The sequence below is a fragment of the Idiotropiscis lumnitzeri genome, unplaced genomic scaffold (genome assembly GCF_059441095.1).
Source record: "Idiotropiscis lumnitzeri isolate Australia: NSW breed Sydney's pygmy pipehorse unplaced genomic scaffold, RoL_Ilum_1.0 HiC_scaffold_24, whole genome shotgun sequence".
Lineage (NCBI taxonomy): Eukaryota > Metazoa > Chordata > Actinopteri > Syngnathiformes > Syngnathidae > Idiotropiscis > Idiotropiscis lumnitzeri.
In genome coordinates, this window is record NW_028283562.1 from 2,581,808 (window position 1) to 2,725,986 (window position 144,179).

Consider the following 144,179-nt stretch of genomic DNA (forward strand, 5'->3'; position numbering starts at 1 on the left):
ACATGCGCAGACCAGCCGAGTGTGTGAAGTGTGCGTAAGTGCAGTACCGGGACCGACCACTAGACAGCGATCCTGAGTAATTTTTCCGCACACACATTTCTAGCACACTCGTCTTGTTTTTGTGACCTTCCTGGGAAGCCCTGAAACTTTGACAGGACCTCCCCCTGAGCTTCTTATCACTGAATTCAATGCTCTTTTTTGTGGGGCCCAGATTTTTGGTCCCCACAAAAATTTTGGTCCCCTACAGTGGGTGTGCTGTCCGATGTTGGTCCCCAACATGTAGCTTATACAAACACACACACACCCCCCTACTTGTTTTTGTGACATTGTTGGGCCACCTGAGCAAAACTCACATTGTGGGAACCACCCTTTCTAGTGGTTGTACAGCTCTGAAAAAAATCAGGCAGTGTCCAGGAATTTAGTTAAACACAAAAACCACTTCAAATTACCAATTAATGACCTGGAGGTCAAATGAGTGACTCAAGTGCATGTAATTCAGTCACTGTAGCCCAAAGATTCTCTGGGCCAGTGGATGAACCATTATTCGTCTTGGACAGCATTGAAGCAGGCCGTAGCCTGGTTTCTAAAGCTGAAAGACTTACTGACAGAGTAAAGGAAAATAGAAAGGAGTTAATCACATTAGGTGAAGAAGGCAAGATGAATTTATTCAAGAGAACTGTCAAAGGAAAGTATTTGACCTGCGACGACTTGGATAAAGCAGAAAGAGAACTTGTGAAATACTGTCAAAGGTGAAGTTTCAAAAAAGATTTAGCCATATTTGAAAAACAAAAAAGGGTGAAGAAAAGTAGCCCACTTTACAAGTTCAATATAGTATTTCAAGATGGTGTCATGAGGGTTGGTGGACAGTTGAGCCACGCAGCCATGCCTGAAACAGCAAAACAGCAAGCCATCTTGCCAAGGATTCACATAACACAAAGCTAGTCCTGAGATACATTCATGAGATTACAGCTCACGCTGGAAGGAACCACATGATGGCTAATCTGCATCAACAGTTTTGGATACCTCGAGCTGCTAGAGTCATCAGAAGAGTGCTACCTGACGATCCGCCTTTCAAGAGAATTGGCGTTGATTATTTTGGTCCATTCTAAGTAAGTAGGGTTAGAGGACAAGTAAAGAGATACGGCGTGATTTTTACATGTCTCGCTGTACGAGCCGTACATCTGGAAATTGCATCTTCACGTGACACAGATGCTTGTCTCAACGCAATCCGAAGATTTCTTGTCAGAAGAGGACAAGTGAGAGAGATGTATTCTGATAACGGAACCAACTTTAGATCAGCTGACAGTGAAATGAAGAAATCAATCAAAGAATGGAACACTAAGTAAATCGAGAAACACTTGCTGCAAAAAGGTATTCAGTGGCATAGCAATCCCCCAGCAGGTTCCCACCACGGAGGAAGCTGTGAGCGACTTATTTGGTCTGTGAGAAAAATCCTGAATGTCACTGTAAAAGAACAAATTTCGGGTGAAGAAAGTCAATATACCTTGCTTGGTGAGGCTGAAGCAGTTATAAACAGCAGGCCTATCACAAGGACATCTTCCGACCTCAACGACTTGGAAGCACTCACACCCAACACTCTGTTGTGGCTGAAGGTCAAACCCGAGTTACCTCCTGGAGTCTTCTGTAAAGACGACCAATACGCCCCAATACGTACCTCTGGGAATGAGCTGGTCAGCTCTTTAAAGAGTATTATGTAAGTTGAAATACATTAATCCATTTTTCTTTTTTGGACCATCTTTAACTGTGTAGTGTGTAATGTCTAAAATACAAAATGATCTGATTTTAGGGTGCAGTTGACGACTGTGGCACAGGTCCTCGCTCTACAAGTGCTAATAGTCTTCGGCAAAGAGAAAAATCTGCCATAAGGTACAGAAAACATTGGCATCAGAGTAAATGGATGCATGTTTTTGCAATGTGCGAGGAAACTGGCGAACTCAGAGAAAACTACGCAGGCTTGGGAGAACATGCAAACTCTACACAGGAAGGCCGGAGCCGGAATCGATCCCACAACCTCTGCATTGTGAGACCATCGTGCTCACAAGTCGCCCACCGTGGCGGCCGTCCATTATGAATGCCATCCCACCATCCATTATCTGTACGGCTTCTCCTCACAAGGGTTGCGGGGGGTGCTGGAGCCTATCCCAGCTATCTTGGGGCAGTAGGTGGGGTACACCCTAAACTGGTTGCCAGCCAATCGCAGGTCACACAAAGACAAACAACCATCCGCGCTCACACTCACACCAATTTAGGGTGTCCAAACAACCTGCCATGCATGTGTTTGGAATGTGGGAGGAAACCGGAGAACCCACGCAGGCGTGTGGGAAACATGCAAACTCCAAACAGGAAAGCCGGAATCAATCCCGCGACCTCTGCATTGTGAGACCATCGTGCTAACAAGTCGCCCACCATGCATCCCTGCTAAATAAATGATTAATTTTTACATTTTAGTATTTGTAAGCGATCTTGTGTTCATGACAGCATTTTCAACAGTGTGGGTGTTTGTATGAAAGCATTTCACTCGTGTATGGGCATGAGCATGTTTCAGTTGTATTTATGAATAACAATAATTTCACAATTGTGCCTGAGCGCCTTTCACTGGTGTGTATGAGAATGTTTCACCTATGTGTATGAGCGCATTTGACGAGTGTATGAGCAACAACTATTTCACTAGTGTGTATGAGAGCGTTTCACTCGTATGTATGATAGCGTTTCATAAGTATGCATGAGCAACAACAATTTCACTGGTGTGTAAGAGTGCATTTCAGAAGTGTGAAGCGATTCCTGACTTTTGTCCCCAACGGCACCTCATACTCCCCATCTCCCGCTCACTTCTCCTGACCCCATGAGCCATCCCCGTTGCTACTACATGGAGATTTGATGTGTTTTTTTGTTATTAGCTTCTTCAACATCTCTTCTGATTCTCATCTCTTCTCTGGCGCTCGTCTCCGCCTGTCTGATTTGAAGTCGACCTCAGAATTTGCACTATTTTGACATGACTTCTGTGGTAATCACTACTGACATATTGTGTCATTTGCTCAATAATACATTAAAATTATAATAAATAATAAAAATGGGTCCGGTGCCGAGCTCTGGCTTCATATCTTTAAAAGTGGTCTTCTCAAATCTGTTACTAATGGCCTCTAAATCGGTTGTGGTAGAGAAGGGGCAAATTAGACCTTATGGCATCTTAATTTGGTCAAGTCTTGTACCCATTTTCAAGGCCAGCGACTATTGCTTTAGCTATATACAAGAAAAGGATTACTCTGAATATACACAACAACAAATCCCAGATGTCCATCCCAAATGTTGTTTCAAAATAATCCAGTTCAGATGATAAACAAATGTATTGGTATGTTGAGGTCATTATTTCAAATCAAAATATACACTTCTTTTTCAGACAATGGGGAGGATCGAAGAAGTGGAAAAGTTGCAGGAGTAACTTCAAAACAATGCAAAGAGACAGAATCTGGAAGAATGTCAAGTTTGTCCATGTTTATATTTCTGGAATTTAGTGGGCGTGCATCTCGAAATGTTTGGGGATGGTTCGGGCTGCCAGACAAGACTTTCACTGCGAGCGCTGGACCACTGGATGCTGCGGCAAACAGCGGACTTCTTGCAGCTATTTATTACCAACAAGCTACTCCTGCACATCAATGATGCGGATGGCACAGACTGCTTTGCAGACAATTATTTTGAGGCAAAACCAAGAGGTCTGTAAGCACTCTGAAAACAAAGTAAAATATTTGACACCCACGGCAAAGAAAGCCATGCTACAGCATAGGGCTGGGCGATAAACCGAAAATTTACCGTTACCGAAATTTATTACAATGACCGAAATCATTTTGCCCATGTCGGTAAATTCGATGAATAAAAAAAGAAAAGCCTTTTGTCTGCGGCAATGTTCATGCCCCTTTAAGACCGCTACAGCGCCTCTAGTCATGTGACTCCACCCGTCTGTCGCTCTCGTTGCTGGCGATTCAAATCCAGAAGCTTTCTCACCACCCACAACACAACCATGCTGTGCTGAAAGTTCAAAGTGAGAAGCAAGGTTCGACAAGTGACAACAGCCCATGAACGGAGGCGACACCATACGAGAGAACGTCTCAGAGGTGGACGCGATAGCCTAGCACATAGCTAAAGATAAAGCTCCTCTAGTTACGTGGCGCGCACAGGATTTAAACGCTTCATGAAAGCCGTATTTCCCGATATGGACTACATCGGGCCGGGAGCTTAGACATGTCAAGCATTTTGCATCTACATCCGACTTGTGGTCGGGTCGCAACATGGATCCCTGATTGAGCCTAACTGTGCATTACATAGATGACAAGTGGCGACTGCGCAGCAGAGTACTCGAGACGGCACATTTTCCCCGATAATACCCACTTGTTTATTTGGCTTGCATTGACATTTTCTTTCATTTTATTTAGCGTTTTTTTATTTGCCATTATTTACATCATGAGAGCATCTTGGCGCAATCTATTTGCAGAAAAAGATTTCGCAAGAGGTACCCTTTTTCTTTGTGACATTGTTCAAGTCATGCAGAGCAAGCTCAGGGTTCGCGGTTAACCGCTTCCCGATTGCCCGGGGCAAGTGAAATTTGGCCACGGGCAAGGTAAAATTATGGGCAACTTGCCCGACCGGGCAAGCATTTTTTAAAGCAGCCAAATATCTTTAATTTTGACGAAAACGGTGGTGTGATCTGTTTGTGTGCACTGTATGGTGATGGTTTAACCCAGACAACCCCTTATGTTTTGGTATGGTCCATTGGCCTTATCGGGGGCAATGGGCGGGCGCTACGGGGATCAGTTAGTTCAGTGAATGTCGAGTTAAAGTGGACGTCAATAAATCCCGCAGTATTGGAACTCGCTGTCGTAGCATCCTCATTTGAAGTTTGAAAAACACAACAAAAACCTACGATATTTTGGCCGAAAATTGGCGACGAGTTCGTTCAAATCCGAACATTTCGGATTCCTCTGACATGACTAAAATAGCTCGAATATTTTTAAGTAGACAATTCAGTTGTGAGTAAGGAAGGGAGTAATATTTGATTATTGGCTGTTAATTCATTAGCTCCATGATGTGACCTGACATAGTGTCAGTGACTGTGTTCTGTTTATGCTATGAAACTTATGGAGGCAGCACCACAGGCACTGGTCTTAAAGGAATACACAAATTTGCCACACTCATAATTTACTCATGTGATTCCTCAATTAATACGCTCTCCTGGACTTAAAATTGATCATCTGGATTGCTGTAATATCATTTTCCCAATTTAACATGCAGATTTGTTAATTATTAAAACTACAATTAACATTTTCAATAACTGCACAGGATGATACATTTGCTCTTGTGAGTAGGGTTTCATGGTTGATGATGAAAACAAGATTAATTTATGCTTATCAGATTATATGTTTATTTACATTTGTGGCGCACATTTTACAACCATAAACATTTTATTCTTAGAGAAAAAAAATTGTCACTTGCCCAAGTCGGGCAAGTAATTTGGCCACTCGGGCAAGGCAAATTTTAGTGGCACTTGCCCTATGGGCAAGCAGTTTTTAAAGTTAACCGCGAACCCTGCAAGCTATTTGGAATGTTCATACAAATGATTTTTGTACTTTTATTTTTCATTGAAAGTAAAGTGTACCAGTTGGTCAATAAAAAAAACAGTCAATATGCAATTCCTGCATTTATTTTGATTTTAGTCCACGTGGGAATTTATTGTGCATTTATCGTTATCGAGGTAAAATTGCTCGATTTCTCGCGATATTGATTTGAGGTCATATCGCCCAGCCCTTCTACAGCATGTATACAGTGTGAGACGTGTTGTGTTCACTTGCTCCAAGGCAATTGTTTTTAAGTGTATACCACATACCCAACGAATTGTGTAATTTGTATGGCGGGGTGTACACATGCGTTGCAAAAACACATGCACACACTGTCACTCACGCACTTCCGTATATAGTTTATTTCAGCACCTTTTGTCATGCTGTTTTTATTTTATAGAAGGAAAGCATTATTTTGATGTCTGAGCTGTCACAAAAGAAAAAATAGAACTGTTGAAGTCAAGTCAAGCTTGTGCTTGAAATGTTTGTTCTTAGTTTCTCAGTTTTTCGTGAGCAATGGGAATTCAGTTATATTCAAACGCTGTCAGGTAAAGGCTCCATATTTTTATAGCATTATAGCACACTATTCTGTGGGCGCTAGAATTGAAGGGTTTGCGTTAGTAAAAATAGGTGGGATTAAATGAGCTGAAGTGTATCTCTTGAGTGCTCCTTAAATATTTGCCTGTGTTGGTATATTTTATTTTGGTCGTGTCATGTTTATTCTTACGCTGAAAGAGACATGAGGTGTTCGAAAAAAATAAATGATTTTTTTTTTTCCCGGTCAAAACTACCAATGGTGTCTGTTTTTTTTCCCTCCGTGAAATGTACGAGTTATCACTTTGACGCGCATGATGTCACGTGGCTGGAGGACTGGAAACTTGCACGAACAACATTTACGTTGAAATGTAACAATGACACATATATCGACATCTAACAAACATGCATGGGCATCTAACATTGACACTTACATTGACGTCTATAACATAAACCATTACAATCACATCTAACAAACACGGACATCTAACAGACACATCGACATCCATCATAAACATTTACATAGACATCGACATCTAACCAACCTCTACATAGACATCTTACACACATCGACATCTAACAAACATTTACATAGACATCTAACATAAACACATCTAATATAGACACATAGATTGACATCTAACATCGACACATTGAGATCTAACATAGACATACATTGACATCTAACATAGACTGTTACATCGACAACTAACATCGACACAAGGCTTTGTCAAATGACACGTCATGACGACATATACAGAGACACAAGGCACAACAGCATATTTTTGGTACAAATTGAACCCGATATGTTAGCTACCTCGTTCGACTTAAAGGGTTAGCGAACTTGTTATGGTGGTTGAGGCGTGGTGGCTACCCAGCTCGTGTAGTGTATATTAAACTTAAGTTAATAATTTATGACCAGTAAACACGGATGTTGTAACGCAAAACAATGTTCAAATGTTAGTTTTTTTTCAACACATTTCATGAGAAAAAGCTCTACTTGTCTGTGAGAAATGTATGTTGTAGACCCATTATATAACACAATATTACACAATTTTACATTGGAATTTCATTTAATAAAACATTGACAATTATCTTTACAAACACTGTGTATGATTCATCTTTTCATTTGTTGTTCAATGAGCAAAACAGTGGCGATCAAAACAGTGCAAATTAAATAACATTTTATAGGTATCTGGTTGCAATACAGTGAACCCTCGCTACTTCGCGGTTCACCTTTCGCGGGTTCAGTGCTTCGCGGGTCTAAAAAATATTCGGGGGCATTGTAGTTTCGCCGAGCGGCACGACGGGGCGCTGGAGTGGTTAGACGGCCGGCGTCCGCCGAAGAAGAACGTGGGCGAAGAGGAGAGTGGACAAAGAAGAGCACGTTCCCCCGGGCACGATTTGGGGCGACGTTTCGCGCGGTTCGGACCGTACCAGAGCTCCGGCCAGCGTGCGTGGCAGTTAAGCCGAAGAGGAACAACTTCCGCCCGGGCACTAGCGGGGCGACATTTCGCTCCGTTCGGGACCGTGCGAGAGCTCCGGAGGAGACCGGCCGGCGTGCGTGGTTGTTAAGCCGAAGAGGAACACCTTCCGCCCGGGCATGAGCGGAGCGCGAGGCTGTCAGTTATGAATGAATAAATGAATAAATAAATGAAGAATGCCAGGGCACACCGGACGGCGTACCAGCAGGTAAAAGTCGAAGTAATTAAATAAATACAAAAAGAAGTAATTGAATAAATACAAAAATAATGGCTGGGGAATAAAAAAATGTTTTAATAATTTTTTTTTTGTTATAACATGAATTTCACCCTCTCTCTCTCTACCCGTATATATATATATATATATATATATATATATATATATATATTATTATTATTTATTTATTTTTTTAAGCATTTTTGAAGGTGCGCCGCTACTTCGCACTTTTTTTTAAAGCATTTTTGAAGGTGCGCCGCTACTTCGCACTTTTTTTTTTTTAAGCATTTTTGAAGGTGCGCCGCTACTTCGCGGATTTTCAGTTTTCGCGGGTGGTCTCGGTCCCCATTAACCGCGATAACCGAGGGTTCACTGTAGTAAGTTACATTCTAATTTACATTGACAGGTAATGGAAATGACTACTGGTAACCTCAATTGAACTGTATTTCAGTCAGAATGCCTCAAACATCATAAAAAAATAAAACGTTGAGTATTATTTCTCCTTCAAAATGTCAGAAGAAATACTCTATAATGGCCTGACGACATTAACATAGCTTATAGTATATAGCAGGGGTGGGAAAACTTTTTTATTGGCGGGCCACAATGGGTTCTAAAATTTGACAGAGGGGCTGGACCAGGAGCAGATGGATGGAGTGTTTTGGTAACCTCATCTCATCTGAGAAAAAAAATACATTTAATTTTAAATGAAAGTGAACAAAAGCTTGTCTTTGAAAAACCACACTATTTTGAAAATAAAACATTAACAAGGTTTTTTTTTTTTTTTTCAAATTCGGCGGGCCGGATTAAAACGTTTAACGGGCCGCATGTGGCCCCCGGGCCGTAGTTTTCTCACGTCGGTATATAGCATAGCGGCATAGGTTCCCTCGTCAACATCAAGTGAGTTACCCTCTTACCAAGACCAAAATACGGGGCTCTCCATCTCCCGGTCACTTCTCCAGACCCCAACAGTCACCCTCGTTGCGAGAACTTGGAGATTCGATGTTTATTTTTTTTCGCTTCTTCAACTTCGTGTCTGATTCTTTTCTCTTCTCTGGCTCCAGGATTCCGCTGTCAATCAGATGACGATTGAGGCGGGACTTCCGGTTCAAAGTCACCCTCAGAGTTTGCAACCATTTGAGATGGCTTCTGTGGTAATAACAACTGTCATAGGTGCAATTTGCTCTATAAAGCATTAAAAAAAAATAATAATAATAAATTACAAAAAATAGTCAAGTACAGCACTCGTCTCATAAACTAGGTAAGAATTTAGCGTTACTAACGTTGCTACACTATAAAGAGTGTTTTACTGACTAGCTAAACCCAGTTTGCTTAAACTGATCGTACACTGGACGAAATCTTACCGTTGTCTTTTTACAAATGGATTATGAAATTGTTGCAGAAATTGTTTTGCTGTGACGGAGGGCAAGTTTTATAAGGTTCGTTCATCGGGAAGGTTTTATATTAGACGAGGATGGTCTTGTTCTTCGGATTTTTTTTTTATTTATAAAAGGCCGAGCATTTGTATTTGCGCTCAGACTGTGTTGCACAGTGCACACGAACCAAAAGCTCTAAAGAAAACACAATACCCGATCCAAACGGAGGGACGTGTTATCTTTATCTTCCACACCGCCTATCTTGTACTGGCTTGCGGGGAGGTGCTGCCGCCTATCCCGTCTGACTTTGGGCGAAATGCGGGAGGGACGACCTGAACAGAGAAATACAAAAAGAAGCAGTACAGCGTCAGTGTAACTCCTTACGGGATAATATCCTCGTCGCATAAACAAGGTAAGAATTTCACGGTATGCATTTTGGTGAACTATAAAGCGTGCTTTACTGACTGGAGCGACGTCGAGTTAGCCTAAATGTATCGTGCATTGGACTAAATCTAGCAAGTTAGAATTATACGATTTGTTCTTCGGGAAGGTTTTATATTAGAGGAGGAATTAAGATCTTGCCCTTCGGACATTTTTTGTGATAAAAGGCCGAGCATTTGCATTTGCGCACAGTATTAGTCCACGAAACAAGAAATACCCATGTACAAATAACTTGCAATTATAATAGTTGGAGCTGTAACAAAGTGTTTTTCATACGGTGTTGTATAAATTAGCAGGAAATTAGAACACAAATTAAAACACGTACAGTAGATACAAGAAGAACAACGACAGTCACATGTTGAGTCGAAAGCTAAAGAATAAAAATGTGTCTTCAAAACGTTTTAAAAGTGGACAGAGAGGGGGCTTGCCTAACATTCAATGGAGAGTCAGGGAATGGACTCCGAGTGCAAGTTTCAGGCCATCTATCTCAAGAAAGAGCTTCTGATGCACCTCAAACGGGTACTGCAAATTTAGTAAGTTCAGCGCATAGTTAATTCCCATGAGCAGGAGACTGGCAACATTTCCACAACCTCATTTTCTTAAGCAACAATGGAAACAGAGGCATGGGATGTGTCTTCTTGTCCCTCACTTGCTTGGAAGACATAGAGTACGTGTGTCAAACTCAAGGCCCGGGGCCAGATCTGGCCCACAACCTAATTTTATGTTGCCCGCAAAGGGCAAATCATCTGCATCAACTTCCTGTTTCTAGCATATTTTCTTCACAACAACACTGAGATATGAGATATTGCCAATTATTTGTTACCAATCCTCCCCTTTTAAAATAAATTGAAAAATTGTTGAACAATTACTTACTAGCTTCTGATTTCAAAACTGGCTTTCCAATCAATTTATATGGGTTCACAGTCCCTCTGAGGGAAACCACAACTACGATGTGGCCCGTCCATAAAAATGAGTTTGACACCCCTGACATAGACCTTCAGTACTTGCTTGGCCTGGTCCTCTTTTGCTTGTTCTCTGCTGACTTCCTGAAAGAGCATATACATCCATGGTTAGGTGCATAATGTCCCAAATTTGTGTTTGCTTTTTATAGTTCTGAATATCGCTGTCTTCAGGCAGTATCCAAGAAGCTCCAGAATCTTCACCTTGCAGGAGACTTCCAATGGCACGTTTTTGCAATCATTAACACTGCATCATCCAAAGAGAGCAAACCATTTTCAACATTTGAGATTGGTCAGTAATATTTACAAGTAACACCCACTCGTGTGGATTGACCAATAGATTAGATCTAGAAAAACATGAAATTACTCAAATTATGACAACATGTTTCAGACGGACACCAGTGATATGTGACAGTATTTGCAATCTGCATTACATGTTTATAACAGCATATATGAGAATCAAAAAATAAATAAAAAGGGCAATGAAAACGGAAATTAAAATAGAAACCTCAACCTCAAGGATAGGATTTTTGTCGAAATCTCAAAATCGAAACTTTGGACCTTCTGATTTATTTTGTCAATTACCCGAAAGTAACCTTTGCCAAATGCCAACCCTTTAGCCAGAGCAGGTCACATACTGGCAGCAATTAATTTATTTGAATATTGTGACAAATAAAAATGTTTGCTGCACAGTCTATGAGTTAATTGCAGCTTTAAAAACGTAATACTGTTGTAATTTACCTGGTAGTCCGTGATGAGTTCCTCTGCAGACTGTCCGAGGAATTTCATCAAGGAATGGATTATGCCCTCCCTTCCAGCTTCAACGTTTTGCTATTTAAAAAGACACAAGATGATTAAGTGTCTTAAATAAATAAAAGCTCACATATGCATTGCTTACATCCCAAAAAGTGCATCTCAACTTTAAATAAAAAAAATAGCAAGATATCCATAAGCTCTAACAGATCTTTTATTGTTTTATTCTGTTAATGCTTATGATGGACTTATCCAAAATAGTTTGATGCAAATTCTATTTGCAGTAATAAAACACAACCCTCTTACATGACTGAGTGAACTGAGCATAGGTCTTATTTCAGTGCCAGTAACTCGGCCTTTTTTTCCAAGTATCTCCTTCAATTCCAGGGTGTAAAGTTCCATCTTGGTTAGCCAGGTTCTCTCAAATTGAACATATGTAATTTGTTTGAACTCTTTCTTAATCTGAAACATTTTTCCCTCAATTAGAACATTTTCAAAATTAAGAAATCTAAATCACGATTTAAATTTTGATTAATCGTCCAGCACTAGAAGATACAGCAGCAGGTATTACTCCTCCTCTAAAATAATAAAGGCAGTACAATCATCACTTAATTTGACACAGAGTTTGGATTAATTGCTGGACTATGGTCTGATATTTGTCCCACTTGAAACTAAATCTGAATATTGGTTATTTGAATGTGAATATCTTAACTTTGATATTTGAATTGAAACCTGAATGTTTTGAATTGAACACTGAATTATTGAATTGAAAAACTGAATTCGAATTACATAAATTGTATATTTTTAATTTGATTCTGAATTTTTCGATCATAATGTTTTTGTTAAGAACTATATCCCAATAAACTTGAATGTAGGACTTTAAAATGCGTTTTTAATTCCTCAAAAAAAAGGTCTCCTCACCAAAAATTCAATACTGCATATGCTCAAATTCAGTTTACTAAGTAAAAATTCAAGACTCAGTGACAGACATACGGGAGCTTTAGGGTGCCTCAAGGATGTGCAATGGATTCCAATCACCTTCCACCTATCACATCAACCCCCCATCCTTCAGCAGATCCACTGGCTTCCAGTCAATCAACAAATCATTTTCAAAATTCTTCTATATATTTTCAAATCTATGGCTGGCGACCAGTTCAGGGTGTAGTGCGCCTTTCGCCCGTAGTCAGCTGGGATAGGCTCCAGCACCCTCCCGTGACCCTGTACCGGATAAGCGGTGTGGATAATGACATGACACATGACTTTCAAATCTCTTCACAACCTCGCCCCTCCCTACCTTTCAGACATCATCCATATTCCCACTCCATCCCGCGCTCTCCGGTCTTCATCCTCCTCACTCCACCCCTTGCCTGCCACCATGGGGGACAGAGCCTTCAGCGATTCGGTTCTCCAGCTCTGGAACTCTCTCCACCTGACCTCTGTAATTGCACCACCCTCCCTGTGTTTAAAACTAAACTCAAAACCAATCTGTTCCGCCTTAATTACTCTCTCCAATTCCAGATATGTCCCTCATCCACTTTATTGTATTTTATCCTGCTTGATTTACGTGTTGGTGTTTCTACCCGTATTTGTGTTTTTACTTTCGTATTTTACTCTGTACAGCGGCCTTGAGTGTCCTGAAAGATGCTTCCAAAAAAAAAAAAAAATAAAATATATATATATATATATATATAAACACACACACACACACACACACACACACACACATATATATATGTTGTTTGTTTTTTTTTCATGGTGGAAAAAAATTTCATCTAAATAACTCTAATGAATTTGTCTTTTATCATGGTGGTCTGTAGGATGAATTGGATCAAGAGCCTGCCAAGTGCACCATGGTGGTGTTTGTTGTCCGGGAGGAAGAGGATCTTCAGCCACCACATTACATCGGGGCAGTTATTGTAGGTGTGAAGGTTCTTTGTCAGTTGCCATCTCTTGCACATAGATGTGTGATGCTGTTTGGCCTCATCTCTCAACTAAACCTGTCTTACCTAAGTAAGTTAAAACACGCTTTTGATGCACCACAAAAAAATACTCATGGAGATAGAACCAAACAAATTGACACGAATAGTGTGCGGTTTGAGTGTCAAACTAAATATTTGATAGCCCAAAAAAAACCCATTTCAGAATGTCCTTTTTAACCGTTTGTAGGTTGTATTCAGAGAAAAAAACTACAGCATTTTTCTAAAACAAAATTACATCAATTTAATGTCTTTATTCCAAAGTAACAATATATATATATATATATATATATATATATATATATGTGTATATATATGTGTATATATATATATATATACACAGACCAGTTGTCCTTTCATTTTACCATGAAGAGTCCTGAGACCTCTATGGCCCTGGTTAGACGACCACCCACCGCTGTGTTGTTGGGAATAAATGTGCAACATTGTTCACCGAACATAGCACAAACACCACCTCTCTCATCCAACAATACATCAACAGTCATCCTGTTTCGGAATGCCATTAGAGATTGGTTGATAGCCGTTCATGCACAGTTTCAAACCCACTTTGCGTCCAATTACCTAATTTTTGCACGTTGTGATGATGCAGTTGACCTGTCTGCGTTCTTTGTTCTTCGTTCGAGGACTCAAATCCTGTTACTTGATCTGTTAATTTACACTTACTTACTTACTTACACTAAGGAGAACACCGATGGCTTCCATGTATGTTGAATCATTTTTTTTTTTTTTTTGCCGTGATACTCTGCTTTCTCTTTTTTAACGTCACCGATGTCCTGTCATGACATTGGACAGTTCACACAGTTTATTAACAAACAATATAAAACATACCATTTACGATCAATCAATTACATTTTGTGAAATGGCACTCTCCAGAAACTACCAATAATTTATAAGCAGGGCCTAGTTATGAAAAACACATACAGATATGCACTAAGTCTCAAAACCTTTTACATTTTTGGGTGATTTATCAAATGATCTATCATATCCACACCACCACCAGATTTCCCCTCTTGATAGTGGATTGAAGTTTATTTCAACCACTATCAAAACCAGACACAGTGGTGGTGAAAAGATTCCTAACCGCTTAGCTCTGTCAGCAACATTAATGCTATTTAAATTTTCAAGAGCAACTATCATAGAAAACATGTTCATCTACATCAACTCTAGTCACAGGATACACGCTGACCCAATCCATACATGTATTATCAAGATAAGCATTAATATAATATCAATAATACAATTTCATTTGCTTATTTTGGATATCTCGTTGTCCAATTGCTATCTTTTCACGAAAGTACAGACTTTCTCCTGTAACTTTGTTCTGTGGACCAATAGTTGCCCACTTGAGTATTACTCATGGTTCCAACTCAAATCTATCAACATGTCGTCCAAGCTCCACAAATATGTCCCATCACTTTTTTTTTTTCAATTATCTGCTTGGTGTTTGCAAATCCATTTTGATTAGTAATTGGGATTCTTACTGTTGGTATTGTACTATAGTCACATCATAGTTTGTTTATGTAACTCTGGGTTGTTCCCACATATAACACAACAACAAAAATATCAGAATAAAATTGTATACATCCAACATAGAACAGCTGCTTTTAACCACTTCAGGGTCATTTTGTCTGAAATATCCCCTCTACTTAGTCTGGTGTCTTATGAAATAAGACCACCCTATCATCAGACTTCCGCTCATCTCCTTTGTAGGAGATTTCAACCAAAATGACCTTTTTACATGTGTCAAATGAACCAATGTTGACTCTTCTACTATATTTACAGCTGTGAGAGCTGTCAATAAAACTAAACATGGCATTCCCCCTTGGGTAATTACATATGTCTTATCTTCAAACTTCTTTCAAGCATCCAGTCTCCTGGCTCCACTAGTTTAGTGCCCTGCTAGGAGACAGAAAGATCCTCACCACTCTAAATTTGTGCCTGTCTTTGTTTTTCTAACACTTTTCACATGTAGTCAGCTAAAGTTGCTTCAGCATCTATTTCCCATTTGTTCTTAAATTTGAGGTATTCTATAAGGCCTTCCAAGCAATGTTTTACAACGTCTCGGTCCTAAATACAATGAAATACAATACAGTGCAACTCTCTGTATATAACTCAAATTAACTCACATAAACACATTTACAGTAGATACCAGAAAAACAACAGAACAGCAACAGTCTCATGCTGAGTCAAAGGCCCGAATATTCATCTTCAAGCGAGGTTTAAAAGTGGACAGAGAGGCGACTCGCATAACATTCAATGGAAAGTCACAGTGCTTGTCGTTTTTACAAACAGTTTTACTAATTTCCATACACTGTGTCCACTGCCTCCCCGTTTCCTCAATGCATAGCCTTTTCACTTTTTTTTTTTTTGTTCATTCTTTTCACCAATCCAGAGCTTTGAGGGTGGTAAGCACAATTATCTTTCAAATCAACGTGAAACATTCCTATCTCTTTCACAAGTTAGTTAACAAAATGGGTACTATTATCACTGTTTATTATTTTCAGGAATACCATATCTCGGAATGATATCCTTACAAAGTACTTTTGCCACTGTCAATGCATCTGGATTTGTTGGTTAGAAAGAGTTCTAACCATTTCGAATTCACATCTATGATGACCAAACATTTATTTTATTTTTTTCTTCACTTTGGTTTTTATCAAATAAGTCCATATGAATAATTTGAAATGGATATTGTGGTGTAGGAAAGCGTCCTCTGCGTGGACTCAAATTACCTTGTGAATTGTGTTTCGCACACGTTAAACATGCCCTACAAAAATGTTTCGAATAAGCATTAAAGCCGTAAGCCGTATAATAACGTAATATCTGATGCACCATTTCCCCTGTTGAGACATGTGTTATCCCATGACTCAATATAGCAGCCCATTTGTAAAGATTATTGTTTGGTCATACAGAGATCACGTAGCGATGTTACACCATTTTCCTCCAAAGCCTTTGTTTAACTTTGGGACTTCTATCACTAAAACGTGTATGTCCGCAACAGCTTCTTTAGCTGTATTGTCTGCAATGTGTATTCAAGGAAAACACTTATGCAATGTATGCGCTACACATTTTAAGACGACTATATGTGTAAATAGTAACACAATTTACTCTCTTTAGTTTACACGCTTTTGTTTAAGATACTAATTCTGTTGCATGAGCTGAGTAATTTGAGGAGTAACTGCTAAGTTCTTTTTCCCAGTGTCATTTGATACAACTACAGTATTTTATTTATTTATTTATTTATTTATTTCCATCTACAAATAGCACTTCTCCGTTTTCTGAAGGCAAATCTTTTTGATGCCTTTACTTTTGGTTACTTTTTTCTACTAACTCATAACAATCTAGTTTTGTACCATCCTCCTGACATAATAATGACAGCCGGGTTTAATGTTGTACATCTCTCTATAATCAGATGTGGTTTTGATAACAATGTATTCATACACTATAAATGTCCCGCCGGTGACAAAAACGTCATGTTCATCAGCAAAAGCAATGCAGAAACCGCACGTGGTACTCTCAAAACCAGAGGATGGAACAAAACTATGGTTGCACTTGTTTCTGCAATTTCCAGATTGTGGGACTAATAAAAGACCATCTTTATCTTAATCTTATATCTACAGCAATAGATACTGCATTAACTGTTCTCATGCAGTGCTTCAATGCACATTCTACGTTGTCTAGTTTGGAATAGAAGTATGCGATTGGTTTCATCTTATCTCCATGTTTCTACACTAAAACTAAGGCCTTTTGCATCTGGACAAAGGGTCAGTGCCATACTTAATACGAACACTTGTTTCCTTTCACAAAAGCTGAATATGCTTTATCAGTCCAGTGTAAGGACAATGTCATTTAGAGGTTTTCCTCATTCATCATTTTACTCAGTGGCACAGTAATTTCTGCATAATTTGGAACTCAGACTTTACAATAATTTGTTAATCTTAAGCATGTTAATTTTATTTTTATTTCCTATTTTTCTAACTTTATGACTCATTTTACTTCAACCAGTTCTACCTCAAAGTGAACAAGTACACATCAATGTTATTTGTAGTCTCTAATTTATTCTCTGCTTTAATTCCTTGGATGTTAAGATGGCGGCGCGCATGGACGCAGCGGCTAACAGCTCCCCCTCACAGTGCTCCTTATTACTTTTTATTAGTGTTTGCTTGCTCTTATTGGCATCAACTGAGGCACAACATCGATATACCCGCCAGGACATCGTGAACATTGGATATCGATGCGAAATAACCATCACAGAGGAATTTTGCTATGATCGCAAAATTCCGAACGAACTGGCGAGGCTGCCCGGCTCACCGTGGCTGGTCATCGGGACCGGGAGGCGGCGCAGGCGACGCAGAGAGAGGAAGCAGAAGCGAGGCTGCAGGTCCGGTGTCTTGCAACGGCTGCGACGGCAGCCCCATAGGCAACCACTACCGAGTCTGCACCTCACCAACGCCAGATCCGTGGTCCACAAAATCGACGACCTGGGATTACAAATCCTGGGAAACCGCTATGTGCGCGATAGCAGTGTGATCGTCGTCACGGAAACCTGGCTGCACGCAGACGTCCCCGACGCTAGCATCCAGCTGGCCGGGCGCTCGCTACATCGCGCGGATCGGACGAGGGACACCGGTAAGAGGAGGGGCGGGGGGCTCTGTGTTTACGTGCATGAGAACTGGTGCGGCGATAGCACGATCGTCGAGAAGCACTCTTCCCCCGACATCGAGTTCATGTCCGTTAAATGCCGGCCTTATTTTCTCCCGAGGGAGCTAACGGTAGTGATTCTCACAGCTGTTTACATCCCTCCCGACGCTAGCACTAGCACGGCGCTCTCGCTACTCGCGTGCGTCATCAATAAACATCAGCGGGCGCACCCTGATGGCGGTCACATTGTAGCGGGAGACTTTAATAAGGCCAATTTAAAGACTGTACTCCCAGAGTTTCACCAGCATGTCAAGTGCCCGACGAGGGGAGACAACACTCTCGACCATGTGTACTCGAACATCAAGCACGCATACAGAGCCCTCCCACTCGCCCCCCTCGGCCAGTCAGACCACCTGTCCTTGCAGCTCGCACCTGCGTACACCCCTCTCAGGCGCAGATTCAGGCCTACCACAAAGACTGTGAAAACCTGGCGTGACGACGCCATGAGTGAATTACAGGACTGCTTTCATGACACAAACTGGGACCTCTTTGATCATCAGGACCTTGATGTCTACACGCATTGTGTACTGGACTACATCAAGTTCTGCATGGAAACTGTGTCCCAACAAAAGACTATACGGACCTTCCCAAATGCGAAGCCCTGGATGTCCAGCAGGGTTCGCGCTCTCCTCTAGGCCCGTGACGCTGCCTTCAGGTCAGGCGACAAAGCCCAGTACAGGGTGGCTCGTGCTGACCTGAGCAAAGGCATCAAGCTAGCAAAGGCAACCTACAAGGGGAGGCTGGAGGCCCACCTTGCCAGTAACAGACCACGGGAGGTGTGGCAGGGTCTACGGAGCATCACCAACTTCCGTGGCAGCAGCACGACCTCTATAGACCCGAGTGCATCGCTGGCAGAGGAGCTTAACTGCTTCTTCGCTCGCTTTGACTCGCCCCAACCATCACACCCCCGCACTTCAAGCTCCAACTCCCCCCCACTCATCGTAGAGGAACACGGTCAACCCCAGGAAAAGCTACTGGATCCGACGGAATACCAGGCAAGGTCCTCAGAGCATGTGCCCACCAACTGTCACATGTTTTCTGCAGGATCTTCAACCGCTCCCTGGCTCAGGCAGTCATCCCCTCCTGCTTGAAAACCTCCACCATTATTCCTGTCCCCAAAAAGTCACCAGCCGTCCACCTGAATGACTACCGTCCTGTTGCTCTCACACCAGTCATTATGAAGTGCTTCGAGAGGCTGGTTCTCCAGTACATCAGGGACTGCCTTCCTCCCACTCTGGACCCCTACCAGTTTGCATACCGGGCTAACAGATCCACTGAGGACGCCATCGACACTGCTCTGCATGTTGTACTGGGCCACCTGGAACAACAGCGGAGCTATGCAAGGATGCTCTTTGTGGACTACAGCTCGGCATTCAACACGATCATCCCAGACATCCTCGTCGCCAAACTGGACACTCTCGGCCTCCCTGCCCTCACACGCATCTGGATTAAGGACTTTCTGACCAACAGACCCCAGACTGTGTTGCTCGGCCCCTACACGTCCTCCACCCTCATGCTGAGCACCGGTTCCCCCCAAGGATGCGTGCTGAGCCCTCTCCTGTACGCCCTCTACACCTACGACTGCAGCCCGGCCCACGGCAACAACACCATCGTCAAGTTTGCTGACGACACGACAGTGGTCGGTCTGATCTCGGAAGGTTACGAGACAGCCTACAGAGAGGAGGTAAAGAGACTGACAACTTGGTGCAAGGACAACAGACTGCACCTTAACTCTGCTAAAACAAAGGAGATTGTCGTCGACTTCAGGAGGAACAAGACGCTGCCGCCCCCCCTCTGCATCGAAGGCGTGTGTGTGGAGAGGGTCCACACGTTCAAGTTCCTGGGAGTACAGATCTCCGATGACCTTTCTTGGAGTCACAACACCACAGCAGTGGTAAAGAAGGTCCGCCAACGTCTGCACTTCCTGAGAGTCCTCAGGAAATTCAACCTGGACAGGAAGCTGCTGCTGGCCTTCTACCACTCGTCCATCGAGAGCCTGCTGACGTACTCTGTCTCCACCTGGTACAGCGGCTGCACTGAGGCAGACAGAGTGAGGCTCCAGAGGACAGTCAAAACAGCGCAAAGGATTATTGGCTGCCCTCTCCCCTCGCTGTCGGACATCTACACCGCCCGGTGCCTCAGAAGGGCTCTCAACATCGTCAAAGACAATACCCACCCAAACTCACACCTGTTCGACCTGTTGCCCTCTGGCAGGCGCTACAGATGCATCAAATCAAGGACCAATAGACTGAGAAACAGTTTCTTTCCGAGAGCCATCTCCATACTGAACTCTCACACACACACGAGACCACCCTAACCTTGCAAAACAGCATTGTGATGTGTTTCTATATGCCCTATTCAGTCTTATTTATTTATCTAATTTATATATTTGTCTGTATTATTGTTGTATTGCACTGGAGAGGGGAGCCCTCTAATCTCGTTGCACACTTGAGTACAATGACAATAAAGGGATTTCTATTTCTATTTCTATTTCTATTTCTAATGTAAATACTAGCCCTTCTTATCAAATTACCATCTTTTTTTTCCGTGTCATTTCCATCTGTGCATTTCATTCCAGTTACTAACTACAGTTACCTTAATAGAAAGATCATCAACTGAAGTATGAAACATAACATATTTATTTCTTCAAATCATCCTTACAGCAGAACCTAATTCTTATCCTTATTCATTTGTTCAAGTCACACCTTCTTCAATCACCAAACTCTCTCTCTGACTTCCTCCCCCTACTTGGGAACGAGCATCTAACTTCAAAGAGCTGTTAACTCTTTGTTACAGCACACTCATGAGTTACGATTACACCAATACCCATTGCCCTCTGTCAAACTTTCCTCACTCCTTTTTTTTTTTAATTTTCCAAATTCACTGTAGCCTTACCAAAGCCACTCAAAACTATCAAGGTATCAAATCAAAAACTACAAAATCAGGAAACACCTATGCTCCTACAAGGGTTTCTCATGCTCACTTCTTCATTCAATTAAGATTTCACAACACCTACTCCTCTCTTTCTGAAAAAGACACAAGTATACAATTAAGTAAAACCCATCATCAGAATGAGATACCTTGTCTGTCGGATCATGTAAGTATAAATTGTGCCATCAATAATCTTTTTCTGTAAATTAATCACATCCCCACAACTTGGGCTCTCATTGTTCTGTAAAAGTAAACCTAATTTCAATTCATGCAACCAACTCAGTGTCCTTCTGGGTCCCTCAACCACACAGGTTCTAATTCTGTTACTCTAGACAGTTTTCCACTTGCAAATCTGACTATGACACATTTCTCTTGCTCTATCATTTGGAATTAATTTATTACAAGCAATCCTACATGCACCAGTGTCACATAAAAAGGTAATTGGTGACCCATTTACCAATAAGGTTATTTCAGCTCAGTTATTTCATCAAAGGCCAATATCTCTTGTAAATTTAGGAGGACCTCTTCATCTAGAAACTCATCTGTTCCTTGATCAGCCTCTAAATCCTGTTTAGATGCTTCCTATCCTAGTCATGCTGAAGGTTGCTTTTTCTCAGGGCAATCTCTTGCTATATGGCCTTCTTTACCACAACGCCAGCAGCCTGATGTATTTTGCCTGTTTGCTCCTCTTCCTATTCTTCCTCCTTTCTGTCGTCTGCCCCTTTGTCCTCTAAAGCTACCTAGGCCCTTTCCACCTCGATAAAAGACCTCCTGTCCTACCTGTCCTACCTGACCTGTCCTGTCTATAGACCTCTGCTTCTTTTTATTTTCTATCTTCTCAGCATGGAGGGCGTGATTTACATACTCCTCCAGGGTACCTGTTGGCAGGCAAATGAAATGTTTATTTACCCACTTATGAATTACCTCTCTTGAGCCTGCATGTAAAGCATTCTTCAACTGCTGTTGAAATGGCCCATTTACATTACCATTTTCCTGTAGCCCGCTGTGATTTTTAAACACAGCTGTCATTCTCACTTTGTGTTGCTCAAAAGTCTCATCATCCTTTTGTTTTACTCTTCCTATTTCAGTGTAATTTGCTCTATCTGACTTTTCGCATTCCTTTCCTTTGCTTATTTTGTTTTCATTCTCTTTTTGTTTCCTGTATCCCTCTTCTCTTTTTAAGGCTACCCTCATCCAATATTCTGTTTCCTCAAAGCCATTTTTCTTCATCTTTTTGGGGTCTTTTTCGTCTTTCCTATGATTGATCCCTGCAATGCGGCTATTTTTTGTGTATTTAACTGACCATTAAAGCCATGTTCAGTTATCCATGTATCTAAATACTGAGTTTTATCAGGATCCTGTTTTTCGATGAACTTCCAATCTCTACACTGCAGCGTATCCCTGGGTTTTATTTTACTACCTAATATCCCCATTTTAGAAAATTTGGACCAGTTTGTCAACACCTAAGGTGTTCTAAAAACTGGTTTCTCATCAGTAGGACAGCAACTCAAATTTCCTGTTGTGGTAATTCTCAATTCAACCTTTTCAGGTGGAGAATTATTGCCTTTGCATCCACACCAGTCTGCTGTGTACAACCCTACTGTATTACATCGGATAAAATACCAAGTGGTATTTGTAATCCCCAATCACACCGTTCACTCACTTTACATACGGTTTGCGCAAACATTCACACACGGAATTTAAGTGTACACACAGACTCCGCCGTCCTACTTTCTCCACGGAATTTCTCGGACTCCGCCGTCATATACCTGCCATTGACTAGTATTCACAGGGTTTTTTTATTTCTCACTCCACTGTCCTTCATGGACCTGCCATCGACTAGTATGCACAGGATTTCTTATCTATACACAATTTCTTTCTCTTTTCTCTATCTTTCTTTCTTTCTCTTTTCTTATTTCATCTCTACTTCATGTCTTTCTTTGCTTTTTTTTCTTTTTTATGTTTTATTTTTATTTATTTATTCTTAATGCTCATTTATTTATTCTGAACACTTATTTATTTATTCTTAACGCGCAATGACCTCCAGTCAGTCACTTCCCCCCTAAAAAAAAATATCTCACCACTGTTGTCTTCCCTCCATTGGATCGCCGTCAACCGTCAGATCCCAGCTGGTGGGGTGAGGTCCAGTCCTGGAAAAGGATTTTTAGGCTCTCTCTAGTGAGCCTGCCATGGCCATGGTCTTTCTGGAGTTCACCACACCCGCTGGAATCCTCAGGTATCTTGGCTTCCCGCTCGAAGGACCAAAATAATGTCAGGTTCAATCACCTAAGCATTCACTGAACAAAGGCAAAATGAATGAAAGGAAGACAAGAGTTGATCTTTTACTCGCGAGGAGAACGAACGGAGGTGTGCTCAGTTACATCTCCAACTTCGTTCTGGAGCACACTCCGCCGAGCCCTCTATTTTATTTGGGAAGTCCCTAAACAATACAATGTATTTGCACTAAGGAACGAAGGGGGGAGCACCAGCAGGAACATGTAAACATTTCAGACACAAGAGGAAAGACAGACATCAATGGCAGTCATTTACTGATTGAAAAGGCAGATATGCCTTTTAGTGCTCTGGCACTAAAGTCTCAGTCCTTTTGGTTCAGAGGTGTGTCTCGGCACACCTCCTTTGATGTTGTAGACGTTGATCCTGTCTTCAGGCATCCGCTTCTCTTGAAGTCTTCTCATCCATATGGTCAAACATAGGTCACGCTGTGGAACAATTCTTTTGCAATACTAATAGAGTAAAATATGGGATAAAATATATCTTCAACCTAACAATAGTGTAAACTGACATACTGAAGACTGGACAGTCATTAATTTGATTGTCCAGTCTTTCCCTCATGAGATAATGCTTCACTTAGAAAATGTGTACAGCGCGAGCTGAAAATGCATTTGCAGTACTAAACTACCACATTTCTATAACAGCTTAATTCAACGTTTCCAATGTAAATTTCTTCCTTTATATAGTGTAAACTGACATACTGAAGACTGGACAGTCATTAATTTGATTGTCCAGTATTTCCCTTATGAGATATTGCCTCACTTTGCAAATGTGCACAGCGCAAGCTGAAAATGCATTTGCAGCACAATAAAAACCCAAACTTCTATAACAGCTAAACCAAACGTTTCCAATGAAAGATTCCACCTTTATATTGTGGAAAAAGACATCCTGAAGCCTGGACAGTCATTAATTTGATTGTCCAGTATTTCCCTTATGAGATAATGCCTCACATAGCAGAATCATAAAAACATGGACGTGATGGTAAACTGTCCATTGTGCCGATAGATGGTATTCTCATGAGGTTAGGCTTGCTATGGAGAGTGGCATGGGGGTTGTGTCTCATGGTTGGAATGGGAAAGATGTCAATTTGGGACACATCGTCAGTAGTGTTCCATCAAATCACTGGGTGTTTCGGCCTTTATCACTAGACACCCTCATCGATGGTGGCCAGCGGCCGGTTGATCACGCCCGCGCTTATGTCCCATGCCCAATTAACTGTGGTGGATGGTTCTGCCCTGGGTACTCAAGTGGGATGACGCAGATTAGTGGTGGGATGGGGAGGGGGGACGGGGGTCATGTTGCTGATCTATGAGCCCAGTAGGGGTCCTTCCTCTTCATCCAGATCCACTGGCTGCTTCTTTCAGCCGCTTTAGAGAGCGATCTGACTGTGTGCCGCAGAGCCTGTCCATGGATTCCCAGGTCTTTCAGCAGCTTGATGGTTGATGAGGCCAGAAACCCTCTGCATCCAACTTCGACGGGATAGACCTTGGCTTTCCACCCTCGTTGTTGTGCGTCCGCCGCCAGTTCAGTGTAGCGCAACTTCTTACGCTCATAGGCCTCTTCAACTGCATTTTCCCACGGGACTGTGAGCTCTGCAATGTAGACAGTCTTCAATGAATGGGACCACAGCACTAAGTCTGGCCTTAGGGTGGTGGTTGCAATCTCTGCTGGGAAGATTAGTTGCTGACCTATATCGACCAGCATCTTCCATTCCCGAGCCTTGGTTAGCTGACCAACTTCTGGCTTGAGAAAAGGATGGTTGGGCTTTTCCTGTCCCTCTCGGACAAATTTTGGTGCTGTAATGGTAGTGGTGGCTCTTAAGGGCAAGGAGTTGATGGTAGTTCTCCTGCTTTCAAGCACTGCTGCCAAGCTCTTGAGGACCTGGTTGTGCCTCCAGGTATAGCGGCCTTGTGTGAGGCTGGTCTTACAACCAGTCAGGATGTGTTTGAGAGTTGCTGGTGTTGGGCAGAGGGCACAGGTTGGATCTTCGCCATACCACTGGTGGAGGTTTTTTGGGGATGGCAGCACGTCATTGGTAGCTCTGATGATGAAGCTGATGTTGCTAGCTTCCATCTCCCAGAGATCCCTCCAGCCAAGCTTTCTTTTCTCCAGGCCTTCCCACCTCATCCACTGTCCCTGCTTGGCAAGTGAGACAGCCTTTGCAGACCTTTCAGCCTCTTCCTGGCGGCGCACCTCCTCCACGACCATTTTTTTCCTCTCTGCGGTTGAGGCCTTACACCAAGTTGGTTTGCTTGCTGTAAGGCCAAAGCCTCCTCTTCCCCTCTGGACGTGTCCCACAATATCGCTGTGCCTCAGGGCTGCTGTGGCATGCTGCACTGCACTGGATGGTGTCCATTTCCGTGCAGTTGACAGGGGTGGTGCCGTTTCACTGATGGTCCGGTCTCTGGAGTCCGTCAGCGTCATCTGTAGTCTCACTTTAGAGCACTTGTATTCTTCAGTGAGACTTGTGATGGGCAGTTCGAGGACTCCTTTGCCATAGAGGCTGATGTTATTCAGACAGCGTGGGACACCAAGCCACTGTTTCACATATACTGTGATGGCTCGCTCCATCTTCTCCACAGTTGTTAGTGGGACCTCGTAGACAGTGAGTGGCCACATCACGAGAGGGAGAAGCCCAAATTGCAGACACCAGAGCTTGAGCTTCCCTGGTAGTGGAGTCTTGTTGATGTTGTTCAGGTCGTTGATGATATCCTGTCTTAGCTGCTGCACCTGGTTTTTATCCTTAAGACTTGAGTCATACCATCTGCCCAGGCTTTTGACAGGTTGTTCTGCCACCGTTGGTATTGGTTCGTCACCAATGCAGAACTTCACGTCTTTTAGCTCTCCCTTGATTATCGAGATGCTACGTGACTTGTTCGGCTTGATTTTCATCCGGGCCCAGCTGATGTTTTCCTGCAGCTTACCAAGTAGCCGCCTGGTGCAAGCTGCAGTGGTGGTCAGAGTGGTCATGTCGTCCATATATACTCGGACGGTGGAAGGCGGATCCCGTTCCTGGTTCGCTCACCCCGCCACCCATTTTGAGGCCCTGATGATGACCTCCATGGCCATTGTAAAGGCCAGGGGTGAGATCGTGCAACCTGCCATGATGCCTACTTCTACTTGCTGCCATGATGTTTTGAAGTCGGGTGTTGTGAAGCACAGCTGCAGGTCTTCAAAGTAGGATTTTACCAAGGTAGTGATGGATGTTGGAACGCGGAAGAAGTTGAAGGACTCCCAGAGAAGGCTATGCGGAACTGAACCAAAGGCATTGGCTAGGTCGAGAAAGATGACATGAAGATCCCCTTTGTTCTTCTTCGCTGCTTGAATCTGATGCCAGATCATACTGGTGTGCTCCAAGCAGCCAGAGAATCCAGAAATTCCAGCCTTTTGTACGGATGTGTCAATGTACTCGTTTTTTCTCCAGGTAGGTGGTGTGTGTCAAGACGCTGAAAAAGATTTTCCCTTCAACGTTGAGAAGGCTGATTGGCCGAAATTGACTGATATCTGCGTCCTTCTCTTTTGGAATTAGTACACCTCCAGCCCTTCGCCATGCCTTTGGTATTATCCCCTTCTGCCAGACGATTCTCATTAGCCTCCAAAGATAGCGTAGGACATCTGGTGAGTTCTTGTAGAGCTTATATGACACTCCATTTGGTCCTGGTGCAGATCCTGATCTTGCACGCCCACCATGTTCTCCACTTCTTTCCATTTTGGAGGGCCGGTCTCGATGTTGACCTCTGGTGGTCGAATGGGGGGGATATCATGTGGGATGGCTAGCTGTTCATGCCTTTTCGTGTCTTGGTAGACCTTTTCCAGGTGCTCTTCAAGTTCCTTCTTTGAAGTTTGCAGGAACCCGCTTTTGTCCTTAGCGAAGAGATCTTTGACAAACTTGAAGGGATTTTTATAGAACAGGGTTCTTGTGTGTTCCTTCTTCCTGCGAAGTTTCCTCAAGTTCTCTGCTCTTCGTAAGGTTTTCAACCGGAGCTTGATGTCCCCATGGAGCAGCATGAGACCTTCTCTCTCTGGATCAGAGGCTTTTCTCCACTGTTTCCGCAGGTCCCTTCTTTCCCTGATCAGTCTCTCTATCTCTTGTTGCCTCCTAGGTTTGGTTGGTGTGGTATTTTGTTGGTGGTTTTCCAGCTGTTCACTCCAAAGCGCTCCTCTCCATAGTGGTAGATGATGTCACCGATGTGTTCCAGCTTTCTCTCTGCAGTGCCCACTTGTTGCTCCAACATTTTCACCAGGTCGTTATTGACGGTTTCCCACTCTCTCTTCTCAATAGTTTTGGGCCACCTCACACTCTGTCTGTGCCCTTTGATCTTGTTCTCTTTGGGAGGTCTCTGTGGCTGGGTGGGTTCTACCTCCTGCAATTCTGTGTTTATAATACCCTCCTCAGTGACAGGGGGGCTGATGCTCTGCGAACTTTGGGTTTTTTCCCGTCGCTGTGCTTCACTCGACTGATTTGACGCATTACTTCGTAAGAAGTATTGGTCAATGCGAGGCCCTTGACTCGGCTTTCCCAAACACCGCTTCTTTCCTTGGTGGATCTTCAACCCTGTAACTGATGTTACTTTTGCCCAGCCACAGGTGCAGACCTGAAGTGAGTGTCCTGCTGCCATTGTCTCATGCACCGTGTTCTTGCTCGTAGTCATGTTTGTTCCTAGGTCTGTAACCGTGTGGTCAGTCATTGAGCCATCTTGCGCCCCCGCTCTCGCAGGCTGTAGGGGTGTCATTCTTTGTAGACTTTCTGTAGCACTTGGCGGGTGTCTCCAACAAACTGAACACAGTGTCAGAGACTGCCAGCATGGGTAGCTAGCCCATGTCAGCCCCAGTGGGGTCTATTCCCTCCTGTCAGCAGTCTCTCCAGGCTGTCACACAGACTTTTTCTAAGTGTTGCTGTATCTCATGAAGGAAATACTGGACAAAGAAATTAATGACTTCCCAGGCTTCAGGATGCATTTTTACACTATATAAATGTGGAAATTTACATTGGAAACGTTTGGTTTAGCTGTTAATGAAGTTTCGTTTTTTTAGTGCTGCAAATTCATTGTCTGCTGGCGCTGTACACTTTTTCTAAGTGTTGCAATATCTCATGAAGGAAATACTGGACAATCAAATTAATGACTTCCCAGGCTTCAGGATGCCCTTTTACACTATATAAATGTGGAAATTTACATTGGAAACGTTTGGTTTAGCTGTTAATGAAATTTCGTTTTTTTAGTGCTGCAAATTCATTGTCTGCTGGCGCTGTACACTTTTTCTAAGTGTTGCAATATCTCATGAAGGAAATACTGGACAATCAAATTAATGACTTTCCAGGCTTCAGGATGCCTTTCTACACTATATAAAGGTGGAAATTTACATTGGAAACGTTTGGTTTAGCTGTTATAAAAGTTTGTTTTTTTAGTGCTGTAAATGCATTCTCAGCTCGCGCTGTACACATTTGCTATGTGAGGCATTATCTCATAAGGGAAATACTGGACAATCAAATTAATGACTTCCCAGGCTTCAGGATGCCTTTTTACACTATATAAAGGTGGAAATTTACATTGGAAACGTTTGGTTTAGCTGTTATAAAAATTTGGTTTTTTAGTGCTGTAAATGCATTTTCAGCTCGCGCTGTACACATTTGCTATGTGAGGCATTATCTCAAAAGGGAAATACTGGACAATCAAATTAATGACTTCCCAGGCTTTAGGATGCCTTTTTACACTATATAAAGGTGGAAATTTACATTGGAAACGTTTGGTTTAGCTGTTATAAAAGTTTGGTTTTTTAGTGCTGTAAATGCATTTTCAGCTCGCGCTGTACACATTTACTATGGTGAGGCATTATCTCATAAGGGAAATACTGGACAATCAAATTAATGACTTCCCAGGCTTCAGGATGTCTTTTTACACTATATAAAGGTGGAAATTTACATTGGAAACGTTTGGTTTAGCTGTTATAAAAGTTTGTTTTTTTTGTGCTGTAAATGCATTTTCAGCTCACGCTGTACACATTTGCTATGAGAGGCATTATCTCATAAGGGAAATATTGGACAATCAAATTAATGACTGCCCAGGCTTCAGGATGCCTTTCTACACTATATAAAGGTGGAAATTTACATTGGAAACGTTTGGTTTAGCTGTTAATGAAGTTTCGTTTTTTTAGTGCTGCAAATTCATTGTCTGCTGGCGCTGTACACTTTTTCTAAGTGTTGCAATATCTCATGAAGGAAATACTGGACAATCAAATTAATGACTTTCCAGGCTTCAGGATGCCTTTCTACACTCTATAAAGGTGGAAATTTACATTGGAAACGTTTGGTTTAGCTGTTATAAAAGTTTGGTTTTTTAGTGCTGTAAATGCATTTTCAGCTCGCGCTGTACATATTTGCTATGAGAGGCATTATCTCATAAGGGAAATATTGGACAATCAAATTAATGACTGCCCAGGCTTCAGGATGTCTTTTTACACTATATAAAGGTGAAAATTTACATTGGAAACGTTTAGTTTAGCTGTTATAAAAGTTTGTTTTTTTAGTGCTGTAAATGCATTTTCAGCTCGCGCTGTACACATTTGCTATGTGAGGCATTATCTCATAAGGGAAATACTGGACAATCAAATTAATGACTGCCCAGGCTTCAGGATGTCTTTTTACACTATATAAAGGTGGAAATTTACATTGGAAACGTTTGGTTTAGCTGTTATAAACGTTTGGTTTTTTAGTGCTGTAAATGCATTTTCAGCTCGCGCTGTACACATTTGCTATGTGAGGCATTATCCCATAAGGGAAATACTGGACAATCAAATTAATGACTTACCAGGCTTCAGGAGACCTTTTTACACTATATAGAGGTGGAAATTTACATTGGAAACGTTTAGTTTAGCTGTTATAAAAGTTTGTTTTTTTAGTGCTGTAAATGCATTTTCAGCTCGCGCTGTACACATTTGCTATGTGAGGCATTATCTCATAAGGGAAATAATGGACAATCAAATTAATGACTTCCCAGGCTTCAGGATGCCTTTTTACACTATATAAATGTGGAAATTTACATTGGAAACGTTTGGTTTAGCTGTTAATGAAGTTTCGTTTTTTTAGTGCTGCAAATTCATTGTCTGCTGGCGCTGTACACTTTTTCTAAGTGTTGCATTTTCTCATGAAGGAAATACTGGACAATCAAATTAATGACTTTCCAGGCTTCAGGATGCCTTTTTACACTGTATAAAGGTGGAAATTTACATTGTAAACGTTTGGTTTAGCTGTTATAAAAGTTTGGTTTTTTAGTGCTGTAAATGCATTTTCAGCTCGCGCTGTACACATTTGCTATGTGAGACATTATCTCATAATGGAAATGCTGGACAATCAAATTAATGACTTCCCAGGCTTCAGGAGACCTTTTTACACTATATAATTGTGGAAATTTACATTGGAAACGTTTGGTTTAGCTGTTATAAAAGTTTGGTTTTTTAGTGCTGTAAATGCATTTTCAGCTCGCGCTGTACACATTTGCTATGTGAGGCATTATCTCATAAGGGAAATACTGGACAATCAAATTAATGACTTCCCAGGCTTCAGGATGCCTTTTTACACTATATAAATGTGGAAATTTACATTGGAAACGTTTGGTTTAGCTGTAAATGAAGTTTCGTTTTTTTAGTGCTGCAAATTCATTGTCTGCTGGCGCTGTACACTTTTTCTAAGTGTTGCAATATCTCATGTAGGAAATACTGGACAATCAAATTAATGACTTTCCAGGCTTCAGGATGCCTTTCTACACTATATAAAGGTGGAAATTTACATTGGAAACGTTTGGTTTAGCTGTTATAAAAGTTTGGTTTTTTAGTGCTGTAAATGCATTTTCAGCTCGCGCTGTACACATTTGCTATGAGAGGCATTATCTCATAAGGGAAATATTGGACAATCAAATTAATGACTGCCCAGGCTTCAGGATGTTTTTTTACACTATATAAAGGTGGAAATTTACATTGGAAACGTTTGGTTTAGCTGTTATAAAAGTTTGGTTTTTTAGTGCTGTAAATGCATTTTCAGCTCGCGCTGTACACATTTTCTATGAGAGGCATTATCTCATAAGGGAAATATTGGACAATCAAATTAATGACTGCCCAGGCTTCAGGATGTCTTTTTACACTATATAAAGGTGGAAATTTACATTGGAAACGTTTGGTTTAGCTGTTATAAAAGTATGTTTTTTTAGTGCTGAAAATGCATTTACAGCACTAAAAAAACAAACTTTTATAACAGCTAAACTAAACGTTTCCAATGTAAATTTCCACCTTTATATAGTGTAAAAAGACATCCTGAAGCCTGGGCAGTCATTAATTTGATTGTCCAATATTTCCCTTATGAGATATTGCCTCTCATAGCAAATGTGTACAGCGCGAGCTGAAAATGCATTTACAGCACTAAAAAACCAAACTTTTATAACAGCTAAACCAAACGTTTCCAATGTAAATTTCCACCTTTATATAGTGTAAAAAGGCATCCTGAAGCCTGGAAAGTCATTAATTTGATTGTCCAGTATTTCCTTCATGAGATATTGCAACACTTAGAAAAAGTGTACAGCGCCAGCAGACAATGAATTTTCAGCACTAAAAAACGAAACTTCATTAACAGCTAAACCAAACGTTTCCAATGTAAATTTCCACATTTATAGAGTGTAAAAAGGCATCCTGAAGCCTGGGAAGTCATTAATTTGATTGTCCAGTATTTCCCTTATGAGATAATGCCTCACATAGCAAATGTGTACAGTGCGAGCTGAAAATGCATTTTCAGCACTAAAAAACCAAACTTTTATAACAGCTAAACCAAACGTTTCCAATGTAAATTTCCACCTTTATATAGTGTAAAAAGACATCCTGAAGCCTGGGCAGTCATTCATTTGATTGTCCAATATTTCCCTTATGAGATAATGCCTCTCATAGAAAATGTGTACAGCGCGAGCTGAAAATGCATTTACAGCACTAAAAAACCAAACTTTTATAACAGCTAAACCAAACGTTTCCAATGTAAATTTCCACCTTTATATAGTGTAAAAAGACATCCTGAAGCCTGGGCAGTCATTAATTTGATTGTCCAGTATTTCCCTTATGAGATAATGCCTCACATAGCAAATGTGTACAGCGCGAGCTGAAAATGCATTTACAGCACTAAAAAACCAAACTTTTATAACAGCTAAACCAAACGTTTCCAATGTAAATTTCCACCTTTATATAGTGTAAAAAGACATCCTGAAGCCTGGGCAGTCATTAATTTGATTGTCCAATATTTCCCTTATGAGATAATGCCTCTCATAGCAAATGTGTACAGCGCGAGCTGAAAATGCATTTACAGCACTAAAAAACCAAACTTTTATAACAGCTAAACCAAACGTTTCCAATGTAAATTTCCACCTTTATATAGTGTAGAAAGGCATCCTGAAGCCTGGAAAGTCATTAATTTGATTGTCCAGTATTTCCTTCATGAAATATTGCAACACTTAGAAAAAGTGTACAGCGCCAGCAGACAATGAATTTTCAGCACTAAAAAAACGAAACTTCATTAACAGCTAAACTAAACGTTTCCAATGTATATTTCCACCTTTATATAGTGTAAAAAGACATCCTGAAGCCTGGGCAGTCATTAATTTGATTGTCCAATATTTCCCTTATGAGATAATGCCTCTCATAGCAAATGTGTACAGCGCGAGCTGAAAATGCATTTACAGCACTAAAAAACCAAACTTTTATAACAGCTAAACCAAACGTTTCAAATGTAAATTTCCACCTTTATATAGTGTAGAAAGGGATCCTGAAGCCTGGAAAGTCATTAATTTGATTGTCCAGTATTTCCTTCATGAGATATTGCAACACTTAGAAAAAGTGTACAGCGCCAGCAGACAATGAATTTTCAGCACTTAAAAAACGAAACTTCATTAACAGCGAAACCAAACGTTTCCAATGTAAATTTCCACATTTATAGAGTGTAAAAAGGCATCCTGAAGCCTGGGAAGTCATTAATTTGATTGTCCAGTATTTCCCTTATGAGATAATGCCTCACATAGCAAATGTGTACAGTGCGAGCTGAAAATGCATTTTCAGCACTAAAAAACCAAACTTTTATAACAGCTAAACCAAACGTTTCCAATGTAAATTTCCACCTTTAGATAGTGTAAAAAGACATCCTGAAGCCTGGGCAGTCATTAATTTGATTGTCCAGTATTTCCCTTATGAGATAATGCCTCACATAGCAAATGTGTACAGTGCGAGCTGAAAATGCATTTTCAGCACTAAAAAAACCAAACTTTTATAACAGCTAAACCAAACGTTTCCAATGTAAATTTCCACCTTTATATAGTGTAAAAAGACATCCTGAAGCCTGGGCAGTCATTAATTTGATTGTCCAATATTTCCCTTATGAGATAATGCCTCTCATAGCAAATGTGTACAGCGCGAGCTGAAAATGCATTTACAGCACTAAAAAACCAAACTTTTATAACAGCTAAACCAAACGTTTCCAATGTAAATTTCCACCTTTATATAGTGTAGAAAGGCATCCTGAAGCCTGGAAAGTCATTAATTTGATTGTCCAGTATTTCCTTCATGAGATATTGCAACACTTAGAAAAAGTGTACAGCGCCAGCAGACAATGAATTTTCAGCACTAAAAAAACGAAACTTCATTAACAGCTAAACCAAACGTTTCCAATGTAAATTTCCACATTTATAGAGTGTAAAAAGGCATCCTGAAGCCTGGGAAGTCATTAATTTGATTGTCCAGTATTTCCCTTATGAGATAATGCCTCACATAGCAAATGTGTACAGTGCGAGCTGAAAATGCATTTTCAGCACTAAAAAACCAAACTTTTATAACAGCTAAACCAAACGTTTCCAATGTAAATTTCCACCTTTATATAGTGTAGAAAGGCATACTGAAGCCTGGAAAGTCATTAATTTGATTGTCCAGTATTTCCTTCATGAGATATTGCAACACTTAGAAAAAGTGTACAGCGCCAGCAGACAATGAATTTTCAGCACTAAAAAAACGAAACTTCATTAACAGCTAAACCAAACGTTTCCAATGTAAATTTCCACATTTATAGAGTGTAAAAAGGCATCCTGAAGCCTGGGAAGTCATTAATTTGATTGTCCAGTATTTCCCTTATGAGATAATGCCTCACATAGCAAATGTGTACAGTGCGAGCTGAAAATGCATTTTCAGCACTAAAAAAACAAACTTTTATAACAGCTAAACCAAACGTTTCCAATGTAAATTTCCACCTTTATATAGTGTAAAAAGACATCCTGAAGCCTGGGCAGTCATTAATTTGATTGTCCAATATTTCCCTTATGAGATAATGCCTCTCATAGCAAATGTGTACAGCGCGAGCTGAAAATGCATTTACAGCACTAAAAAACCAAACTTTTATAACAGCTAAACCAAACGTTTCCAATGTAAATTTCTACCTTTATATAGTGTAGAAAGGCATCCTGAAGCCTGGAAAGTCATTAATTTGATTGTCCAGTATTTCCTTCATGAGATATTGCAACACTTAGAAAAAGTGTACAGCGCCAGCAGACAATGAATTTTCAGCACTAAAAAAACGAAACTTCATTAACAGCTAAACTAAACGTTTCCAATGTAAATTTCCACCTTTATATAGTGTAAAAAGACATCCTGAAGCCTGGGCAGTCATTAATTTGATTGTCCAATATTTCCCTTATGAGATAATGCCTCTCATAGCAAATGTGTACAGCGCGAGCTGAAAATGCATTTACAGCACTAAAAAACCAAACTTTTATAACAGCTAAACCAAACGTTTCCAATGTAAATTTCCACATTTATATAGTGTAGAAAGGCATCCTGAAGCCTGGAAAGTCATTAATTTGATTGTCCAGTATTTCCTTCATGAGATATTGCAACACTTAGAAAAAGTGTACAGCGCCAGCAGACAATGAATTTTCAGCACTAAAAAAACGAAACTTCATTAACAGCTAAACCAAACGTTTCCAATGTAAATTTCCACATTTATAGAGTGTAAAAGGGCATCCTGAAGCCTGGGAAGTCATTAATTTGATTGTCCAGTATTTCCCTTATGAGATAATGCCTCACATAGCAAATGTGTACAGTGCGAGCTGAAAATGCATTTTCAGCACTAAAAAACCAAACTTTTATAACAGCTAAACCAAACGTTTCCAATGTAAATTTCCACCTTTATATAGTGTAAAAAGACATCCTGAAGCCTGGGCAGTCATTAATTTGATTGTCCAGTATTTCCCTTATGAGATAATGCCTCACATAGCAAATGTGTACAGCGCGAGCTGAAAATGCATTTACAGCACTAAAAAAACAAACTTTTATAACAGCTAAACTAAACGTTTCCAATGTAAATTTCCACCTTTATATAGTGTAAAAAGACATCCTGAAGCCTGGGCAGTCATTAATTTGATTGTCCAATATTTCCCTTATGAGATAATGCCTCTCATAGCAAATGTGTACAGCGCGAGCTGAAAATGCATTTACAGCACTAAAAAAACAAACTTTTATAACAGCTAAACCAAACGTTTCCAATGTAAATTTCCACCTTTATATAGTGTAGAAAGGCATCCTGAAGCCTGGAAAGTCATTAATTTGATTGTCCAGTATTTCCTTCATGAGATATTGCAACACTTAGAAAAAGTGTACAGCGCCAGCAGACAATGAATTTTCAGCACTAAAAAAACGAAACTTCATGAACAGCTAAACCAAACGTTTCCAATGTAAATTTCCACATTTATATAGTGTAAAAAGACATCCTGAAGCCTGGGCAGCCATTAATTTGATTGTCCAATATTTCCCTTATGAGATAAGGCCTCTCATAGCAAATGTGTACAGCGCGAGCTGAAAATGCATTTACAGCACTAAAAAACCAAACTTTTATAACAGCTAAACCAAACGTTTCCAATGTAAATTTCCACCTTTATATAGTGTAAAAAGACATCCTGAAGCCTGGGCAGTCATTAATTTGATTGTCCAATATTTCCCTTATGAGATAATGCCTCTCATAGCAAATGTGTACAGCGCGAGCTGAAAATGCATTTACAGCACTAAAAAACCAAACTTTTATAACAGCTAAACCAAACGTTTCCAATGTAAATTTCTACCTTTATATAGTGTAGAAAGGCATCCTGAAGCCTGGAAAGTCATTAATTTGATTGTCCAGTATTTCCTTCATGAGATATTGCAACACTTAGAAAAAGTGTACAGCGCCAGCAGACAATGAATTTTCAGCACTAAAAAACGAAACTTCATTAACAGCTAAACTAAACGTTTCCAATGTAAATTTACACCTTTATATAGTGTAAAAAGACATCCTGAAGTCTGGGCAGTCATTAATTTGATTGTTCAATATTTCCCTTATGATATAATGCCTCTCATAGCAAATGTGTACAGCGCGAGCTGAAAATGCATTTACAGCACTAAAAAACCAAACTTTTATAACAGCTAAACCAAACGTTTCCAATGTAAATTTCCACCTTTATATAGTGTAGAAAGGCATCCTGAAGCCTGGAAAGTCATTAATTTGATTGTCCAGTATTTCCTTCATGAGATATTGCAACACTTAGAAAAAGTGTACAGCGCCAGCAGACAATGAATTTTCAGCACTAAAAAAACGAAACTTCATTAACAGCTAAACCAAACGTTTCCAATGTAAATTTCCACATTTATAGAGTGTAAAAAGGCATCCTGAAGCCTGGGAAGTCATTAATTTGATTGTCCAGTATTTCCCTTATGAGATAATGCCTCACATAGCAAATGTGTACAGTGCGAGCTGAAAATGCATTTTCAGCAGTAAAAAACCAAACTTTTATAACAGCTAAACCAAACGTTTCCAATGTAAATTTCCACCTTTATATAGTGTAAAAAGACATCCTGAAGCCTGGGCAGTCATTAATTTGATTGTCCAGTATTTCCCTTATGAGAATAATGCCTCACATAGCAAATGTGTACAGCGCGAGCTGAAAATGCATTTACAGCACTAAAAAAACAAACTTTTATAACAGCTAAACTAAACGTTTCCAATGTAAATTTCCACCTTTATATAGTGTAAAAAGACATCCTGAAGCCTGGGCAGTCATTAATTTGATTGTCCAATATTTCCCTTATGAGATAATGCCTCTCATAGCAAATGTGTACAGCGCGAGCTGAAAATGCATTTACAGGACTAAAAACCCAAACTTTTATAACAGCTAAACCAAACGTTTCCAATGTAAATTTCCACCTTTATATAGTGTAGAAAGGCATCTTGAAGCCTGGAAAGTCATTAATTTGATTGTCCAGTATTTCCTTCATGAGATATTGCAACACTTAGAAAAGGTGTACAGCGCCAGCAGACAATGAATTTTCAGCACTAAAAAAACGAAACTTCATTAACAGCTAAACCAAACGTTTCCAATGTAAATTTCCACATTTATAGAGTGTAAAAAGGCATCCTGAAGCCTGGGAAGTCATTAATTTGATTGTCCAGTATTTCCCTTATGAGATAATGCCTCACATAGCAAATGTGTACAGTGCGAGCTGAAAATGCATTTTCAGCACTAAAAAACCAAACTTTTATAACAGCTAAACCAAACGTTTCCAATGTAAATTTCCACCTTTATATAGTGTAAAAAGACATCCTGAAGCCTGGGCAGTCATTAATTCGATTGTCCAATATTTCCTTTATGAGATAATGCCTCTCATAGCAAATGTGTACAGCGCGAGCTGAAAATGCATTTACAGCACTAAAAAACCAAACTTTTATAACAGCTAAACCAAACGTTTCCAATGTAAATTTCCACCTTTATATAGTGTAAAAAGGCATCCTGAAGCCTGGAAAGTCATTAATTTGATTGTCCAGTATTTCCTTCATGAGATAATGCCTCACATAGCAAATGTGTACAGTGCGAGCTGAAAATGCATTTTCAGCACTAAAAAACCAAACTTTTATAACAGCTAAACCAAACGTTTCCAATGTAAATTCCACCTTTATATAGTGTAAAAAGACATCCTGAAGCCTGGGCAGTCATTAATTTGATTGTCCAATATTTCCCTTATGAGATAATGCCTCTCATAGCAAATGTGTACAGCGCGAGCTGAAAATGCATTTACAGCACTAAAAAACCAAACTTTTATAACAGCTAAACCAAACGTTTCCAATGTAAATTTCTACCTTTATATAGTGTAGAAAGGCATCCTGAAGCCTGGAAAGTCATTAATTTGATTGTCCAGTATTTCCTTCATGAGATATTGCAACACTTAGAAAAAGTGTACAGCGCCAGCAGACAATGAATTTTCAGCACTAAAAAAACGAAACTTCATTAACAGCTAAACTAAACGTTTCCAATGTAAATTTCCACCTTTATATAGTGTAAAAAGACATCCTGAAGTCTGGGCAGTCATTAATTTGATTGTCCAATATTTCCCTTATGAGATAATGCCTCTCATAGCAAATGTGTACAGCGCGAGCTGAAAATGCATTTACAGCACTAAAAAACCAAACTTTTATAACAGCTAAACCAAACGTTTCCAATGTAAATTTCCACCTTTATATAGTGTAGAAAGGCATCCTGAAGCCTGGAAAGTCATTAATTTGATTGTCCAGTATTTCCTTCATGAGATATTGCAACACTTAGAAAAAGTGTACAGCGCCAGCAGACAATGAATTTTCAGCACTAAAAAAACGAAACTTCATTAACAGCTAAACCAAACGTTTCCAATGTAAATTTCCACATTTATAGAGTGTAAAAAGGCATCCTGAAGCCTGGGAAGTCATTAATTTGATTGTCCAGTATTTCCCTTATGAGATAATGCCTCACATAGCAAATGTGTACAGTGCGAGCTGAAAATGCATTTTCAGCACTAAAAAACCAAACTTTTATAACAGCTAAACCAAACGTTTCCAATGTAAATTTCCACCTTTATATAGTGTAAAAAGACATCCTGAAGCCTGGGCAGTCATTAATTTGATTGTCCAGTATTTCCCTTATGAGAATAATGCCTCACATAGCAAATGTGTACAGCGCGAGCTGAAAATGCATTTACAGCACTAAAAAAACAAACTTTTATAACAGCTAAACTAAACGTTTCCAATGTAAATTTCCACCTTTATATAGTGTAAAAAGACATCCTGAAGCCTGGGCAGTCATTAATTTGATTGTCCAATATTTCCCTTATGAGATAATGCCTCTCATAGCAAATGTGTACAGCGCGAGCTGAAAATGCATTTACAGGACTAAAAACCCAAACTTTTATAACAGCTAAACCAAACGTTTCCAATGTAAATTTCCACCTTTATATAGTGTAGAAAGGCATCTTGAAGCCTGGAAAGTCATTAATTTGATTGTCCAGTATTTCCTTCATGAGATATTTCAACACTTAGAAAAGGTGTACAGCGCCAGCAGACAATGAATTTTCAGCACTAAAAAAACGAAACTTCATTAACAGCTAAACCAAACGTTTCCAATGTAAATTTCCACATTTATAGAGTGTAAAAAGGCATCCTGAAGCCTGGGAAGTCATTAATTTGATTGTCCAGTATTTCCCTTATGAGATAATGCCTCACATAGCAAATGTGTACAGTGCGAGCTGAAAATGCATTTTCAGCACTAAAAAACCAAACTTTTATAACAGCTAAACCAAACGTTTCCAATGTAAATTTCCACCTTTATATAGTGTAAAAAGACATCCTGAAGCCTGGGCAGTCATTAATTCGATTGTCCAATATTTCCTTTATGAGATAATGCCTCTCATAGCAAATGTGTACAGCGCGAGCTGAAAATGCATTTACAGCACTAAAAAACCAAACTTTTATAACAGCTAAACCAAACGTTTCCAATGTAAATTTCCACCTTTATATAGTGTAAAAAGGCATCCTGAAGCCTGGAAAGTCATTAATTTGATTGTCCAATATTTCCCTTCTGAGATAATGCCTCTCATAGCAAATGTGTACAGCGCGAGCTGAAAATGCATTTACAGCACTAAAAAAACAAACTTTTATAACAGCTAAACCAAACGTTTCCAATGTAAATTTCCACCTTTATATAGTGTAAAAAGACATCCTGAAGCCTGGGCAGTCATTAATTTGATTGTCCAATATTTCCCTTATGAGATAATGCCTCTCATAGCAAATGTGTACAGCGCGAGCTGAAAATGCATTTACAGCACTAAAAAACCAAACTTTTATAACAGCTAAACCAAACGTTTCCAATGTAAATTTCCACCTTTATATAGTGTAGAAAGGCATCCTGAAGCCTGGAAAGTCATTAATTTGATTGTCCAGTATTTCCTTCATGAGATATTGCAACACTTAGAAAAAGTGTACAGCGCCAGCAGACAATGAATTTTCAGCACTAAAAAAACGAAACTTCATTAACAGCTAAACTAAACGTTTCCAATGTAAATTTCCACCTTTATATAGTGTAAAAAGACATCCTGAAGCCTGGGCAGTCATTAATTTGATTGTCCAATATTTCCCTTATGAGATAATGCCTCTCATAGCAAATGTGAACAGCGCGAGCTGAAAATGCATTTACAGCACTAAAAAACCAAACTTTTATAACAGCTAAACCAAACGTTTCCAATGTAAATTTCTACCTTTATATAGTGTAGAAAGGCATCCTGAAGCCTGGAAAGTCATTAATTTGATTGTCCAGTATTTCCTTCATGAGATATTGCAACACTTAGAAAAAGTGTACAGCGCCAGCAGACAATGAATTTTCAGCACTAAAAAAACGAAACTTCATTAACAGCTAAACTAAACGTTTCCAATGTAAATTTCCACCTTTATATAGTGTAAAAAGACATCCTGAAGCCTGGGCAGTCATTAATTTGATTGTCCAATATTTCCCTTATGAGATAATGCCTCTCATAGCAAATGTGTACAGCGCGAGCTGAAAATGCATTTACAGCACTAAAAAACCAAACTTTTATAACAGCTAAACCAAACGTTTCCAATGTAAATTTCCACATTTATATAGTGTAGAAAGGCATCCTGAAGCCTGGAAAGTCATTAATTTGATTGTCCAGTATTTCCTTCATGAGATATTGCAACACTTAGAAAAAGTGTACAGCGCCAGCAGACAATGAATTTTCAGCACTAAAAAAACGAAACTTCATTAACAGCTAAACCAAACGTTTCCAATGTAAATTTCCACATTTATAGAGTGTAAAAGGGCATCCTGAAGCCTGGGAAGTCATTAATTTGATTGTCCAGTATTTCCCTTATGAGATAATGCCTCACATAGCAAATGTGTACAGTGCGAGCTGAAAATGCATTTTCAGCACTAAAAAACCAAACGTTTATAACAGCTAAACCAAACGTTTCCAATGTAAATTTCCACCTTTATATAGTGTAAAAAGACATCCTGAAGCCTGGGCAGTCATTAATTTGATTGTCCAGTATTTCCCTTATGAGATAATGCCTCACATAGCAAATGTGTACAGCGCGAGCTGAAAATGCATTTACAGCACTAAAAAAACAAACTTTTATAACAGCTAAACTAAACGTTTCCAATGTAAATTTCCACCTTTATATAGTGTAAAAAGACATCCTGAAGCCTGGGCAGTCATTAATTTGATTGTCCAATATTTCCCTTATGAGATAATGCCTCTCATAGCAAATGTGTACAGCGCGAGCTGAAAATGCATTTACAGCACTAAAAAAACTAACTTTTATAATAGCTAAACCAAACGTTTCCAATGTAAATTTCCACCTTTATATAGTGTAGAAAGGCATCCTGAAGCCTGGAAAGTCATTAATTTGATTGTCCAGTATTTCCTTCATGAGATATTGCAACACTTAGAAAAAGTGTACAGCGCCAGCAGACAATGAATTTTCAGCACTAAAAAAACGAAACTTCATTAACAGCTAAACCAAACGTTTCCAATGTAAATTTCCACATTTATATAGTGTAAAAAGACATCCTGAAGCCTGGGCAGCCATTAATTTGATTGTCCAATATTTCCCTTATGAGATAATGCCTCTCATAGCAAATGTGTACAGCGCGAGCTGAAAATGCATTTACAGCACTAAAAAACCAAACTTTTATAACAGCTAAACCAAACGTTTCCAATGTAAATTTCCACCTTTATATAGTGTAAAAAGACATCCTGAAGCCTGGGCAGTCATTAATTTGATTGTCCAATATTTCCCTTATGAGATAATGCCTCTCATAGCAAATGTGTACAGCGCGAGCTGAAAATGCATTTACAGCACTAAAAAACCAAACTTTTATAACAGCTAAACCAAACGTTTCCAATGTAAATTTCTACCTTTATATAGTGTAGAAAGGCATCCTGAAGCCAGGAAAGTCATTAATTTGATTGTCCAGTATTTCCTTCATGAGATATTGCAACACTTAGAAAAAGTGTACAGCGCCAGCAGACAATGAATTTTCAGCACTAAAAAAACGAAACTTCATTAACAGCTAAACCAAACGTTTCCAATGTAAATTTCCACATTTATAGAGTGTAAAAAGGCATCCTGAAGCCTGGGAAGTCATTAATTTGATTGTCCAGTATTTCCCTTATGAGATAATGCCTCACATAGCAAATGTGTACAGTGCGAGCTGAAAATGCATTTTCAGCACTAAAAAACCAAACTTTTATAACAGCTAAACCAAACGTTTCCAATGTAAATTTCCACCTTTATATAGTGTAAAAAGACATCCTGAAGCCTGGGCAGTCATTAATTTGATTGTCCAGTATTTCCCTTATGAGATAATGCCTCTCATAGCAAATGTGTACAGCGCGAGCTGAAAATGCATTTACAGCACTAAAAAACCAAACTTTTATAACAGCTAAACCAAACGTTTCCAATGTAAATTTCCACCTTTATATAGTGTAAAAAGACATCCTGAAGCCTGGGCAGTCATTAATTTGATTGTCCAATATTTCCCTTATGAGATAATGCCTCTCATAGCAAATGTGTACAGCGCGAGCTGAAAATGCATTTACAGCACTAAAAAACCAAACTTTTATAACAGCTAAACCAAACGTTTCCAATGTAAATTTCTACCTTTATATAGTGTAGAAAGGCATCCTGAAGCCTGGAAAGTCATTAATTTGATTGTCCAGTATTTCCTTCATGAGATATTGCAACACTTAGAAAAAGTGTACAGCGCCAGCAGACAATGAATTTTCAGCACTAAAAAAACGAAACTTCATTAACAGCTAAACCAAACGTTTCCAATGTAAATTTCCACATTTATAGAGTGTAAAAAGGCATCCTGAAGCCTGGGAAGTCATTAATTTGATTGTCCAGTATTTCCCTTATGAGATAATGCCTCACATAGCAAATGTGTACAGTGCGAGCTGAAAATGCATTTTCAGCACTAAAAAACCAAACTTTTATAACAGCTAAACCAAACGTTTCCAATGTAAATTTCCACCTTTATATAGTGTAAAAAGACATCCTGAAGCCTGGGCAGTCATTAATTTGATTGTCCAGTATTTCCCTTATGAGATAATGCCTCACATAGCAAATGTGTACAGCGCGAGCTGAAAATGCAATTACAGCACTAAAAAAACAAACTTTTATAACAGCTAAACTAAACGTTTCCAATGTAAATTTCCACCTTTATATAGTGTAAAAAGACATCCTGAAGCCTGGGCAGTCATTAATTTGATTGTCCAATATTTCCCTTATGAGATAATGCCTCTCATAGCAAATGTGTACAGCGCGAGCTGAAAATGCATTTACAGGACTAAAAACCCAAACTTTTATAACAGCTAAACCAAACGTTTCCAATGTAAATTTCCACCTTTATATAGTGTAGAAAGGCATCTTGAAGCCTGGAAAGTCATTAATTTGATTGTCCAGTATTTCCTTCATGAGATATTGCAACACTTAGAAAAGGTGTACAGCGCCAGCAGACAATGAATTTTCAGCACTAAAAAAACGAAACTTCATTAACAGCTAAACCAAACGTTTCCAATGTAAATTTCCACCTTTATATAGTGTAAAAAGGCATCCTGAAGCCTGGGAAGTCATTAATTTGATTGTCCAGTATTTCCCTTATAAGATAATGCCTCACATAGCAAATGTGTACAGTGTGAGCTGAAAATGCATTTTCAGCACTAAAAAACCAAACTTTTATAACAGCTAAACCAAACGTTTCCAATGTAAATTTCCACCTTTATATAGTGTAAAAAGACATCCTGAAGCCTGGGCAGTCATTAATTCGATTGTCCAATATTTCCTTTATGAGATAATGCCTCTCATAGCAAATGTGTACAGCGCGAGCTGAAAATGCATTTACAGCACTAAAAAACCAAACTTTTATAACAGCTAAACCAAACGTTTCCAATGTAAATTTCCACCTTTATATAGTGTAAAAAGGCATCCTGAAGCCTGGAAAGTCATTAATTTGATTGTCCAGTATTTCCTTCATGAGATAATGCCTCACATAGCAAATGTGTACAGTGCGAGCTGAAAATGCATTTTCAGCACTAAAAAACCAAACTTTTATAACAGCTAAACCAAACGTTTCCAATGTAAATTCCACCTTTATATAGTGTAAAAAGACATCCTGAAGCCTGGGCAGTCATTAATTTGATTGTCCAATATTTCCCTTATGAGATAATGCCTCTCATAGCAAATGTGTACAGCGCGAGCTGAAAATGCATTTACAGCACTAAAAAACCAAACTTTTATAACAGCTAAACCAAACGTTTCCAATGTAAATTTCCACCTTTATATAGTGTAGAAAGGCATCCTGAAGCCTGGAAAGTCATTAATTTGATTGTCCAGTATTTCCTTCATGAGATATTGCAACACTTAGAAAAAGTGTAGAGCGCCAGGAGACAATGAATTTTCAGCACTAAAAAACCGAAACTTCATTAACAGCTAAACTAAACGTTTCCAATGTAAATTTCCACCTTTATATAGTGTAAAAAGACATCCTGAAGCCTGGGCAGCCATTAATTTGATTGTCCAATATTTCCCTTATGAGATAATGCCTCTCATAGCAAATGTGTACAGCGCGAGCTGAAAATGCATTTACAGCACTAAAAAACCAAACTTTTATAACAGCTAAACCAAACGTTTCCAATGTAAATTTCCACCTTTATATAGTGTAAAAAGACATCCTGAAGCCTGGGCAGTCATTAATTTGATTGTCCAATATTTCCCTTATGAGATAATGCCTCTCATAGCAAATGTGTACAGCGCGAGCTGAAAATGCATTTACAGCACTAAAAAACCAAACTTTTATAACAGCTAAACCAAACGTTTCCAATGTACATTTCCACATTTATATAGTGTAGAAAGGCATCTTGAAGCCTGGAAAGTCATTAATTTGATTGTCCAGTATTTCCTTCATGAGATATTGCAACACTTAGAAAAAGTGTACAGCGCCAGCAGACAATGAATTTTCAGCACTAAAAAAACGAAACTTCATTAACAGCTAAACCAAACGTTTCCAATGTAAATTTCCACATTTATAGAGTGTAAAAAGGCATCCTGAAGCCTGGGAAGTCATTAATTTGATTGTCCAGTATTTCCCTTATGAGATAATGCCTCACATAGCAAATGTGTACAGTGCGAGCTGAAAATGCATTTTCAGCACTAAAAAAACCAAACTTTTATAACAGCTAAACCAAACGTTTCCAATGTAAATTTCCACCTTTATATAGTGTAAAAAGACATCCTGGAGCCTGGGCAGTCATTAATTTGATTGTCCACTATTTCCCTTATGAGATAATGCCTCTCATAGCAAATGTGTACAGCGCGAGCTGAAAATGCATTTACAGCACTAAAAAAACAAACTTTTATAACAGCTAAACCAAACGTTTCCAATGTACATTTCCACCTTTATATAGTGTAGAAAGGCATCCTGAAGCCTGGAAAGTCATTAATTTGATTGTCCAGTATTTCCTTCATGAGATATTGCAACACTTAGAAAAAGTGTACAGCGCCAGCAGACAATGAATTTTCAGCACTAAAAAAACGAAACTTCATTAACAGCTAAACCAAACGTTTCCAATGTAAATTTCCACATTTATAGAGTGTAAAAATGCATCCTGAAGCCTGGGAAGTCATTAATTTGATTGTCCAGTATTTCCCTTCTGAGATAATGCCTCACATAGCAAATGTGTACAGTGCGAGCTGAAAATGCATTTACAGCACTAAAAAACCAAACTTATATAACAGCTAAACCAAACGTTTCCAATGTAAATTTCCACCTTTATCTAGTGTAGAAAGGCATCCTGAAGCCTGGAAAGTCATTGATTTGATTGTCCAGTATTTCCTTCATGAGATATTGCAACACTTAGAAAAAGTGTACAGCGCCAGCAGACAATGAATTTTCAGCACTAAAAAAAACGAAACTTCATTAACAGCTAAACTAAACGTTTCCAATGTAAATTTCCACCTTTATATAGAGTAAAAAGACATCCTGAAGCCTGGGCAGCCATTAATTTGATTGTCCAATATTTCCCTTATGAGATAATGCCTCTCATAGCAAATGTGTACAGCGCGAGCTGAAAATGCATTTACAGCACTAAAAAACCAAACTTTTATAACAGCTAAACCAAACGTTTCCAATGTAAATTTCCACCTTTATATAGTGTAAAAAGACATCCTGAAGCCTGGGCAGTCATTAATTTGATTGTCCAATATTTCCCTTATGAGATAATGCCTCTCATAGCAAATGTGTACAGCGCGAGCTGAAAATGCATTTACAGCACTAAAAAACCAAACTTTTATAACAGCTAAACCAAACGTTTCCAATGTAAATTTCCACCTTTATATAGTGTAGAAAGGCATCCTGAAGCCTGGAAAGTCATTAATTTGATTGTCCAGTATTTCCTTCATGAGATATTGCAACACTTAGAAAAAGTGTACAGCGCCAGCAGACAATGAATTTTCAGCACTAAAAAAACGAAACTTCATTAACAGCTAAACCAAACGTTTCCAATGTAAATTTCCACATTTATAGAGTGTAAAAAGGCATCCTGAAGCCTGGGAAGTCATTAATTTGATTGTCCAGTATTTCCCTTATGAGATAATGCCTCACATAGCAAATGTGTACAGTGCGAGCTGAAAATGCATTTTCAGCACTAAAAAAACAAACTTTTATAACAGCTAAACCAAACGTTTCCAATGTAAATTTCCACCTTTATATAGTGTAAAAAGACATCCTGAAGCCTGGGCAGTCATTAATTTGATTGTCCAGTATTTCCCTTATGAGATAATGCCTCACATAGCAAATGTGGACAGCGCGAGCTGAAAATGCATTTACAGCACTAAAAAACCAAACTTTTATAACAGCTAAACCAAACGTTTCCAATGTAAATTTCCACCTTTATATAGTGTAAAAAGACATCCTGAAGCCTGGGCAGTCATTAATTTGATTGTCCAATATTTCCCTTATGAGATAATGCCTCTCATAGCAAATGTGTACAGCGCGAGCTGAAAATGCATTTACAGCACGAAAAAAACAAACTTTTAAAACAGCTAAACCAAACGTTTCCAATGTAAATTTCCACCTTTATAGAGTGTAAAAAGGCATCCTGAAGCCTGGGAAGTCATTAATTTGATTGTCCAGTATTTCCCTTATGAGATAATGCCTCACATAGCAAATGTGTACAGTGCGAGCTGAAAATGCATTTTAAGCACTAAAAAACCAAACTTTTATAACAGCTAAACCAAACGTTTCCAATGTAAATTTCCACCTTTATATAGTGTAAAAAGACATCCTGAAGCTTGGGCAGTCATTAATTTGATTGTCCAATATTTCCCTTATGAGATAATGCCTCTCATAGCAAATGTGTACAGCGCGAGCTGAAAATGTATTTACAGCACTAAAAAAACAAACTTTTATAACAGCTAAACCAAACGTTTCCAATGTAAATTTCCACCTTTATATAGTGTAGAAAGGCATCCTGAAGCCTGGAAAGTCATAAATTTGATTGTCCAGTATTTCCTTCATGAGATATTGCAACACTTAGAAAAAGTGTACAGCGCCAGCAGACAATGAATTTTCAGCACTAAAAAAACGAAACTTCATTAACAGCTAAACTAAACGTTTCCAATGTATATTTCCACCTTTATATAGTGTAAAAAGACATCCTGAAGCCTGGGCAGTCATTAATTTGATTGTCCAATATTTCCCTTATGAGATAATGCCTCTCATATCAAATATGTACAGCGCGAGCTGAAAATGCATTTACAGCACTAAAAAACCAAACTTTTATAACAGCTAAACCAAACGTTTCCAATGTACATTTCCACCTTCATATAGTGTAGAAAGGCATCCTGAAGCCTGGAAAGTCGTTAATTTGATTGTCCAGTATTTCCTTCATGAGATATTGCAACACTTAGAAAAAGTGTACAGCGCCAGCAGACAATGAATTTTCAGCACTAAAAAAACGAAACTTCATTAACAGCTAAACTAAACGTTTCCAATGTAAATTTCCACCCTTATATAGTGTAAAAAGACATCCTGAAGCCTGGGCAGTCATTAATTTGATTGTCCAATATTTCCCTTATGAGATAATGCCTCTCATAGCAAATGTGTACAGCGCGAGCTAAAAATGCATTTACAGCACTAAAAAACCAAACTTTTATAACAGCTAAACCAAACGTTTCCAATGTAAATTTCCACCTTTATATAGTGTAGAAAGGCATCCTGAAGCCTGGAAAGTCATTAATTTGATTGTCCAGTATTTCCTTCATGAGATATTGCAACACTTAGAAAAAGTGTACAGCGCCAGCAGACAATGAATTTTCAGCACTAAAAAAACGAAACTTCATTAACAGCTAAACCAAACGTTTCCAATGTAAATTTCCACATTTATAGAGTGTAAAAAGGCATCCTGAAGCCTGGGAAGTCATTAATTTGATTGTCCAGTATTTCCCTTATGAGATAATGCCTCACATAGCAAATGTGTACAGTGCGAGCTGAAAATGCATTTTCAGCACTAAAAAACCAAACTTTTAATAACAGCTAAACCAAACGTTTCCAATGTAAATTTCCACCTTTATATAGTGTAAAAAGACATCCTGAAGCCTGGGCAGTCATTAATTTGATTGTCCAGTATTTCCCTTATGAGATAATGCCTCACATAGCAAATGTGTACAGCGCGAGCTGAAAATGCATTTACAGCACTAAAAAAACAAACTTTTATAACAGCTAAACTAAACGTTTCCAATGTAAATTTCCACCTTTATATAGTGTAAAAAGACATCCTGAAGCCTGGGCAGTCATTAATTTGATTGTCCAATATTTCCCTTATGAGATAATGCCTCTCATAGCAAATGTGTACAGCGCGAGCTGAAAATGCATTTACAGGACTAAAAACCCAAACTTTTATAACAGCTAAACCAAACGTTTCCAATGTAAATTTCCACCTTTATATAGTGTAGAAAGGCATCTTGAAGCCTGGAAAGTCATTAATTTGATTGTCCAGTATTTCCTTCATGAGATATTGCAACACTTAGAAAAAGTGTACAGCGCCAGCAGACAATGAATTTTCAGCACTAAAAAAACGAAACTTCATTAACAGCTAAACCAAACGTTTCCAATGTAAATTTCCACATTTATAGAGTGTAAAAAGGCATCCTGAAGCCTGGGAAGTCATTAATTTGATTGTCCAGTATTTCCCTTATGAGATAATGCCTCACATAGCAAATGTGTACAGTGCGAGCTGAAAATGCATTTTCAGCACTAAAAAACCAAACTTTTATAACAGCTAAACCAAACGTTTCCAATGTAAATTTCCACCTTTATATAGTGTAAAAAGACATCCTGAAGCCTGGGCAGTCATTAATTCGATTGTCCAATATTTCCTTTATGAGATAATGCCTCTCATAGCAAATGTGTACAGCGCGAGCTGAAAATGCATTTACAGCACTAAAAAACCAAACTTTTATAACAGCTAAACCAAACGTTTCCAATGTAAATTTCCACCTTTATATAGTGTAAAAAGGCATCCTGAAGCCTGGAAAGTCATTAATTTGATTGTCCAGTATTTCCTTCATGAGATAATGCCTCACATAGCAAATGTGTACAGTGCGAGCTGAAAATGCATTTTCAGCACTAAAAAAACAAACTTTTATAACAGCTAAACCAAACGTTTCCAATGTAAATTCCACCTTTATATAGTGTAAAAAGGCATCCTGAATCCTGGGAAGTCATTAATTTGATTGTCCAGTATTTCCCTTATGAGATAATGCCTCACATAGCAAATGTGTACAGTGCGAGCTGAAAATGCATTTTAAGCACTAAAAAACCAAACTTTTATAACAGCTAAACCAAACGTTTCCAATGTAAATTTCCACCTTTATATAGTGTAAAAAGACATCCTGAAGCCTGGGCAGTCATTAATTTGATTGTCCAATATTTCCCTTATGAGATAATGCCTCTCATAGCAAATATGTACAGCGCGAGCTGAAAATGCATTTACAGCACTAAAAAACCAAACTTTTATAACAGCTAAACCAAACGTTTCCAATGTAAATTTCCACATTTATATAGTGTAGAAAGGCATCCTGAAGCCTGGAAAGTCATTAATTTGATTGTCCAGTATTTCCTTCATGAGATATTGCAACACTTAGAAAAAGTGTACAGCGCCAGCAGACAATGAATTTTCAGCACTAAAAAACGAAACTTCATTAACAGCTAAACCAAACGTTTCCAATGTAAATTTCCACATTTATAGAGTGTAAAAAGGCATCCTGAAGCCTGGGAAGTCATTAATTTGATTGTCCAGTATTTCCCTTATGAGATAATGCCTCACATAGCAAATGTGTACAGTGCGAGCTGAAAATGCATTTTCAGCACTAAAAAACCAAACTTTTATAACAGCTAAACCAAACGTTTCCAATGTAAATTTCCACCTTTATATAGTGTAAAAAGACATCCTGAAGCCTGGGCAGTCATTAATTTGATTGTCCAGTATTTCCCTTATGAGATAATGCCTCACATAGCAAATGTGTACAGCGCGAGCTGAAAATGCATTTACAGCACTAAAAAAACAAACTTTTATAACAGCTAAACTAAACGTTTCCAATGTAAATTTCCACCTTTATATAGTGTAAAAAGACATCCTGAAGCCTGGGCAGTCATTAATTTGATTGTCCACTATTTCCCTTATGAGATAATGCCTCTCATAGCAAATGTGTACAGCGCGAGCTGAAAATGCATTTACAGCACTAAAAAAACAAACTTTTATAACAGCTAAACCAAACGTTTCCAATGTACATTTCCACCTTTATATAGTGTAGAAAGGCATCCTGAAGCCTGGAAAGTCATTAATTTGATTGTCCAGTATTTCCTTCATGAGATATTGCAACACTTAGAAAAAGTGTACAGCGCCAGCAGACAATGAATTTTCAGCACTAAAAAAACGAAACTTCATTAACAGCTAAACCAAACGTTTCCAATGTAAATTTCCACATTTATAGAGTGTAAAAATGCATCCTGAAGCCTGGGAAGTCATTAATTTGATTGTCCAGTATTTCCCTTATGAGATAATGCCTCACATAGCAAATGTGTACAGTGCGAGCTGAAAATGCATTTACAGCACTAAAAAACTAAACTTATATAACAGCTAAACCAAACGTTTCCAATGTAAATTTCCACCTTTATCTAGTGTAGAAAGGCATCCTGAAGCCTGGAAAGTCATTGATTTGATTGTCCAGTATTTCCTTCATGAGATATTGCAACACTTAGAAAAAGTGTACAGCGCCAGCAGACAATGAATTTTCAGCACTAAAAAAAACGAAACTTCATTAACAGCTAAACTAAACGTTTCCAATGTAAATTTCCACCTTTATATAGAGTAAAAAGACATCCTGAAGCCTGGGCAGCCATTAATTTGATTGTCCAATATTTCCCTTATGAGATAATGCCTCTCATAGCAAATGTGTACAGCGCGAGCTGAAAATGCATTTACAGCACTAAAAAACCAAACTTTTATAACAGCTAAACCAAACGTTTCCAATGTAAATTTCCACCTTTATATAGTGTAAAAAGACATCCTGAAGCCTGGGCAGTCATTAATTAGATTGTCCAATATTTCCCTTATGAGATAATGCCTCTCATAGCAAATGTGTACAGCGCGAGCTGAAAATGCATTTACAGCACTAAAAAACCAAACTTTTATAACAGCTAAACCAAACGTTTCCAATGTAAATTTCCACCTTTATATAGTGTAGAAAGGCATCCTGAAGCCTGGAAAGTCATTAATTTGATTGTCCAGTATTTCCTTCATGAGATATTGCAACACTTAGAAAAAGTGTACAGCGCCAGCAGACAATGAATTTTCAGCACTAAAAAAACGAAACTTCATTAACAGCTAAACCAAACGTTTCCAATGTAAATTTCCACATTTATAGAGTGTAAAAAGGCATCCTGAAGCCTGGGAAGTCATTAATTTGATTGTCCAGTATTTCCCTTATGAGATAATGCCTCACATAGCAAATGTGTACAGTGCGAGCTGAAAATGCATTTTCAGCACTAAAAAAACAAACTTTTATAACAGCTAAACCAAACGTTTCCAATGTAAATTTCCACCTTTATATAGTGTAAAAAGACATCCTGAAGCCTGGGCAGTCATTAATTTGATTGTCCAGTATTTCCCTTATGAGATAATGCCTCACATAGCAAATGTGTACAGCGCGAGCTGAAAATGCATTTACAGCACTAAAAAACCAAACTTTTATAACAGCTAAACCAAACGTTTCCAATGTAAATTTCCACCTTTATATAGTGTAAAAAGACATCCTGAAGCCTGGGCAGTCATTAATTTGATTGTCCAATATTTCCCTTATGAGATAATGCCTCTCATAGCAAATGTGTACAGCGCGAACTGAAAATGCATTTACAGCACTAAAAAACCAAACTTTTATAACAGCTAAACCAAACGTTTCCAATGTAAATTTCCACCTTTATATAGTGTAGAAAGGCATCCTGAAGCCTGGAAAGTCATTAATTTGATTGTCCAGTATTTCCTTCATGAGATATTGCAACACTTAGAAAAAGTGTACAGCGCCAGCAGACAATGAATTTTCAGCACTAAAAAAAAACGAAACTTCATTAACAGCTAAACTAAACGTTTCCAATGTAAATTTCCACCTTTATATAGTGTAAAAAGACATCCTGAAGCCTGGGCAGTCATTAATTTGATTGTCCAATATTTCCCTTATGAGATAATGCCTCTCATATCAAATATGTACAGCGCGAGCTGAAAATGCATTTACAGCACTAAAAAACCAAACTTTTATAACAGCTAAACCAAACGTTTCCAATGTACATTTCCACCTTTATATAGTGTAGAAAGGCATCCTGAAGCCTGGAAAGTCGTTAATTTGATTGTCCAGTATTTCCTTCATGAGATATTGCAACACTTAGAAAAAGTGTACAGCGCCAGCAGACAATGAATTTTCAGCACTAAAAAAACGAAACTTCATTAACAGCTAAACTAAACGTTTCCAATGTAAATTTCCACCCTTATATAGTGTAAAAAGACATCCTGAAGCCTGGGCAGTCATTAATTTGATTGTCCAATATTTCCCTTATGAGATAATGCCTCTCATAGCAAATGTGTACAGCGCGAGCTAAAAATGCATTTACAGCACTAAAAAACCAAACTTTTATAACAGCTAAACCAAACGTTTCCAATGTAAATTTCCACCTTTATATAGTGTAGAAAGGCATCCTGAAGCCTGGAAAGTCATTAATTTGATTGTCCAGTATTTCCTTCATGAGATATTGCAACACTTAGAAAAAGTGTACAGCGCCAGCAGACAATGAATTTTCAGCACTAAAAAAACGAAACTTCATTAACAGCTAAACCAAACGTTTCCAATGTAAATTTCCACATTTATAGAGTGTAAAAAGGCATCCTGAAGCCTGGGAAGTCATTAATTTGATTGTCCAGTATTTCCCTTATGAGATAATGCCTCACATAGCAAATGTGTACAGTGCGAGCTGAAAATGCATTTTCAGCACTAAAAAACCAAACTTTTAATAACAGCTAAACCAAACGTTTCCAATGTAAATTTCCACCTTTATATAGTGTAAAAAGACATCCTGAAGCCTGGGCAGTCATTAATTTGATTGTCCAGTATTTCCCTTATGAGATAATGCCTCACATAGCAAATGTGTACAGCGCGAGCTGAAAATGCATTTACAGCACTAAAAAAACAAACTTTTATAACAGCTAAACTAAACGTTTCCAATGTAAATTTCCACCTTTATATAGTGTAAAAAGACATCCTGAAGCCTGGGCAGTCATTAATTTGATTGTCCAATATTTCCCTTATGAGATAATGCCTCTCATAGCAAATGTGTACAGCGCGAGCTGAAAATGCATTTACAGGACTAAAAACCCAAACTTTTATAACAGCTAAACCAAACGTTTCCAATGTAAATTTCCACCTTTATATAGTGTAGAAAGGCATCTTGAAGCCTGGAAAGTCATTAATTTGATTGTCCAGTATTTCCTTCATGAGATATTGCAACACTTAGAAAAAGTGTACAGCGCCAGCAGACAATGAATTTTCAGCACTAAAAAAACGAAACTTCATTAACAGCTAAACCAAACGTTTCCAATGTAAATTTCCACATTTATAGAGTGTAAAAAGGCATCCTGAAGCCTGGGAAGTCATTAATTTGATTGTCCAGTATTTCCCTTATGAGATAATGCCTCACATAGCAAATGTGTACAGTGCGAGCTGAAAATGCATTTTCAGCACTAAAAAACCAAACTTTTATAACAGCTAAACCAAACGTTTCCAATGTAAATTTCCACCTTTATATAGTGTAAAAAGACATCCTGAAGCCTGGGCAGTCATTAATTCGATTGTCCAATATTTCCTTTATGAGATAATGCCTCTCATAGCAAATGTGTACAGCGCGAGCTGAAAATGCATTTACAGCACTAAAAAACCAAACTTTTATAACAGCTAAACCAAACGTTTCCAATGTAAATTTCCACCTTTATATAGTGTAAAAAGGCATCCTGAAGCCTGGAAAGTCATTAATTTGATTGTCCAGTATTTCCTTCATGAGATAATGCCTCACATAGCAAATGTGTACAGTGCGAGCTGAAAATGCATTTTCAGCACTAAAAAAACAAACTTTTATAACAGCTAAACCAAACGTTTCCAATGTAAATTCCACCTTTATATAGTGTAAAAAGGCATCCTGAATCCTGGGAAGTCATTAATTTGATTGTCCAGTATTTCCCTTATGAGATAATGCCTCACATAGCAAATGTGTACAGTGCGAGCTGAAAATGCATTTTAAGCACTAAAAAACCAAACTTTTATAACAGCTAAACCAAACGTTTCCAATGTAAATTTCCACCTTTATATAGTGTAAAAAGACATCCTGAAGCCTGGGCAGTCATTAATTTGATTGTCCAATATTTCCCTTATGAGATAATGCCTCTCATAGCAAATGTGTACAGCGCGAGCTGAAAATGTATTTACAGCACTAAAAAAACAAACTTTTATAACAGCTAAACCAAACGTTTCCAATGTAAATTTCCATCTTTATATAGTGTAGAAAGGCATCCTGAAGCCTGGAAAGTCATAAATTTGATTGTCCAGTATTTCCTTCATGAGATATTGCAACACTTAGAAAAAGTGTACAGCGCCAGCAGACAATGAATTTTCAAGCACTAAAAAAACGAAACTTCATTAACAGCTAAACTAAACGTTTCCAATGTATATTTCCACCTTTATATAGTGTAAAAAGACATCCTGAAGCCTGGGCAGTCATTAATTTGATTGTCCAATATTTCCCTTATGAGATAATGCCTCTCATATCAAATATGTACAGCGCGAGCTGAAAATGCATTTACAGCACTAAAAAACCAAACTTTTATAACAGCTAAACCAAACGTTTCCAATGTAAATTTCCACATTTATATAGTGTAGAAAGGCATCCTGAAGCCTGGAAAGTCATTAATTTGATTGTCCAGTATTTCCTTCATGAGATATTGCAACACTTAGAAAAAGTGTACAGCGCCAGCAGACAATGAATTTTCAGCACTAAAAAAACGAAACTTCATTAACAGCTAAACCAAACGTTTCCAATGTAAATTTCCACATTTATAGAGTGTAAAAGGGCATCCTGAAGCCTGGGAAGTCATTAATTTGATTGTCCAGTATTTCCCTTATGAGATAATGCCTCACATAGCAAATGTGTACAGTGCGAGCTGAAAATGCATTTTCAGCACTAAAAAACCAAACTTTTATAACAGCTAAACCAAACGTTTCCAATGTAAATTTCCACCTTTATATAGTGTAAAAAGACATCCTGAAGCCTGGGCAGTCATTAATTTGATTGTCCAGTATTTCCCTTATGAGATAATGCCTCACATAGCAAATGTGTACAGCGCGAGCTGAAAATGCATTTACAGCACTAAAAAAACAAACTTTTATAACAGCTAAACTAAACGTTTCCAATGTAAATTTCCACCTTTATATAGTGTAAAAAGACATCCTGAAGCCTGGGCAGTCATTAATTTGATTGTCCACTATTTCCCTTATGAGATAATGCCTCTCATAGCAAATGTGTACAGCGCGAGCTGAAAATGCATTTACAGCACTAAAAAAACAAACTTTTATAACAGCTAAACCAAACGTTTCCAATGTACATTTCCACCTTTATATAGTGTAGAAAGGCATCCTGAAGCCTGGAAAGTCATTAATTTGATTGTCCAGTATTTCCTTCATGAGATATTGCAACACTTAGAAAAAGTGTACAGCGCCAGCAGACAATGAATTTTCAGCACTAAAAAAACGAAACTTCATTAACAGCTAAACCAAACGTTTCCAATGTAAATTTCCACATTTATAGAGTGTAAAAATGCATCCTGAAGCCTGGGAAGTCATTAATTTGATTGTCCAGTATTTCCCTTATGAGATAATGCCTCACATAGCAAATGTGTACAGTGCGAGCTGAAAATGCATTTACAGCACTAAAAAACTAAACTTATATAACAGCTAAACCAAACGTTTCCAATGTAAATTTCCACCTTTATCTAGTGTAGAAAGGCATCCTGAAGCCTGGAAAGTCATTGATTTGATTGTCCAGTATTTCCTTCATGAGATATTGCAACACTTAGAAAAAGTGTACAGCGCCAGCAGACAATGAATTTTCAGCACTAAAAAAAACGAAACTTCATTAACAGCTAAACTAAACGTTTCCAATGTAAATTTCCACCTTTATATAGAGTAAAAAGACATCCTGAAGCCTGGGCAGCCATTAATTTGATTGTCCAATATTTCCCTTATGAGATAATGCCTCTCATAGCAAATGTGTACAGCGCGAGCTGAAAATGCATTTACAGCACTAAAAAACCAAACTTTTATAACAGCTAAACCAAACGTTTCCAATGTAAATTTCCACCTTTATATAGTGTAAAAAGACATCCTGAAGCCTGGGCAGTCATTAATTAGATTGTCCAATATTTCCCTTATGAGATAATGCCTCTCATAGCAAATGTGTACAGCGCGAGCTGAAAATGCATTTACAGCACTAAAAAACCAAACTTTTATAACAGCTAAACCAAACGTTTCCAATGTAAATTTCCACCTTTATATAGTGTAGAAAGGCATCCTGAAGCCTGGAAAGTCATTAATTTGATTGTCCAGTATTTCCTTCATGAGATATTGCAACACTTAGAAAAAGTGTACAGCGCCAGCAGACAATGAATTTTCAGCACTAAAAAAACGAAACTTCATTAACAGCTAAACCAAACGTTTCCAATGTAAATTTCCACATTTATAGAGTGTAAAAAGGCATCCTGAAGCCTGGGAAGTCATTAATTTGATTGTCCAGTATTTCCCTTATGAGATAATGCCTCACATAGCAAATGTGTACAGTGCGAGCTGAAAATGCATTTTCAGCACTAAAAAAACAAACTTTTATAACAGCTAAACCAAACGTTTCCAATGTAAATTTCCACCTTTATATAGTGTAAAAAGACATCCTGAAGCCTGGGCAGTCATTAATTTGATTGTCCAGTATTTCCCTTATGAGATAATGCCTCACATAGCAAATGTGTACAGCGCGAGCTGAAAATGCATTTACAGCACTAAAAAACCAAACTTTTATAACAGCTAAACCAAACGTTTCCAATGTAAATTTCCACCTTTATATAGTGTAAAAAGACATCCTGAAGCCTGGGCAGTCATTAATTTGATTGTCCAATATTTCCCTTATGAGATAATGCCTCTCATAGCAAATGTGTACAGCGCGAACTGAAAATGCATTTACAGCACTAAAAAACCAAACTTTTATAACAGCTAAACCAAACGTTTCCAATGTAAATTTCCACCTTTATATAGTGTAGAAAGGCATCCTGAAGCCTGGAAAGTCATTAATTTGATTGTCCAGTATTTCCTTCATGAGATATTGCAACACTTAGAAAAAGTGTACAGCGCCAGCAGACAATGAATTTTCAGCACTAAAAAAAAACGAAACTTCATTAACAGCTAAACTAAACGTTTCCAATGTAAATTTCCACCTTTATATAGTGTAAAAAGACATCCTGAAGCCTGGGCAGTCATTAATTTGATTGTCCAATATTTCCCTTATGAGATAATGCCTCTCATTGCAAATGTGTACAGCGCGAGCTGAAAATGCATTTACAGCACGAAAAAAACAAACTTTTAAAACAGCTAAACCAAACGTTTCCAATGTAAATTTCCACCTTTATAGAGTGTAAAAAGGCATCCTGAAGCCTGGGAAGTCATTAATTTGATTGTCCAGTATTTCCCTTATGAGATAATGCCTCACATAGCAAATGTGTACAGCGCGAGCTGAAAATGCATTTACAGCACTAAAAAACCAAACTTTTATAACAGCTAAACCAAACGTTTCCAATGTAAATTTCCACCTTTATATAGTGTAGAAAGGCATCCTGAAGCCTGGAAAGTCATTAATTTGATTGTCCAGTATTTCCTTCATGAGATATTGCAACACTTAGAAAAAGTGTACAGCGCCAGCAGACAATGAATTTTCAGCACTAAAAAAAAACGAAACTTCATTAACAGCTAAACTAAACGTTTCCAATGTAAATTTCCACCTTTATATAGTGTAAAAAGACATCCTGAAGCCTGGGCAGTCATTAATTTGATTGTCCAATATTTCCCTTATGAGATAATGCCTCTCATTGCAAATGTGTACAGCGCGAGCTGAAAATGCATTTACAGCACGAAAAAAACAAACTTTTAAAACAGCTAAACCAAACGTTTCCAATGTAAATTTCCACCTTTATAGAGTGTAAAAAGGCATCCTGAAGCCTGGGAAGTCATTAATTTGATTGTCCAGTATTTCCCTTATGAGATAATGCCTCACATAGCAAATGTGTACAGTGCGAGCTGTAAATGCATTTTAAGCACTAAAAAACCAAACTTTTATAACAGCTAAACCAAACGTTTCCAATGTAAATTTCCACCTTTATATAGTGTAAAAAGACATCCTGAAGCCTGGGCAGTCATTAATTTGATTGTCCAATATTTCCCTTATGAGATAATGCCTCTCATAGCAAATGTGTACAGCGCGAGATGAAAATGTATTTACAGCACTAAAAAAACAAACTTTTATAACAGCTAAACCAAACGTTTCCAATGTAAATTTCCACCTTTATATAGTGTAGAAAGGCATCCTGAAGCCTGGAAAGTCATAAATTTGATTGTCCAGTATTTCCTTCATGAGATATTGCAACACTTAGAAAAAGTGTACAGCGCCAGCAGACAATGAATTTTCAGCACTAAAAAAACGAAACTTCATTAACAGCTAAACTAAACGTTTCCAATGTATATTTCCACCTTTATATAGTGTAAAAAGACATCCTGAAGCCTGGGCAGTCATTAATTTGATTGTCCAATATTTCCCTTATGAGATAATGCCTCTCATATCAAATATGTACAGCGCGAGCTGAAAATGCATTTACAGCACTAAAAAACCAAACTTTTATAACAGCTAAACCAAACGTTTCCAATGTACATTTCCACCTTTATATAGTGTAGAAAGGCATCCTGAAGCCTGGAAAGTCGTTAATTTGATTGTCCAGTATTTCCTTCATGAGATAATGCCTCACATAGCAAATGTGTACAGTGCGAGCTGAAAATGCATTTTCAGCACTAAAAAACCAAACTTTTATAACAGCTAAACCAAACGTTTCCAATGTAAATTCCACCTTTATATAGTGTAAAAAGACATCCTGAAGCCTGGGCAGTCATTAATTTGATTGTCCAATATTTCCCTTATGAGATAATGCCTCTCATAGCAAATGTGTACAGCGCGAGCTGAAAATGCATTTACAGCACTAAAAAACCAAACTTTTATAACAGCTAAACCAAACGTTTCCAATGTAAATTTCCACCTTTATATAGTGTAGAAAGGCATCCTGAAGCCTGGAAAGTCATTAATTTGATTGTCCAGTATTTCCTTCATGAGATATTGCAACACTTAGAAAAAGTGTACAGCGCCAGCAGACAATGAATTTTCAGCACTAAAAAAAACGAAACTTCATTAACAGCTAAACTAAACGTTTCCAATGTAAATTTCCACCTTTATATAGAGTAAAAAGACATCCTGAAGCCTGGGCAGCCATTAATTTGATTGTCCAATATTTCCCTTATGAGATAATGCCTCTCATAGCAAATGTGTACAGCGCGAGCTGAAAATGCATTTACAGCACTAAAAAACCAAACTTTTATAACAGCTAAACCAAACGTTTCCAATGTAAATTTCCACCTTTATATAGTGTAAAAAGACATCCTGAAGCCTGGGCAGTCATTAATTCGATTGTCCAATATTTCCTTTATGAGATAATGCCTCTCATAGCAAATGTGTACAGCGCGAGCTGAAAATGCATTTACAGCACTAAAAAACCAAACTTTTATAACAGCTAAACCAAACGTTTCCAATGTAAATTTCCACCTTTATATAGTGTAAAAAGGCATCCTGAAGCCTGGAAAGTCATTAATTTGATTGTCCAGTATTTCCTTCATGAGATAATGCCTCACATAGCAAATGTGTACAGTGCGAGCTGAAAATGCATTTTCAGCACTAAAAAACCAAACTTTTATAACAGCTAAACCAAACGTTTCCAATGTAAATTCCACCTTTATATAGTGTAAAAAGACATCCTGAAGCCTGGGCAGTCATTAATTTGATTGTCCAATATTTCCCTTATGAGATAATGCCTCTCATAGCAAATGTGTACAGCGCGAGCTGAAAATGCATTTACAGCACTAAAAAACCAAACTTTTATAACAGCTAAACCAAACGTTTCCAATGTAAATTTCCACCTTTATATAGTGTAGAAAGGCATCCTGAAGCCTGGAAAGTCATTAATTTGATTGTCCAGTATTTCCTTCATGAGATATTGCAACACTTAGAAAAAGTGTACAGCGCCAGCAGACAATGAATTTTCAGCACTAAAAAAAACGAAACTTCATTAACAGCTAAACCAAACGTTTCCAATGTTAATTTCCACATTTATAGAGTGTAAAAAGGCATCCTGAAGCCTGGGAAGTCATTAATTTGATTGTCCAGTATTTCCCTTATGAGATAATGCCTCACATAGCAAATGTGTACAGTGCGAGCTGAAAATGCATTTTCAGCACTAAAAAACCAAACTTTTATAACAGCTAAACCAAACGTTTCCAATGTAAATTTCCACCTTTATATAGTGTAAAAAGACATCCTGAAGCCTGGGCAGTCATTAATTCGATTGTCCAATATTTCCTTTATGAGATAATGCCTCTCATAGCAAATGTGTACAGCGCGAGCTGAAAATGCATTTACAGCACTAAAAAACCAAACTTTTATAACAGCTAAACCAAACGTTTCCAATGTAAATTTCCACCTTTATATAGTGTAAAAAGGCATCCTGAAGCCTGGAAAGTCATTAATTTGATTGTCCAGTATTTCCTTCATGAGATAATGCCTCACATAGCAAATGTGTACAGTGCGAGCTGAAAATGCATTTTCAGCACTAAAAAACCAAACTTTTATAACAGCTAAACCAAACGTTTCCAATGTAAATTCCACCTTTATATAGTGTAAAAAGACATCCTGAAGCCTGGGCAGTCATTAATTTGATTGTCCAATATTTCCCTTATGAGATAATGCCTCTCATAGCAAATGTGTACAGCGCGAGCTGAAAATGCATTTACAGCACTAAAAAACCAAACTTTTATAACAGCTAAACCAAACGTTTCCAATGTAAATTTCCACCTTTATATAGTGTAGAAAGGCATCCTGAAGCCTGGAAAGTCATTAATTTGATTGTCCAGTATTTCCTTCATGAGATATTGCAACACTTAGAAAAAGTGTACAGCGCCAGGAGACAATGAATTTTCAGCACTAAAAAACCGAAACTTCATTAACAGCTAAACTAAACGTTTCCAATGTAAATTTCCACCTTTATATAGTGTAAAAAGACATCCTGAAGCCTGGGCAGCCATTAATTTGATTGTCCAATATTTCCCTCATGAGATAATGCCTCTCATAGCAAATGTGTACAGCGCGAGCTGAAAATGCATTTACAGCACTAAAAAAACAAACTTTTATAACAGCTAAACCAAACGTTTCCAATGTAAATTTCCACCTTTATATAGTGTAAAAAGACATCCTGAAGCCTGGGCAGTCATTAATTTGATTGTCCAATATTTCCCTTATGAGATAATGCCTCTCATAGCAAATGTGTACAGCGCGAGCTGAAAATGCATTTACAGCACTAAAAAACCAAACTTTTATAACAGCTAAACCAAACGTTTCCAATGTAAATTTCTACCTTTATATAGTGTAGAAAGGCATCCTGAAGCCTGGAAAGTCATTAATTTGATTGTCCAGTATTTCCTTCATGAGATATTGCAACACTTAGAAAAAGTGTACAGCGCCAGCAGACAATGAATTTTCAGCACTAAAAAAACGAAACTTCATTAACAGCTAAACTAAACGTTTCCAATGTAAATTTCCACCTTTATATAGTGTAAAAAGACATCCTGAAGCCTGGGCAGTCATTAATTTGATTGTCCAATATTTCCCTTATGAGATAATGCCTCTCATAGCAAATGTGTACAGCGCGAGCTGAAAATGCATTTACAGCACTAAAAAACCAAACTTTTATAACAGCTAAACCAAACGTTTCCAATGTAAATTTCTACCTTTATATAGTGTAGAAAGGCATCCTGAAGCCTGGAAAGTCATTAATTTGATTGTCCAGTATTTCCTTCATGAGATATTGCAACACTTAGAAAAAGTGTACAGCGCCAGCAGACAATGAATTTTCAGCACTAAAAAAACGAAACTTCATTAACAGCTAAACTAAACGTTTCCAATGTAAATTTCCACCTTTATATAGTGTAAAAAGACATCCTGAAGCCTGGGCAGTCATTAATTTGATTGTCCAATATTTCCCTTATGATATAATGCCTCTCATAGCAAATGTGTACAGCGCGAGCTGAAAATGCATTTACAGCACTAAAAAACCAAACTTTTATAACAGCTAAACCAAACGTTTCCAATGTAAATTTCCACCTTTATATAGTGTAGAAAGGCATCCTGAAGCCTGGAAAGTCATTAATTTGATTGTCCAGTATTTCCTTCATGAGATATTGCAACACTTAGAAAAAGTGTACAGCGCCAGCAGACAATGAATTTTCAGCACTAAAAAAACGAAACTTCATTAACAGCTAAACCAAACGTTTCCAATGTAAATTTCCACATTTATAGAGTGTTAAAAGGCATCCTGAAGCCTGGGAAGTCATTAATTTGATTGTCCAGTATTTCCCTTATGAGATAATGCCTCACATAGCAAATGTGTACAGTGCGAGCTGAAAATGCATTTTCAGCACTAAAAAACCAAACTTTTATAACAGCTAAACCAAACGTTTCCAATGCAAATTTCCACCTTTATATAGTGTAAAAAGACATCCTGAAGCCTGGGCAGTCATTAATTTGATTGTCCAGTATTTCCCTTAATGCCTCACATAGCAAATGTGTACAGCGCGAGCTGAAAATGCATTTACAGCACTAAAAAAACAAACTTTTATAACAGCTAAACTAAACGTTTCCAATGTAAATTTCCACCTTTATATAGTGTAAAAAGACATCCTGAAGCCTGGGCAGTCATTAATTTGATTGTCCAATATTTCCCTTATGAGATAATGCCTCTCATAGCAAATGTGTACAGCGCGAGCTGAAAATGCATTTACAGGACTAAAAACCCAAACTTTTATAACAGCTAAACCAAACGTTTCCAATGTAAATTTCCACCTTTATATAGTGTAGAAAGGCATCTTGAAGCCTGGAAAGTCATTAATTTGATTGTCCAGTATTTCCTTCATGAGATATTGCAACACTTAGAAAAGGTGTACAGCGCCAGCAGACAATGAATTTTCAGCACTAAAAAAACGAAACTTCATTAACAGCTAAACCAAACGTTTCCAATGTAAATTTCCACATTTATAGAGTGTAAAAAGGCATCCTTGAAGCCTGGGAAGTCATTAATTTGATTGTCCAGTATTTCCCTTATGAGATAATGCCTCACATAGCAAATGTGTACAGTGCGAGCTGAAAATGCATTTTCAGCACTAAAAAACCAAACTTTTATAACAGCTAAACCAAACGTTTCCAATGTAAATTTCCACCTTTATATAGTGTAAAAAGACATCCTGAAGCCTGGGCAGTCATTAATTCGATTGTCCAATATTTCCTTTATGAGATAATGCCTCTCATAGCAAATGTGTACAGCGCGAGCTGAAAATGCATTTACAGCACTAAAAAACCAAACTTTTATAACAGCTAAACCAAACGTTTCCAATGTAAATTTCCACCTTTATATAGTGTAAAAAGGCATCCTGAAGCCTGGAAAGTCATTAATTTGATTGTCCAGTATTTCCTTCATGAGATAATGCCTCACATAGCAAATGTGTACAGTGCGAGCTGAAAATGCATTTTCAGCACTAAAAAACCAAACTTTTATAACAGCTAAACCAAACGTTTCCAATGTAAATTCCACTTTTATATAGTGTAAAAAGACATCCTGAAGCCTGGGCAGTCATTAATTTGATTGTCCAATATTTCCCTTATGAGATAATGCCTCTCATAGCAAATGTGTACAGCGCGAGCTGAAAATGCATTTACAGCACTAAAAAACCAAACTTTTATAACAGCTAAACCAAACGTTTCCAATGTAAATTTCCACCTTTATATAGTGTAGAAAGGCATCCTGAAGCCTGGAAAGTCATTAATTTGATTGTCCAGTATTTCCTTCATGAGATATTGCAACACTTAGAAAAAGTGTACAGCGCCAGGAGACAATGAATTTTCAGCACTAAAAAACCGAAACTTCATTAACAGCTAAACTAAACGTTTCCAATGTAAATTTCCACCTTTATATAGTGTAAAAAGACATCATGAAGCCTGGGCAGCCATTAATTTGATTGTCCAATATTTCCCTTATGAGATAATGCCTCTCATAGCAAATGTGTACAGCGCGAGCTGAAAATGCATTTACAGCACTAAAAAACCAAACTTTTATAACAGCTAAACCAAACGTTTCCAATGTAAATTTCCACCTTTATATAGTGTAAAAAGACATCCTGAAGCCTGGGCAGTCATTAATTTGATTGTCCAATATTTCCCTTATGAGATAATGCCTCTCATAGCAAATGTGTACAGCGCGAGCTGAAAATGCATTTACAGCACTAAAAAACCAAACTTTTATAACAGCTAAACCAAACGTTTCCAATGTAAATTTCCACCTTTATATAGTGTAGAAAGGCATCCTGAAGCCTGGAAAGTCATTAATTTGATTGTCCAGTATTTCCTTCATGAGATATTGCAACACTTAGAAAAAGTGTACAGCGCCAGCAGACAATGAATTTTCAGCACTAAAAAAACGAAACTTCATTAACAGCTAAACCAAACGTTTCCAATGTAAATTTCCACATTTATAGAGTGTAAAAAGGCATCCTGAAGCCTGGGAAGTCATTAATTTGATTGTCCAGTATTTCCCTTATGAGATAATGCCTCACATAGCAAATGTGTACAGTGCGAGCTGAAAATGCATTTTCAGCACTAAAAAAACAAACTTTTATAACAGCTAAACCAAACGTTTCCAATGTAAATTTCCACCTTTATATAGTGTAAAAAGACATCCTGAAGCCTGGGCAGTCATTAATTTGATTGTCCAGTATTTCCCTTATGAGATAATGCCTCACATAGCAAATGTGTACAGCGCGAGCTGAAAATGCATTTACAGCACTAAAAAACCAAACTTTTATAACAGCTAAACCAAACGTTTCCAATGTAAATTTCCACCTTTATATAGTGTAAAAAGACATCCTGAAGCCTGGGCAGTCATTAATTTGATTGTCCAATATTTCCCTTATGAGATAATGCCTCTCATAGCAAATGTGTACAGCGCGAGCTGAAAATGCATTTACAGCACTAAAAAACCAAACTTTTATAACAGCTAAACCAAACGTTTCCAATGTAAATTTCCACCTTTATATAGTGTAGAAAGGCATCCTGAAGCCTGGAAAGTCATTAATTTGATTGTCCAGTATTTCCTTCATGAGATATTGCAACACTTAGAAAAAGTGTACAGCGCCAGCAGACAATGAATTTTCAGCACTAAAAAAAAACGAAACTTCATTAACAGCTAAACTAAACGTTTCCAATGTAAATTTCCACCTTTATATAGTGTAAAAAGACATCCTGAAGCCTGGGCAGTCATTAATTTGATTGTCCAATATTCCCTTATGAGATAATGCCTCTCATAGCAAATGTGTACAGCGCGAGCTGAAAATGCATTTACAGCACTAAAAAACCAAACTTTTATAACAGCTAAACCAAACGTTTCCAATGTAAATTTCCACATTTATATAGTGTAGAAAGGCATCTTGAAGCCTGGAAAGTCATTAATTTGATTGTCCAGTATTTCCTTCATGAGATATTGCAACACTTAGAAAAAGTGTACAGCGCCAGCAGACAATGAATTTTCAGCACTAAAAAAACGAAACTTCATTAACAGCTAAACCAAACGTTTCCAATGTAAATTTCCACATTTATAGAGTGTAAAAGGGCATCCTGAAGCCTGGGAAGTCATTAATTTGATTGTCCAGTATTTCCCTTATGAGATAATGCCTCACATAGCAAATGTGTACAGTGCGAGCTGAAAATGCATTTTCAGCACTAAAAAAAACAAACTTTTATAACAGCTAAACCAAACGTTTCCAATGTAAATTTCCACCTTTATATAGTGTAAAAAGACATCCTGGAGCCTGGGCAGTCATTAATTTGATTGTCCACTATTTCCCTTATGAGATAATGCCTCTCATAGCAAATGTGTACAGCGCGAGCTGAAAATGCATTTACAGCACTAAAAAAACAAACTTTTATAACAGCTAAACCAAACGTTTCCAATGTACATTTCCACCTTTATATAGTGTAGAAAGGCATCCTGAAGCCTGGAAAGTCATTAATTTGATTGTCCAGTATTTCCTTCATGAGATATTGCAACACTTAGAAAAAGTGTACAGCGCCAGCAGACAATGAATTTTCAGCACTAAAAAAACGAAACTTCATTAACAGCTAAACCAAACGTTTCCAATGTAAATTTCCACATTTATAGAGTGTAAAAATGCATCCTGAAGCCTGGGAAGTCATTAATTTGATTGTCCAGTATTTCCCTTATGAGATAATGCCTCACATAGCAAATGTGTACAGTGCGAGCTGAAAATGCATTTACAGCACTAAAAAACCAAACTTATATAACAGCTAAACCAAACGTTTCCAATGTAAATTTCCACCTTTATCTAGTGTAGAAAGGCATCCTGAAGCCTGGAAAGTCATTGATTTGATTGTCCAGTATTTCCTTCATGAGATATTGCAACACTTAGAAAAAGTGTACAGCGCCAGCAGACAATGAATTTTCAGCACTAAAAAAAACGAAACTTCATTAACAGCTAAACTAAACGTTTCCAATGTAAATTTCCACCTTTATATAGAGTAAAAAGACATCCTGAAGCCTGGGCAGCCATTAATTTGATTGTCCAATATTTCCCTTATGAGATAATGCCTCTCATAGCAAATGTGTACAGCGCGAGCTGAAAATGCATTTACAGCACTAAAAAACCAAACTTTTATAACAGCTAAACCAAACGTTTCCAATGTAAATTTCCACCTTTATATAGTGTAAAAAGACATCCTGAAGCCTGGGCAGTCATTAATTTGATTGTCCAGTATTTCCCTTATGAGATAATGCCTCACATAGCAAATGTGTACAGCGCGAGCTGAAAATGCATTTACAGCACTAAAAAACCAAACTTTTATAACAGCTAAACCAAACGTTTCCAATGTAAATTTCCACCTTTATATAGTGTAAAAAGACATCCTGAAGCCTGGGCAGTCATTAATTTGATTGTCCAATATTTCCCTTATGAGATAATGCCTCTCATAGCAAATATGTACAGCGCGAGCTGAAAATGCATTTACAGCACTAAAAAACCAAACTTTTATAACAGCTAAACCAAACGTTTCCAATGTAAATTTCCACCTTTATATAGTGTAGAAAGGCATCCTGAAGCCTGGAAAGTCATTAATTTGATTGTCCAGTATTTCCTTCATGAGATATTGCAACACTTAGAAAAAGTGTACAGCGCCAGCAGACAATGAATTTTCAGCACTAAAAAAACGAAACTTCATTAACAGCTAAACCAAACGTTTCCAATGTAAATTTCCACATTTATAGAGTGTAAAAAGGCATCCTGAAGCCTGGGAAGTCATTAATTTGATTGTCCAGTATTTCCCTTATGAGATAATGCCTCACATAGCAAATGTGTACAGTGCGAGCTGAAAATGCATTTTCAGCACTAAAAAAACAAACTTTTATAACAGCTAAACCAAACGTTTCCAATGTAAATTTCCACCTTTATATAGTGTAAAAAGACATCCTGAAGCCTGGGCAGTCATTAATTTGATTGTCCAGTATTTCCCTTATGAGATAATGCCTCACATAGCAAATGTGTACAGCGCGAGCTGAAAATGCATTTACAGCACTAAAAAACCAAACTTTTATAACAGCTAAACCAAACGTTTCCAATGTAAATTTCCACCTTTATATAGTGTAAAAAGACATCCTGAAGCCTGGGCAGTCATTAATTTGATTGTCCAATATTTCCCTTATGAGATAATGCCTCTCATAGCAAATGTGTACAGCGCGAGCTGAAAATGCATTTACAGCACTAAAAAAACAAACTTTTATAACAGCTAAACCAAACGTTTCCAATGTAAATTTCCACCTTTATATAGTGTAGAAAGGCATCCTGAAGCCTGGAAAGTCATTAATTTGATTGTCCAGTATTTCCTTCATGAGATATTGCAACACTTAGAAAAAGTGTACAGCGCCAGCAGACAATGAATTTTCAGCACTAAAAAAAAACGAAACTTCATTAACAGCTAAACTAAACGTTTCCAATGTAAATTTCCACCTTTATATAGTGTAAAAAGACATCCTGAAGCCTGGGCAGTCATTAATTTGATTGTCCAATATTTCCCTTATGAGATAATGCCTCTCATTGCAAATGTGTACAGCGCGAGCTGAAAATGCATTTACAGCACGAAAAAAACAAACTTTTATAACAGCTAAACCAAACGTTTCCAATGTAAATGTCCACCTTTATAGAGTGTAAAAAGGCATCCTGAAGCCTGGGAAGTCATTAATTTGATTGTCCAGTATTTCCCTTATGAGATAATGCCTCACATAGCAAATGTGTACAGTGCGAGCTGAAAATGCATTTTAAGCACTAAAAAACCAAACTTTTATAACAGCTAAACCAAACGTTTCCAATGTAAATTTCCACCTTTATATAGTGTAAAAAGACATCCTGAAGCCTGGGCAGTCATTAATTTGATTGTCCAATATTTCCCTTATGAGATAATGCCTCTCATAGCAAATGTGTACAGCGCGAGCTGAAAATGCATTTACAGCACTAAAAAACCAAACTTTTATAACAGCTAAACCAAACGTTTCCAATGTAAATTTCCACCTTTATATAGTGTAGAAAGGCATCCTGAAGCCTGGAAAGTCATAAATTTGATTGTCCAGTATTTCCTTCATGAGATATTGCAACACTTAGAAAAAGTGTACAGCGCCAGCAGACAATGAATTTTCAGCACTAAAAAAACGAAACTTCATTAACAGCTAAACTAAACGTTTCCAATGTATATTTCCACCTTTATATAGTGTAAAAAGACATCCTGAAGCCTGGGCAGTCATTTATTTGATTGTCCAATATTTCCCTTATGAGATAATGCCTCTCATAGCAAATGTGTACAGCGCGAGCTGAAAATGCATTTACAGCACTAAAAAACCAAACTTTTATAACAGCTAAACCAAACGTTTCCAATGTAAATTTCCACCTTTATATAGTGTAGAAAGGCATCCTGAAGCCTGGAAAGTCATTAATTTGATTGTCCAGTATTTCCTTCATGAGATATTGCAACACTTAGAAAAAGTGTACAGCGCCAGCAGACAATGAATTTTCAGCACTAAAAAAAACGAAACTTCATTAACAGCTAAACTAAACGTTTCCAATGTAAATTTCCACATTTATAGAGTGTAAAAAGACATCCTGAAGCCTGGGAAGTCATTAATTTGATTGTCCAGTATTTCCCTTATGAGATAATGCCTCACATAGCAAATGTGTACAGTGCGAGCTGAAAATGCATTTTCAGCACTAAAAAACCAAACTTTTATAACAGCTAAACCAAACGTTTCCAATGTAAATTTCCACCTTTATATAGTGTAAAAAGACATCCTGAAGCCTGGGCAGTCATTAATTTGATTGTCCAATATTTCCCTTATGAGATAATGCCTCTCATTGCAAATGTGTACAGCGCGAGCTGAAAATGCATTTACAGCACGAAAAAAACAAACTTTTATAACAGCTAAACCAAACGTTTCCAATGTAAATGTCCACCTTTATAGAGTGTAAAAAGGCATCCTGAAGCCTGGGAAGTCATTAATTTGATTGTCCAGTATTTCCCTTATGAGATAATGCCTCACATAGCAAATGTGTACAGTGCGAGCTGAAAATGCATTTTAAGCACTAAAAAACCAAACTTTTATAACAGCTAAACCAAACGTTTCCAATGTAAATTTCCACCTTTATATAGTGTAAAAAGACATCCTGAAGCCTGGGCAGTCATTAATTTGATTGTCCAATATTTCCCTTATGAGATAATGCCTCTCATAGCAAATGTGTACAGCGCGAGCTGAAAATGCATTTACAGCACTAAAAAACCAAACTTTTATAACAGCTAAACCAAACGTTTCCAATGTAAATTTCCACATTTATAGAGTGTAAAAAGGCATCCTGAAGCCTGGAAAGTCATTAATTTGATTGTCCAGTATTTCCTTCATGAGATAATGCCTCACATAGCAAATGTGTACAGTGCGAGCTGAAAATGCATTTTCAGCACTAAAAAACCAAACTTTTATAACAGCTAAACCAAACGTTTCCAATGTAAATTCCACCTTTATATAGTGTAAAAAGGCATCCTGAAGCCTGGGAAGTCATTAATTTGATTGTCCAGTATTTCCCTTATGAGATAATGCCTCACATAGCAAATGTGTACAGTGCGAGCTGAAAATGCATTTTAAGCACTAAAAAACCAAACTTTTATAACAGCTAAACCAAACGTTTCCAATGTAAATTTCCACCTTTATATAGTGTAAAAAGACATCCTGAAGCCTGGGCAGTCATTAATTTGATTGTCCAATATTTCCCTTATGAGATAATGCCTCTCATAGCAAATGTGTACAGCGCGAGCTGAAAATGCATTTACAGCACTAAAAAACCAAACTTTTATAACAGCTAAACCAAACGTTTCCAATGTAAATTTCCACCTTTATATAGTGTAAAAAGACATCCTGAAGCCTGGGCAGTCATTAATTTGATTGTCCAATATTTCCCTTATGAGATAATGCCTCTCATAGCAAATGTGTACAGCGCGAGCTGAAAATGCATTTACAGCACTAAAAAAACAAACTTTTATAACAGCTAAACCAAACGTTTCCAATGTAAATTTCCACCTTTATATAGTGTAGAAAGGCATCCTGAAGCCTGGAAAGTCATTAATTTGATTGTCCAGTATTTCCTTCATGAGATATTGCAACACTTAGAAAAAGTGTACAGCGCCAGCAGACAATGAATTTTCAGCACTAAAAAAAAACGAAACTTCATTAACAGCTAAACTAAACGTTTCCAATGTAAATTTCCACCTTTATATAGTGTAAAAAGACATCCTGAAGCCTGGGCAGTCATTAATTTGATTGTCCAATATTTCCCTTATGAGATAATGCCTCTCATTGCAAATGTGTACAGCGCGAGCTGAAAATGCATTTACAGCACGAAAAAAACAAACTTTTATAACAGCTAAACCAAACGTTTCCAATGTAAATTTCCACCTTTATAGAGTGTAAAAAGGCATCCTGAAGCCTGGGAAGTCATTAATTTGATTGTCCAGTATTTCCCTTATGAGATAATGCCTCACATAGCAAATGTGTACAGTGCGAGCTGAAAATGCATTTTAAGCACTAAAAAACCAAACTTTTATAACAGCTAAACCAAACGTTTCCAATGTAAATTTCCACCTTTATATAGTGTAAAAAGACATCCTGAAGCCTGGGCAGTCATTAATTTGATTGTCCAATATTTCCCTTATGAGATAATGCCTCTCATAGCAAATGTGTACAGCGCGAGCTGAAAATGTATTTACAGCACTAAAAAAACAAACTTTTATAACAGCTAAACCAAACGTTTCCAATGTAAATTTCCACCTTTATATAGTGTAGAAAGGCATCCTGAAGCCTGGAAAGTCATAAATTTGATTGTCCAGTATTTCCTTCATGAGATATTGCAACACTTAGAAAAAGTGTACAGCGCCAGCAGACAATGAATTTTCAGCACTAAAAAAACGAAACTTCATTAACAGCTAAACTAAACGTTTCCAATGTATATTTCCACCTTTATATAGTGTAAAAAGGCATCCTGAAGCCTGGGCAGTCATTAATTTGATTGTCCAATATTTCCCTTATGAGATAATGCCTCTCATAGCAAATATGTACAGCGCGAGCTGAAAATGCATTTACAGCACTAAAAAACCAAACTTTTATAACAGCTAAACCAAACGTTTCCAATGTACATTTCCACCTTTATATAGTGTAGAAAGGCATCCTGAAGCCTGGAAAGTCATTAATTTGATTGTCCAGTATTTCCTTTGTGAGATATTGCAACACTTAGAAAAAGTGTACAGCGCCAGCAGACAATGAATTTTCAGCACTAAAAAAACGAAACTTCATTAACAGCTAAACTAAACGTTTCCAATGTAAATTTCCACCCTTATATAGTGTAAAAAGACATCCTGAAGCCTGGGCAGTCATTAATTTGATTGTCCAATATTTCCCTTATGAGATAATGCCTCTCATAGCAAATGTGTACAGCGCGAGCTGAAAATGCATTTACAGCACTAAAAAACCAAACTTTTATAACAGCTAAACCAAACGTTTCCAATGTACATTTCCACCTTTATATAGTGTAGAAAGGCATCCTGAAGCCTGGAAAGTCATTAATTTGATTGTCCAGTATTTCCTTCATGAGATATTGCAACACTTAGAAAAAGTGTACAGCGCCAGCAGACAATGAATTTTCAGCACTAAAAAAACGAAACTTCATTAACAGCTAAACTAAAAGTTTCCAATGTAAATTTCCACCTTTATATAGTGTAAAAAGACATCCTGAAGCCTAGGCAGCCATTAATTTGATTGTCCAATATTTCCCTTATGAGATAATGCCTCTCATAGCAAATGTGTACAGCGCGAGCTGAAAATGCATTTACAGCACTAAAAAACCAAACTTTTATAACAGCTAAACCAAAAGTTTCCAATGTAAATTTCCACCTTTATATAGTGTAAAAAGACATCCTAAAGCCTGGAAAGTCATTAATTTGATTGTCCAGTATTTCCTTCATGAGATATTGCAACACTTAGAAAAAGTGTACAGCGCCAGCAGACAATGAATTTTCAGCACTAAAAAAAACGAAACTTCATTAAAAGCTAAACTAAACGTTTCCAATGTAAATTTCCACCTTTATATAGAGTAAAAAGACATCCTGAAGCCTGGGCAGCCATTAATTTGATTGTCCAATATTTCCCTTATGAGATAATGCCTCTCATAGCAAATGTGTACAGCGCGAGCTGAAAATGCATTTACAGCACTAAAAATACAAACTTTTATAACAGCTAAACCAAACGTTTCCAATGTAAATTTCCACCTTTATATAGTGTAAAAAGACATCCTGAAGCCTGGGCAGTCATTAATTTGATTGTCCAATATTTCCCTTATGGGATAATGCCTCTCATAGCAAATGTGTACAGCGCGAGCTGAAAATGCATTTACAGCACTAAAAAACCAAACTTTTATAACAGCTAAACCAAACGTTTCCAATGTAAATTTCCACCTTTATATAGTGTAGAAAGGCATCCTGAAGCCTGGAAAGTCATTAATTTGATTGTCCAGTATTTCCTTCATGAGATATTGCAACACTTAGAAAAAGTGTACAGCGCCAGCAGACAATGAATTTTCAGCACTAAAAAAACGAAACTTCATTAACAGCTAAACCAAACGTTTCCAATGTAAATTTCCACATTTATAGAGTGTAAAAAGGCATCCTGAAGCCTGGGAAGTCATTAATTTGATTGTCCAGTATTTCCTTCATGAGATATTGCAACACTTAGAAAAAGTGTACAGCGCCAGCAGACAATGAATTTTCAGCACTAAAAAAAAACGAAACTTCATTAACAGCTAAACTAAACGTTTCCAATGTAAATTTCCACCTTTATATAGTGTAAAAAGACATCCTGAAGCCTGGGCAGTCATTAATTTGATTGTCCAATATTTCCCTTATGAGATAATGCCTCTCATTGCAAATGTGTACAGCGCGAGCTGAAAATGCATTTACAGCACGAAAAAAACAAACTTTTATAACAGCTAAACCAAACGTTTCCAATGTAAATTTCCACCTTTATAGAGTGTAAAAAGGCATCCTGAAGCCTGGGAAGTCATTAATTTGATTGTCCAGTATTTCCCTTATGAGATAATGCCTCACATAGCAAATGTGTACAGTGCGAGCTGAAAATGCATTTTAAGCACTAAAAAACCAAACTTTTATAACAGCTAAACCAAACGTTTCCAATGTAAATTTCCACCTTTATATAGTGTAAAAAGACATCCTGAAGCCTGGGCAGTCATTAATTTGATTGTCCAATATTTCCCTTATGAGATAATGCCTCTCATAGCAAATGTGTACAGCGCGAGCTGAAAATGCATTTACAGCACTAAAAAACCAAACTTTTATAACAGCTAAACCAAACGTTTCCAATTTAAATTTCCACCTTTATATAGTGTAGAAAGGCATCCTGAAGCCTGGAAAGTCATAAATTTGATTGTCCAGTATTTCCTTCATGAGATATTGCAACACTTAGAAAAAGTGTACAGCGCCAGCAGACAATGAATTTTCAGCACTAAAAAAACGAAACTTCATTAACAGCTAAACTAAACGTTTCCAATGTATATTTCCACCTTTATATAGTGTAAAAAGACATCCTGAAGCCTGGGCAGTCATTAATTTGATTGTCCAATATTTCCCTTATGAGATAATGCCTCTCATATCAAATATGTACAGCGCGAGCTGAAAATGCATTTACAGCACTAAAAAAACAAACTTTTATAACAGCTAAACCAAACGTTTCCAATGTACATTTCCACCTTTATATAGTGTAGAAAGGCATCCTGAAGCCTGGAAAGTCATTAATTTGATTGTCCAGTATTTCCTTCATGAGATATTGCAACACTTAGAAAAAGTGTACAGCGCCAGCAGACAATGAATTTTCAGCACTAAAAAAACGAAACTTCATTAACAGCTAAACCAAACGTTTCCAATGTAAATTTCCACATTTATAGAGTGTAAAAAGGCATCCTGAAGCCTGGGAAGTCATTAATTTGATTGTCCAGTATTTCCCTTATGAGATAATGCCTCACATAGCAAATGTGTACAGTGCGAGCTGAAAATGCATTTACAGCACTAAAAAACCAAACTTTTATAACAGCTAAACCAAACGTTTCCAATGTAAATTTCCACCTTTATATAGTGTAGAAAGGCATCCTGAAGCCTGGAAAGTCATTGATTTGATTGTCCAGTATTTCCTTCATGAGATATTGCAACACTTAGAAAAAGTGTACAGCGCCAGCAGACAATGAATTTTCAGCACTAAAAAAAACGAAACTTCATTAACAGCTAAACTAAACGTTTCCAATGTAAATTTCCACCTTTATATAGAGTAAAAAGACATCCTGAAGCCTGGGCAGCCATTAATTTGATTGTCCAATATTTCCCTTATGAGATAATGCCTCTCATAGCAAATGTGTACAGCGCGAGCTGAAAATGCATTTACAGCACTAAAAATACAAACTTTTATAACAGCTAAACCAAACGTTTCCAATGTAAATTTCCACCTTTATATAGTGTAAAAAGACATCCTGAAGCCTGGGCAGTCATTAATTTGATTGTCCAATATTTCCCTTATGGGATAATGCCTCTCATAGCAAATGTGTACAGCGCGAGCTGAAAATGCATTTACAGCACTAAAAAACCAAACTTTTATAACAGCTAAACCAAACGTTTCCAATGTAAATTTCCACCTTTATATAGTGTAGAAAGGCATCCTGAAGCCTGGAAAGTCATTAATTTGATTGTCCAGTATTTCCTTCATGAGATATTGCAACACTTAGAAAAAGTGTACAGCGCCAGCAGACAATGAATTTTCAGCACTAAAAAAACGAAACTTCATTAACAGCTAAACCAAACGTTTCCAATGTAAATTTCCACATTTATAGAGTGTAAAAAGGCATCCTGAAGCCTGGGAAGTCATTAATTTGATTGTCCAGTATTTCCTTCATGAGATATTGCAACACTTAGAAAAAGTGTACAGCGCCAGCAGACAATGAATTTTCAGCACTAAAAAAAAACGAAACTTCATTAACAGCTAAACTAAACGTTTCCAATGTAAATTTCCACCTTTATATAGTGTAAAAAGACATCCTGAAGCCTGGGCAGTCATTAATTTGATTGTCCAATATTTCCCTTATGAGATAATGCCTCTCATTGCAAATGTGTACAGCGCGAGCTGAAAATGCATTTACAGCACGAAAAAAACAAACTTTTATAACAGCTAAACCAAACGTTTCCAATGTAAATTTCCACCTTTATAGAGTGTAAAAAGGCATCCTGAAGCCTGGGAAGTCATTAATTTGATTGTCCAGTATTTCCCTTATGAGATAATGCCTCACATAGCAAATGTGTACAGTGCGAGCTGAAAATGCATTTTAAGCACTAAAAAACCAAACTTTTATAACAGCTAAACCAAACGTTTCCAATGTAAATTTCCACCTTTATATAGTGTAAAAAGACATCCTGAAGCCTGGGCAGTCATTAATTTGATTGTCCAATATTTCCCTTATGAGATAATGCCTCTCATAGCAAATGTGTACAGCGCGAGCTGAAAATGCATTTACAGCACTAAAAAACCAAACTTTTATAACAGCTAAACCAAACGTTTCCAATGTAAATTTCCACCTTTATATAGTGTAGAAAGGCATCCTGAAGCCTGGAAAGTCATAAATTTGATTGTCCAGTATTTCCTTCATGAGATATTGCAACACTTAGAAAAAGTGTACAGCGCCAGCAGACAATGAATTTTCAGCACTAAAAAAACGAAACTTCATTAACAGCTAAACTAAACGTTTCCAATGTATATTTCCACCTTTATATAGTGTAAAAAGACATCCTGAAGCCTGGGCAGTCATTAATTTGATTGTCCAATATTTCCCTTATGAGATAATGCCTCTCATATCAAATATGTACAGCGCGAGCTGAAAATGCATTTACAGCACTAAAAAACCAAACTTTTATAACAGCTAAACCAAACGTTTCCAATGTACATTTCCACCTTTATATAGTGTAGAAAGGCATCCTGAAGCCTGGAAAGTCGTTAATTTGATTGTCCAGTATTTCCTTCATGAGATATTGCAACACTTAGAAAAAGTGTACAGCGCCAGCAGACAATGAATTTTCAGCACTAAAAAAACGACACTTCATTAACAGCTAAACTAAACGTTTCCAATGTAAATTTCCACCCTTATAAAGTGTAAAAAGACATCCTGAAGCCTGGGCAGTCATTTATTTGATTGTCCAATATTTCCCTTATGAGATAATGCCTCTCATAGCAAATGTGTACAGCGCGAGCTGAAAATGCATTTACAGCACTAAAAAACCAAACTTTTATAACAGCTAAACCAAACGTTTCCAATGTAAATTTCCACCTTTATATAGTGTAGAAAGGCATCCTGAAGCCTGGAAAGTCATTAATTTGATTGTCCAGTATTTCCTTCATGAGATATTGCAACACTTAGAAAAAGTGTACAGCGCCAGCAGACAATGAATTTTCAGCACTAAAAAAAACGAAACTTCATTAACAGCTAAACTAAACGTTTCCAATGTAAATTTCCACATTTATAGAGTGTAAAAAGACATCCTGAAGCCTGGGAAGTCATTAATTTGATTGTCCAGTATTTCCCTTATGAGATAATGCCTCACATAGCAAATGTGTACAGTGCGAGCTGAAAATGCATTTTCAGCACTAAAAAACCAAACTTTTATAACAGCTAAACCAAACGTTTCCAATGTAAATTTCCACCTTTATATAGTGTAGAAAGGCATCCTGAAGCCTGGAAAGTCATTAATTTGATTGTCCAGTATTTCCTTCATGAGATATTGCAACACTTAGAAAAAGTGTACAGCGCCAGCAGACAATGAATTTTCAGCACTAAAAAAACGAAACTTCATTAACAGCTAAACTAAAAGTTTCCAATGTAAATTTCCACCTTTATATAGTGTAAAAAGACATCCTGAAGCCTAGGCAGCCATTAATTTGATTGTCCAATATTTCCCTTATGAGATAATGCCTCTCATAGCAAATGTGTACAGCGCGAGCTGAAAATGCATTTACAGCACTAAAAAACCAAACTTTTATAACAGCTAAACCAAACGTTTCCAATGTAAATTTCCACCTTTATATAGTGTAAAAAGACATCCTAAAGCCTGGAAAGTCATTAATTTGATTGTCCAGTATTTCCTTCATGAGATATTGCAACACTTAGAAAAAGTGTACAGCGCCAGCAGACAATGAATTTTCAGCACTAAAAAAAACGAAACTTCATTAAAAGCTAAACTAAAAGTTTCCAATGTAAATTTCCACATTTATAGAGTGTAAAAAGGCATCCTGAAGCCTGGGAAGTCATTAATTTGATTGTCCAGTATTTCCCTTATGAGATAATGCCTCACATAGCAAATGTGTACAGTGCGAGCTGAAAATGCATTTTCAGCACTAAAAAACCAAACTTTTATAACAGCTAAACCAAACGTTTCCAATGTAAATTTCCACCTTTATATAGTGTAAAAAGACATCCTGAAGCCTGGGCAGTCATTAATTTGATTGTCCAGTATTTCCCTTCTGAGATAATGCCTCACATAGCAAATGTGTACAGCGCGAGCTGAAAATGCATTTACAGCACTAAAAAAACAAACTTTTATAACAGCTAAACTAAACGTTTCCAATGTAAATGTCCACCTTTATATAGTGTAAAAAGACATCCTGAAGCCTGGGCAGTCATTAATTTGATTGTCCAATATTTCCCTTATGAGATAATGCCTCTCATAGCAAATGTGTACAGCGCGAGCTGAAAATGCATTTACAGCACTAAAAAAACAAACTTTTATAACAGCTAAACCAAACGTTTCCAATGTAAATTTCCACCTTTATATAGTGTAGAAAGGCATCCTGAAGCCTGGAAAGTCATTAATTTGATTGTCCAGTATTTCCTTCATGAGATATTGCAACACTTAGAAAAAGTGTACAGCGCCAGCAGACAATGAATTTTCAGCACTAAAAAAACGAAACTTCATTAACAGCTAAACCAAACGTTTCCAATGTAAATTTCCACCTTTATATAGTGTAAAAAGGCATCCTGAAGCCTGGGAAGTCATTAATTTGATTGTCCAGTATTTCCCTTATGAGATAATGCCTCACATAGCAAATGTGTACAGTGCGAGCTGAAAATGCATTTACAGCACTAAAAAACCAAACTTTTATAACAGCTAAACCAAACGTTTCCAATGTAAATTTCCACCTTTATATAGTGTAGAAAGGCATCCTGAAGCCTGGAAAGTCATTGATTTGATTGTCCAGTATTTCCTTCATGAGATATTGCAACACTTAGAAAAAGTGTACAGCGCCAGCAGACAATGAATTTTCAGCACTAAAAAAAACGAAACTTCATTAACAGCTAAACTAAACGTTTCCAATGTAAATTTCCACCTTTATATAGAGTAAAAAGACATCCTGAAGCCTGGGCAGCCATTAATTTGATTGTCCAATATTTCCCTTATGAGATAATGCCTCTCATAGCAAATGTGTACAGCGCGAGCTGAAAATGCATTTACAGCACTAAAAATACAAACTTTTATAACAGCTAAACCAAACGTTTCCAATGTAAATTTCCACCTTTATATAGTGTAAAAAGACATCCTGAAGCCTGGGCAGTCATTAATTTGATTGTCCAATATTTCCCTTATGGGATAATGCCTCTCATAGCAAATGTGTACAGCGCGAGCTGAAAATGCATTTACAGCACTAAAAAACCAAACTTTTATAACAGCTAAACCAAACGTTTCCAATGTAAATTTCCACCTTTATATAGTGTAGAAAGGCATCCTGAAGCCTGGAAAGTCATTAATTTGATTGTCCAGTATTTCCTTCATGAGATATTGCAACACTTAGAAAAAGTGTACAGCGCCAGCAGACAATGAATTTTCAGCACTAAAAAAACGAAACTTCATTAACAGCTAAACCAAACGTTTCCAATGTAAATTTCCACATTTATAGAGTGTAAAAAGGCATCCTGAAGCCTGGGAAGTCATTAATTTGATTGTCCAGTATTTCCCTTATGAGATAATGCCTCACATAGCAAATGTGTACAGTGCGAGCTGAAAATGCATTTTCAGCACTAAAAAAACAAACTTTTATAACAGCTAAACCAAACGTTTCCAATGTAAATTTCCACCTTTATATAGTGTAAAAAGACATCCTGAAGCCTGGGCAGTCATTAATTTGATTGTCCAGTATTTCCCTTATGAGATAATGCCTCACATAGCAAATGTGTACAGCGCGAGCTGAAAATGCATTTACAGCACTAAAAAAACAAACTTTTATAACAGCTAAACCAAACGTTTCCAATGTAAATTTCCACCTTTATATAGTGTAAAAAGACATCCTGAAGCCTGGGCAGTCATTAATTTGATTGTCCAATATTTCCCTTATGAGATAATGCCTCTCATAGCAAATGTGTACAGCGCGAGCTGAAAATGCTTTTACAGCACTAAAAAACCAAACTTTTATAACAGCTAAACCAAACGTTTCCAATGTAAATTTCCACCTTTATATAGTGTAGAAAGGCATCCTGAAGCCTGGAAAGTCATTAATTTGATTGTCCAGTATTTCCTTCATGAGATATTGCAACACTTAGAAAAAGTGTACAGCGCCAGCAGACAATGAATTTTCAGCACTAAAAAAAAACGAAACTTCATTAACAGCTAAACTAAACGTTTCCAATGTAAATTTCCACCTTTATATAGTGTAAAAAGACATCCTGAAGCCTGGGCAGTCATTAATTTGATTGTCCAATATTTCCCTTATGAGATAATGCCTCTCATTGCAAATGTGTACAGCGCGAGCTGAAAATGCATTTACAGCACGAAAAAAACAAACTTTTCTAACAGCTAAACCAAACGTTTCCAATGTAAATTTCCACCTTTATAGAGTGTAAAAAGGCATCCTGAAGCCTGGGAAGTCATTAATTTGATTGTCCAGTATTTCCCTTATGAGATAATGCCTCACATAGCAAATGTGTACAGTGCGAGCTGAAAATGCATTTTAAGCACTAAAAAACCAAACTTTTATAACAGCTAAACCAAACGTTTCCAATGTAAATTTCCACCTTTATATAGTGTAAAAAGACATCCTGAAGCCTGGGCAGTCATTAATTTGATTGTCCAATATTTCCCTTATGAGATAATGCCTCTCATAGCAAATGTGTACAGCGCGAGCTGAAAATGTATTTACAGCACTAAAAAAACAAACTTTTATAACAGCTAAACCAAACGTTTCCAATGTAAATTTCCACCTTTATATAGTGTAGAAAGGCATCCTGAAGCCTGGAAAGTCATAAATTTGATTGTCCAGTATTTCCTTCATGAGATATTGCAACACTTAGAAAAAGTGTACAGCGCCAGCAGACAATGAATTTTCAGCACTAAAAAAACGAAACTTCATTAACAGCTAAACTAAACGTTTCCAATGTATATTTCCACCTTTATATAGTGTAAAAAGACATCCTGAAGCCTGGGCAGTCATTAATTTGATTGTCCAATATTTCCCTTATGAGATAATGCCTCTCATAGCAAATATGTACAGCGCGAGCTGAAAATGCATTTACAGCACTAAAAAACCAAACTTTTATAACAGCTAAACCAAACGTTTCCAATGTACATTTCCACCTTTATATAGTGTAGAAAGGCATCCTGAAGCCTGGAAAGTCATTAATTTGATTGTCCAGTATTTCCTTTGTGAGATATTGCAACACTTAGAAAAAGTGTACAGCGCCAGCAGACAATGAATTTTCAGCACTAAAAAAACGAAACTTCATTAACAGCTAAACTAAACGTTTCCAATGTAAATTTCCACCCTTATATAGTGTAAAAAGACATCCTGAAGCCTGGGCAGTCATTAATTTGATTGTCCAATATTTCCCTTATGAGATAATGCCTCTCATAGCAAATGTGTACAGCGCGAGCTGAAAATGCATTTACAGCACTAAAAAACCAAACTTTTATAACAGCTAAACCAAACGTTTCCAATGTACATTTCCACCTTTATATAGTGTAGAAAGGCATCCTGAAGCCTGGAAAGTCATTAATTTGATTGTCCAGTATTTCCTTCATGAGATATTGCAACACTTAGAAAAAGTGTACAGCGCCAGCAGACAATGAATTTTCAGCACTAAAAAAACGAAACTTCATTAACAGCTAAACTAAAAGTTTCCAATGTAAATTTCCACCTTTATATAGTGTAAAAAGACATCCTGAAGCCTAGGCAGCCATTAATTTGATTGTCCAATATTTCCCTTATGAGATAATGCCTCTCATAGCAAATGTGTACAGCGCGAGCTGAAAATGCATTTACAGCACTAAAAAACCAAACTTTTATAACAGCTAAACCAAACGTTTCCAATGTAAATTTCCACCTTTATATAGTGTAAAAAGACATCCTAAAGCCTGGAAAGTCATTAATTTGATTGTCCAGTATTTCCTTCATGAGATATTGCAACACTTAGAAAAAGTGTACAGCGCCAGCAGACAATGAATTTTCAGCACTAAAAAAAACGAAACTTCATTAAAAGCTAAACTAAAAGTTTCCAATGTAAATTTCCACATTTATAGAGTGTAAAAAGGCATCCTGAAGCCTGGGAAGTCATTAATTTGATTGTCCAGTATTTCCCTTATGAGATAATGCCTCACATAGCAAATGTGTACAGTGCGAGCTGAAAATGCATTTTCAGCACTAAAAAACCAAACTTTTATAACAGCTAAACCAAACGTTTCCAATGTAAATTTCCACCTTTATATAGTGTAAAAAGACATCCTGAAGCCTGGGCAGTCATTAATTTGATTGTCCAGTATTTCCCTTCTGAGATAATGCCTCACATAGCAAATGTGTACAGCGCGAGCTGAAAATGCATTTACAGCACTAAAAAAACAAACTTTTATAACAGCTAAACTAAACGTTTCCAATGTAAATGTCCACCTTTATATAGTGTAAAAAGACATCCTGAAGCCTGGGCAGTCATTAATTTGATTGTCCAATATTTCCCTTATGAGATAATGCCTCTCATAGCAAATGTGTACAGCGCGAGCTGAAAATGCATTTACAGCACTAAAAAAACAAACTTTTATAACAGCTAAACCAAACGTTTCCAATGTACATTTCCACCTTTATATAGTGTAGAAAGGCATCCTGAAGCCTGGAAAGTCATTAATTTGATTGTCCAGTATTTCCTTCATGAGATATTGCAACACTTAGAAAAAGTGTACAGCGCCAGCAGACAATGAATTTTCAGCACTAAAAAAACGAAACTTCATTAACAGCTAAACCAAACGTTTCCAATGTAAATTTCCACCTTTATATAGTGTAAAAAGGCATCCTGAAGCCTGGGAAGTCATTAATTTGATTGTCCAGTATTTCCCTTATGAGATAATGCCTCACATAGCAAATGTGTACAGTGCGAGCTGAAAATGCATTTACAGCACTAAAAAACCAAACTTTTATAACAGCTAAACCAAACGTTTCCAATGTAAATTTCCACCTTTATATAGTGTAGAAAGGCATCCTGAAGCCTGGAAAGTCATTGATTTGATTGTCCAGTATTTCCTTCATGAGATATTGCAACACTTAGAAAAAGTGTACAGCGCCAGCAGACAATGAATTTTCAGCACTAAAAAAAACGAAACTTCATTAACAGCTAAACTAAACGTTTCCAATGTAAATTTCCACCTTTATATAGAGTAAAAAGACATCCTGAAGCCTGGGCAGCCATTAATTTGATTGTCCAATATTTCCCTTATGAGATAATGCCTCTCATAGCAAATGTGTACAGCGCGAGCTGAAAATGCATTTACAGCACTAAAAATACAAACTTTTATAACAGCTAAACCAAACGTTTCCAATGTAAATTTCCACCTTTATATAGTGTAAAAAGACATCCTGAAGCCTGGGCAGTCATTAATTTGATTGTCCAATATTTCCCTTATGGGATAATGCCTCTCATAGCAAATGTGTACAGCGCGAGCTGAAAATGCATTTACAGCACTAAAAAACCAAACTTTTATAACAGCTAAACCAAACGTTTCCAATGTAAATTTCCACCTTTATATAGTGTAGAAAGGCATCCTGAAGCCTGGAAAGTCATTAATTTGATTGTCCAGTATTTCCTTCATGAGATATTGCAACACTTAGAAAAAGTGTACAGCGCCAGCAGACAATGAATTTTCAGCACTAAAAAAACGAAACTTCATTAACCGCTAAACCAAACGTTTCCAATGTAAATTTCCACATTTATAGAGTGTAAAAAGGCATCCTGAAGCCTGGGAAGTCATTAATTTGATTGTCCAGTATTTCCCTTATGAGATAATGCCTCACATAGCAAATGTGTACAGTGCGAGCTGAAAATGCATTTTCAGCACTAAAAAAACAAACTTTTATAACAGCTAAACCAAACGTTTCCAATGTAAATTTCCACCTTTATATAGTGTAAAAAGACATCCTGAAGCCTGGGCAGTCATTAATTTGATTGTCCAGTATTTCCCTTATGAGATAATGCCTCACATAGCAAATGTGTACAGCGCGAGCTGAAAATGCATTTACAGCACTAAAAAAACAAACTTTTATAACAGCTAAACCAAACGTTTCCAATGTAAATTTCCACCTTTATATAGTGTAAAAAGACATCCTGAAGCCTGGGCAGTCATTAATTTGATTGTCCAATATTTCCCTTATGAGATAATGCCTCTCATAGCAAATGTGTACAGCGCGAGCTGAAAATGCTTTTACAGCACTAAAAAACCAAACTTTTATAACAGCTAAACCAAACGTTTCCAATGTAAATTTCCACCTTTATATAGTGTAGAAAGGCATCCTGAAGCCTGGAAAGTCATTAATTTGATTGTCCAGTATTTCCTTCATGAGATATTGCAACACTTAGAAAAAGTGTACAGCGCCAGCAGACAATGAATTTTCAGCACTAAAAAAAACGAAAATTCATTAACAGCTAAACTAAACGTTTCCAATGTAAATTTCCACCTTTATATAGTGTAAAAAGACATCCTGAAGCCTGGGCAGTCATTAATTTGATTGTCCAATATTTCCCTTATGAGATAATGCCTCTCATTGCAAACGTGTACAGCGCGAGCTGAAAATGCATTTACAGCACGAAAAAAACAAACTTTTATAACAGCTAAACCAAACGTTTCCAATGTAAATTTCCACCTTTATAGAGTGTAAAAAGGCATCCTGAAGCCTGGGAAGTCATTAATTTGATTGTCCAGTATTTCCCTTATGAGATAATGCCTCACATAGCCAATGTGTACAGTGCGAGCTGAAAATGCATTTTAAGCACTAAAAAACCAAACTTTTATAACAGCTAAACCAAACGTTTCCAATGTAAATTTCCACTTTTATATAGTGTAAAAAGACATCCTGAAGCCTGGGCAGTCATTAATTTGATTGTCCAATATTTCCCTTATGAGATAATGCCTCTCATAGCAAATGTGTACAGCGCGAGCTGAAAATGTATTTACAGCACTAAAAAAACAAACTTTTATAACAGCTAAACCAAACGTTTCCAATGTAAATTTCCACCTTTATATAGTGTAGAAAGGCATCCTGAAGCCTGGAAAGTCATAAATTTGATTGTCCAGTATTTCCTTCATGAGATATTGCAACACTTAGAAAAAGTGTACAGCGCCAGCAGACAATGAATTTTCAGCACTAAAAAAACGAAACTTCATTAACAGCTAAACTAAACGTTTCCAATGTAAATTTCCACCCTTATATAGTGTAAAAAGACATCCTGAAGCCTGGGCAGTCATTAATTTGATTGTCCAATATTTCCCTTATGAGATAATGCCTCTCATAGCAAATGTGTACAGCGCGAGCTGAAAATGCATTTACAGCACTAAAAAACCAAACTTTTATAACAGCTAAACCAAACGTTTCCAATGTACATTTCCACCTTTATATAGTGTAGAAAGGCATCCTGAAGCCTGGAAAGTCATTAATTTGATTGTCCAGTATTTCCTTCATGAGATATTGCAACACTTAGAAAAAGTGTACAGCGCCAGCAGACAATGAATTTTCAGCACTAAAAAAACGAAACTTCATTAACAGCTAAACTAAAAGTTTCCAATGTAAATTTCCACCTTTATATAGTGTAAAAAGACATCCTGAAGCCTAGGCAGCCATTAATTTGATTGTCCAATATTTCCCTTATGAGATAATGCCTCTCATAGCAAATGTCTACAGCGCGAGCTGAAAATGCATTTACAGCAATAAAAAACCAAACTTTTATAACAACTAAACCAAACGTTTCCAATGTAAATTTCCACCTTTATATAGTGTAAAAAGACATCCTGAAGCCTGGGCAGTCATTAATTTGATTGTCCAATATTTCCCTTATGAGATAATGCCTCTCATAGCAAATGTGTACAGCGCGAGCTGAAAATGCATTTACAGCACTAAAAAAACAAACTTTTATAACAGCTAAACCAAACGTTTCCAATGTAAATTTCCACCTTTATATAGTGTAGAAAGGCATCCTGAAGCCTGGAAAGTCATTAATTTGATTGTCCAGTATTTCCTTCATGAGATATTGCAACACTTAGAAAAAGTGTACAGCGCCAGCAGACAATGAATTTTCAGCACTAAAAAAACGAAACTTCATTAACAGCTAAACCAAACGTTTCCAATGTAAATTTCCACATTTATAGAGTGTAAAAAGGCATCCTGAAGCCTGGGAAGTCATTAATTTGATTGTCCAGTATTTCCCTTATGAGATAATGCCTCTCATTGCAAATGTGTACAGCGCGAGCTGAAAATGCATTTACAGCACGAAAAAAACAAACTTTTATAACAGCTAAACCAAACGTTTCCAATGTAAATTTCCACCTTTATAGAGTGTAAAAAGGCATCCTGAAGCCTGGGAAGTCATTAATTTGATTGTCCAGTATTTCCCTTATGAGATAATGCCTCACATAGCAAATGTGTACAGTGCGAGCTGAAAATGCATTTTAAGCACTAAAAAACCAAACTTTTATAACAGCTAAACCAAACGTTTCCAATGTAAATTTCCACCTTTATATAGTGTAAAAAGACATCCTGAAGCCTGGGCAGTCATTAATTTGATTGTCCAATATTTCCCTTATGAGATAATGCCTCTCATAGCAAATGTGTACAGCGCGAGCTGAAAATGCATTTACAGCACTAAAAAACCAAACTTTTATAACAGCTAAACCAAACGTTTCAAATGTAAATTTCCACCTTTATATAGTGTAGAAAGGCATCCTGAAGCCTGGAAAGTCATTAATTTGATTGTCCAGTATTTCCTTCATGAGATATTGCAACACTTAGAAAGAGTGTACAGCGCCAGCAGACAATGAATTTTCAGCACTAAAAAAACGAAACTTCATTAACAGCTAAACCAAACGTTTCCAATGTAAATTTCCACATTTATAGAGTGTAAAAAGGCATCCTGAAGCCTGGGAAGTCATTAATTTGATTGTCCAGTATTTCCCTTATGAGATAATGCCTCACATAGCAAATGTGTACAGTGCGAGCTGAAAATGCATTTTCAGCACTAAAAAAACAAACTTTTATAACAGCTAAACCAAACGTTTCCAATGTAAATTTCCACCTTTATATAGTGTAAAAAGACATCCTGAAGCCTGGGCAGTCATTAATTTGATTGTCCAATATTTCCCTTATGAGATAATGCCTCTCATAGCAAATGTGTACAGCGCGAGCTGAAAATGCATTTACAGCACTAAAAAACCAAACTTTTATAACAGCTAAACCAAACGTTTCCAATGTAAATTTCCACCTTTATATAGTGTAAAAAGACATCCTGAAGCCTGGGCAGTCATTAATTTGATTGTCCAGTATTTCCCTTATGAGATAATGCCTCACATAGCAAATGTGTACAGCGCGAGCTGAAAATGCATTTACAGCACTAAAAAACCAAACTTTTATAACAGCTAAACCAAACGTTTCCAATGTAAATTTCCACCTTTATATAGTGTAGAAAGGCATCCTGAAGCCTGGAAAGTCATTAATTTGATTGTCCAGTATTTCCTTCATGAGATATTGCAACACTTAGAAAAAGTGTACAGCGCCAGCAGACAATGAATATTCAGCACTAAAAAAAAAACGAAACTTCATTAACAGCTAAACTAAACGTTTCCAATGTAAATTTCCACCTTTATATAGTGTAAAAAGACATCCTGAAGCCTGGGCAGTCATTAATTTGATTGTCCAATATTTCCCTTATGAGATAATGCCTCTCATTGCAAATGTGTACAGCGCGAGCTGAAAATGCATTTACAGCACGAAAAAAACAAACTTTTATAACAGCTAAACCAAACGTTTCCAATGTAAATTTCCACCTTTATAGAGTGTAAAAAGGCATCCTGAAGCCTGGGAAGTCATTAATTTGATTGTCCAGTATTTCCCTTATGAGATAATGCCTCACATAGCAAATGTGTACAGTGCGAGCTGAAAATGCATTTTAAGCACTAAAAAACCAAACTTTTATAACAGCTAAACCAAACGTTTCCAATGTAAATTTCCACCTTTATATAGTGTAAAAAGACATCCTGAAGCCTGGGCAGTCATTAATTTGATTGTCCAATATTTCCCTTATGAGATAATGCCTCTCATAGCAAATGTGTACAGCGCGAGCTGAAAATGTATTTACAGCACTAAAAAAACAAACTTTTATAACAGCTAAACCAAACGTTTCCAATGTAAATTTCCACCTTTATATAGTGTAGAAAGGCATCCTGAAGCCTGGAAAGTCATAAATTTGATTGTCCAGTATTTCCTTCATGAGATATTGCAACACTTAGAAAAAGTGTACAGCGCCAGCAGACAATGAATTTTCAGCACTAAAAAAACGAAACTTCATTAACAGCTAAACTAAACGTTTCCAATGTATATTTCCACCTTTATATAGTGTAAAAAGACATCCTGAAGCCTGGGCAGTCATTAATTTGATTGTCCAATATTTCCCTTATGAGATAATGCCTCTCATAGCAAATGTGTACAGCGCGAGCTGAAATGCATTTACAGCACTAAAAAACCAAACTTTTATAACAGCTAAACCAAACGTTTCCAATGTACATTTCCACCTTTATATAGTGTAGAAAGGCATCCTGAAGCCTGGAAAGTCATTAATTTGATTGTCCAGTATTTCCTTCATGAGATATTGCAACACTTAGAAAAAGTGTACAGCGCCAGCAGACAATGAATTTTCAGCACTAAAAAAACGAAACTTCATTAACAGCTAAACTAAAAGTTTCCAATGTAAATTTCCACCTTTATATAGTGTAAAAAGACATCCTGAAGCCTAGGCAGCCATTAATTTGATTGTCCAATATTTCCCTTATGAGATAATGCCTCTCATAGCAAATGTGTACAGCGCGAGCTGAAAATGCATTTACAGCACTAAAAAACCAAACTTTTATAACAGCTAAACCAAACGTTTCCAATGTAAATTTCCACCTTTATATAGTGTAAAAAGACATCCTGAAGCCTGGAAAGTCATTAATTTGATTGTCCAGTATTTCCTTCATGAGATATTGCAACACTTAGAAAAAGTGTACAGCGCCAGCAGACAATGAATTTTCAGCACTAAAAAAAACGAAACTTCATTAAAAGCTAAACTAAACGTTTCCAATGTAAATTTCCACCTTTATATAGTGTAAAAAGACATCCTGAAGCCTGGGCAGTCATTAATTTGATTGTCCAATATTTCCCTTATGAGATAATGCCTCTCATTGCAAATGTGTACAGCGCGAGCTGAAAATGCATTTACAGCACGAAAAAAACAAACTTTTATAACAGCTAAACCAAACGTTTCCAATGTAAATTTCCACCTTTATAGAGTGTAAAAAGGCATCCTGAAGCCTGGGAAGTCATTAATTTGATTGTCCAGTATTTCCCTTATGAGATAATGCCTCACATAGCAAATGTGTACAGTGCGAGCTGAAAATGCATTTTCAGCACTAAAAAACCAAACTTTTATAACAGCTAAACCAAACGTTTCCAATGTAAATTTCCACCTTTATATAGTGTAAAAAGACATCCTGAAGCCTGGGCAGTCATTAATTTGATTGTCCAGTATTTCCCTTATGAGATAATGCCTCACATAGCAAATGTGTACAGCGCGAGCTGAAAATGCATTTACAGCACTAAAAAAACAAACTTTTATAACAGCTAAACTAAACGTTTCCAATGTAAATTTCCACCTTTATATAGTGTAAAAAGACATCCTGAAGCCTGGGCAGTCATTAATTTGATTGTCCAATATTTCCGTTATGAGATAATGCCTCTCATAGCAAATGTGTACAGCGCGAGCTGAAAATGCATTTACAGCACTAAAAAACCAAACTTTTATAACAGCTAAACCAAACGTTTCCAATGTAAATTCCCACCTTTATATAGTGTAGAAAGGCATCATGAAGCCTGGAAAGTCATTAATTTGATTGTCCAGTATTTCCTTCATGAGATATTGCAACACTTAGAAAAAGTGTACAGCGCCAGCAGACAATGAATTTTCAGCACTAAAAAAACGAAACTTCATTAACAGCTAAACCAAACGTTTCCAATGTAAATTTCCACATTTATAGAGTGTAAAAAGGCATCCTGAAGCCTGGGAAGTCATTAATTTGATTGTCCAGTATTTCCCTTATGAGATAATGCCTCACATAGCAAATGTGTACAGTGCGAGCTGAAAATGCATTTTCAGCACTAAAAAAACAAACTTTTATAACAGCTAAACCAAACGTTTCCAATGTAAATTTCCACCTTTATATAGTGTAAAAAGACATCCTGAAGCCTGGGCAGTCATTAATTTGATTGTCCAGTATTTCCCTTATGAGATAATGCCTCACATAGCAAATGTGTACAGCGCGAGCTGAAAATGCATTTACAGCACTAAAAAAACAAACTTTTATAACAGCTAAACCAAACGTTTCCAATGTAAATTTCCACCTTTATATAGTGTAAAAAGACATCCTGAAGCCTGGGCAGTCAATAATTTGATTGTCCAATATTTCCCTTATGAGATAATGCCTCTCATAGCAAATGTGTACAGCGCGAGCTGAAAATGCTTTTACAGCACTAAAAAACCAAACTTTTATAACAGCTAAACCAAACGTTTCCAATGTAAATTTCAACCTTTATATAGTGTAGAAAGGCATCCTGAAGACTGGAAAGTCATTAATTTGATTGTCCAGTATTTCCTTCATGAGATATTGCAACACTTAGAAAAAGTGTACAGCGCCAGCAGACAATGAATTTTCAGCACTAAAAAAAACGAAACTTCATTAACAGCTAAACTAAACGTTTCCAATGTAAATTTCCACCTTTATATAGTGTAAAAAGACATCCTGAAGCCTGGGCAGTCATTAATTTGATTGTCCAATATTTCCCTTATGAGATAATGCCTCTCATTGCAAACGTGTACAGCGCGAGCTGAAAATGCATTTACAGCACGAAAAAAACAAACTTTTATAACAGCTAAACCAAACGTTTCCAATGTAAATTTCCACCTTTATAGAGTGTAAAAAGGCATCCTGAAGCCTGGGAAGTCATTAATTTGATTGTCCAGTATTTCCCTTATGAGATAATGCCTCACATAGCCAATGTGTACAGTGCGAGCTGAAAATGCATTTTAAGCACTAAAAAACCAAACTTTTATAACAGCTAAACCAAACGTTTCCAATGTAAATTTCCACTTTTATATAGTGTAAAAAGACATCCTGAAGCCTGGGCAGTCATTAATTTGATTGTCCAATATTTCCCTTATGAGATAATGCCTCTCATAGCAAATGTGTACAGCGCGAGCTGAAAATGTATTTACAGCACTAAAAAAACAAACTTTTATAACAGCTAAACCAAACGTTTCCAATGTAAATTTCCACCTTTATATAGTGTAGAAAGGCATCCTGAAGCCTGGAAAGTCATAAATTTGATTGTCCAGTATTTCCTTCATGAGATATTGCAACACTTAGAAAAAGTGTACAGCGCCAGCAGACAATGAATTTTCAGCACTAAAAAAACGAAACTTCATTAACAGCTAAACTAAACGTTTCCAATGTAAATTTCCACCCTTATATAGTGTAAAAAGACATCCTGAAGCCTGGGCAGTCATTAATTTGATTGTCCAATATTTCCCTTATGAGATAATGCCTCTCATAGCAAATGTGTACAGCGCGAGCTGAAAATGCATTTACAGCACTAAAAAACCAAACTTTTATAACAGCTAAACCAAACGTTTCCAATGTACATTTCCACCTTTATATAGTGTAGAAAGGCATCCTGAAGCCTGGAAAGTCATTAATTTGATTGTCCAGTATTTCCTTCATGAGATATTGCAACACTTAGAAAAAGTGTACAGCGCCAGCAGACAATGAATTTTCAGCACTAAAAAAACGAAACTTCATTAACAGCTAAACTAAAAGTTTCCAATGTAAATTTCCACCTTTATATAGTGTAAAAAGACATCCTGAAGCCTAGGCAGCCATTAATTTGATTGTCCAATATTTCCCTTATGAGATAATGCCTCTCATAGCAAATGTCTACAGCGCGAGCTGAAAATGCATTTACAGCAATAAAAAACCAAACTTTTATAACAACTAAACCAAACGTTTCCAATGTAAATTTCCACCTTTATATAGTGTAAAAAGACATCCTGAAGCCTGGGCAGTCATTAATTTGATTGTCCAATATTTCCCTTATGAGATAATGCCTCTCATAGCAAATGTGTACAGCGCGAGCTGAAAATGCATTTACAGCACTAAAAAAACAAACTTTTATAACAGCTAAACCAAACGTTTCCAATGTAAATTTCCACCTTTATATAGTGTAGAAAGGCATCCTGAAGCCTGGAAAGTCATTAATTTGATTGTCCAGTATTTCCTTCATGAGATATTGCAACACTTAGAAAAAGTGTACAGCGCCAGCAGACAATGAATTTTCAGCACTAAAAAAACGAAACTTCATTAACAGCTAAACCAAACGTTTCCAATGTAAATTTCCACATTTATAGAGTGTAAAAAGGCATCCTGAAGCCTGGGAAGTCATTAATTTGATTGTCCAGTATTTCCCTTATGAGATAATGCCTCTCATTGCAAATGTGTACAGCGCGAGCTGAAAATGCATTTACAGCACGAAAAAAACAAACTTTTATAACAGCTAAACCAAACGTTTCCAATGTAAATTTCCACCTTTATAGAGTGTAAAAAGGCATCCTGAAGCCTGGGAAGTCATTAATTTGATTGTCCAGTATTTCCCTTATGAGATAATGCCTCACATAGCAAATGTGTACAGTGCGAGCTGAAAATGCATTTTAAGCACTAAAAAACCAAACTTTTATAACAGCTAAACCAAACGTTTCCAATGTAAATTTCCACCTTTATATAGTGTAAAAAGACATCCTGAAGCCTGGGCAGTCATTAATTTGATTGTCCAATATTTCCCTTATGAGATAATGCCTCTCATAGCAAATGTGTACAGCGCGAGCTGAAAATGCATTTACAGCACTAAAAAACCAAACTTTTATAACAGCTAAACCAAACGTTTCAAATGTAAATTTCCACCTTTATATAGTGTAGAAAGGCATCCTGAAGCCTGGAAAGTCATTAATTTGATTGTCCAGTATTTCCTTCATGAGATATTGCAACACTTAGAAAGAGTGTACAGCGCCAGCAGACAATGAATTTTCAGCACTAAAAAAACGAAACTTCATTAACAGCTAAACCAAACGTTTCCAATGTAAATTTCCACATTTATAGAGTGTAAAAAGGCATCCTGAAGCCTGGGAAGTCATTAATTTGATTGTCCAGTATTTCCCTTATGAGATAATGCCTCACATAGCAAATGTGTACAGTGCGAGCTGAAAATGCATTTTCAGCACTAAAAAAACAAACTTTTATAACAGCTAAACCAAACGTTTCCAATGTAAATTTCTACCTTTATATAGTGTAAAAAGACATCCTGAAGCCTGGGCAGTCATTAATTTGATTGTCCAATATTTCCCTTATGAGATAATGCCTCTCATAGCAAATGTGTACAGCGCGAGCTGAAAATGCATTTACAGCACTAAAAAACCAAACTTTTATAACAGCTAAACCAAACGTTTCCAATGTAAATTTCCACCTTTATATAGTGTAAAAAGACATCCTGAAGCCTGGGCAGTCATTAATTTGATTGTCCAGTATTTCCCTTATGAGATAATGCCTCACATAGCAAATGTGTACAGCGCGAGCTGAAAATGCATTTACAGCACTAAAAAACCAAACTTTTATAACAGCTAAACCAAACGTTTCCAATGTAAATTTCCACCTTTATATAGTGTAGAAAGGCATCCTGAAGCCTGGAAAGTCATTAATTTGATTGTCCAGTATTTCCTTCATGAGATATTGCAACACTTAGAAAAAGTGTACAGCGCCAGCAGACAATGAATATTCAGCACTAAAAAAAAAACGAAACTTCATTAACAGCTAAACTAAACGTTTCCAATGTAAATTTCCACCTTTATATAGTGTAAAAAGACATCCTGAAGCCTGGGCAGTCATTAATTTGATTGTCCAATATTTCCCTTATGAGATAATGCCTCTCATTGCAAATGTGTACAGCGCGAGCTGAAAATGCATTTACAGCACGAAAAAAACAAACTTTTATAACAGCTAAACCAAACGTTTCCAATGTAAATTTCCACCTTTATAGAGTGTAAAAAGGCATCCTGAAGCCTGGGAAGTCATTAATTTGATTGTCCAGTATTTCCCTTATGAGATAATGCCTCACATAGCAAATGTGTACAGTGCGAGCTGAAAATGCATTTTAAGCACTAAAAAACCAAACTTTTATAACAGCTAAACCAAACGTTTCCAATGTAAATTTCCACCTTTATATAGTGTAAAAAGACATCCTGAAGCCTGGGCAGTCATTAATTTGATTGTCCAATATTTCCCTTATGAGATAATGCCTCTCATAGCAAATGTGTACAGCGCGAGCTGAAAATGTATTTACAGCACTAAAAAAACAAACTTTTATAACAGCTAAACCAAACGTTTCCAATGTAAATTTCCACCTTTATATAGTGTAGAAAGGCATCCTGAAGCCTGGAAAGTCATAAATTTGATTGTCCAGTATTTCCTTCATGAGATATTGCAACACTTAGAAAAAGTGTACAGCGCCAGCAGACAATGAATTTTCAGCACTAAAAAAACGAAACTTCATTAACAGCTAAACTAAACGTTTCCAATGTATATTTCCACCTTTATATAGTGTAAAAAGACATCCTGAAGCCTGGGCAGTCATTAATTTGATTGTCCAATATTTCCCTTATGAGATAATGCCTCTCATAGCAAATGTGTACAGCGCGAGCTGAAATGCATTTACAGCACTAAAAAACCAAACTTTTATAACAGCTAAACCAAACGTTTCCAATGTACATTTCCACCTTTATATAGTGTAGAAAGGCATCCTGAAGCCTGGAAAGTCATTAATTTGATTGTCCAGTATTTCCTTCATGAGATATTGCAACACTTAGAAAAAGTGTACAGCGCCAGCAGACAATGAATTTTCAGCACTAAAAAAACGAAACTTCATTAACAGCTAAACTAAAAGTTTCCAATGTAAATTTCCACCTTTATATAGTGTAAAAAGACATCCTGAAGCCTAGGCAGCCATTAATTTGATTGTCCAATATTTCCCTTATGAGATAATGCCTCTCATAGCAAATGTGTACAGCGCGAGCTGAAAATGCATTTACAGCACTAAAAAACCAAACTTTTATAACAGCTAAACCAAACGTTTCCAATGTAAATTTCCACCTTTATATAGTGTAAAAAGACATCCTGAAGCCTGGAAAGTCATTAATTTGATTGTCCAGTATTTCCTTCATGAGATATTGCAACACTTAGAAAAAGTGTACAGCGCCAGCAGACAATGAATTTTCAGCACTAAAAAAAACGAAACTTCATTAAAAGCTAAACTAAACGTTTCCAATGTAAATTTCCACCTTTATATAGTGTAAAAAGACATCCTGAAGCCTGGGCAGTCATTAATTTGATTGTCCAATATTTCCCTTATGAGATAATGCCTCTCATTGCAAATGTGTACAGCGCGAGCTGAAAATGCATTTACAGCACGAAAAAAACAAACTTTTATAACAGCTAAACCAAACGTTTCCAATGTAAATTTCCACCTTTATAGAGTGTAAAAAGGCATCCTGAAGCCTGGGAAGTCATTAATTTGATTGTCCAGTATTTCCCTTATGAGATAATGCCTCACATAGCAAATGTGTACAGTGCGAGCTGAAAATGCATTTTCAGCACTAAAAAACCAAACTTTTATAACAGCTAAACCAAACGTTTCCAATGTAAATTTCCACCTTTATATAGTGTAAAAAGACATCCTGAAGCCTGGGCAGTCATTAATTTGATTGTCCAGTATTTCCCTTATGAGATAATGCCTCACATAGCAAATGTGTACAGCGCGAGCTGAAAATGCATTTACAGCACTAAAAAAACAAACTTTTATAACAGCTAAACTAAACGTTTCCAATGTAAATTTCCACCTTTATATAGTGTAAAAAGACATCCTGAAGCCTGGGCAGTCATTAATTTGATTGTCCAATATTTCCGTTATGAGATAATGCCTCTCATAGCAAATGTGTACAGCGCGAGCTGAAAATGCATTTACAGCACTAAAAAACCAAACTTTTATCACAGCTAAACCAAACGTTTCCAATGTAAATTCCCACCTTTATATAGTGTAGAAAGGCATCATGAAGCCTGGAAAGTCATTAATTTGATTGTCCAGTATTTCCTTCATGAGATATTGCAACACTTAGAAAAAGTGTACAGCGCCAGCAGACAATGAATTTTCAGCACTAAAAAAACGAAACTTCATTAACAGCTAAACCAAACGTTTCCAATGTAAATTTCCACATTTATAGAGTGTAAAAAGGCATCCTGAAGCCTGGGAAGTCATTAATTTGATTGTCCAGTATTTCCCTTATGAGATAATGCCTCACATAGCAAATGTGTACAGTGCGAGCTGAAAATGCATTTTCAGCACTAAAAAAACAAACTTTTATAACAGCTAAACCAAACGTTTCCAATGTAAATTTCCACCTTTATATAGTGTAAAAAGACATCCTGAAGCCTGGGCAGTCATTAATTTGATTGTCCAGTATTTCCCTTATGAGATAATGCCTCACATAGCAAATGTGTACAGCGCGAGCTGAAAATGCATTTACAGCACTAAAAAAACAAACTTTTATAACAGCTAAACCAAACGTTTCCAATGTAAATTTCCACCTTTATATAGTGTAAAAAGACATCCTGAAGCCTGGGCAGTCAATAATTTGATTGTCCAATATTTCCCTTATGAGATAATGCCTCTCATAGCAAATGTGTACAGCGCGAGCTGAAAATGCTTTTACAGCACTAAAAAACCAAACTTTTATAACAGCTAAACCAAACGTTTCCAATGTAAATTTCAACCTTTATATAGTGTAGAAAGGCATCCTGAAGCCTGGAAAGTCATTAATTTGATTGTCCAGTATTTCCTTCATGAGATATTGCAACACTTAGAAAAAGTGTACAGCGCCAGCAGACAATGAATTTTCAGCACTAAAAAAAACGAAACTTCATTAACAGCTAAACTAAACGTTTCCAATGTAAATTTCCACCTTTATATAGTGTAAAAAGACATCCTGAAGCCTGGGCAGTCATTAATTTGATTGTCCAATATTTCCCTTATGAGATAATGCCTCTCATTGCAAACGTGTACAGCGCGAGCTGAAAATGCATTTACAGCACGAAAAAAACAAACTTTTATAACAGCTAAACCAAACGTTTCCAATGTAAATTTCCACCTTTATAGAGTGTAAAAAGGCATCCTGAAGCCTGGGAAGTCATTAATTTGATTGTCCAGTATTTCCCTTATGAGATAATGCCTCACATAGCCAATGTGTACAGTGCGAGCTGAAAATGCATTTTAAGCACTAAAAAACCAAACTTTTATAACAGCTAAACCAAACGTTTCCAATGTAAATTTCCACTTTTATATAGTGTAAAAAGACATCCTGAAGCCTGGGCAGTCATTAATTTGATTGTCCAATATTTCCCTTATGAGATAATGCCTCTCATAGCAAATGTGTACAGCGCGAGCTGAAAATGTATTTACAGCACTAAAAAAACAAACTTTTATAACAGCTAAACCAAACGTTTCCAATGTAAATTTCCACCTTTATATAGTGTAGAAAGGCATCCTGAAGCCTGGAAAGTCATAAATTTGATTGTCCAGTATTTCCTTCATGAGATATTGCAACACTTAGAAAAAGTGTACAGCGCCAGCAGACAATGAATTTTCAGCACTAAAAAAACGAAACTTCATTAACAGCTAAACTAAACGTTTCCAATGTAAATTTCCACCCTTATATAGTGTAAAAAGACATCCTGAAGCCTGGGCAGTCATTAATTTGATTGTCCAATATTTCCCTTATGAGATAATGCCTCTCATAGCAAATGTGTACAGCGCGAGCTGAAAATGCATTTACAGCACTAAAAAACCAAACTTTTATAACAGCTAAACCAAACGTTTCCAATGTACATTTCCACCTTTATATAGTGTAGAAAGGCATCCTGAAGCCTGGAAAGTCATTAATTTGATTGTCCAGTATTTCCTTCATGAGATATTGCAACACTTAGAAAAAGTGTACAGCGCCAGCAGACAATGAATTTTCAGCACTAAAAAAACGAAACTTCATTAACAGCTAAACTAAAAGTTTCCAATGTAAATTTCCACCTTTATATAGTGTAAAAAGACATCCTGAAGCCTAGGCAGCCATTAATTTGATTGTCCAATATTTCCCTTATGAGATAATGCCTCTCATAGCAAATGTCTACAGCGCGAGCTGAAAATGCATTTACAGCAATAAAAAACCAAACTTTTATAACAACTAAACCAAACGTTTCCAATGTAAATTTCCACCTTTATATAGTGTAAAAAGACATCCTGAAGCCTGGGCAGTCATTAATTTGATTGTCCAATATTTCCCTTATGAGATAATGCCTCTCATAGCAAATGTGTACAGCGCGAGCTGAAAATGCATTTACAGCACTAAAAAAACAAACTTTTATAACAGCTAAACCAAACGTTTCCAATGTAAATTTCCACCTTTATATAGTGTAGAAAGGCATCCTGAAGCCTGGAAAGTCATTAATTTGATTGTCCAGTATTTCCTTCATGAGATATTGCAACACTTAGAAAAAGTGTACAGCGCCAGCAGACAATGAATTTTCAGCACTAAAAAAACGAAACTTCATTAACAGCTAAACCAAACGTTTCCAATGTAAATTTCCACATTTATAGAGTGTAAAAAGGCATCCTGAAGCCTGGGAAGTCATTAATTTGATTGTCCAGTATTTCCCTTATGAGATAATGCCTCTCATTGCAAATGTGTACAGCGCGAGCTGAAAATGCATTTACAGCACGAAAAAAACAAACTTTTATAACAGCTAAACCAAACGTTTCCAATGTAAATTTCCACCTTTATAGAGTGTAAAAAGGCATCCTGAAGCCTGGGAAGTCATTAATTTGATTGTCCAGTATTTCCCTTATGAGATAATGCCTCACATAGCAAATGTGTACAGTGCGAGCTGAAAATGCATTTTAAGCACTAAAAAACCAAACTTTTATAACAGCTAAACCAAACGTTTCCAATGTAAATTTCCACCTTTATATAGTGTAAAAAGACATCCTGAAGCCTGGGCAGTCATTAATTTGATTGTCCAATATTTCCCTTATGAGATAATGCCTCTCATAGCAAATGTGTACAGCGCGAGCTGAAAATGCATTTACAGCACTAAAAAACCAAACTTTTATAACAGCTAAACCAAACGTTTCAAATGTAAATTTCCACCTTTATATAGTGTAGAAAGGCATCCTGAAGCCTGGAAAGTCATTAATTTGATTGTCCAGTATTTCCTTCATGAGATATTGCAACACTTAGAAAGAGTGTACAGCGCCAGCAGACAATGAATTTTCAGCACTAAAAAAACGAAACTTCATTAACAGCTAAACCAAACGTTTCCAATGTAAATTTCCACATTTATAGAGTGTAAAAAGGCATCCTGAAGCCTGGGAAGTCATTAATTTGATTGTCCAATATTTCCCTTATGAGATAATGCCTCTCATAGCAAATGTGTACAGCGCGAGCTGAAAATGCATTTACAGCACTAAAAAACCAAACTTTTATAACAGCTAAACCAAACGTTTCCAATGTAAATTTCCACCTTTATATAGTGTAAAAAGACATCCTGAAGCCTGGGCAGTCATTAATTTGATTGTCCAGTATTTCCCTTATGAGATAATGCCTCACATAGCAAATGTGTACAGCGCGAGCTGAAAATGCATTTACAGCACTAAAAAACCAAACTTTTATAACAGCTAAACCAAACGTTTCCAATGTAAATTTCCACCTTTATATAGTGTAGAAAGGCATCCTGAAGCCTGGAAAGTCATTAATTTGATTGTCCAGTATTTCCTTCATGAGATATTGCAACACTTAGAAAAAGTGTACAGCGCCAGCAGACAATGAATTTTCAGCACTAAAAAAACGAAACTTCATTAACAGCTAAACTAAAAGTTTCCAATGTATATTTCCACCTTTATATAGTGTAAAAAGACATCCTGAAGCCTAGGCAGCCATTAATTTGATTGTCCAATATTTCCCTTATGAGATAATGCCTCTCATAGCAAATGTGTACAGCGCGAGCTGAAAATGCATTTACAGCACTAAAAAACCAAACTTTTATAACAGCTAAACCAAACGTTTCCAATGTAAATTTCCACCTTTATATAGTGTAAAAAGACATCCTGAAGCCTGGAAAGTCATTAATTTGATTGTCCAGTATTTCCTTCATGAGATATTGCAACACTTAGAAAAAGTGTACAGCGCCAGCAGACAATGAATTTTCAGCACTAAAAAAAACGAAACTTCATTAAAAGCTAAACTAAACGTTTCCAATGTAAATTTCCACCTTTATATAGTGTAAAAAGACATCCTGAAGCCTGGGCAGTCATTAATTTGATTGTCCAATATTTCCCTTATGAGATAATGCCTCTCATTGCAAATGTGTACAGCGCGAGCTGAAAATGCATTTACAGCACGAAAAAAACAAACTTTTATAACAGCTAAACCAAACGTTTCCAATGTAAATTTCCACCTTTATAGAGTGTAAAAAGGCATCCTGAAGCCTGGGAAGTCATTAATTTGATTGTCCAGTATTTCCCTTATGAGATAATGCCTCACATAGCAAATGTGTACAGTGCGAGCTGAAAATGCATTTTCAGCACTAAAAAACCAAACTTTTATAACAGCTAAACCAAACGTTTCCAATGTAAATTTCCACCTTTATATAGTGTAAAAAGACATCCTGAAGCCTGGGCAGTCATTAATTTGATTGTCCAGTATTTCCCTTATGAGATAATGCCTCACATAGCAAATGTGTACAGCGCGAGCTGAAAATGCATTTACAGCACTAAAAAAACAAACTTTTATAACAGCTAAACTAAACGTTTCCAATGTAAATTTCCACCTTTATATAGTGTAAAAAGACATCCTGAAGCCTGGGCAGTCATTAATTTGATTGTCCAATATTTCCGTTATGAGATAATGCCTCTCATAGCAAATGTGTACAGCGCGAGCTGAAAATGCATTTACAGCACTAAAAAACCAAACTTTTATAACAGCTAAACCAAACGTTTCCAATGTAAATTCCCACCTTTATATAGTGTAGAAAGGCATCATGAAGCCTGGAAAGTCATTAATTTGATTGTCCAGTATTTCCTTCATGAGATATTGCAACACTTAGAAAAAGTGTACAGCGCCAGCAGACAATGAATTTTCAGCACTAAAAAAACGAAACTTCATTAACAGCTAAACCAAACGTTTCCAATGTAAATTTCCACATTTATAGAGTGTAAAAAGGCATCCTGAAGCCTGGGAAGTCATTAATTTGATTGTCCAGTATTTCCCTTATGAGATAATGCCTCACATAGCAAATGTGTACAGTGCGAGCTGAAAATGCATTTTCAGCACTAAAAAAACAAACTTTTATAACAGCTAAACCAAACGTTTCCAATGTAAATTTCCACCTTTATATAGTGTAAAAAGACATCCTGAAGCCTGGGCAGTCATTAATTTGATTGTCCAGTATTTCCCTTATGAGATAATGCCTCACATAGCAAATGTGTACAGCGCGAGCTGAAAATGCATTTACAGCACTAAAAAAACAAACTTTTATAACAGCTAAACCAAACGTTTCCAATGTAAATTTCCACCTTTATATAGTGTAAAAAGACATCCTGAAGCCTGGGCAGTCAATAATTTGATTGTCCAATATTTCCCTTATGAGATAATGCCTCTCATAGCAAATGTGTACAGCGCGAGCTGAAAATGCTTTTACAGCACTAAAAAACCAAACTTTTATAACAGCTAAACCAAACGTTTCCAATGTAAATTTCCACCTTTATATAGTGTAGAAAGGCATCCTGAAGCCTGGAAAGTCATTAATTTGATTGTCCAGTATTTCCTTCATGAGATATTGCAACACTTAGAAAAAGTGTACAGCGCCAGCAGACAATGAATTTTCAGCACTAAAAAAAACGAAACTTCATTAACAGCTAAACTAAACGTTTCCAATGTAAATTTCCACCTTTATATAGTGTAAAAAGACATCCTGAAGCCTGGGCAGTCATTAATTTGATTGTCCAATATTTCCCTTATGAGATAATGCCTCTCATTGCAAACGTGTACAGCGCGAGCTGAAAATGCATTTACAGCACGAAAAAAACAAACTTTTATAACAGCTAAACCAAACGTTTCCAATGTAAATTTCCACCTTTATAGAGTGTAAAAAGGCATCCTGAAGCCTGGGAAGTCATTAATTTGATTGTCCAGTATTTCCCTTATGAGATAATGCCTCACATAGCCAATGTGTACAGTGCGAGCTGAAAATGCATTTTAAGCACTAAAAAAACAAACTTTTATAACAGCTAAACCAAACGTTTCCAATGTAAATTTCCACTTTTATATAGTGTAAAAAGACATCCTGAAGCCTGGGCAGTCATTAATTTGATTGTCCAATATTTCCCTTATGAGATAATGCCTCTCATAGCAAATGTGTACAGCGCGAGCTGAAAATGTATTTACAGCACTAAAAAAACAAACTTTTATAACAGCTAAACCAAACGTTTCCAATGTAAATTTCCACCTTTATATAGTGTAGAAAGGCATCCTGAAGCCTGGAAAGTCATAAATTTGATTGTCCAGTATTTCCTTCATGAGATATTGCAACACTTAGAAAAAGTGTACAGCGCCAGCAGACAATGAATTTTCAGCACTAAAAAAACGAAACTTCATTAACAGCTAAACTAAAAGTTTCCAATGTAAATTTCCACCTTTATATAGTGTAAAAAGACATCCTGAAGCCTAGGCAGCCATTAATTTGATTGTCCAATATTTCCCTTATGAGATAATGCCTCTCATAGCAAATGTGTACAGCGCGAGCTGAAAATGCATTTACAGCACTAAAAAACCAAACTTTTATAACAGCTAAACCAAACGTTTCCAATGTAAATTTCCACCTTTATATAGTGTAAAAAGACATCCTGAAGCCTGGGCAGTCATTAATTTGATTGTCCAGTATTTCCCTTATGAGATAATGCCTCTCATAGCAAATGTGTACAGCGCGAGCTGAAATGCATTTACAGCACTAAAAAACCAAACTTTTATAACAGCTAAACCAAACGTTTCCAATGTACATTTCCACCTTTATATAGTGTAGAAAGGCATCCTGAAGCCTGGAAAGTCATTAATTTGATTGTCCAGTATTTCCTTCATGAGATATTGCAACACTTAGAAAAAGTGTACAGCGCCAGCAGACAATGAATTTTCAGCACTAAAAAAACGAAACTTCATTAACAGCTAAACTAAAAGTTTCCAATGTAAATTTCCACCTTTATATAGTGTAAAAAGACATCCTGAAGCCTAGGCAGCCATTAATTTTATTGTCCAATATTTCCCTTATGAGATAATGCCTCTCATAGCAAATGTGTACAGCGCGAGCTGAAAATGCATTTACAGCACTAAAAAAACAAACTTTTATAACAACTAAACCAAACGTTTCCAATGTAAATTTCCACCTTTATATAGTGTAAAAAGACATCCTGAAGCCTGGAAAGTCATTAATTTGATTGTCCAGTATTTCCTTCATGAGATATTGCAACACTTAGAAAAAGTGTACAGCGCCAGCAGACAATGAATTTTCAGCACTAAAAAAAACGAAACTTCATTAAAAGCTAAACTAAACGTTTCCAATGTAAATTTCCACCTTTATATAGTGTAAAAAGACATCCTGAAGCCTGGGCAGTCATTAATTTGATTGTCCAATATTTCCCTTATGAGATAATGCCTCTCATTGCAAATGTGTACAGCGCGAGCTGAAAATGCATTTACAGCACGAAAAAAACAAACTTTTATAACAGCTAAACCAAACGTTTCCAATGTAAATTTCCACCTTTATAGAGTGTAAAAAGGCATCCTGAAGCCTGGGAAGTCATTAATTTGATTGTCCAGTATTTCCCTTATGAGATAATGCCTCACATAGCAAATGTGTACAGTGCGAGCTGAAAATGCATTTTCAGCACTAAAAAACCAAACTTTTATAAAAGCTAAACCAAACGTTTCCAATGTAAATTTCCACCTTTATATAGTGTAAAAAGACATCCTGAAGCCTGGGCTGTCATTAATTTGATTGTCCAGTATTTCCCTTATGAGATAATGCCTCACATAGCAAATGTGTACAGCGCGAGCTGAAAATGCATTTACAGCACTAAAAAAACAAACTTTTATAACAGCTAAACTAAACGTTTCCAATGTAAATTTCCACCTTTATATAGTGTAAAAAGACATCCTGAAGCCTGGGCAGTCATTAATTTGATTGTCCAATATTTCCGTTATGAGATAATGCCTCTCATAGCAAATGTGTACAGCGCGAGCTGAAAATGCATTTACAGCACTAAAAAACCAAACTTTTATAACAGCTAAACCAAACGTTTCCAATGTAAATTCCCACCTTTATATAGTGTAGAAAGGCATCATGAAGCCTGGAAAGTCATTAATTTGATTGTCCAGTATTTCCTTCATGAGATATTGCAACACTTAGAAAAAGTGTACAGCGCCAGCAGACAATGAATTTTCAGCACTAAAAAAACGAAACTTCATTAACAGCTAAACCAAACGTTTCCAATGTAAATTTCCACATTTATAGAGTGTAAAAAGACATCCTGAAGCCTGGGAAGTCATTAATTTGATTGTCCAGTATTTCCCTTATGAGATAATGCCTCACATAGCAAATGTGTACAGTGCGAGCTGAAAATGCATTTTCAGCACTAAAAAAACAAACTTTTATAACAGCTAAACCAAACGTTTCCAATGTAAATTTCCACCTTTATATAGTGTAAAAAGACATCCTGAAGCCTGGGCAGTCATTAATTTGATTGTCCAGTATTTCCCTTATGAGATAATGCCTCACATAGCAAATGTGGACAGTGCGAGCTAAAAATGCATTTTCAGCACTAAAAAAACCAAACTTTTATAACAGCTAAACCAAACGTTTCCAATGTAAATTTCCACCTTTATATAGTGTAAAAAGACATCCTGAAGCCTGGGCAGTCATTAATTTGATTGTCCAATATTTCCCTTATGAGATAATGCCTCTCATAGCAAATGTGTACAGCGCGAGCTGAAAATGCATTTACAGCACTAAAAAAACAAACTTTTATAACAGCTAAACCAAACGTTTCCAATGTACATTTCCACCTTTATATCGTGTAGAAAGGCATCCTGAAGCCTGGAAAGTCATTAATTTGATTGTCCAGTATTTCCTTCATGAGATATTGCAACACTTAGAAAAAGTGTACAGCGCCAGCAGACAATGAATTTTCAGCACTAAAAAAACGAAACTTCATTAACAGCTAAACCAAACGTTTCCAATGTAAATTTCCACATTTATAGAGTGTAAAAAGGCATCCTGAAGCCTGGGAAGTCATTAATTTGATTGTCCAGTATTTCCCTTATGAGATAATGCCTCACATAGCAAATGTGTACAGTGCGAGCTGAAAATGCATTTACAGCACTAAAAAACCAAACTTTTATAACAGCTAAACCAAACGTTTCCATTGTAAATTTCCACCTTTATATAGTGTAGAAAGGCATCCTGAAGCCTGGAAAGTCATTGATTTGATTGTCCAGTATTTCCTTCATGAGATATTGCAACACTTAGAAAAAGTGTACAGCGCCAGCAGACAATGAATTTTCAGCACTAAAAAAAACGAAACTTCATTAACAGCTAAACTAAACGTTTCCAATGTAAATTTCCACCTTTATATAGAGTAAAAAGACATCCTGAAGCCTGGGCAGCCATTAATTTGATTGTCCAATATTTCCCTTATGAGATAATGCCTCTCATAGCAAATGTGTACAGCGCGAGCTGAAAATGCATTTACAGCACTAAAAAACCAAACTTTTATAACAGCTAAACCAAACGTTTCCAATGTAAATTTCCACCTTTATATAGTGTAGAAAGACATCCTGAAGCCTGGGCAGTCATTAATTTGATTGTCCAATATTTCCCTTATGAGATAATGCCTCTCATAGCAAATGTGTACAGCGCGAGCTGAAAATGCATTTACAGCACTAAAAAACCAAACATTTATAACAGCTAAACCAAACGTTTCCAATGTAAATTTCCACCTTTATATAGTGTAAAAAGACATCCTGAAGCCTGGGCAGTCATTAATTTGATTGTCCAATATTTCCCTTATGAGATAATGCCTCTCATAGCAAATGTGTACAGCGCGAGCTGAAAATGCTTTTACAGCACTAAAAAACCAAACTTTTATAACAGCTAAACCAAACGTTTCCAATGTAAATTTCCACCTTTATATAGTGTAGAAAGGCATCCTGAAGCCTGGAAAGTCATTAATTTGATTGTCCAGTATTTCCTTCATGAGATATTGCAACACTTAGAAAAAGTGTACAGCGCCAGCAGACAATGAATTTTCAGCACTAAAAAAAACGAAACTTCATTAACAGCTAAACTAAACGTTTCCAATGTAAATTTCCACCTTTATATAGTGTAAAAAGACATCCTGAAGCCTGGGCAGTCATTAATTTGATTGTCCAATATTTCCCTTATGAGATAATGCCTCTCATTGCAAATGTGTACAGCGCGAGCTGAAAATGCATTTACAGCACGAAAAAAACAAACTTTTATAACAGCTAAACCAAACGTTTCCAATGTAAATTTCCACCTTTATAGAGTGTAAAAAGGCATCCTGAAGCCTGGGAAGTCATTAATTTGATTGTCCAGTATTTCCCTTATGAGATAATGCCTCACATAGCCAATGTGTACAGTGCGAGCTGAAAATGCATTTTAAGCACTAAAAAACCAAACTTTTATAACAGCTAAACCAAACGTTTCCAATGTAAATTTCCACCTTTATATAGTGTAGAAAGGCATCCTGAAGCCTGGAAAGTCATAAATTTGATTGTCCAGTATTTCCTTCATGAGATATTGCAACACTTAGAAAGAGTGTACAGCGCCAGCAGACAATGAATTTTCAGCACTAAAAAAACGAAACTTCATTAACAGCTAAACCAAACGTTTCCAATGTAAATTTCCACATTTATAGAGTGTAAAAAGGCATCCTGAAGCCTGGGAAGTCATTAATTTGATTGTCCAGTATTTCCCTTATGAGATAATGCCTCACATAGCAAATGTGTACAGTGCGAGCTGAAAATGCATTTACAGCACTAAAAAACCAAACTTTTATAACAGCTAAACCAAACGTTTCCAATGTAAATTTCTACCTTTATATAGTGTAGAAAGGCATCCTGAAGCCTGGAAAGTCATTAATTTGATTGTCCAGTATTTCCTTCATGAGATATTGCAACACTTAGAAAAAGTGTACAGCGCCAGCAGACAATGAATTTTCACCACTAAAAAAACGAAACTTCATTAACAGCTAAACTAAACGTTTCCAATGTATATTTCCACCTTTATATAGTGTAAAAAGACATCCTGAAGCCTGGGCAGTCATTAATTTGATTGTCCAGTATTTCCCTTATGAGATAATGCCTCTCATAGCAAATGTGTACAGCGCGAGCTGAAATGCATTTACAGCACTAAAAAACCAAACTTTTATAACAGCTAAACCAAACGTTTCCAATGTACATTTCCACCTTTATATAGTGTAGAAAGGCATCCTGAAGCCTGGAAAGTCATTAATTTGATTGTCCAGTATTTCCTTCATGAGATATTGCAACACTTAGAAAAAGTGTACAGCGCCAGCAGACAATGAATTTTCAGCACTAAAAAAACGAAACTTCATTAACAGCTAAACTAAAAGTTTCCAATGTAAATTTCCACCTTTATATAGTGTAAAAAGACATCCTGAAGCCTAGGCAGCCATTAATTTTATTGTCCAATATTTCCCTTATGAGATAATGCCTCTCATAGCAAATGTGTACAGCGCGAGCTGAAAATGCATTTACAGCACTAAAAAAACAAACTTTTATAACAACTAAACCAAACGTTTCCAATGTAAATTTCCACCTTTATATAGTGTAAAAAGACATCCTGAAGCCTGGAAAGTCATTAATTTGATTGTCCAGTATTTCCTTCATGAGATATTGCAACACTTAGAAAAAGTGTACAGCGCCAGCAGACAATGAATTTTCAGCACTAAAAAAAACGAAACTTCATTAAAAGCTAAACTAAACGTTTCCAATGTAAATTTCCACCTTTATATAGTGTAAAAAGACATCCTGAAGCCTGGGCAGTCATTAATTTGATTGTCCAATATTTCCCTTATGAGATAATGCCTCTCATTGCAAATGTGTACAGCGCGAGCTGAAAATGCATTTACAGCACGAAAAAAACAAACTTTTATAACAGCTAAACCAAACGTTTCCAATGTAAATTTCCACCTTTATAGAGTGTAAAAAGGCATCCTGAAGCCTGGGAAGTCATTAATTTGATTGTCCAGTATTTCCCTTATGAGATAATGCCTCACATAGCAAATGTGTACAGTGCGAGCTGAAAATGCATTTTCAGCACTAAAAAACCAAACTTTTATAAAAGCTAAACCAAACGTTTCCAATGTAAATTTCCACCTTTATATAGTGTAAAAAGACATCCTGAAGCCTGGGCTGTCATTAATTTGATTGTCCAGTATTTCCCTTATGAGATAATGCCTCACATAGCAAATGTGTACAGCGCGAGCTGAAAATGCATTTACAGCACTAAAAAAACAAACTTTTATAACAGCTAAACTAAACGTTTCCAATGTAAATTTCCACCTTTATATAGTGTAAAAAGACATCCTGAAGCCTGGGCAGTCATTAATTTGATTGTCCAATATTTCCGTTATGAGATAATGCCTCTCATAGCAAATGTGTACAGCGCGAGCTGAAAATGCATTTACAGCACTAAAAAACCAAACTTTTATAACAGCTAAACCAAACGTTTCCAATGTAAATTCCCACCTTTATATAGTGTAGAAAGGCATCATGAAGCCTGGAATGTCATTAATTTGATTGTCCAGTATTTCCTTCATGAGATATTGCAACACTTAGAAAAAGTGTACAGCGCCAGCAGACAATGAATTTTCAGCACTAAAAAAACGAAACTTCATTAACAGCTAAACCAAACGTTTCCAATGTAAATTTCCACATTTATAGAGTGTAAAAAGACATCCTGAAGCCTGGGAAGTCATTAATTTGATTGTCCAGTATTTCCCTTATGAGATAATGCCTCACATAGCAAATGTGTACAGTGCGAGCTGAAAATGCATTTTCAGCACTAAAAAAACAAACTTTTATAACAGCTAAACCAAACGTTTCCAATGTAAATTTCCACCTTTATATAGTGTAAAAAGACATCCTGAAGCCTGGGCAGTCATTAATTTGATTGTCCAGTATTTCCCTTATGAGATAATGCCTCACATAGCAAATGTGGACAGTGCGAGCTAAAAATGCATTTTCAGCACTAAAAAAACCAAACTTTTATAACAGCTAAACCAAACGTTTCCAATGTAAATTTCCACCTTTATATAGTGTAAAAAGACATCCTGAAGCCTGGGCAGTCATTAATTTGATTGTCCAATATTTCCCTTATGAGATAATGCCTCTCATAGCAAATGTGTACAGCGCGAGCTGAAAATGCATTTACAGCACTAAAAAAACAAACTTTTATAACAGCTAAACCAAACGTTTCCAATGTACATTTCCACCTTTATATCGTGTAGAAAGGCATCCTGAAGCCTGGAAAGTCATTAATTTGATTGTCCAGTATTTCCTTCATGAGATATTGCAACACTTAGAAAAAGTGTACAGCGCCAGCAGACAATGAATTTTCAGCACTAAAAAAACGAAACTTCATTAACAGCTAAACCAAACGTTTCCAATGTAAATTTCCACATTTATAGAGTGTAAAAAGGCATCCTGAAGCCTGGGAAGTCATTAATTTGATTGTCCAGTATTTCCCTTATGAGATAATGCCTCACATAGCAAATGTGTACAGTGCGAGCTGAAAATGCATTTACAGCACTAAAAAACCAAACTTTTATAACAGCTAAACCAAACGTTTCCATTGTAAATTTCCACCTTTATATAGTGTAGAAAGGCATCCTGAAGCCTGGAAAGTCATTGATTTGATTGTCCAGTATTTCCTTCATGAGATATTGCAACACTTAGAAAAAGTGTACAGCGCCAGCAGACAATGAATTTTCAGCACTAAAAAAAACGAAACTTCATTAACAGCTAAACTAAACGTTTCCAATGTAAATTTCCACCTTTATATAGAGTAAAAAGACATCCTGAAGCCTGGGCAGCCATTAATTTGATTGTCCAATATTTCCCTTATGAGATAATGCCTCTCATAGCAAATGTGTACAGCGCGAGCTGAAAATGCATTTACAGCACTAAAAAACCAAACTTTTATAACAGCTAAACCAAACGTTTCCAATGTAAATTTCCACCTTTATATAGTGTAGAAAGACATCCTGAAGCCTGGGCAGTCATTAATTTGATTGTCCAATATTTCCCTTATGAGATAATGCCTCTCATAGCAAATGTGTACAGCGCGAGCTGAAAATGCATTTACAGCACTAAAAAACCAAACATTTATAACAGCTAAACCAAACGTTTCCAATGTAAATTTCCACCTTTATATAGTGTAAAAAGACATCCTGAAGCCTGGGCAGTCATTAATTTGATTGTCCAATATTTCCCTTATGAGATAATGCCTCTCATAGCAAATGTGTACAGCGCGAGCTGAAAATGCTTTTACAGCACTAAAAAACCAAACTTTTATAACAGCTAAACCAAACGTTTCCAATGTAAATTTCCACCTTTATATAGTGTAGAAAGGCATCCTGAAGCCTGGAAAGTCATTAATTTGATTGTCCAGTATTTCCTTCATGAGATATTGCAACACTTAGAAAAAGTGTACAGCGCCAGCAGACAATGAATTTTCAGCACTAAAAAAAACGAAACTTCATTAACAGCTAAACTAAACGTTTCCAATGTAAATTTCCACCTTTATATAGTGTAAAAAGACATCCTGAAGCCTGGGCAGTCATTAATTTGATTGTCCAATATTTCCCTTATGAGATAATGCCTCTCATTGCAAATGTGTACAGCGCGAGCTGAAAATGCATTTACAGCACGAAAAAAACAAACTTTTATAACAGCTAAACCAAACGTTTCCAATGTAAATTTCCACCTTTATAGAGTGTAAAAAGGCATCCTGAAGCCTGGGAAGTCATTAATTTGATTGTCCAGTATTTCCCTTATGAGATAATGCCTCACATAGCCAATGTGTACAGTGCGAGCTGAAAATGCATTTTAAGCACTAAAAAACCAAACTTTTATAACAGCTAAACCAAACGTTTCCAATGTAAATTTCCACCTTTATATAGTGTAGAAAGGCATCCTGAAGCCTGGAAAGTCATAAATTTGATTGTCCAGTATTTCCTTCATGAGATATTGCAACACTTAGAAAGAGTGTACAGCGCCAGCAGACAATGAATTTTCAGCACTAAAAAAACGAAACTTCATTAACAGCTAAACCAAACGTTTCCAATGTAAATTTCCACATTTATAGAGTGTAAAAAGGCATCCTGAAGCCTGGGAAGTCATTAATTTGATTGTCCAGTATTTCCCTTATGAGATAATGCCTCACATAGCAAATGTGTACAGTGCGAGCTGAAAATGCATTTACAGCACTAAAAAACCAAACTTTTATAACAGCTAAACCAAACGTTTCCAATGTAAATTTCTACCTTTATATAGTGTAGAAAGGCATCCTGAAGCCTGGAAAGTCATTAATTTGATTGTCCAGTATTTCCTTCATGAGATATTGCAACACTTAGAAAAAGTGTACAGCGCCAGCAGACAATGAATTTTCACCACTAAAAAAACGAAACTTCATTAACAGCTAAACTAAACGTTTCCAATGTATATTTCCACCTTTATATAGTGTAAAAAGACATCCTGAAGCCTGGGCAGTCATTAATTTGATTGTCCAAAATTTCCCTTAAGAGATAATGCCTCTCATAGCAAATGTGTACAGCGCGAGCTGAAAATGCATTTACAGCACTAAAAAACCAAACTTTTATAACAGCTAAACCAAACGTTTCCAATGTAAATTTCTACCTTTATATAGTGTAGAAAGGCATCCTGAAGCCTGGAAAGTCATTAATTTGATTGTCCAGTATTTCCTTCATGAGATATTGCAACACTTAGAAAAAGTGTACAGCGCCAGCAGACAATGAATTTTCACCACTAAAAAAACGAAACTTCATTAACAGCTAAACTAAACGTTTCCAATGTATATTTCCACCTTTATATAGTGTAAAAAGACATCCTGAAGCCTGGGCAGTCATTAATTTGATTGTCCAATATTTCCCTTATGAGATAATGCCTCTCATAGCAAATGTGTACAGCGCGAGCTGAAAATGCATTTACAGCACTAAAAAACCAAACTTTTATAACAGCTAAACCAAACGTTTCCAATGTACATTTCCACCTTTATATAGTGTAGAAAGGCATCCTGAAGCCTGGAAAGTCATTAATTTGATTGTCCAGTATTTCCTTCATGAGATATTGCAACACTTAGAAAAAGTGTACAGCGCCAGCAGACAATGAATTTTCAGCACTAAAAAAACGAAACTTCATTAACAGCTAAACTAAAAGTTTCCAATGTAAATTTCCACCTTTATATAGTGTAAAAAGACATCCTGAAGCCTAGGCAGCCATTAATTTGATTGTCCAATATTTCCCTTATGAGATAATGCCTCTCATAGCAAATGTGTACAGCGCGAGCTGAAAATGCATTTACAGCACTAAAAAACCAAATTTTTATAACAGCTAAACCAAACGTTTCCAATGTAAATTTCCACCTTTATATAGTGTAAAAAGACATCCTGAAGCCTGGAAAGTCATTAATTTGATTGTCCAGTATTTCCTTCATGAGATATTGCAACACTTAGAAAAAGTGTACAGCGCCAGCAGACAATGAATTTTCAGCACTAAAAAAAACGAAACTTCATTAAAAGCTAAACTAAACGTTTCCAATGTAAATTTCCACCTTTATATAGTGTAAAAAGACATCCTGAAGCCTGGGCAGTCATTAATTTGATTGTCCAATATTTCCCTTATGAGATAATGCCTCTCATTGCAAATGTGTACAGCGCGAGCTGAAAATGCATTTACAGCACGAAAAAAACAAACTTTTATAACAGCTAAACCAAACGTTTCCAATGTAAATTTCCACCTTTATAGAGTGTAAAAAGGCATCCTGAAGCCTGGGAAGTCATTAATTTGATTGTCCAGTATTTCCCTTATGAGATAATGCCTCACATAGCAAATGTGTACATTGCGAGCTGAAAATGCATTTTAAGCACTAAAAAAACAAACTTTTATAACAGCTAAACCAAACGTTTCCAATGTAAATTTCCACCTTTATATAGTGTAAAAAGACATCATGAAGCCTGGGCAGTCATTAATTTGATTGTCCAATATTTCCCTTATGAGATAATGCCTCTCATAGCAAATGTGTACAGTGCGAGCTGAAAATGCATTTACAGCACTAAAAAACCAAACTTTTATAACAGCTAAACCGAACGTTTCAAATGTAAATTTCCACCTTTATATAGTGTAGAAAGGCATCCTGAAGCCTGGAAAGTCATTAATTTGATTGTCCAGTATTTCCTTCATGAGATATTGCAACACTTAGAAAAAGTGTACAGCGCCAGCAGACAATGAATTTTCAGCACTAAAAAAACGAAACTTCATTAACAGCTAAACCAAACGTTTCCAATGTAAATTTCCACATTTATAGAGTGTAAAAAGGCATCCTGAAGCCTGGGAAGTCATTAATTTGATTGTCCAGTATTTCCCTTATGAGATAATGCCTCACATAGCAAATGTGTACAGTGCGAGCTGAAAATGCATTTTCAGCACTAAAAAACCAAACTTTTATAACAGCTAAACCAAACGTTTCCAATGTAAATTTCCACCTTTATATAGTGTAAAAAGACATCCTGAAGCCTGGGCAGTCATTAATTTGATTGTCCAGTATTTCCCTTATGAGATAATGCCTCACATAGCAAATGTGTACAGCGCGAGCTGAAAATGCATTTACAGCACTAAAAAAACAAACTTTTATAACAGCTAAACTAAACGTTTCCAATGTAAATTTCCACCTTTATATAGTGTAAAAAGACATCCTGAAGCCTGGGCAGTCATTAATTTGATTGTCCAATATTTCCGTTATGAGATAATGCCTCTCATAGCAAATGTGTACAGCGCGAGCTGAAAATGCATTTACAGCACTAAAAAACCAAACTTTTATAACAGCTAAACCAAACGTTTCCAATGTAAATTCCCACCTTTATATAGTGTAGAAAGGCATCATGAAGCCTGGAAAGTCATTAATTTGATTGTCCAGTATTTCCTTCATGAGATATTGCAACACTTAGAAAAAGTGTACAGCGCCAGCAGACAATGAATTTTCAGCACTAAAAAAACGAAACTTCATTAACAGCTAAACCAAACGTTTCCAATGTAAATTTCCACATTTATAGAGTGTAAAAAGGCATTCTGAAGCCTGGGAAGTCATTAATTTGATTGTCCAGTATTTCCCTTATGAGATAATGCCTCACATAGCAAATGTGGACAGTGCGAGCTAAAAATGCATTTTCAGCACTAAAAAAACCAAACTTTTATAACAGCTAAACCAAACGTTTCCAATGTAAATTTCCACCTTTATATAGTGTAAAAAGACATCCTGAAGCCTGGGCAGTCATTAATTTGATTGTCCAATATTTCCCTTATGAGATAATGCCTCTCATAGCAAATGTGTACAGCGCGAGCTGAAAATGTATTTACAGCACTAAAAAAACAAACTTTTATAACAGCTAAACCAAACGTTTCCAATGTAAATTTCCACCTTTATATAGTGTAGAAAGGCATCCTGAAGCCTGGAAAGTCATAAATTTGATTGTCCAGTATTTCCTTCATGAGATATTGCAACACTTAGAAAAAGTGTACAGCGCCAGCAGACAATGAATTTTCAGCACTAAAAAAACGAAACTTCATTAACAGCTAAACTAAACGTTTCCAATGTAAATTTCCACCCTTATATAGTGTAAAAAGACATCCTGAAGCCTGGGCAGTCATTAATTTGATTGTCCAATATTTCCCTTATGAGATAATGCCTCTCATAGCAAATGTGTACAGCGCGAGCTGAAAATGCATTTACAGCACTAAAAAACCAAACTTTTATAACAGCTAAACCAAACGTTTCCAATGTACATTTCCACCTTTATATAGTGTAGAAAGGCATCCTGAAGCCTGGAAAGTCATTAATTTGATTGTCCAGTATTTCCTTCATGAGATATTGCAACACTTAGAAAAAGTGTACAGCGCCAGCAGACAATGAATTTTCAGCACTAAAAAAACGAAACTTCATTAACAGCTAAACTAAAAGTTTCCAATGTAAATTTCCACCTTTATATAGTGTAAAAAGACATCCTGAAGACTAGGCAGCCATTAATTTGATTGTCCAATATTTCCCTTATGAGATAATGCCTCTCATAGCAAATGTGTACAGCGCGAGCTGAAAATGCATTTACAGCAATAAAAAACCAAACTTTTATAACAACTAAACCAAACGTTTCCAATGTAAATTTCCACCTTTATATAGTGTAAAAAGACATCCTGAAGCCTGGGCAGTCATTAATTTGATTGTCCAATATTTCCCTTATGAGATAATGCCTCTCATAGCAAATGTGTACAGCGCGAGCTGAAAATGCATTTACAGCACTAAAAAACCAAACTTTTATAACAGCTAAACCAAACGTTTCCAATGTAAATTTCCACCTTTATATAGTGTAGAAAGGCATCCTGAAGCCTGGAAAGTCATTAATTTGATTGTCCAGTATTTCCTTCATGAGATATTGCAACACTTAGAAAAAGTGTACAGCGCCAGCAGACAATGAATTTTCAGCACTAAAAAAACGAAACTTCATTAACAGCTAAACCAAACGTTTCCAATGTAAATTTCCACATTTATAGAGTGTAAAAAGGCATCCTGAAGCCTGGGAAGTCATTAATTTGATTGTCCAGTATTTCCCTTATGAGATAATGCCTCTCATTGCAAATGTGTACAGCGCGAGCTGAAAATGCATTTACAGCACGAAAAAAACAAGCTTTTATAACAGCTAAACCAAACGTTTCCAATGTAAATTTCCACCTTTATAGAGTGTAAAAAGGCATCCTGAAGCCTGGGAAGTCATTAATTTGATTGTCCAGTATTTCCCTTATGAGATAATGCCTCACATAGCAAATGTGTACAGTGCGAGCTGAAAATGCATTTTAAGCACTAAAAAACCAAACTTTTATAACAGCTAAACCAAACGTTTCCAATGTAAATTTCCACCTTTATATAGTGTAAAAAGACATCCTGAAGCCTGGGCAGTCATTAATTTGATTGTCCAATATTTCCCTGATGAGATAATGCCTCTCATAGCAAATGTGTACAGCGCGAGCTGAAAATGCATTTACAGCACTAAAAAACCAAACTTTTATAACAGCTAAACCAAACGTTTCAAATGTAAATTTCCACCTTTATATAGTGTAGAAAGGCATCCTGAAGCCTGGAAAGTCATTAATTTGATTGTCCAGTATTTCCTTCATGAGATATTGCAACACTTAGAAAGAGTGTACAGCGCCAGCAGACAATGAATTTTCAGCACTAAAAAAACGAAACTTCATTAACAGCTAAACCAAACGTTTCCAATGTAAATTTCCACATTTATAGAGTGTAAAAAGGCATCCTGAAGCCTGGGAAGTCATTAATTTGATTGTCCAGTATTTCCCTTATGAGATAATGCCTCACATAGCAAATGTGTACAGTGCGAGCTGAAAATGCATTTTCAGCACTAAAAAAACAAACTTTTATAACAGCTAAACCAAACGTTTCCAATGTAAATTTCCACCTTTATATAGTGTAAAAAGACATCCTGAAGCCTGGGCAGTCATTAATTTGATTGTCCAGTATTTCCCTTATGAGATAATGCCTCACATAGCAAATGTGTACAGCGCGAGCTGAAAATGCATTTACAGCACTAAAAAACCAAACTTTTATAACAGCTAAACCAAACGTTTCCAATGTAAATTTCCACCTTTATATAGTGTAAAAAGACATCCTGAAGCCTGGGCAGTCATTAATTTGATTGTCCAATATTTCCCTTATGAGATAATGCCTCTCATAGCAAATGTGTACAGCGCGAGCTGAAAATGCATTTACAGCACTAAAAAACCAAACTTTTATAACAGCTAAACCAAACGTTTCCAATGTAAATTTCCACCTTTATATAGTGTAGAAAGGCATCCTGAAGCCTGGAAAGTCATTAATTTGATTGTTCAGTATTTCCTTCATGAGATATTGCAACACTTAGAAAAAGTGTACAGCGCCAGCAGACAATGAATATTCAGCACTAAAAAAAAACGAAACTTCATTAACAGCTAAACTAAACGTTTCCAATGTAAATTTCCACCTTTATATAGTGTAAAAAGACATCCTGAAGCCTGGGCAGTCATTAATTTGATTGTCCAATATTTCCCTTATGAGATAATGCCTCTCATTGCAAATGTGTACAGCGCGAGCTGAAAATGCATTTACAGCACGAAAAAAACAAACTTTTATAACAGCTAAACCAAACGTTTCCAATGTAAATTTCCACCTTTATAGAGTGTAAAAAGGCATCCTGAAGCCTGGGAAGTCATTAATTTGATTGTCCAGTATTTCCCTTATGAGATAATGCCTCACATAGCAAATGTGTACAGTGCGAGCTGAAAATGCATTTTAAGCACTAAAAAACCAAACTTTTATAACAGCTAAACCAAACGTTTCCAATGTAAATTTCCACCTTTATATAGTGTAAAAAGACATCCTGAAGCCTGGGCAGTCATTAATTTGATTGTCCAATATTTCCCTTATGAGATAATGCCTCTCATAGCAAATGTGTACAGCGCGAGCTGAAAATGTATTTACAGCACTAAAAAAACAAACTTTTATAACAGCTAAACCAAACGTTTCCAATGTAAATTTCCACCTTTATATAGTGTAGAAAGGCATCCTGAAGCCTGGAAAGTCATAAATTTGATTGTCCAGTATTTCCTTCATGAGATATTGCAACACTTAGAAAAAGTGTACAGCGCCAGCAGACAATGAATTTTCAGCACTAAAAAAACGAAACTTCATTAACAGCTAAACTAAACGTTTCCAATGTATATTTCCACCTTTATATAGTGTAAAAAGACATCCTGAAGCCTGGGCAGTCATTAATTTGATTGTCCAATATTTCCCTTATGAGATAATGCCTCTCATAGCAAATGTGTACAGCGCGAGCTGAAAATGCATTTACAGCACTAAAAAACCAAACTTTTATAACAGCTAAACCAAACGTTTCCAATGTACATTTCCACCTTTATATAGTGTAGAAAGGCATCCTGAAGCCTGGAAAGTCATTAATTTGATAGTCCAGTATTTCCTTCATGAGATATTGCAACACTTAGAAAAAGTGTACAGCGCCAGCAGACAATGAATTTTCAGCACTAAAAAAACGAAACTTCATTAACAGCTAAACTAAAAGTTTCCAATGTAAATTTCCACCTTTATATAGTGTAAAAAGACATCCTGAAGCCTGGGAAGTCATTAATTTGATTGTCCAGTATTTCCCTTATGAGATAATGCCTCACATAGCCAATGTGTACAGTGCGAGCTGAAAATGCATTTTAAGCACTAAAAAACCAAACTTTTATAACAGCTAAACCAAACGTTTCCAATGTAAATTTCCACCTTTATATAGTGTAGAAAGGCATCCTGAAGCCTGGAAAGTCATAAATTTGATTGTCCAGTATTTCCTTCATGAGATATTGCAACACTTAGAAAGAGTGTACAGCGCCAGCAGACAATGAATTTTCAGCACTAAAAAAACGAAACTTCATTAACAGCTAAACCAAACGTTTCCAATGTAAATTTCCACATTTATAGAGTGTAAAAAGGCATCCTGAAGCCTGGGAAGTCATTAATTTGATTGTCCAGTATTTCCCTTATGAGATAATGCCTCACATAGCAAATGTGTACAGTGCGAGCTGAAAATGCATTTACAGCACTAAAAAACCAAACTTTTATAACAGCTAAACCAAACGTTTCCAATGTAAATTTCTACCTTTATATAGTGTAGAAAGGCATCCTGAAGCCTGGAAAGTCATTAATTTGATTGTCCAGTATTTCCTTCATGAGATATTGCAACACTTAGAAAAAGTGTACAGCGCCAGCAGACAATGAATTTTCACCACTAAAAAAACGAAACTTCATTAACAGCTAAACTAAACGTTTCCAATGTATATTTCCACCTTTATATAGTGTAAAAAGACATCCTGAAGCCTGGGCAGTCATTAATTTGATTGTCCAAAATTTCCCTTAAGAGATAATGCCTCTCATAGCAAATGTGTACAGCGCGAGCTGAAAATGCATTTACAGCACTAAAAAACCAAACTTTTATAACAGCTAAACCAAACGTTTCCAATGTAAATTTCTACCTTTATATAGTGTAGAAAGGCATCCTGAAGCCTGGAAAGTCATTAATTTGATTGTCCAGTATTTCCTTCATGAGATATTGCAACACTTAGAAAAAGTGTACAGCGCCAGCAGACAATGAATTTTCACCACTAAAAAAACGAAACTTCATTAACAGCTAAACTAAACGTTTCCAATGTATATTTCCACCTTTATATAGTGTAAAAAGACATCCTGAAGCCTGGGCAGTCATTAATTTGATTGTCCAATATTTCCCTTATGAGATAATGCCTCTCATAGCAAATGTGTACAGCGCGAGCTGAAAATGCATTTACAGCACTAAAAAACCAAACTTTTATAACAGCTAAACCAAACGTTTCCAATGTACATTTCCACCTTTATATAGTGTAGAAAGGCATCCTGAAGCCTGGAAAGTCATTAATTTGATTGTCCAGTATTTCCTTCATGAGATATTGCAACACTTAGAAAAAGTGTACAGCGCCAGCAGACAATGAATTTTCAGCACTAAAAAAACGAAACTTCATTAACAGCTAAACTAAAAGTTTCCAATGTAAATTTCCACCTTTATATAGTGTAAAAAGACATCCTGAAGCCTAGGCAGCCATTAATTTGATTGTCCAATATTTCCCTTATGAGATAATGCCTCTCATAGCAAATGTGTACAGCGCGAGCTGAAAATGCATTTACAGCACTAAAAAACCAAATTTTTATAACAGCTAAACCAAACGTTTCCAATGTAAATTTCCACCTTTATATAGTGTAAAAAGACATCCTGAAGCCTGGAAAGTCATTAATTTGATTGTCCAGTATTTCCTTCATGAGATATTGCAACACTTAGAAAAAGTGTACAGCGCCAGCAGACAATGAATTTTCAGCACTAAAAAAAACGAAACTTCATTAAAAGCTAAACTAAACGTTTCCAATGTAAATTTCCACCTTTATATAGTGTAAAAAGACATCCTGAAGCCTGGGCAGTCATTAATTTGATTGTCCAATATTTCCCTTATGAGATAATGCCTCTCATTGCAAATGTGTACAGCGCGAGCTGAAAATGCATTTACAGCACGAAAAAAACAAACTTTTATAACAGCTAAACCAAACGTTTCCAATGTAAATTTCCACCTTTATAGAGTGTAAAAAGGCATCCTGAAGCCTGGGAAGTCATTAATTTGATTGTCCAGTATTTCCCTTATGAGATAATGCCTCACATAGCAAATGTGTACATTGCGAGCTGAAAATGCATTTTAAGCACTAAAAAAACAAACTTTTATAACAGCTAAACCAAACGTTTCCAATGTAAATTTCCACCTTTATATAGTGTAAAAAGACATCATGAAGCCTGGGCAGTCATTAATTTGATTGTCCAATATTCCCTTATGAGATAATGCCTCTCATAGCAAATGTGTACAGTGCGAGCTGAAAATGCATTTACAGCACTAAAAAACCAAACTTTTATAACAGCTAAACCGAACGTTTCAAATGTAAATTTCCACCTTTATATAGTGTAGAAAGGCATCCTGAAGCCTGGAAAGTCATTAATTTGATTGTCCAGTATTTCCTTCATGAGATATTGCAACACTTAGAAAAAGTGTACAGCGCCAGCAGACAATGAATTTTCAGCACTAAAAAAACGAAACTTCATTAACAGCTAAACCAAACGTTTCCAATGTAAATTTCCACATTTATAGAGTGTAAAAAGGCATCCTGAAGCCTGGGAAGTCATTAATTTGATTGTCCAGTATTTCCCTTATGAGATAATGCCTCACATAGCAAATGTGTACAGTGCGAGCTGAAAATGCATTTTCAGCACTAAAAAACCAAACTTTTATAACAGCTAAACCAAACGTTTCCAATGTAAATTTCCACCTTTATATAGTGTAAAAAGACATCCTGAAGCCTGGGCAGTCATTAATTTGATTGTCCAGTATTTCCCTTATGAGATAATGCCTCACATAGCAAATGTGTACAGCGCGAGCTGAAAATGCATTTACAGCACTAAAAAAACAAACTTTTATAACAGCTAAACTAAACGTTTCCAATGTAAATTTCCACCTTTATATAGTGTAAAAAGACATCCTGAAGCCTGGGCAGTCATTAATTTGATTGTCCAATATTTCCGTTATGAGATAATGCCTCTCATAGCAAATGTGTACAGCGCGAGCTGAAAATGCATTTACAGCACTAAAAAACCAAACTTTTATAACAGCTAAACCAAACGTTTCCAATGTAAATTCCCACCTTTATATAGTGTAGAAAGGCATCATGAAGCCTGGAAAGTCATTAATTTGATTGTCCAGTATTTCCTTCATGAGATATTGCAACACTTAGAAAAAGTGTACAGCGCCAGCAGACAATGAATTTTCAGCACTAAAAAAACGAAACTTCATTAACAGCTAAACCAAACGTTTCCAATGTAAATTTCCACATTTATAGAGTGTAAAAAGGCATTCTGAAGCCTGGGAAGTCATTAATTTGATTGTCCAGTATTTCCCTTATGAGATAATGCCTCACATAGCAAATGTGGACAGTGCGAGCTAAAAATGCATTTTCAGCACTAAAAAAACCAAACTTTTATAACAGCTAAACCAAACGTTTCCAATGTAAATTTCCACCTTTATATAGTGTAAAAAGACATCCTGAAGCCTGGGCAGTCATTAATTTGATTGTCCAATATTTCCCTTATGAGATAATGCCTCTCATAGCAAATGTGTACAGCGCGAGCTGAAAATGTATTTACAGCACTAAAAAAACAAACTTTTATAACAGCTAAACCAAACGTTTCCAATGTAAATTTCCACCTTTATATAGTGTAGAAAGGCATCCTGAAGCCTGGAAAGTCATAAATTTGATTGTCCAGTATTTCCTTCATGAGATATTGCAACACTTAGAAAAAGTGTACAGCGCCAGCAGACAATGAATTTTCAGCACTAAAAAAACGAAACTTCATTAACAGCTAAACTAAACGTTTCCAATGTAAATTTCCACCCTTATATAGTGTAAAAAGACATCCTGAAGCCTGGGCAGTCATTAATTTGATTGTCCAATATTTCCCTTATGAGATAATGCCTCTCATAGCAAATGTGTACAGCGCGAGCTGAAAATGCATTTACAGCACTAAAAAACCAAACTTTTATAACAGCTAAACCAAACGTTTCCAATGTACATTTCCACCTTTATATAGTGTAGAAAGGCATCCTGAAGCCTGGAAAGTCATTAATTTGATTGTCCAGTATTTCCTTCATGAGATATTGCAACACTTAGAAAAAGTGTACAGCGCCAGCAGACAATGAATTTTCAGCACTAAAAAAACGAAACTTCATTAACAGCTAAACTAAAAGTTTCCAATGTAAATTTCCACCTTTATATAGTGTAAAAAGACATCCTGAAGACTAGGCAGCCATTAATTTGATTGTCCAATATTTCCCTTATGAGATAATGCCTCTCATAGCAAATGTGTACAGCGCGAGCTGAAAATGCATTTACAGCAATAAAAAACCAAACTTTTATAACAACTAAACCAAACGTTTCCAATGTAAATTTCCACCTTTATATAGTGTAAAAAGACATCCTGAAGCCTGGGCAGTCATTAATTTGATTGTCCAATATTTCCCTTATGAGATAATGCCTCTCATAGCAAATGTGTACAGCGCGAGCTGAAAATGCATTTACAGCACTAAAAAACCAAACTTTTATAACAGCTAAACCAAACGTTTCCAATGTAAATTTCCACCTTTATATAGTGTAGAAAGGCATCCTGAAGCCTGGAAAGTCATTAATTTGATTGTCCAGTATTTCCTTCATGAGATATTGCAACACTTAGAAAAAGTGTACAGCGCCAGCAGACAATGAATTTTCAGCACTAAAAAAACGAAACTTCATTAACAGCTAAACCAAACGTTTCCAATGTAAATTTCCACATTTATAGAGTGTAAAAAGGCATCCTGAAGCCTGGGAAGTCATTAATTTGATTGTCCAGTATTTCCCTTATGAGATAATGCCTCTCATTGCAAATGTGTACAGCGCGAGCTGAAAATGCATTTACAGCACGAAAAAAACAAGCTTTTATAACAGCTAAACCAAACGTTTCCAATGTAAATTTCCACCTTTATAGAGTGTAAAAAGGCATCCTGAAGCCTGGGAAGTCATTAATTTGATTGTCCAGTATTTCCCTTATGAGATAATGCCTCACATAGCAAATGTGTACAGTGCGAGCTGAAAATGCATTTTAAGCACTAAAAAACCAAACTTTTATAACAGCTAAACCAAACGTTTCCAATGTAAATTTCCACCTTTATATAGTGTAAAAAGACATCCTGAAGCCTGGGCAGTCATTAATTTGATTGTCCAATATTTCCCTGATGAGATAATGCCTCTCATAGCAAATGTGTACAGCGCGAGCTGAAAATGCATTTACAGCACTAAAAAACCAAACTTTTATAACAGCTAAACCAAACGTTTCAAATGTAAATTTCCACCTTTATATAGTGTAGAAAGGCATCCTGAAGCCTGGAAAGTCATTAATTTGATTGTCCAGTATTTCCTTCATGAGATATTGCAACACTTAGAAAGAGTGTACAGCGCCAGCAGACAATGAATTTTCAGCACTAAAAAAACGAAACTTCATTAACAGCTAAACCAAACGTTTCCAATGTAAATTTCCACATTTATAGAGTGTAAAAAGGCATCCTGAAGCCTGGGAAGTCATTAATTTGATTGTCCAGTATTTCCCTTATGAGATAATGCCTCACATAGCAAATGTGTACAGTGCGAGCTGAAAATGCATTTTCAGCACTAAAAAAACAAACTTTTATAACAGCTAAACCAAACGTTTCCAATGTAAATTTCCACCTTTATATAGTGTAAAAAGACATCCTGAAGCCTGGGCAGTCATTAATTTGATTGTCCAGTATTTCCCTTATGAGATAATGCCTCACATAGCAAATGTGTACAGCGCGAGCTGAAAATGCATTTACAGCACTAAAAAACCAAACTTTTATAACAGCTAAACCAAACGTTTCCAATGTAAATTTCCACCTTTATATAGTGTAAAAAGACATCCTGAAGCCTGGGCAGTCATTAATTTGATTGTCCAATATTTCCCTTATGAGATAATGCCTCTCATAGCAAATGTGTACAGCGCGAGCTGAAAATGCATTTACAGCACTAAAAAACCAAACTTTTATAACAGCTAAACCAAACGTTTCTAATGTAAATTTCCACCTTTATATAGTGTAGAAAGGCATCCTGAAGCCTGGAAAGTCATTAATTTGATTGTTCAGTATTTCCTTCATGAGATATTGCAACACTTAGAAAAAGTGTACAGCGCCAGCAGACAATGAATATTCAGCACTAAAAAAAAACGAAACTTCATTAACAGCTAAACTAAACGTTTCCAATGTAAATTTCCACCTTTATATAGTGTAAAAAGACATCCTGAAGCCTGGGCAGTCATTAATTTGATTGTCCAATATTTCCCTTATGAGATAATGCCTCTCATTGCAAATGTGTACAGCGCGAGCTGAAAATGCATTTACAGCACGAAAAAAACAAACTTTTATAACAGCTAAACCAAACGTTTCCAATGTAAATTTCCACCTTTATAGAGTGTAAAAAGGCATCCTGAAGCCTGGGAAGTCATTAATTTGATTGTCCAGTATTTCCCTTATGAGATAATGCCTCACATAGCAAATGTGTACAGTGCGAGCTGAAAATGCATTTTAAGCACTAAAAAACCAAACTTTTATAACAGCTAAACCAAACGTTTCCAATGTAAATTTCCACCTTTATATAGTGTAAAAAGACATCCTGAAGCCTGGGCAGTCATTAATTTGATTGTCCAATATTTCCCTTATGAGATAATGCCTCTCATAGCAAATGTGTACAGCGCGAGCTGAAAATGTATTTACAGCACTAAAAAAACAAACTTTTATAACAGCTAAACCAAACGTTTCCAATGTAAATTTCCACCTTTATATAGTGTAGAAAGGCATCCTGAAGCCTGGAAAGTCATAAATTTGATTGTCCAGTATTTCCTTCATGAGATATTGCAACACTTAGAAAAAGTGTACAGCGCCAGCAGACAATGAATTTTCAGCACTAAAAAAACGAAACTTCATTAACAGCTAAACTAAACGTTTCCAATGTATATTTCCACCTTTATATAGTGTAAAAAGACATCCTGAAGCCTGGGCAGTCATTAATTTGATTGTCCAATATTTCCCTTATGAGATAATGCCTCTCATAGCAAATGTGTACAGCGCGAGCTGAAAATGCATTTACAGCACTAAAAAACCAAACTTTTATAACAGCTAAACCAAACGTTTCCAATGTACATTTCCACCTTTATATAGTGTAGAAAGGCATCCTGAAGCCTGGAAAGTCATTAATTTGATAGTCCAGTATTTCCTTCATGAGATATTGCAACACTTAGAAAAAGTGTACAGCGCCAGCAGACAATGAATTTTCAGCACTAAAAAAACGAAACTTCATTAACAGCTAAACTAAAAGTTTCCAATGTAAATTTCCACCTTTATATAGTGTAAAAAGACATCCTGAAGCCTGGGAAGTCATTAATTTGATTGTCCAGTATTTCCCTTATGAGATAATGCCTCACATAGCCAATGTGTACAGTGCGAGCTGAAAATGCATTTTAAGCACTAAAAAACCAAACTTTTATAACAGCTAAACCAAACGTTTCCAATGTAAATTTCCACCTTTATATAGTGTAGAAAGGCATCCTGAAGCCTGGAAAGTCATAAATTTGATTGTCCAGTATTTCCTTCATGAGATATTGCAACACTTAGAAAGAGTGTACAGCGCCAGCAGACAATGAATTTTCAGCACTAAAAAAACGAAACTTCATTAACAGCTAAACCAAACGTTTCCAATGTAAATTTCCACATTTATAGAGTGTAAAAAGGCATCCTGAAGCCTGGGAAGTCATTAATTTGATTGTCCAGTATTTCCCTTATGAGATAATGCCTCACATAGCAAATGTGTACAGTGCGAGCTGAAAATGCATTTACAGCACTAAAAAACCAAACTTTTATAACAGCTAAACCAAACGTTTCCAATGTAAATTTCTACCTTTATATAGTGTAGAAAGGCATCCTGAAGCCTGGAAAGTCATTAATTTGATTGTCCAGTATTTCCTTCATGAGATATTGCAACACTTAGAAAAAGTGTACAGCGCCAGCAGACAATGAATTTTCACCACTAAAAAAACGAAACTTCATTAACAGCTAAACTAAACGTTTCCAATGTATATTTCCACCTTTATATAGTGTAAAAAGACATCCTGAAGCCTGGGCAGTCATTAATTTGATTGTCCAAAATTTCCCTTAAGAGATAATGCCTCTCATAGCAAATGTGTACAGCGCGAGCTGAAAATGCATTTACAGCACTAAAAAACCAAACTTTTATAACAGCTAAACCAAACGTTTCCAATGTAAATTTCTACCTTTATATAGTGTAGAAAGGCATCCTGAAGCCTGGAAAGTCATTAATTTGATTGTCCAGTATTTCCTTCATGAGATATTGCAACACTTAGAAAAAGTGTACAGCGCCAGCAGACAATGAATTTTCACCACTAAAAAAACGAAACTTCATTAACAGCTAAACTAAACGTTTCCAATGTATATTTCCACCTTTATATAGTGTAAAAAGACATCCTGAAGCCTGGGCAGTCATTAATTTGATTGTCCAATATTTCCCTTATGAGATAATGCCTCTCATAGCAAATGTGTACAGCGCGAGCTGAAAATGCATTTACAGCACTAAAAAACCAAACTTTTATAACAGCTAAACCAAACGTTTCCAATGTACATTTCCACCTTTATATAGTGTAGAAAGGCATCCTGAAGCCTGGAAAGTCATTAATTTGATTGTCCAGTATTTCCTTCATGAGATATTGCAACACTTAGAAAAAGTGTACAGCGCCAGCAGACAATGAATTTTCAGCACTAAAAAAACGAAACTTCATTAACAGCTAAACTAAAAGTTTCCAATGTAAATTTCCACCTTTATATAGTGTAAAAAGACATCCTGAAGCCTAGGCAGCCATTAATTTGATTGTCCAATATTTCCCTTATGAGATAATGCCTCTCATAGCAAATGTGTACAGCGCGAGCTGAAAATGCATTTACAGCACTAAAAAACCAAATTTTTATAACAGCTAAACCAAACGTTTCCAATGTAAATTTCCACCTTTATATAGTGTAAAAAGACACCCTGAAGCCTGGAAAGTCATTAATTTGATTGTCCAGTATTTCCTTCATGAGATATTGCAACACTTAGAAAAAGTGTACAGCGCCAGCAGACAATGAATTTTCAGCACTAAAAAAAACGAAACTTCATTAAAAGCTAAACTAAACGTTTCCAATGTAAATTTCCACCTTTATATAGTGTAAAAAGACATCCTGAAGCCTGGGCAGTCATTAATTTGATTGTCCAATATTTCCCTTATGAGATAATGCCTCTCATAGCAAATGTGTACAGCGCGAGCTGAAAATGCTTTTACAGCACTAAAAAAACAAACTTTTATAACAGCTAAACCAAACGTTTCCAATGTAAATTCCCACCTTTATATAGTGTAGAAAGGCATCATGAAGCCTGGAAAGTCATTAATTTGATTGTCCAGTATTTCCTTCATGAGATATTGCAACACTTAGAAAAAGTGTACAGCGCCAGCAGACAATGAATTTTCAGCACTAAAAAAAACGAAACTTCATTAAAAGCTAAACTAAACGTTTCCAATGTAAATTTGCACCTTTATAGAGTGTAAAAAGGCATCCTGAAGCCTGGGAAGTCATTAATTTGATTGTCCAGTATTTCCCTTATGAGATAATGCCTCACATAGCAAATGTGTACAGTGCGAGCTGAAAATGCATTTTAAGCACTAAAAAACCAAACTTTTATAACAGCTAAACCAAACGTTTCCAATGTAAATTTCCACCTTTATATAGTGTAAAAAGACATCCTGAAGCCTGGGCAGTCATTAATTTGATTGTCCAATATTTCCCTTATGAGATAATGCCTCTCATAGCAAATGTGTACAGTGCGAGCTGAAAATGCATTTACAGCACTAAAAAACCAAACTTTTATAACAGCTAAACCGAACGTTTCAAATGTAAATTTCCACCTTTATATAGTGTAGAAAGGCATCCTGAAGCCTGGAAAGTCATTAATTTGATTGTCCAGTATTTCCTTCATGAGATATTGCAACACTTAGAAAAAGTGTACAGCGCCAGCAGACAATGAATTTTCAGCACTAAAAAAACGAAACTTCATTAACAGCTAAACCAAACGTTTCCAATGTAAATTTCCACATTTATAGAGTGTAAAAAGGCATCCTGAAGCCTGGGAAGTCATTAATTTGATTGTCCAGTATTTCCCTTATGAGATAATGCCTCACATAGCAAATGTGTACAGTGCGAGCTGAAAATGCATTTTCAGCACTAAAAAACCAAACTTTTATAACAGCTAAACCAAACGTTTCCAATGTAAATTTCCACCTTTATATAGTGTAAAAAGACATCCTGAAGCCTGGGCAGTCATTAATTTGATTGTCCAGTATTTCCCTTATGAGATAATGCCTCACATAGCAAATGTGTACAGCGCGAGCTGAAAATGCATTTACAGCACTAAAAAAACAAACTTTTATAACAGCTAAACTAAACGTTTCCAATGTAAATTTCCACCTTTATCTAGTGTAAAAAGACATCCTGAAGCCTGGGCAGTCATTAATTTGATTGTCCAATATTTCCGTTATGAGATAATGCCTCTCATAGCAAATGTGTACAGCGCGAGCTGAAAATGCATTTACAGCACTAAAAAACCAAACTTTTATAACAGCTAAACCAAACGTTTCCAATGTAAATTCCCACCTTTATATAGTGTAGAAAGGCATCATGAAGCCTGGAAAGTCATTAATTTGATTGTCCAGTATTTCCTTCATGAGATATTGCAACACTTAGAAAAAGTGTACAGCGCCAGCAGACAATGAATTTTCAGCACTAAAAAAACGAAACTTCATTAACAGCTAAACCAAACGTTTCCAATGTAAATTTCCACATTTATAGAGTGTAAAAAGGCATCCTGAAGCCTGGGAAGTCATTAATTTGATTGTCCAGTATTTCCCTTATGAGATAATGCCTCACATAGCAAATGTGTACAGTGCGAGCTGAAAATGCATTTTCAGCACTAAAAAAACAAACTTTTATAACAGCTAAACCAAACGTTTCCAATGTAAATTTCCACCTTTATATAGTGTAAAAAGACATCCTGAAGCCTGGGCAGTCATTAATTTGATTGTCCAATATTTCCGTTATGAGATAATGCCTCTCATAGCAAATGTGTACAGCGCGAGCTGAAAATGCATTTACAGCACTAAAAAACCAAACTTTTATAACAGCTAAACCAAACGTTTCCAATGTAAATTCCCACCTTTATATAGTGTAGAAAGGCATCATGAAGCCTGGAAAGTCATTAATTTGATTGTCCAGTATTTCCTTCATGAGATATTGCAACACTTAGAAAAAGTGTACAGCGCCAGCAGACAATGAATGTTCAGCACTAAAAAAAACGAAACTTCATTAACAGCTAAACCAAACGTTTCCAATGTAAATTTCCACATTTATAGAGTGTAAAAAGGCATCCTGAAGCCTGGGAAGTCATTAATTTGATTGTCCAGTATTTCCCTTATGAGATAATGCCTCACATAGCAAATGTGTACAGTGCGAGCTGAAAATGCATTTTCAGCACTAAAAAAACAAACTTTTATAACAGCTAAACCAAACGTTTCCAATGTAAATTTCCACCTTTATATAGTGTAAAAAGACATCCTGAAGCCTGGGCAGTCATTAATTTGATTGTCCAGTATTTCCCTTATGAGATAATGCCTCTCATAGATAATGTGTACAGCGCGAGCTGAAAATGCATTTACAGCACTAAAAAACCAAACTTTTATAACAGCTAAACCAAACGTTTCCAATGTACATTTCCACCTTTATATAGTGTAGAAAGGCATCCTGAAGCCTGGAAAGTCATTAATTTGATTGTCCAGTATTTCCTTCATGAGATATTGCAACACTTAGAAAAAGTGTACAGCGCCAGCAGACAATGAATTTTCAGCACTAAAAAAACGAAACTTCATTAACAGCTAAACTAAAAGTTTCCAATGTAAATTTCCACCTTTATATAGTGTAAAAAGACATCCTGAAGCCTAGGCAGCCATTAATTTGATTGTCCAATATTTCCCTTATGAGATAATGCCTCTCATAGCAAATGTGTACAGCGCGAGCTGAAAATGCATTTACAGCACTAAAAAACCAAACTTTTATAACAGCTAAACCAAACGTTTCCAATGTAAATTTCCACCTTTATATAGGGTAAAATGACATCCTGAAGCCTGGAAAGTCATTAATTTGATTGTCCAGTATTTCCTTCATGAGATATTGCAACACTTAGAAAAAGTGTACAGCGCCAGCAGACAATGAATTTTCAGCACTAAAAAAAACGAAACTTCATTAAAAGCTAAACTAAACGTTTCCAATGTAAATTTCCACCTTTATATAGTGTAAAAAGACATCCTGAAGCCTGGGCAGTCATTAATTTGATTGTCCAATATTTCCCTTATGAGATAATGCCTCTCATAGCAAATGTGTACAGCGCGAGCTGAAAATGCTTTTACAGCACTAAAAAAACAAACTTTTATAACAGCTAAACCAAACGTTTCCAATGTAAATTCCCACCTTTATATAGTGTAGAAAGGCATCATGAAGCCTGGAAAGTCATTAATTTGATTGTCCAATATTTCCTTCATGAGATATTGCAACACTTAGAAAAAGTGTACAGCGCCAGCAGACAATGAATTTTCAGCACTAAAAAAAACGAAACTTCATTAAAAGCTAAACTAAACGTTTCCAATGTAAATTCCCACCTTTATAGAGTGTAAAAAGGCATCCTGAAGCCTGGGAAGTCATTAATTTGATTGTCCAGTATTTCCCTTATGAGATAATGCCTCACATAGCAAATGTGTACAGTGCGAGCTGAAAATGCATTTTAAGCACTAAAAAACCAAACTTTTATAACAGCTAAACCAAACGTTTCCAATGTAAATTTCCACCTTTATATAGTGTAAAAAGACATCCTGAAGCCTGGGCAGTCATTAATTTGATTGTCCAATATTTCCCTTATGAGATAATGCCTCTCATAGCAAATGTGTACAGTGCGAGCTGAAAATGCATTTACAGCACTAAAAAACCAAACTTTTATAACAGCTAAACCGAACGTTTCAAATGTAAATTTCCACCTTTATATAGTGTAGAAAGGCATCCTGAAGCCTGGAAAGTCATTAATTTGATTGTCCAGTATTTCCTTCATGAGATATTGCAACACTTAGAAAAAGTGTACAGCGCCAGCAGACAATGAATTTTCAGCACTAAAAAAACGAAACTTCATTAACAGCTAAACCAAACGTTTCCAATGTAAATTTCCACATTTATAGAGTGTAAAAAGGCATCCTGAAGCCTGGGAAGTCATTAATTTGATTGTCCAGTATTTCCCTTATGAGATAATGCCTCACATAGCAAATGTGTACAGTGCGAGCTGAAAATGCATTTTCAGCACTAAAAAACCAAACTTTTATAACAGCTAAACCAAACGTTTCCAATGTAAATTTCCACCTTTATATAGTGTAAAAAGACATCCTGAAGCCTGGGCAGTCATTAATTTGATTGTCCAGTATTTCCCTTATGAGATAATGCCTCACATAGCAAATGTGTACAGCGCGAGCTGAAAATGCATTTACAGCACTAAAAAAACAAACTTTTATAACAGCTAAACTAAACGTTTCCAATGTAAATTTCCACCTTTATATAGTGTAAAAAGACATCCTGAAGCCTGGGCAGTCATTAATTTGATTGTCCAATATTTCCGTTATGAGATAATGCCTCTCATAGCAAATGTGTACAGCGCGAGCTGAAAATGCATTTACAGCACTAAAAAACCAAACTTTTATAACAGCTAAACCAAACGTTTCCAATGTAAATTCCCACCTTTATATAGTGTAGAAAGGCATCATGAAGCCTGGAAAGTCATTAATTTGATTGTCCAGTATTTCCTTCATGAGATATTGCAACACTTAGAAAAAGTGTACAGCGCCAGCAGACAATGAATTTTCAGCACTAAAAAAACGAAACTTCATTAACAGCTAAACCAAACGTTTCCAATGTAAATTTCCACATTTATAGAGTGTAAAAAGGCATCCTGAAGCCTGGGAAGTCATTCATTTGATTGTCCAGTATTTCCCTTATGAGATAATGCCTCACATAGCAAATGTGTACAGTGCGAGCTGAAAATGCATTTTCAGCACTAAAAAAACAAACTTTTATAACAGCTAAACCAAACGTTTCCAATGTAAATTTCCACCTTTATATAGTGTAAAAAGACATCCTGAAGCCTGGGCAGTCATTAATTTGATTGTCCAGTATTTCCCTTATGAGATAATGCCTCACATAGCAAATGTGGACAGTGCGAGCTAAAAATGCATTTTCAGCACTAAAAAAACCAAACTTTTATAACAGCTAAACCAAACGTTTCCAATGTAAATTTCCACCTTTATATAGTGTAAAAAGACATCCTGAAGCCTGGGCAGTCATTAATTTGATTGTCCAATATTTCCCTTATGAGATAATGCCTCTCATAGCAAATGTGTACAGCGCGAGCTGAAAATGCATTTACAGCACTAAAAAAACAAACTTTTATAACAGCTAAACCAAACGTTTCCAATGTACATTTCCACCTTTATATCGTGTAGAAAGGCATCCTGAAGCCTGGAAAGTCATTAATTTGATTGTCCAGTATTTCCTTCATGAGATATTGCAACACTTAGAAAAAGTGTACAGCGCCAGCAGACAATGAATTTTCAGCACTAAAAAAACGAAACTTCATTAACAGCTAAACCAAACGTTTCCAATGTAAATTTCCACATTTATAGAGTGTAAAAAGGCATCCTGAAGCCTGGGAAGTCATTAATTTGATTGTCCAATATTTCCCTTATGAGATAATGCCTCTCATAGCAAATGTGTACAGCGCGAGCTGAAAATGCTTTTACAGCACTAAAAAAACAAACTTTTATAACAGCTAAACCAAACGTTTCCAATGTAAATTCCCACCTTTATATAGTGTAGAAAGGCATCATGAAGCCTGGAAAGTCATTAATTTGATTGTCCAGTATTTCCTTCATGAGATATTGCAACACTTAGAAAAAGTGTACAGCGCCAGCAGACAATGAATTTTCAGCACTAAAAAAAACGAAACTTCATTAAAAGCTAAACTAAACGTTTCCAATGTAAATTTGCACCTTTATAGAGTGTAAAAAGGCATCCTGAAGCCTGGGAAGTCATTAATTTGATTGTCCAGTATTTCCCTTATGAGATAATGCCTCACATAGCAAATGTGTACAGTGCGAGCTGAAAATGCATTTTAAGCACTAAAAAACCAAACTTTTATAACAGCTAAACCAAACGTTTCCAATGTAAATTTCCACCTTTATATAGTGTAAAAAGACATCCTGAAGCCTGGGCAGTCATTAATTTGATTGTCCAATATTTCCCTTATGAGATAATGCCTCTCATAGCAAATGTGTACAGTGCGAGCTGAAAATGCATTTACAGCACTAAAAAACCAAACTTTTATAACAGCTAAACCGAACGTTTCAAATGTAAATTTCCACCTTTATATAGTGTAGAAAGGCATCCTGAAGCCTGGAAAGTCATTAATTTGATTGTCCAGTATTTCCTTCATGAGATATTGCAACACTTAGAAAAAGTGTACAGCGCCAGCAGACAATGAATTTTCAGCACTAAAAAAACGAAACTTCATTAACAGCTAAACCAAACGTTTCCAATGTAAATTTCCACATTTATAGAGTGTAAAAAGGCATCCTGAAGCCTGGGAAGTCATTAATTTGATTGTCCAGTATTTCCCTTATGAGATAATGCCTCACATAGCAAATGTGTACAGTGCGAGCTGAAAATGCATTTTCAGCACTAAAAAACCAAACTTTTATAACAGCTAAACCAAACGTTTCCAATGTAAATTTCCACCTTTATATAGTGTAAAAAGACATCCTGAAGCCTGGGCAGTCATTAATTTGATTGTCCAGTATTTCCCTTATGAGATAATGCCTCACATAGCAAATGTGTACAGCGCGAGCTGAAAATGCATTTACAGCACTAAAAAAACAAACTTTTATAACAGCTAAACTAAACGTTTCCAATGTAAATTTCCACCTTTATCTAGTGTAAAAAGACATCCTGAAGCCTGGGCAGTCATTAATTTGATTGTCCAATATTTCCGTTATGAGATAAGGCCTCTCATAGCAAATGTGTACAGCGCGAGCTGAAAATGCATTTACAGCACTAAAAAACCAAACTTTTATAACAGCTAAACCAAACGTTTCCAATGTAAATTCCCACCTTTATATAGTGTAGAAAGGCATCATGAAGCCTGGAAAGTCATTAATTTGATTGTCCAGTATTTCCTTCATGAGATATTGCAACACTTAGAAAAAGTGTACAGCGCCAGCAGACAATGAATTTTCAGCACTAAAAAAACGAAACTTCATTAACAGCTAAACCAAACGTTTCCAATGTAAATTTCCACATTTATAGAGTGTAAAAAGGCATCCTGAAGCCTGGGAAGTCATTAATTTGATTGTCCAGTATTTCCCTTATGAGATAATGCCTCACATAGCAAATGTGTACAGTGCGAGCTGAAAATGCATTTTCAGCACTAAAAAAACAAACTTTTATAACAGCTAAACCAAACGTTTCCAATGTAAATTTCCACCTTTATATAGTGTAAAAAGACATCCTGAAGCCTGGGCAGTCATTAATTTGATTGTCCAGTATTTCCCTTATGAGATAATGCCTCTCATAGATAATGTGTACAGCGCGAGCTGAAAATGCATTTACAGCACTAAAAAACCAAACTTTTATAACAGCTAAACCAAACGTTTCCAATGTACATTTCCACCTTTATATAGTGTAGAAAGGCATCCTGAAGCCTGGAAAGTCATTAATTTGATTGTCCAGTATTTCCTTCATGAGATATTGCAACACTTAGAAAAAGTGTACAGCGCCAGCAGACAATGAATTTTCAGCACTAAAAAAACGAAACTTCATTAACAGCTAAACTAAAAGTTTCCAATGTAAATTTCCACCTTTATATAGTGTAAAAAGACATCCTGAAGCCTAGGCAGCCATTAATTTGATTGTCCAATATTTCCCTTATGAGATAATGCCTCTCATAGCAAATGTGTACAGCGCGAGCTGAAAATGCATTTACAGCACTAAAAAACCAAACTTTTATAACAGCTAAACCAAACGTTTCCAATGTAAATTTCCACCTTTATATAGGGTAAAATGACATCCTGAAGCCTGGAAAGTCATTAATTTGATTGTCCAGTATTTCCTTCATGAGATATTGCAACACTTAGAAAAAGTGTACAGCGCCAGCAGACAATGAATTTTCAGCACTAAAAAAAACGAAACTTCATTAAAAGCTAAACTAAACGTTTCCAATGTAAATTTCCACCTTTATATAGTGTAAAAAGACATCCTGAAGCCTGGGCAGTCATTAATTTGATTGTCCAATATTTCCCTTATGAGATAATGCCTCTCATAGCAAATGTGTACAGCGCGAGCTGAAAATGCTTTTACAGCACTAAAAAAACAAACTTTTATAACAGCTAAACCAAACGTTTCCAATGTAAATTCCCACCTTTATATAGTGTAGAAAGGCATCATGAAGCCTGGAAAGTCATTAATTTGATTGTCCAATATTTCCTTCATGAGATATTGCAACACTTAGAAAAAGTGTACAGCGCCAGCAGACAATGAATTTTCAGCACTAAAAAAAACGAAACTTCATTAAAAGCTAAACTAAACGTTTCCAATGTAAATTTCCACCTTTATAGAGTGTAAAAAGGCATCCTGAAGCCTGGGAAGTCATTAATTTGATTGTCCAGTATTTCCCTTATGAGATAATGCCTCACATAGCAAATGTGTACAGTGCGAGCTGAAAATGCATTTTAAGCACTAAAAAACCAAACTTTTATAACAGCTAAACCAAACGTTTCCAATGTAAATTTCCACCTTTATATAGTGTAAAAAGACATCCTGAAGCCTGGGCAGTCATTAATTTGATTGTCCAATATTTCCCTTATGAGATAATGCCTCTCATAGCAAATGTGTACAGTGCGAGCTGAAAATGCATTTACAGCACTAAAAAACCAAACTTTTATAACAGCTAAACCGAACGTTTCAAATGTAAATTTCCACCTTTATATAGTGTAGAAAGGCATCCTGAAGCCTGGAAAGTCATTAATTTGATTGTCCAGTATTTCCTTCATGAGATATTGCAACACTTAGAAAAAGTGTACAGCGCCAGCAGACAATGAATTTTCAGCACTAAAAAAACGAAACTTCATTAACAGCTAAACCAAACGTTTCCAATGTAAATTTCCACATTTATAGAGTGTAAAAAGGCATCCTGAAGCCTGGGAAGTCATTAATTTGATTGTCCAGTATTTCCCTTATGAGATAATGCCTCACATAGCAAATGTGTACAGTGCGAGCTGAAAATGCATTTTCAGCACTAAAAAACCAAACTTTTATAACAGCTAAACCAAACGTTTCCAATGTAAATTTCCACCTTTATATAGTGTAAAAAGACATCCTGAAGCCTGGGCAGTCATTAATTTGATTGTCCAGTATTTCCCTTATGAGATAATGCCTCACATAGCAAATGTGTACAGCGCGAGCTGAAAATGCATTTACAGCACTAAAAAAACAAACTTTTATAACAGCTAAACTAAACGTTTCCAATGTAAATTTCCACCTTTATATAGTGTAAAAAGACATCCTGAAGCCTGGGCAGTCATTAATTTGATTGTCCAATATTTCCGTTATGAGATAATGCCTCTCATAGCAAATGTGTACAGCGCGAGCTGAAAATGCATTTACAGCACTAAAAAACCAAACTTTTATAACAGCTAAACCAAACGTTTCCAATGTAAATTCCCACCTTTATATAGTGTAGAAAGGCATCATGAAGCCTGGAAAGTCATTAATTTGATTGTCCAGTATTTCCTTCATGAGATATTGCAACACTTAGAAAAAGTGTACAGCGCCAGCAGACAATGAATTTTCAGCACTAAAAAAACGAAACTTCATTAACAGCTAAACCAAACGTTTCCAATGTAAATTTCCACATTTATAGAGTGTAAAAAGGCATCCTGAAGCCTGGGAAGTCATTCATTTGATTGTCCAGTATTTCCCTTATGAGATAATGCCTCACATAGCAAATGTGTACAGTGCGAGCTGAAAATGCATTTTCAGCACTAAAAAAACAAACTTTTATAACAGCTAAACCAAACGTTTCCAATGTAAATTTCCACCTTTATATAGTGTAAAAAGACATCCTGAAGCCTGGGCAGTCATTAATTTGATTGTCCAGTATTTCCCTTATGAGATAATGCCTCACATAGCAAATGTGGACAGTGCGAGCTAAAAATGCATTTTCAGCACTAAAAAAACCAAACTTTTATAACAGCTAAACCAAACGTTTCCAATGTAAATTTCCACCTTTATATAGTGTAAAAAGACATCCTGAAGCCTGGGCAGTCATTAATTTGATTGTCCAATATTTCCCTTATGAGATAATGCCTCTCATAGCAAATGTGTACAGCGCGAGCTGAAAATGCATTTACAGCACTAAAAAAACAAACTTTTATAACAGCTAAACCAAACGTTTCCAATGTACATTTCCACCTTTATATCGTGTAGAAAGGCATCCTGAAGCCTGGAAAGTCATTAATTTGATTGTCCAGTATTTCCTTCATGAGATATTGCAACACTTAGAAAAAGTGTACAGCGCCAGCAGACAATGAATTTTCAGCACTAAAAAAACGAAACTTCATTAACAGCTAAACCAAACGTTTCCAATGTAAATTTCCACATTTATAGAGTGTAAAAAGGCATCCTGAAGCCTGGGAAGTCATTAATTTGATTGTCCAGTATTTCCCTTATGAGATAATGCCTCACATAGCAAATGTGTACAGTGCGAGCTGAAAATGCATTTACAGCACTAAAAAACCAAACTTTTATAACAGCTAAACCAAACGTTTCCAATGTAAATTTCCACCTTTATATAGTGTAGAAAGGCATCCTGAAGCCTGGAAAGTCATTGATTTGATTGTCCAGTATTTCCTTCATGAGATATTGCAACACTTAGAAAAAGTGTACAGCGCCAGCAGACAATGATTTCAGCACTAAAAAAAACGAAACTTCATTAACAGCTAAACTAAACGTTTCCAATGTAAATTTCCACCTTTATATAGAGTAAAAAGACATCCTGAAGCCTGGGCAGCCATTAATTTGATTGTCCAATATTTCCCTTATGAGATAATGCCTCTCATAGCAAATGTGTACAGCGCGAGCTGAAAATGCATTTACAGCACTAAAAAACCAAACTTTTATAACAGCTAAACCAAACGTTTCCAATGTAAATTTCCACCTTTATATAGTGTAGAAAGACATCCTGAAGCCTGGGCAGTCATTAATTTGATTGTCCAATATTTCCCTTATGAGATAATGCCTCTCATAGCAAATGTGTACAGCGCGAGCTGAAAATGCATTTACAGCACTAAAAAACCAAACATTTATAACAGCTAAACCAAACGTTTCCAATGTAAATTTCCACCTTTATATAGTGTAAAAAGACATCCTGAAGCCTGGGCAGTCATTAATTTGATTGTCCAATATTTCCCTTATGAGATAATGCCTCTCATAGCAAATGTGTACAGCGCGAGCTGAAAATGCTTTTACAGCACTAAAAAACCAAACTTTTATAACAGCTAAACCAAACGTTTCCAATGTAAATTTCCACCTTTATATAGTGTAGAAAGGCATCCTGAAGCCTGGAAAGTCATTAATTTGATTGTCCAGTATTTCCTTCATGAGATATTGCAACACTTAGAAAAAGTGTACAGCGCCAGCAGACAATGAATTTTCAGCACTAAAAAAAACGAAACTTCATTAACAGCTAAACTAAACGTTTCCAATGTAAATTTCCACCTTTATATAGTGTAAAAAGACATCCTGAAGCCTGGGCAGTCATTAATTTGATTGTCCAATATTTCCCTTATGAGATAATGCCTCTCATAGCAAATGTGTACAGCGCGAGCTGAAAATGCATTTACAGCACTAAAAAAACAAACTTTTATAACAGCTAAACCAAACGTTTCCAATGTACATTTCCACCTTTATATCGTGTAGAAAGGCATCCTGAAGCCTGGAAAGTCATTAATTTGATTGTCCAGTATTTCCTTCATGAGATATTGCAACACTTAGAAAAAGTGTACAGCGCCAGCAGACAATGAATTTTCAGCACTAAAAAAACGAAACTTCATTAACAGCTAAACCAAACGTTTCCAATGTAAATTTCCACATTTATAGAGTGTAAAAAGGCATCCTGAAGCCTGGGAAGTCATTAATTTGATTGTCCAGTATTTCCCTTATGAGATAATGCCTCACATAGCAAATGTGTACAGTGCGAGCTGAAAATGCATTTACAGCACTAAAAAACCAAACTTTTATAACAGCTAAACCAAACGTTTCCATTGTAAATTTCCACCTTTATATAGTGTAGAAAGGCATCCTGAAGCCTGGAAAGTCATTGATTTGATTGTCCAGTATTTCCTTCATGAGATATTGCAACACTTAGAAAAAGTGTACAGCGCCAGCAGACAATGAATTTTCAGCACTAAAAAAAACGAAACTTCATTAACAGCTAAACTAAACGTTTCCAATGTAAATTTCCACCTTTATATAGAGTAAAAAGACATCCTGAAGCCTGGGCAGCCATTAATTTGATTGTCCAATATTTCCCTTATGAGATAATGCCTCTCATAGCAAATGTGTACAGCGCGAGCTGAAAATGCATTTACAGCACTAAAAAACCAAACTTTTATAACAGCTAAACCAAACGTTTCCAATGTAAATTTCCACCTTTATATAGTGTAGAAAGACATCCTGAAGCCTGGGCAGTCATTAATTTGATTGTCCAATATTTCCCTTATGAGATAATGCCTCTCATAGCAAATGTGTACAGCGCGAGCTGAAAATGCATTTACAGCACTAAAAAACCAAACATTTATAACAGCTAAACCAAACGTTTCCAATGTAAATTTCCACCTTTATATAGTGTAAAAAGACATCCTGAAGCCTGGGCAGTCATTAATTTGATTGTCCAATATTTCCCTTATGAGATAATGCCTCTCATAGCAAATGTGTACAGCGCGAGCTGAAAATGCTTTTACAGCACTAAAAAACCAAACTTTTATAACAGCTAAACCAAACGTTTCCAATGTAAATTTCCACCTTTATATAGTGTAGAAAGGCATCCTGAAGCCTGGAAAGTCATTAATTTGATTGTCCAGTATTTCCTTCATGAGATATTGCAACACTTAGAAAAAGTGTACAGCGCCAGCAGACAATGAATTTTCAGCACTAAAAAAAACGAAACTTCATTAACAGCTAAACTAAACGTTTCCAATGTAAATTTCCACCTTTATATAGTGTAAAAAGACATCCTGAAGCCTGGGCAGTCATTAATTTGATTGTCCAATATTTCCCTTATGAGATAATGCCTCTCATTGCAAATGTGTACAGCGCGAGCTGAAAATGCATTTACAGCACGAAAAAAACAAACTTTTATAACAGCTAAACCAAACGTTTCCAATGTAAATTTCCACCTTTATAGAGTGTAAAAAGGCATCCTGAAGCCTGGGAAGTCATTAATTTGATTGTCCAGTATTTCCCTTATGAGATAATGCCTCACATAGCCAATGTGTACAGTGCGAGCTGAAAATGCATTTTAAGCACTAAAAAACCAAACTTTTATAACAGCTAAACCAAACGTTTCCAATGTAAATTTCCACCTTTATATAGTGTAGAAAGGCATCCTGAAGCCTGGAAAGTCATAAATTTGATTGTCCAGTATTTCCTTCATGAGATATTGCAACACTTAGAAAGAGTGTACAGCGCCAGCAGACAATGAATTTTCAGCACTAAAAAAACGAAACTTCATTAACAGCTAAACCAAACGTTTCCAATGTAAATTTCCACATTTATAGAGTGTAAAAAGGCATCCTGAAGCCTGGGAAGTCATTAATTTGATTGTCCAGTATTTCCCTTATGAGATAATGCCTCACATAGCAAATGTGTACAGTGCGAGCTGAAAATGCATTTACAGCACTAAAAAACCAAACTTTTATAACAGCTAAACCAAACGTTTCCAATGTAAATTTCTACCTTTATATAGTGTAGAAAGGCATCCTGAAGCCTGGAAAGTCATTAATTTGATTGTCCAGTATTTCCTTCATGAGATATTGCAACACTTAGAAAAAGTGTACAGCGCCAGCAGACAATGAATTTTCACCACTAAAAAAACGAAACTTCATTAACAGCTAAACTAAACGTTTCCAATGTATATTTCCACC